The 144,179-nt window shown below is 39.8% G+C and overlaps 4 protein-coding genes and 1 pseudogene across 7 annotated transcripts; 1 reads left to right on the top strand and 4 right to left on the bottom strand.

Annotated features, from left to right (window-relative positions):
• Positions 1-1,108: 1,108 nt before the first annotated feature.
• Positions 1,109-7,343, bottom strand: dtx3la (deltex E3 ubiquitin ligase 3L a). The gene is made up of 4 exons (XM_085361910.1): positions 7,262-7,343; positions 7,013-7,164; positions 1,776-1,987; positions 1,109-1,175 (listed from the first exon to the last, which is right to left on the bottom strand). The coding sequence occupies exons 1-4, from the start codon at positions 7,341-7,343 to the stop codon at positions 1,109-1,111; spliced, it is 513 nt and encodes a 170-aa protein (XP_085218036.1).
• Positions 7,344-50,779: 43,436 nt separating this feature from the next.
• Positions 50,780-69,715, bottom strand: c1ql3a (complement component 1, q subcomponent-like 3a). 4 transcript variants are annotated; one of them, XM_085361907.1, is made up of 3 exons: positions 69,475-69,622; positions 69,032-69,432; positions 50,780-50,959 (listed from the first exon to the last, which is right to left on the bottom strand). In XM_085361907.1, exons 1-3 carry the CDS (start codon positions 69,620-69,622, stop codon positions 50,780-50,782), a joined length of 729 nt encoding a protein of 242 aa, XP_085218033.1. The 4 variants fall into 4 exon arrangements, with proteins under 4 accessions (XP_085218033.1, XP_085218034.1, XP_085218031.1 ...); XM_085361908.1 differs by having other exon boundaries at positions 69,032-69,400; positions 69,479-69,622; XM_085361905.1 differs by having other exon boundaries at positions 69,032-69,454; positions 69,494-69,622.
• A 13,213-nt stretch (positions 69,716-82,928) lies between these two features.
• rsu1 (Ras suppressor protein 1) lies at positions 82,929-126,270 on the bottom strand. The gene is made up of 9 exons (XM_085361904.1): positions 126,184-126,270; positions 125,919-126,033; positions 124,538-124,588; positions 119,365-119,485; positions 114,159-114,277; positions 113,308-113,390; positions 113,065-113,179; positions 112,342-112,474; positions 82,929-84,209 (listed from the first exon to the last, which is right to left on the bottom strand). Exons 2-9 carry the CDS (start codon positions 126,025-126,027, stop codon positions 84,107-84,109), a joined length of 834 nt encoding a protein of 277 aa, XP_085218030.1. The 5' UTR covers positions 126,028-126,033; positions 126,184-126,270; the 3' UTR covers positions 82,929-84,106.
• LOC146625040 (general transcription factor II-I repeat domain-containing protein 2A-like) lies at positions 87,394-88,556 on the bottom strand (annotated as a pseudogene).
• A 997-nt stretch (positions 126,271-127,267) lies between the features above and the next one.
• trdmt1 (tRNA aspartic acid methyltransferase 1) lies at positions 127,268-143,544 on the top strand. The gene is made up of 11 exons (XM_085361903.1): positions 127,268-127,361; positions 130,279-130,388; positions 130,468-130,544; positions 131,777-131,848; positions 132,744-132,809; positions 134,264-134,333; positions 134,436-134,519; positions 136,065-136,381; positions 137,662-137,719; positions 139,872-140,001; positions 143,395-143,544. The coding sequence occupies exons 1-11, from the start codon at positions 127,298-127,300 to the stop codon at positions 143,493-143,495; spliced, it is 1,149 nt and encodes a 382-aa protein (XP_085218029.1). The 5' UTR covers positions 127,268-127,297; the 3' UTR covers positions 143,496-143,544.
• The last annotated feature ends 635 nt before the right edge of the window (positions 143,545-144,179 follow it).

Genomic DNA, 144,179 nt, shown 5'->3' with positions numbered 1-144,179 from the left:
TTCCGTTACTCCCCAACACTGTTAATGGGTCAAGTAGTTCTGTCTTACTTCTTGGTCTTGTTCAGTTTGGGTTCTTCAAAGCAGTTGAAGACTAAGCCAGTTTGACATAGTTTCCTCTGAGTAGGTGATGCTGAGATGTGTCTGTTGCTTAAACTACTTGATGTGGGTTCTAATTTGAGCTCTTTGTGCCTGATTAATGTGATTGGGCTTCTTCACTTTGTCTTCCTTTCCAGGTGACATCTACATGAAAGGCACTGGATTTTAAATTGTGTTTTTATGGGTTTTCTGATTGCACTAGAAGAAACCATTTACATTTCTTTAAATATTTGGAATTAAATTGCCCCTTTCTTTTCTTGCTGTCTTATTGTAAACTCTTCTGCAATAACTTTTAGTAAGATAGCTTTTAGTTGAGGAGGAAGCGTCTGTGATCCACGAATTTTAAGACTATCTCAGTCTTGCACTGGAGAGGGAGAGATACAGTGTGTGTGTGTGTGTGTGCGTGTGTGTGTGTGTGTGTGTGTGTGTGTGTGTGTGTGTGTGTGTGTTTGTGCATATATGTGTGTGTGTGTGCCTCAGGTCTCTCCAATAACCAGCACAATCTTTGAAGAAAGACTTAAACAAGTTTCAAGACTCTCCAAAATCTGTGCAGGTCTTTGAGGAGAGTCTGGACATTTGTTGCTGGCTACAAATTCAAATGGAAGCATACTGCTTTAAGAGCAATGACAGCCTCTTGAATATCAACATCTGTGCTATTTTTAATTGACAACAACACAATACATAACTTACAAGTATGCATAAGAAATAAAATATATAAAATAATTAATCTATTATTTTTTTCCATTCTACTTAAATCTTTACACTAATAGCCAGGGGGCATAAGCAGGGCTTAATTTTACATATAGTTCTGCGTATAACTTATCTATTACATGTAAATTGGTGGTTGCGTAGTGGGCGAATATTACTGGCATGCAGACAGGACTAAACCACCAAACTATTCAGTACACAATCTGCTTTTCATCCTAAACTGCAACCACCTTTTCTTCTTAATTCTGCTACAGGAAAAAGAAAAAATGTAGCTTTATCCATCTATTAACCAGTATGTCTTATGTTATTTAATGCCATTATTGTTCAGTAGCTTTTTCATAGTCTTCAGGTAGTCAGCATCTGGGCCATCACTGAAAGAATACAGATTAGAAATTAAAAAATTAAATTAAAAAATAATTGTCATCACACACACACACACACTCCCATGTAGATGTAAAGACAGAAAATTGGGACTAAATAATATATTTAAAGCTACCTATTAAATCAGTAACTTTAACAGTAGTGTTCTTTCAGTGATCTAATTTTATGAGTTCAGTTCAATTCAGTTTTATTTATACAGCACCAAATCACAACAACAGTCGCCTCAAGGTGCTTTATATTGTAAGGTGCAATAATACATACAGAGAAAAACCCGACAATCATATGACCCCCTATGAGCAAGCACTTTGGCGACAGTGGGAAGAATAAAACTCCCTTTTAACAGGATGAAACCTCCAGCAGAACCAGGCTGAGGAAGGAGTGGTCATCTGCCATCTGTCTAGACATTTCAGTTTCTAACACACAATTGTAAATGTGTTTGTGTTTGTTTGTTTGCTTGCTTGCTCATTTTACTTCAAGTCAAGTCAGTTTATTTCTAAGCACATTTAAAATCAAGGCTTAACCAAAGTGCTGCACAATTAAAAGGGATAAGCATTAGGCCTTTCAAACCAAGTCTGCTATAGTATACTCACAATATGTTTCCACCTTCTGACTGTATTTTTAGTGGAATGGAACTTGTAGTGATCACGTCCTCTCCATCTCCATTTGTGGTTATTCTAAACAGAAGCTTCTGATTGAATGCCTTTTCCAGCAGAGCAAGAACCTTCTTGCCTTCAAGGTTGTCGGGCAGGTAAGCACAGAGTACTTCCCCAGCATAATGCTGGCCAGGGTGAGGGTGCATCTCCTATAGGAAGATATGTTTAGTGCATAAATAGACATTCATTAAACCATGTGCTTAAGTCTAACCACACTGTACTTAAGTCATCATATTTTAAAGAGTTAATTAAATATATAAAACTGTAATTAATAACTATTAACAAAACTATTTAGATTTTTGTTTAGTACTTTGCTTATTCTTTATTAAAAATATTTTTAGCCTAAGCAAGAGTTCTGAGGTTTTATTTAATAGCAGGCTATAAAGCCCACAGGTAAAATATGCACATTAACTAAGGCGAGATTTTAATTTAATTTAAAAATAGACTCTGACTTGATTGACTCAGAGGAATTCTGTTTCCCCATTCCAGAACACCCGATCAGGTTAAGTTCAGCAAATTGTGAGTACGTTCACCCTGAGCTAAGCGTGTGCACTCTTTCATCATCACAGAACAAATTCTGATATATGTATTGACACCATGTCTACTGTGGTGATTTATCCAACTCACATTTTTGTTAGATAAAGTCGGAATGCTAATTTTGAATGTAATTATCTAGCTGTAACCTGAGAGAGGCAAAAACGAAAAAAGGAAAAGAAAAAAATGAAGAGAAAAATTGTTCATATTAAGCAGTTTACTGATGGACCTGTGATATTAGTTATCTAGACAGCAACACACTGCAGAGTGGTCAAGTGTGGTTTTTTTTATTTTGGTTTGGTTTTCTTTTGCTTTTCTGGTGGTTGCTAAATCAGTTGTTAGCTAAATCTATTTCCTGTTACACCTCAGAAATACCAGAAAACCCCTGCCCAGTCCTCAAAAAAAAAAAAAAAAATATTGGGAGATACAAAATTAAGATTAACTTAATGATAGGATGAATGATAGGAAGAGTATACAGAAACTTTACCACATGATTTATCAGAGGAACGGGGTCACTAGTATATTGATAAAATGACTGTTGATAGTAGTAGAATGTGCACAGTTTATCTAAGACTCAGTCAAATGTTGCAAAATTGATCAAATTGTGCTCCTCAAAGCCCCCCAAAATACTTAAAAGCTACTCAAGAGTTTAAATATCCTTCTGGAGATTCCTTACTTGTGGTTCCTAGAGTATTTAAAACTAAAATGGGAGACCTTCCGCTTTCAGACGCCTCTTCTGTGGAACCAGTTCCCAGTTTAGATTTGGGAGACAGATGCACTCAGCTGCATTGTGGAGAGCACACTGACTACCTGCATCACTGCATGGTACGACAGCACTACTGCTATGGACCACAAACGCCTGCATAGAGTGATAACAACTGCGGAGAAGATCACCAGGACCCTGCTGCCCTCTCTGAAGAGCATCTACCATCGCCAAGTGCAGAGGAGAGCTGCCTCCATCCTCAAAGACCCCACACACCCACAACACAAACTGTTCACACTTCTGCCCTCAGGAGAAAGGTTTAGAAGTGTGAAATCCAGAACATCTCAACTCAACAACTCCTTCTTCCCCACTGCTATCAGAGTCTTGAACAGCTGATCTATTTTAACAGTAATAATAATTTTAGCACATCAGGTCATCTCACATATCAAACCAGCAGATTAAGCTCATAGCTCTTTTGCACATAAATCTATTTAATACTCTAAATTTTTTTGTCTCCATTTATTTATTCATGCTATTTGTATTTATCTATTTATAATGGGGCAGAATGACAAAAGCGAAGCTGCCATATCACGCCATCGGCCCCTCTGACCATCACCAGTAGGCGGTAGATGAAGTGTCTTGCCCAAGGACACAACGACCAAGACAGACAGAGCTAGGGATCAAACCGGCAACCTTCCGGTTACAAGATGAGCTTCCCAACCCCCCTGAACCACGGTATATATGCACAGGAAATTCAAAAGTGTTAAATGTTTTGGTGTTAGTAGTTTTCTTGCAAAAGTAGAGTTAATTTTACTCTATGTAGAGTCACATTCTTTTAATGTAACTCTGAGGTGTAAAATGATAATAGTTAAAATCGAGTGTTAAAAATGAGCGTTTCTATGTCAAATCTGGAGGTGTTACAATGGAAACATTAACTCTTGATCTTTTAACTCTGAACTCCTACAGGGGCTATGACACCAATAGAGTAAATTCACTAGTGATGGGGTTTCCGGCTCTTTTTAGAGATCCGGCTCTTTCGGTTTGGCTCACTAAAAAGAACCGGCTCTTTCGGCTCCGAACCGGCTCTTCAGGTTGTTTTGTTGCTTTAATTAATTTATTATTAACAATAGTATAAAATTATGCACAAAACACGTACAAACTCCAAAACACATTTCTAGCATGAACTGAACTTCCAAAGCAGAGCTACTAGATCACTTAAATTACACAATTGAAAGCATGTGTGTATTGTTTGTGTATTTATACACAGGCACTCATATATATTCAAATAATTAAAAAAAAATTCATTTACCTGTTACTACCACACACCAAATCCGGTCGTTGGTACTTGCTGGCTTGTGTAGCCACTAGGTAACAAAAGCTCAACACTGCGCCTAGCATCCTCTCTCTAGGGGCCACCGTAAATATACTTTTATTTATTTACTCCACATAAAATGTAATAAATAAATCATATAATACAAAAATCTGATATTCACATTTCAACTTTTAACTATTTAAATTTTCAGCTTTTTCCTTTTACAAATTTAAAGTGAAACAACACAAAACACTGCAAACCACAACACAATTAAATATAAATTATAATATGAAAACAAAAAGAAGATGCATATTCTCTGTCATATGGTCCTATACCTTTCTAATGTGACGTTGTTGTCCCTGGCTCTCTTTCTCTCTCTCTCCCTCTGGCTCTGTTCCTGTGCTACTGAGTGTAACTACCGCCCCTCCCCCCTCTGCCCAGCATAAAGCACAAGGCTCGCGTGCAGAGTGAAGCGGAAAAAAAGTGCGAGAGAGAGGGTGAGAGAAAGAAAAAAAAAAACCCACGTGGCAGCTCGCGATAAGGAGCCGGCTCGCGTCGTTCACGTCAAAGAGTCGGCTCTAAGAGCCATTTAGTTCGCGAACGACCCATCACTAAAATTCACAGACTCCGCCCCCAGCACCATAGGCTCCAATCGAAGCTGAAGTGAAGCCGTTTCAGAACATTGCTCTACATATTTGAGTTGTTTGCCAAGTCATTTTTTCAAAGACTGTTTCAATTATTATTATTAGCTTTTACTTCTGTGGCTCTTTGGAGTTGAGACAAAGCTGTGTGAAAGGCATTAGCCATGTTGCTCGGTGATAGCATAATATTCTGTTTTAGCTAGCTGAAAGGTATTGTTTGCAGGCAAATACCACAGCCTTGAAAAAAAGCTTGCATGTGAATTTTCAGTCACATTTTTGGTCAAACACACCTAAAACAATGTCTAGAATGTGAAATGTTGGTATAATGGTGCTACTTGAAGCCTGAAAATGATCTCCCATAAAAAAAAAACGAGCAGACAGCAGTAGCAGATGTCCTGACTGGGTTCTACGTTAGCATTTAAATCCCTCCAGAGTTTTGTGCACACGGTTTAGGTAAAAATGAAAAAGGTTGAGGTTTTACATTTAGTTCAGTATTACCTGTTTCCATCTTCACATAGGATATGTGAAGATGGAATATGGGGGAGAGCAGAAGTGCGTTGAAGGTCCACAAAGTGATGAATGAAGGACATGCATATTGTATTGAAGAAATAAGTGATGAGAATGCTGTTATTTGCATTTACCAGCTCACCTATGTCAGACCTTTTGATAAACAAAATTCTAATGAAAGTGAGAACATGTACACTGTTACATCTTTCAGAAAATGTTTTGAAATTGTGGTGCACAGTTCAGAATAAATGTTTTTCAAAAACCATTGCGTCTTTTTAGTAAATGTTTATTTCCAAAAGAAATTTCTAGAAGTTCAGAAGAGGAAAATTCCTGCTTTTTAGAATTAATCAGAAGATAACTCTTACGTAGTTAAACTAAAATACTCTTTGAGAGTTAATATATAAACACTTAACACCTAGTTAGCATTAGTAAGTATTAAATTATCAACTCCAGACAGATTTGGTGTTTAACACTTAATCAGAGTTAACGTACCAACTCTCCAAAAAGAGTTAAATTAACACTCTCTGATGTGGACCCATATAGTATAGACACTTTAATAGTGTTGAAATCAAATCTGACAGTGTTAATTTGGACATGCTGGATTTGCAGTGTGCATTTAGTGAGTGTTGTTTACAAATCAAAGTATGTGCTGCTCCTTTTTTTTTCTGTTTTCGTTTTCTATTTCCATCTACCGTGACTGACTAACCTGACCAACCAGTTCACCAGTTTCTTTCTGATAAGAATGCGGTGTATATGCTCTTACTCTAGTTCAAATAAAAGAATAGTTAGTGTTTCTCTTTCTTTTTGAACAATATTTAAAAAATATCTTTTGAACCGTCAATTTAGGGTTGTGCCACATAGTCTTCTTATGTTTAATGTGCTGTACATCTGCGGTCCCCAACCCCTGGGCCTCAGACCAGTACTGGTCCGTGAGTCATTTGGTACCGGGCCGCGAGAGTTGAGGCTCATGTGTGATTTTCAGGGTTTTTATCGGTTTTCAGCGTTATTTCGTTATCATTTTTATCGTTAACTCGGTTTTCCTGGGTCTTTTCACGCATGTTATGAATAAATCTTCTTTTTTTCGGTACCGGTACTAGTTTTATTTTGTTGTGTTTATCCGCGACACCTTAAAGGCCAGTCCGTGAAAATATTGTCGGGCATAAACCGGTCCATGGCGCAAAAAAGGTTGGGGACGTTGTGTTTTTTATCATTTTAAACAATGTTATTGACCTAGTGAGAGAGTTAATCAGAAGTGTTTGACTGTTTCTTTTTTTTATTATTATTGTTATTATTATTATTAATAATAATATTAATAATATAATTGACTTTAGCATACAGACTGAAGAAGCCTGGAGTGAAATTACCAACCTTGAAAGTAGTGGATGCCTTGCTCAACCTCATTAGCTATTTCAAATATTAGGTATTAGTACATATTAGCTATACCACATATAGTTGTCAGCAGATCCACTAAGCTCACCGTCTGTTTTCCTTCCAGGAATGAGAAGTTAATCTTCAGGGTATTATCATTAGGAAATCCAGCTAGGCCTCTGTTGATAACTTCCCAGGTCATTTTACCATCTGGTTGGCACCCACTTAGTGTACTGAACTTCCCATTTGCCTGTTCAGTAGCTGGACAGACAGAAGCAGATTTTCAGTGGAATTATCTACTAGTAAATAAGAAATTGTACCAGGCATTCAGAAATAGGTGTGTGTATTTTTGAAGGACCTTGTTCAACCAGCGATGGAGGACCCTGTCCATCGAGATAACGATTACAGTAAAGCTTGTCACTGCTCTGGTTAGAACCCATACTGTAAAGACAAGGGAAACAGTATGAATTAGCACTTTATCTAGAATAAATCGCGATGTTGGTAAATGTCTTATAAGAAAAAGGTTTTACCGTTCAAAAAAAATCAAGACAATTGTAAAACTGAAACAAATGAACAATGGAGTTCCAAGAGGAAGAGAGATTTTTATACATAGTTTAAGATTTGTGTTTAAATTTACTATCATGCTTAAATTCATTTTATAGATCTTCATTACTCGTCATAACCGCAGCTAGCTGTAGATGATGGACTGTGTATTCTTGCAGATGTCCACTCACACAAGAGGATTTCTGTAGACTGATTAGCACAGTTTGATGGTGTGTCAAGGCTGTAAATCACAAAACCCTCTAAAAACATTGAGCTCACAGGACATGCTTAGAGTCCCCTGAATAAAGGTGTGAATGGTTGTGAAATGGCTGTGTACAAATGTCTAAATTTGATGGCAGAAGATACATCCTTAACACATCGTATGTCGCTGCTTATTAGGGAAAAGTATTTTATGGCCCTCAAACACAAGAACTTCCTCTCATGTACTTCGAGTCCTAAAAAAACCAAAAGATTTGATAGCTGGCTTGTAACTTCAAATAAACATTTAAATGTGTCCGATGTTATTTTTAAATAATCTTTTATACTGCCATATACACCACATTGACTAGGTATATCTGAGTAGAGCAGGTGAACCTACTGAGTGCTGAAAATAAAGTTTGTATGTTTAGCCAGTCATAATGTCTTTGGTTTTGCTGCCTAGCATTTTGCCTGTTCTGTTCTTCAATCAGCTTGTTTTAATTCAGAACAAAAAGAAAATGTTTACAACACAACATACATTAGTGGGTGAGTTCAAACTGACTAATAACTTAAAATTCCAATGATTACAGTAAATGTTAATTATTGATGAGTGCTATTCATACTCTTCTCAGTACCTGCTGAAAGGCTGTTATCCACACTGCAGAAAATTTTCTTGGTTTCTCCTGTTGTAACTAAAAGATCTTGGAGCTCCAGGCATTCGTTAGCTCATGAGGATATGAAAAGTGCACCAAATCAAAGACAGAAACAAGGGAAAAATAAGGTGGGTGTGTCCAGTTAATGGGTTGTGGTTTAAGGGCTGAATGATCTGCTCAACTGGTCTAGCAAGTTTGGTAATCATGGTAGTGTGTGTGTGTGTGTGTGTGTCGGTGTGTGTGGCAGAAGCAAGCAAGAAAAACAGTTTCACAGTAGTTTTATGTATGATCATAAGGATAACAATTTATTTGTGTTGTCTTTTATATTTTTATATATTTCATTGAATACAACCCCAATTCCAAAAATGTTTGGATGTTTTTTTTAAACACTTTAAAATAGAGCACCCACAATTGTCATTGTAAATGTACGGCACAATTGTGGGTGCTCCACACCAACTGTGTAGAAATAAAATATAAATAGTACAACAGCAGGAATAAATAAACATGAGAGATATATACAATTAAGAGGAATATATAAAAAACAACAGAAAAGGCAAACATTAGAGAACAGGCAGTTAAAAAGACTTGGTCAGAATAGAGTCCACATATAAGTAGTCTGAGGGATGAGGGTTATTTAGATCATGGCTCAGATTGGTGGGTGTGTCGTGAAATCAACAAGTCATGAACAGCTGTCATGGCTACTGAGGGGGAGTGAACTGTAGTGCTGGACTCAAAGAAGTCAATGTTTAGTGTGTTTATTTACATTGATTCACCAACAAAGTTATACCCAATGCATTAGAGGAAAATAGTTTCGACTTGATCCAGGGAATCCAAATACCTGGTTATCCAACAACAGAACACTCTCAAAACTCAGGGCGACTCATCACAGTCCAGGAAAGGGAATCCAGGGAAACTCTTTGCAGAGGGAAACACCAGGGTTTCACTAACTGTAGTTCAACACTACAGCAAAGAATGACAGCCAGTCACTACCTTAACTCGTGGCAGTTATGGGATCATTGGTGACAGGTGGGTGATGTGTTTCAAGCTAGAGTCCCACCCTCGCGCATAGACAACAACAACAACACAGACAGAGAAGAGAAGAGAAAAAACAAAGACAGAGAGACAGATAAAGTCAGTCGGAGAGGCCTTAGGGACCGTGATAGTCATTCATGCATGTGCCACGGTGTTTTAAGTTTAGCTTTAGCTACAGAAAGCAGTTGTTCAGTTTGGTAACTTGTATTCACATTTCTTCCAGAGAAGTGGAGGTGGCCATTAAATGTAAAATAACCGTTATAACACAGTGTTGTTATATTTAATTCGTCAACATTTAAACAGCAATGTTAATAGTCGGTTTATTTTTTATGTTTTTTTGCATATCAGAAAAGCACCGCAGCAATTTCCTAATGTTGTAAACCTGCTCAACATTTGGCAATAAACCCCTTTCTGATTCTGATTCTGATTCTGAAAATGGCATTTCAATTCACACAGATCAGCTTATTGATCTAGGTATTGACCTATATCAAATTATCTTTTGATGCATAATTAGAAATGTTAGTTTGTACCGACGTAGAAATAAAACTTTAAGAAAAAAAAAGTTAAACACAGTAATAAAGAGTAAAAATCTTGATCATCTTAAATAACTGCAACAACATAGGAGTAAAGAGGGCAAGCAGTTTGGCTTAACAAATGTGTGCCCTGCCTCCTATATGTGAGGAAGGTAAAAACCCAAAGGACAAAAGACACACTTCTTGATAAGAATGTAAAACATATTCTTTTAGCGTGTGCCAAAAGCTTTCTTTGTCCTTTGTCCCACAGATGTATTTTAGAGATATCCTTGAACATGGTTTACTCAGACTGAGTTGCAGGTCTGGGTTCCAGGCAAGAGGAAAGAAAAGATGGTGGTAAGTGGACTGGTTCTTATGTAGTGCTTTTCTATTCTAACTGAGCACTCAAAGTACTTTAATGCAACTTGTGCCATTTGTCCAGGCAAACAAACACTTTCTTCTATGCTTTGTTTAATGAGTAGGTGCTGTCTGTCTAACATTTACACATATTCACATTTCAATGGGTGCACGGATGAGAAACTTGGAGTTAACCCTCTGATGCATGAATTATGAAAGCCTTGGTCAAGATTTTTTTTTTTTTTTTTTTTTTTTTTTTTTTTTTTCCTAAATGACATCAGAAACAGCAGTATGCGACATTACGTGATGGCAGAGCTTCAGTTCATCCTTTGTCATTTTTTTTTTTTTTTTTTTTTTTTTTTTTTTTTTTTAATAAATAGGACAGGGGGAATGAATGAGAGAGAGAGGGGGAGAGAAAGAAAGAAAACCAAAGGGGAGAAGAGACGGTGAGAAGGGGGGGGAAGAGAGACAAAAAAAAAAAAAAAACTCCTGGGTCACCTGTATGGAGAAAAAAAAACAAACAAACAAACAAACAAACAGAGGAGACAGCAAACAACAAAGAGCAACATAATAATAGAGAAAACAAAGCACCATCACAATAAACTAGCTAGTCATAGATATCAATAGATATCAGTATTTACTAAGTAATAAACAATATTGTGCAGCACGCAAGATAGACAGCGCACAGTGTGCTTTGAGGCAGCAGCCAAGAAAGCTTTAGTCCGCGTCTGTGAATACCCATGTGTGCATACCTGTGTGGATCAGCATGCTTGCATTCCAAAGGTTTCTCCATGTAATGATCTGCTAGGGAGTGTGGGGGGGCCTCAGCCCCGTCCTCCAGGGTGTGAAGCGGGTATGGAGGAGATCAAAACTCCAGACATCCAGAGGCCCCCAGAACACAAAAGACCATGGAAGACCAACAGAGGGGCAGCCGCGCCACTGTTCCAGTAAGAGCTGAGGAGAGTCCCAGATGAGGGCTCACTCAGCAGCCGCGGAGCAGAAGCCAGGGGGGGTTGCAGTGACGCGCCCGTGAGCTCCGCCGGCCCCCAGCTGCGCCTGAGTGACCGAGCCCTAGGCCGAGAGGCCGGGGGCACCCCACCTCCAAAGGGGGCCCGAGCGAGCCCCAGGCCCCAGGCCCCGACAAGCGGCCGCCAAGGAGTGAGCCGGTGTGTACCCGGACGCCCACCCCCAGACACAAAGAACCACCAACACACCGACACCTGAGGGAGTCCGCCACCGGCAGGGGAAGTGGTGGTGGGTGGAGATAGGCCTCCAAACCTTGGAGGGCCTGAGGTGTCCCCAGAGAGGTGGCGTCTGATACCCAACCTGACATATAGACACAGACATACAGGCACACACAGACACAAACATCCATTCCCACCCTCATGCTCTCATATGCACTCACTCCACACTCAACCAACGTGGAGACAGACATAAAGAGACGCTGTACACACAATCACACTCCCCAAGCGTACTCTACAATCCGGGTCTAGGTACCCTTGCCCCTGGAGGGGGGAATTGCACCCAGACCCAGGTGGTGTTACCCTTTTCCCTGCGGTGGGGAGAGGCAGACCACCCCGACTCCGCAGCAGCAGGGAGGCCCCACACCCCAGACCGCAGTCGGACGGCCAACTCCTCCTACTAGCCCTCCCGCTCCAGCAGGCCGCAGAGAATGGGGGTGGGAGAAGACTCCAAACCTCCCTCCACCCGCTCATTGTAGTGTTGATGCATATGTGTTCTAAGGTGCAATTAAAACCCAGGAGGGCATGGAGCTACCTGCCAAGGAGCAGCAGGTAAGCGCATAGTCCCTCCTGCTAACCCTCAATGACTAAGTGTATTTAAAATTGAGAGGTGGGCAACGACGTCAGGGGTGAGGTATACACCCTGATGGTGATTTGGACTCCGTGATTGTGCCCACCCCCAAGATCCTATATGTATGTGTAATGAGAGTGTGAATAATGTGAATGTCTAAGATGTGGGATAAAATTGAGGCAGAGGCAGCCAGAAGGGGACAGGGGGGGGGGGGGGGTAGCCTCCTCTGCACCCTGGTGACATACCCCCACTCCAAGGCCCTGCATGTGTGGGTGGTTGTGGAGGAGCGGGAAGAGGGAGGCAGCTGGAGATGGGGAGGGAAGGAAGGGAGGGGCAGGTAACCCCTCCCTGGGGCCAGCTCCCCCGCTGACCCCAGTAGGCACTCCCACCCTCCGCGACCCGCCAGGGAAGGGGGGCCCAGGCCCATCAGACCGGGGCCCAGTGCAGTAGCGCCCCCCGGCTCCACAGAGCCCTGGACAGTCCACCCAACCCCACCACAGAGAAAACTGCACCCACCCCACCAAGATTTTTTTCTTAAGTGCTTTTATTCTTCTCAGGACATGAAAAAAAATGTTCAACTCTTTTTTCCCCAAAAATATGTTTTTTTATAAAGTTATAAACTTGTCCACTCCAGTGGACTACATGCGCCTGAGCACTTAGCATGAAATACTGTGAATTTACTATAAAAATTAATTACCTTGTGTTCTATTGTAAATATACAAACACTTGTTTGCTTGTATCCTTTGAAAAACATCTCAGCAATTTTTTTGGAACTTTCAACTCATAAGGCCCCAATGTTTAGACGTAAATAACAAAACCAATCAACAGTCCTAGCTGTGAATCCTACACCTGAATATGGCAAACTATCTCCAACAAGAGCAACATTTTTGAGTCTACACAGTTCTATAACGATGCAGGACAGTATTACCAAGCCCTTAGTAGCATGCTGGAAGAAAACACAAACTGACATCTTAGTCTCTGCATCTCCAAACACTTCTGTGTTCATCACACCTAGGCTGTCCGTAGTTCCTATGTCTCTGTTCTGCTCTGGCAGCCACTCTCATCATCACTGGACTTATCACTGAACTCATCATCACTGCACTCATCAATGAAATCATCATCACTGGAGCTGGATGGAATTTCCTGGACTATTCTGTACGCTGCCTTATTCTTTGCTGCATTTGAAGTCTACAAAATATGATAAAATAATTATTATAGTAACTCAAACTACAGCTGATCTGCACAGAAATATACATTTTAAATGAGTAGCTTATAAATGTAACAATTATATGCTTACTTATAACCAAAACAGTCCCAAAAAACAGTGAGACAATTTATGACTTATGTTAAAAAAATATAGTGGGTAATGCATGATGTCCACTACAGTGGACACATGGTTAATCGTAGTTTTCTACATATTAGACATAACAATTTCTTATTCCAAACAGATAATATCCTTCCCTAGATGTTACTGCATATCATCATATTTTTTTTACCTGTTGGGCTCTTTTAGCATAGAAGGATTGACAGGATATGCCAGCAGTGGTCGGCAGGGGTGACAGTTTGTCTGCCATCTTTGATTCAGAGGAAATTTACTTGCAGTTGCACTAACTGAACACTGAATTGACCTCAATGGAGCATGGCAGCAGAGAGCACTCTAGAGGCTAATATGCAGTTCCACCATAGAAACCAATGCATTAAAGAGATATGTACGTTTTAGTAGCTGTCCGCTCCAGTGACCACTATGCATCAGAGGGTTAATATCTTGCCCAAGGATATTTGGCATGCAGACTGGAGCAGCTAGGGATTAAACCACCAACATTAGTAGGTGACCTGCTCTATCTATTCAGCTACAGCCACCCCAAGATAAGGAGTCAAAAATTAGTGAAAGGAGAAAACCCTGTGGACTTTGCCTTTTCCTGCTCCTTACATGTAATGATTGCCCCACTGATTGCCTATATAGTCATGACAAATAACTCTTTAAGAATAAAGCCTTTGTTTAAATTTTGGAATTTTTCCTGATCTCCTGCCTAAAGTCTTTGGTGCCAAACAGAAATTTTATTGAGGGTAGCACTTAATAAAAAAGTCTCATGCTTAACAAATAATTAGAAACAGATGAGTATTTGCATTCATTTCTCCAATCATTCTCCATTTGTGGAGAGATAATGCTTTTAGAAAAGGGCTGAAAACTCTCAGTACCGCAGAGGTACAATACTTACTAAAGCCAAGTTTGCTCAGCAAGATAAAGGCTTTCTCTTGGGGTTTGTTCAGCTCAACATTTGGATCAGTTAGACTCAGGTGTGATGTCCAGTATGTCCCTTTATCTGCTTTGTTTTGTTTGTGTTATTGACTTGTCAGTTTTGATCAGGCTGTGAGAAGTTTATCTATTACATGGCAACATTTACCACTGTGACTCAAAAAAGTTTTTATTTTTTGAGCCATTCATAGTTTGACTTTCTGACGCTTTGTGCATCACTTTCGTGCTGCATAATCCAAGTGTGCTTGAGCTTTAGGCCAGAACCTGAAGGCTGGACGTTTACTTTCAGAATTGGCTGCTAGAGACCAGAATTCCTGGTTCCATCCTGCTTTGATACAGCAAGTCATCCATGACCAGTCAAGTAAACCCAGATCATCATATTACTGCAACCATTTGTGTTGGTATGATGTTCTTTTTATAAAATGTTATCTTAGTTTTATGCCAGATGTAATGAGAGTCAACCCTTCCAACAAGTTCAGCTTTTGTCTTGTCAGTCCACAGAATGTTTTCCTTGGATCATCAGGTATGAAATCACCACCTACTGACCAATCAATTTTCCAAAAATGATGTCACCATTCCTTGAAAAACCCTCAGGCCTCTGCAGGGAAAGTAGGAAGGGTTGTTTTTTAATAGAGTCTAGTATTAGCAGTGTAGCAGTGTAAAAGGCATATGCAGATTAAAATGAACTATTAGAAAATTTTATACACTTTCTTAATCACCAAATTAATCCTGTCAAGCTTCTGGGTCGGTTCGACCCAGCATTTTGAGTTTATTATGTTTTCGTTTATCTCTTGAATGATCGTTGTGTTACCTTTGTGATTTGTGGGTTACTATTTAAGTTCCATGTTTCTGTTACTCGTGGTTAAGGATTTGTGTTCTCATGTTTTGTGTGAGTTTAGTTCTGTGTCCTGTCTGCGTCTTCGTGTAGTGATCGCTTGTTTCCTGTTTTATTGTGAAGGTCTGTCTCATGTGAGTGTGTTCAGTTTTACCTCTCGTCTCGTCGATTATTCCTAGCTGTGTCCACCACCTGTGTGTAATTCCCCTGTGTTTCTCTGTGTGTATTTAAGTCGTGTCCTCTGTCATTGTAGTTGCTGGTCCGTCTGTGTATCCACCATGTTTCATCCGTGTGTTCTCCCTGCTGTCCGTCGTCATTCTCCGCTGCTCATCCTCCTTCATGTTCATGTCCTGGTTTGTGTTCACTAGCTTAGTTGTTCTCAGTTTAGATAGCCTTCTGTTCTGTTTGCTGTTTGTCTATTTTTATTTTTGTGTTCAATAAACCACCTCACCTTCACGAGTGCCTGCGACTGGATCCTCCTTCAATATTTCCACACGGCTCACTCTACTCACCGTGACAAATCCATGTCCATTCTTTTGACAGTGGAATGCATAGTTTGTGTTTCGTTCTGTGGTTTCAGTAAGGTAGACATAGGCTGCACATATGAGTGCACATAATGTACATAAATAATTATGTATTTAAAAAGTTACCTGGAAAACCAAAATCCTGCTTTGTAGTACAGGCCTTTGGTCTGCACTCTTGTGTAAATGATGCTAACTAAATCTCTGAAGATTCCCTCACTTTTTCACTTAAAGTGTACATGTTTTAATGCTAACTTCACCCTGCTTAAAAAACTGTGATAGAATCAACAATGCCTATGAAGATGGATTTAGGAAGTACACATTTAAATAACATGTTTAACGCTTTCTTGTGCAGGTACAGAATATGGCATCACTTGTGAAAAACAAGGACAGCAAAACTAAAAAGCAGTTCCTCTGGGCTGCAACAATGAGTTTTGTGTTTAAAAAAAAAGAAAAGAAACAAGGATATGCTGTCCACTTTCACTCCCAGTATCTTAAGCAGTATATTGTTGCTAACTAGCTGAATTTAAAAACAGGAGAATCCATCTATTAGCTGTAATTTTGTGGTTTGTAAAGCACTTAACGAATGAGGACAATGTAGAGGAGAGTATACTTTTATCAGCCTTTGTGTTTTGCATTTGCTTTGTACAAGTCCCTTCTCAAAACTTACAGCAGACTCATTGGATTACTGTGATTGGCTAGAGTACCACAACATATCCGTGTCACTTCCAGAGCTTACCACCCGTTAAACACTCAAAATTGATATTAGACAATCAATTTTTTTCACATCACACGAGACGTGACGCAGCCTCAGAAAGCCCTAAAGTTAAGCATTCTTGAAAATCTGAAGGTTCCAGAACAACCTTGGTCCTCTCAGAGACAGTTAAAACATATCTGCCTCTTCATTTGAAATCCTTTGTTGTTGTGACACAAAATCCAAGCTTGTTTTTAGTGACCTCAGAGACGCTGAAACAGAGAAAGACAATCCCGCTTAAGCTAAGAGGGCGAGAGAGGTTTAAAAAAAATAGGCTGGGGACAAGAGGGGGATCTCAGATGGGATCTCAGATGGGATAATTACCATGTGTCCCAAATCCTGCCTTACTCTCCCCTCTAATCCACACAGGAAGAGAAAACACAGAAAAGTCCAATTATGTTTTGAACTTGCCTTCCTTTTCTTCTCTCACCACCATTCTCTCCATATAGTGCTCACCATTAAAGGTGTAGTCAATCTGAATCAGTGCTAACTGTCATGGCTGTGTGAATATATTGTATATGTATTGTATTAAGTTATATTTTAATAGAGTAGTTAAAACTTTGTGAATTAAGCTGAACAAAATTATTTAAGGGGAGCATGGTGGCACAGTACATGGTGGGCCATTTATATGGATTCACCGTAATAACATGGGAATGGTTGGTGATATTAAAGTCCTGTTTGTGGCACATTAGTATATGTGAGGGGGCAAACTCCTCAAGATGGGTGGTGACCATGGTGGCCATTTAGAAGTTGGCCATCTTGGATACAACTTTTGGTTTTTCAATAGGAAGAGGGCCATGTGACACATCAAACTTATTGGTAATGTCACAAGAAAAACAATGGTGTGCTTGGTTTCAATGTAACTTTATTCTTTCATGAGTTATTTACAAGTTTCTGACCACTTATAAAATGTGTTCAATGTGCTGCCCATTGGGTTGGATTGTCAATGCAACCCTCTTCTCCCACTCTTCACACACTGATAGCAACACCGCAGGAGAAATGCCAGCACAGGCATCCAGTATCCGTAGTTTCAGGTGCTGCACATCTCGTATCTTCACACCATAGACAATTGTCTTCAGATGACCCCAAAGATAAAAGTCTAAGGGGGTCAGATTGGGAGACCTTGGGGACCATTCAACTGGCCCACGACAACCAATCCACTTTCCAGGAGACTGTTCATCTAGGAATGCTCGGACCTGGCACCCATAATGTGGTGGTGCACCATCTTGCTGGAAAAACTCAGGGAACGTGCCAGCTTCAGTGCACAAAGAGGGAAACACATCATCATGTAGCAACAGTGTTGGGGAGTAACGGAATACATGTACCGCTGTTACGTATTTAAAATACAAAATATGAGTAACTGTATTCCGTTACAGTTACCGTTTAAAAACTTGGTATTTAGAATACAGTTACTTTGTTGAAATAAAGGGATTACACTGCGGTATTTTCCTGTTTCATATTGTGGCGGGTCAGGACTGTTCGGGTTTTGTTTGACAGCTATGTTCTGTTGTTCCAGGCGGCAGCGTTACGGTAGCCATGGTTACAGGGTGACGCGCGCTCCCTCTGTGACTGCGTGTTTCCTGGGAGAGAGAGCACCTTTTTGTTGTTGTTGTTGTGCTAAGCTAATAGGCAGAATGCTAAAGAATGTAGCCTCATGGGCAGTATAGTCCGTGCTGCAGGGAGAATGGACCCGTTATGTGTCTGTGAGCGCGAGGAGGGAGAAAAAGGAGAGTGGAAAAGTACGAGTTGCCGTTGAGAAACGGTAGCTGGAAGCATGTCAATATAATAATAACCACTGCAGCCAAGAAGAGAGCCTGACGAGCCCAGTTGTAGGTACGCTATTAAGACTCGACTGTACACAGTGTTCCTGTTTTCCTCCGAAACAATAACTTCCGTTGGAGCAGCCTTTCAACACCTCCCTCTGTCTCTCGCTAGCAAAGTTGACCCAGACAACAAAGTAAAGCTATTTTTTGGCTATGAGCCTGACACGGAACCCGACATATTAGCCAGAGGTCCCTTTACTATGGTTCGGAGCCGCGGACCTTCAGTAATAGTAATAAATAGGGCTGGGTATCGTCACTGATTTCTAGAATCGATTCAATTCCGATTCACAAGGTCCCGAATCGATTCGATCCACGATTCGATTTAATTCGATTTGATTTAAATCTGGGAAATTTTGACAGTCAGAAATATAATTCAGATCAGTACATTTACATATTTTTGTATCAATAAAAAGGAAGCTGACACACGCAAGACTTTATCACAGGTGTGAGCGTCACAGCAGAGGCCTTTGTGTCAAAGTAGCTGAGGATAAAACACAGAAAAACATGAAAGTGATTTTCCTGTTCTGGGATTTTATTAAAATATTCTGCAGTACATCAAAAACGAAAGAAAACCATTAATCAACATATGAACATTACCTCTGACGTTACAGCGGTTTTATTACAGACACAGCATTTTGCATTTTGATTAATTTTAAAAAGTTTAAATTTGTTCAGTATTGAACGGCAGAAATGAGGTTTTCATTTCGGAAGAATGTAAAAGGGAAAAAAACAGCGGCCGACAGCGCTGTAAGCAACAGTAGACTTGTGCGTAACAAGCAAGCGAATAATGAAGAAAGGGAAACTGTTCTTGAAGTACAGAGAGAGAGAGAGAGAGAGCTGCGCATCGCGATGGAAGCAAAACAGTAAAAGTGAATTCATGACGATGTTTATGTGAAGCGTTTGGATCTTCTTTTGCTGCTGGTTCGGTCAATATTGTTTGGAGAGAGATCAAACTAACAGCTTTAGAATCAGCGCATAAAGGGCGTGAACACAAAGCGCCGACCCACCGACAGATCAGAATCAGCGAGCTGTCGGCTTTCAGCCCCGACCGTGAGAAAGGCGCCATCTAACTGATTCTGATCCGCGGGTCGCGCTGTGTGTTTAAGTCTATGTGCAGAATCCCTGTACCTGCTCTCATTTACTGTTTGGTGGTTCTTGAAATTTTGTGAGATGTCACCTGAGATTCTGGCATTTCGGGCAAAATAAATTTATATTAAAAAATCGATTCAGGATTTTAATGAATCGATTTTACGTTATCCAAGCCAGAATCGATTTTAATCGATGAATCGATTATAAAAACCCAGCCCTAGTAATAAATCAGATTCATGTAGTTGTAAACAGCATGATAATATATTAAGTAATCCAAAGTATTCAGAATACGTTACTCTCATTGAGTAACGTAACGGAATCAGTTACAAAATACATTTTGGGGCATGTATTCTGTAATCTGTAGTGTAATACACTTTAAAAGTAACCTTCCCAACACTGTGTAGCAATTTCAAATATCCAGTGGCCTTGAGGCTTCCATTGATGAAGAATGGACCCACTATCATTGTTCCCCATATACCACACCAAACCATCACTTTTGTTGTTCCAACAGTCTTGGAGGGATCCATCCAATGTGGGTTAGTGTCAGACCAATAGTGGTGGTTTTCTGATCTGGGTCATCCTCGTTGAGATGCTGCAGTAGCTGGAGTTTGTAAGGGTGCCATTTGTGAGTAGCTAATATCCGCCGAAGGGATGCTCAACTAATGCCACTCTCCAGTGACATGCGGCGAGTGCTACGCTGTGGACAGCCACTGATGTTTCTTCATTAGTGACAGTTTTCTTGCGTCCACATTTTGGCAAATCCAACACTGAACCAGTGTCACAAAACTTAGCAAGCAGTTTGCTAACTGTAGCATGGGAGATGGGTGGTCTCGTAGGGTGTCTTGCATTGAAATCTGCTGCAATGACCCAGTTACTGCGTTCACCAGATATCAACACAATTTCGATCCGCTCCTAACGTGTTAACCTCTTCGACATGTCAATGGCTGTGAACAAAGAGAAACATGTAAATAACTCATGAAAGAATAAAGTTACATTGAAACCAAGCACACCATTGTTTTTCTTGTGACGTTACCAATAAGTTTGATGTGTCACATGGCCCTCTTCCTATTGAAAAACCAAAAGTTGTATCCTAGATGGCCGACTTCTAAATGGCCACCATGGTCACCACCCATCTTGAGGAGTTTGCCCCCTCACATATACTAATGTGCCACAAACAGGACTTTAATATCACCAACCATTCCCATGTTATTACGGTGTATCCATATAAATGGCCCACCCTGTAGTTAGCACCATTGCCTCACAGCAAGAAGTTCAACCCCACCATCTGTCTGGGGCCTTTCTGTGTGAAGTTTTCATGTTGTCCTCGTGTTTGCGTGGGTACTCCAGCTTCCTGACACAGTCTAAGGACATGCAGTTAGTGGGGGTTAGGTTAACTGGTGATCCCACTGGTGATTGCCCATAGATGTGAATGTGAATTGTTGTCTGTCTCTCTGTCCCTGCAACAGACTGGCTCTTGCTCTATGGTAGCTGGGATACACCCCATCTCGCCCATAACATGAACTGGATAAGCAGAAGAGAATGAACACAATTATTTTAGATATGATGCGATAAATGAGTGCATGTGTTAAATCCAGGAGATTGACAAGGAAAACCCACGGGAGTCAAACAGTCACTACAACACAACAACAGCAAACACAAGCTAACTGAGGGTTTGAATATACAAAAGATAATGAGCGAAAGGGAGATGGGAGAAGACACAAACATGGCTAAAACTAATCACAGAGGATAAAGGAAGTAAAACTAAACACAAGGGAAAAGGTGACAAAAGCAAACAAAATTAAACAGGAAGTAGCACAGCAGGAGCACATCTAACACAGAAACAAAGGTTTATTAGAGCCAAGTAACAATAACTAAGGTTATCTGCAACTAAATTTAAGAACTGAAAGTGCTGTCCATACTTCAGAGGGAAAAGATGTGTATCTCTGTGCATTTTCTTTGTGTATGTGTGTGGCTGTGCCTCAGTCCCTCTGGGACATTGTTATTAGGGGTGGAGGGTTTCCCCTCCCTGCTGCTCCCCACTGGTCATTGCTTTCAGGTGCTTTGTATTGTTTGAATGTGTTTTGTTACAGATGCAGCAGTTGTAGAGCAGCACACCTGTTTGTTTCATCCCAAGCCCCCCTCTCTCTTTCTTTCTTTTTCTTTTTCTTTACCTATACCTCCACTTTCTTCTTTCTTTACCAACCTGGCCTTCAACCCCTGTCCGCTCCAGCATATTATTCACACAGAATATGAATTAAAAAATTAATAAATAAAATAAAGAGATTAACAAGAGGAGCCTACAGAGAGTCTACAGTGCTCGTCTTGGGAAAGCAAATGTGTTTGGCACAACAAAGCCTTCAGACCATAATTCTGCTTGTTCCAACTGCCAGATAGGAAAGGGTTTAAAAAAATGAAAGTGAATGCAGACTCTAGAGTTACCCCAAGATTCCTGACAGACGACTTAACAAATGATGCAAGGGGGCCAATGGCTTTCATTACACTGGGCACAAATCTGTCCGGGGCAGAGACAAGGACTTCCATTTTATCTTCATTAAGTTGGAGAAAGTTGTTAACTATCCAACTTTTCATGGAGTCTAAGGACCTATTTAAGATCTGCAGCTTAGAAGTATCTTGGGGCTTAAAAGAGATATATAATTGAATATCATCTGCACAGTAGTGATAGCAAATGCCTTTAAAGATACTCAAAATGTGCTGAAGTGGGAGGAGGTATAACAGAAAAAATAAGTGGTAAGTGGACTGGTTCTTATATAGGGCTTTTCTACTCTATCTGAGCACTGCAATACAGAACCTTGTGTCACACCATAGCTGAGAGAAGAGGACGAGCCGCAGAAAAGTATAGTTCAGACAAATACAATGTGAGCCACTTCAAAGCAGATCCAGATACTCCCACCCCGTAGTTCAGCCTATCAAGCAAAACATGGTGGTCAACAGCATCGAAACAGAGGTAAGATTCAAGATTCAAGGTGTTTATTGTCATGTGTCACAAGAGAAAAGGCATTTTTTTGTGCAATTAAATTCTTTCTTTGCTGTCCACCCACAGATGCCGATTAATATATACAATAGAAATAGAGCATATAAATACAAATAGTACAAATAAATAGCCGAAGACAGAAAAGGAGACAAAATATGGAGATTTGAAACAGATGTGTGCAAAAGAGCTATAGCTTAATATGCTGGCTTAATATGTAAGATGACCAGACGTGCAAAAAAAAATTATTATTACTGTTCAAAATGGGTCAGCTGTTCAAGAGTCTGCAGGCAGTGGGGAAGAAGGAGTTATTGAGTTGAGATGTTCTGGATTTCACACTTCTAAACCTTCGTCTCGAGGGCAGAAGTGTGAACAGTCCGTGTTGGGGGTGTGTGGGGTCTTTGAGGATGGAGGCAGCTCTCCTCTGGACTCTGCGATGGTAGATGCTCTGCGGAGAGGGCAGCAGAGTTCTGATGATCTTCTCCGCGGTTGTTATGGTAAATGGTAAATGGCCTGCATTTGTATAGCGCTTTTCTAGTCCATAGGACCCCAAAGCGCTTTACACTACATTCAGTCATCCACCCATTCACACACACATTCACACACTGGCGATAGCAAGCTACATTGTAGCCACAGCTGCCCTGGGGCGCACTGACAGAGGCGAGGCTGCCGGACACAGGCGCCACCGGGCCCTCTGACCACCACCAGTAGGCAAACACGGGGTTATCACCAGTGTTGGTCAAGTTACTTGAAAAAAGTAATCAGTAACTAATTACTGATTACTTCCTCCAAAAAGTAATCCCGTTACTTTACTGATTACTTATTTTCAAAAGTAATTAATTACTTAGTTACTTAGTTACTTTTTAAAAACACGATTTACAACCTGAAGAGGTGATAAAGCGATAGATCTTTCAGCCCAATTCTACGTTTTCTACATAATCCATCATACAAAATGTAATCAAATGGAAAAGTCTCTTTTTAAAACTTGTTTTATTAGTTTTAATCTTTTAACTTTATGCATCAAGCAAAAATTTAATTATATGCAACGTTCTCTGACTGGAAGAAATTTGTTTAATATTTAAACCTATTTTCTGCACATTCCAGCACATAAAATATTTTTTTTGTGTGTGTTTACACTCACTCTTTCAAATAGATGCAAGTAAAACACAGCAGAAAATAAATAAAGTCAAAGACTAGCGGTCCTTTTGCTCTATTTTCACCTGTAAAGCAGGAGTGGGGTAGGCGGAGGTTTACCCTGGTGCAGGTGTGCCGCAGCGGTCAGTGGAAGAATCCGCGAGTTTCTCTGTGAGTTTCCCATTACGTTGTTGCGCACTCAGTGTTTGCTTGGAAGTTCAGGGGGTTTTTTCGCTGTAAAAATAAGTTTTCTTCCCACGCACGATGGACGCTAATGTTTTTGTCACTTTTTATGGAATCAAACTCAAAGTAAGGTCAGTACTTCCACGCTTTAAACGCTGCACGCTCATACTCTCTCCCGCACTCGATATGTTATCCATTGTTGATCTGCACACAGCTGTTTTAACGAACGTCGCACTCGCTTACATCACTGTCATGAGACATTCTTGCAAAAAAATCACGGTTTTAGTAACGCCGTAACGCAGCTTTCCTACGGGAAAGTAACGGTAATCTAATTACCGTTTTTGCAATAGTAATCCCTTACTCTACTCGTTACTTGAAAAAAGTAATCTGATTACAGTAACACGTTACAAGTAATGCGTTACAAGTAACGCGTTACTGCCCATCTCTGGTTATCACTCTCTGCAGGCATTTGCGGTGCATAGCAGTAGTGCTGCCGTACCATGCAGTGATGCAGCTAGTCAGGGTGCTCTCCACAATGCAGCAGTAGAACCTGCTGAGGATCTTAGAATAGAATGCCTTTATTGTCACTAAACAGTTGTACAATGAGATACAGAGCATCTCCTACTCAGTGTAAACATGCTGGGGGGGTACAGTTCTGCAGCGCTATGTACATATGGACAGTCATCAAGACAGTCATCTTGGCCGACATACCAAATTTCCTCAGCCTCCTCAGGAAATACAGCCGCTGCTGAGCCTTCTTGACCAGCTGTGTGGTGTTCAGTGTCCAGGTGAGGTCCTCAGAGATGTAGACGCCCAGGTACCTAAAGCTGCTCACCCTCTCCACTTCAAGGCAGCGGTGGGTGAGGCCTCCACTTCTTCCTTGTGTCCACTATCATCTCTTTTGTCTTGTCAGCGTTGAGGGTGAGGTTGTTGTCCTCACTCCATGACACCAGACCGGCCACCTCTCTCCTGTAAGCCGTTTCGTCCGCTCCTGTGATGCGACCAATCACTGCAGTGTCGTCCGCAAACTTCAAAATGATGTTGTCTTTGTTGGAGGCGACACAGTCATGGGTGTACAGGGTGTAGAGGATGGGGCTGAGGACAAAACCTTGTGGGACGCCAGTGTTTGTAATAATGCTGATTGAAGTCCTGTTGCCGATCCTGATGGACTGGGGCTTGCCAGTCAAAAAGCCCTTTAGGCAGTCACATAGGGTGGTCCAATATTAGTAGAACGGAAAACTCTTCTGCATCGCTTTGCACAGAGTGTCACTGGGGACTCTTAGAAGAGCAGTTCCAGTAGAATGAGGTCTACAGTATTCTTAAAAATAAGCAGGGACTTGACCAGAGCAGCTCTCACCCAGCAGATTGTCGATGCATAGTGCTGCGCAAAGCCCCAGTACACCAACAACCTGTTCACATTTCAAATAGTTTTTCCCATTTCACGATACACCCACCAAGGAACAGACTCTGGTTATTGTTGGTTTTGTTTGTGTCATGGACCCAGTGTTTTGTAACTGTTTTATTTGTTTCTTGATTATTTGTTGTTCAGGATTGTCACTGTTAATATTTTGGTTTCTGTCCTAGCATTTCTAGTTCTCAGGTTTTGTATTTTGAGCTCCTTCAGCTCTGTGTTTTTGTGTCTGCCCTAGTCCCATGTCTCTGTGTTCCCTCCCTGTTGCTATGTTTGATGTCTTAGTGGTAAGCTAGTGTCTGTGCATACCTTTTATATTTCCTGTTTTACCTTGAGACTATCAAGGACTATCAGGACAGGGACTACCTGTCCTGTGTGTAGTGTGCCTGGTTTTGCTTCCCTTTGTCTCGTGAGCTCTGATTTCTCCCAGCTGTGTTTCCCCCCTGTCTCCCATTCCCTGATTGCTCCTGTGGATATTTAAGCCCTGTGTTTTCTTCTGCTTGTTAGTGGTCTGTCTGCGTTTCTCTGCAAAGTCATCCTGTGAGCAATGTTCTCTCTAATTTTTCATGAGTCTGACCGAACACAGAAACTCCCTGAGCGGTCCCTTGGACCACTGTGAGCAACAGCAGACGTGTGCACTGTGGTCACCTGCAGGCCTGACAACAGGAGATGTGTCACTGCTGTAACACCTGTAACATTCAGTAGTCGCCTCATTGTTCTGACACACACAACAAAACTATTGACTACACTACACACTAACTACACACTAACTACACAAGATTTGCGCTAAACGTCTCAAGTCTCTCACATCTCAAAACACCACCGTCACTCCTAAACTTCCCCCTTCCTAAACAACTAAATGCCATGTTGCCATATCATTTTTGATTGGTCGACATGTTACATTTTTCGACGAATAGGAAAGGGTGGGGTTTTTTTGGTTTTGTTTTTGCTCACAGGCGAAGAGTGCTGTCAAGCGCTTTCCTTATAAAATGCCGTTTTTACCGTTTCTTCCCACAGTAAATATAAACAACGACAGTATTCAGGAAGAAAAACAAACATTGCAGATATTTTTATCATAACTCTGGTTTTACGTGGCCGATCAACACAATTTAAAAACTGGTTTAAAGTCCACACTTTTTCCATCAATTGTTCCGTCTGTCCTGCTCACATCTCCAATGGTTGTACACGTTGTCATTAACGTGGCTTCACTCCACATCAGCCACGCCGCTTTGCTAGCTAAAACACTGGTGTTGGCACATAAGGACGCTGTCATAGCCTGTCAGCGACGTTGATTAGCTGCGTATATACGAATGTGAATCGCATTATTGGCTGGACTATGGGATAAGGTGGCATCGTTCTAATCCCATACGGGAGCAGCCAGTCACTTACTGACTAACACTGCGAAACAGAATTGTTGAAGTTTTAATTTTAATTTCAATTCAGGTCATTTTAATGGGGGGGGCTTTTAGGCTTGAATATTAAAATTCATTATTATTGAGCTGTCCTAGAAACACCCTGCTGCAGCATTCTTCAGTTGATCCAGAATGCTGGAGTGAGAGAACTCACAGGGACTAGAAAGAGAGAGCATATTTCTGCCATACTGGCTTGTCTTTATCAGCTCCCTGTTAAGTTCAATTCAATTCAATTCAACTTTAGTTATACAGCGCCAAATCACAACAACAGTCGCCTCAATACATTTTATATTGTAAGGTAGACCCTACAATAATACATAGAGAGAAAACCCAATAATCAAATGACCCCCTATGAGCAGCACTTTGGCGATAGTGGGAAGGAAAAACTCCCTTTTAACAGGAAGAAACATCCGGCAGAAACAGGCTCAGGGAGGGGCGGGGCCATCTGCTGCAACCGGTTCGGGTGAGAAAAGGGAGACAGGATAGAAGACATGCTGCAGAAGATAGGCAGAGATTAATAACAAGTAGGAGTCAATGCAGAGAGGTCTGTTAACACATAGTGAGTGAGAAAGGTGATTAAAAAGGAAAAACTCAATGCATCATGGGAGTCCCCCTGCAGCCTATGCCTATTGCAGCATAACTAAGGGAGGATTCAGGGTCACCTGGTCCAGCCCTAACTATATGCTTTAGCAAAAAGGAAAGTTTTAAGCCTAATCTTAAAAGTAGAGATAGTGTCTGTCTCCTGAATCCAAAGTGGAAGCTGGTTCCATAGAAGCAAAGTGCTCTAAAAAGGGTGATATGGTACTACAAGGTCATTAAGATAAGATGGGGCCTGATTATTTAAGAACTTGTATGTGACGAGCAGGATTATAAATTTAATTCTGGATTTAACAGGGAGCCAATGAAGGGAAGCCAAAACAGGAGAAATCTGCTCTCTCTTTCTAGTCCCTGTCAGGACTCTTGCTGCAGCATTTTGGATTAATTGAAGGCTTTTCAGGGAGTTTTTAGGACTTCATGATAATAATGAATTACAGTAGTCCAGCCTAGAAGTAATAAATGCATGAACTAGTTTTTCAGCATCACTCTGAGACAGGATATTTCTAATTTTAGAGATTCAGTTCAGAATTCATTTTAAAATCTCTCTCAGTCCTTTTTTCTTACATCTCAAATAATCAGTCCCCATCTTAGCTTAAAGACCTAAATAGTTCCACATGACCCCAACAGAGCGCTTCATTCCCAGACTGTTGGCTTACTTGTGCTTTCTAGGGTATTTAAAAGTAGACTGGGAGGCAGACACTTCACTGTCAGCCCCTTCTCTTGTGAAATCAGCTCTCAGTTTGGATTCAGGAGCCTGGGTAGTGGTGGAACTCTATTTGTTTCTACACCACTCTGCATTTATTAATTAGTTACTCCTACTCTCTGGCTCTCTTCCAGTGTGTTTTTTGTCCTGTCTTCCTCACCTCACTCACAACCAGTTGGCAATGGCAGGTTGCTGCTCTTTCCTCAGACTGGTTGCTTAGAGGAGGTCATATGATTGTAATATCATTTTCAGGAGTGTTGATATGTGAGTATTGATGTGACTGAATGATTGTCTGTCATTCTGTGTCATCCCTGTGACAAAGTAGAACCTATCTGGGATTAAACAACCTCTCACCCTATGACAGCTGGCATAGGATCCTCCTGGGATAGGTTACTTACACGATGACTGGCCAAAATGAAATTCGGCTGTTGATTTCCATGTAAACTTTCTGCAAGAAGAACTGATAAAAGAGGACTGTGCTTGGTTTCTTCCAGTATTATTGGACCACAGATTTACCAGATGGCATACCAACTTTTTCCCATTTGTTACTCCTACATATTCCTTAGCAGGTAAATTTATAAAACAATGAACACCTGGTAAATAAACAGAAGTCGCGTTTTTATGGTGTATTTCTGACCGAAAGAGGAGCCTTTATGATCCTGTGAGGCATACTTCTAAAATGCACATAAATCTGGTCCAGGGGTTTCAAGTGATGTCTCTATAGTGATTTCTTTCTGTGATGGATGATATGCTGCTAACAATAACCCTGCCTCTGTGGATTGTTATCTAAAGTTGTGTGTAACTATGACGAAAAAATAGTGTAAGCTCCTGTATGTGGCTACATGGAAGCATCAATGGTCGCTGAAGTAATGTAAAAGACCTTTCATCCCTCATTATGTGCACTATTTTTAGTTTACTTTTATTATAATTAAAGTAACAAAAAGCAAATACTTCTTAAATATGAAACTGTAGTCTGAAATCCATGCTAAGACAGAGAGACAGCCACTCATTCACACTCACATTCAAACCTATGGGCAAATTAGAATCACCAGTTAACCTAACCCCACTGTATCCCACTGAAGTGTGTTAAATACTAAATGTTTTAATCTTTTTTTTTTAATGAAAAAATGAACAATATCGTCATGTCAATTCTTTATAGCCCATAGCAGATTTAAACAACAGAAGCTGACCCAAAGTCCTCTAAAGATGAAAAACACTATATAGGCAAACTGTGTTAACTAGTTATTGTGGGTACCTAAAATCACAACGCTGTTTTGTTAGTGTTCATTAAAATATCTACAATGATTCAGCTCATAAATCATTACACACTGCTCTCCCTTACATAAGCTCCCTTTACTGGTTATTTGCTTATTTTGTATCAGTATTGGTATCGACAATACTTCTCTTAATTTACTTGGTATACTAAAATTTGCAGTATCGCACAGCACTATCAATTAGTCTGTTGGTTTGTTTTCTTTGTATTATTGTAGGGTCTTTACCTTACAAGATAAAGTACCTTGAGGCAAATGTTGCTGTGATTTGGCACTATGTATATAAAATTGAGTTGAACTGAACTGAAGTCTAAATCAAGCTTGAGGCAAAGTGAGATTTCCAGGCATTACAGGGAGTTTTTCTTCATTAACTTAATGACTATAGTCCAAAACTCAGTTACAAACTATGCTACTCACTGATATACCTTTCTTAAATTTAACAGGTGTTAGCTGCATCCTCCTTTTTTAATGGTTTTGCACTTTACAGTCTCCATTGACACAATAGTTCACTAGTGGAATTTGCAAAAAGGGAGATTCAGCAGAGTTTAACTGGATGATTGGTTTCACAGTCCTGATGGAGAGAAAACAGAAGTTAGAGGGAGGAATAATTGTGGTTTGAGTGGCTGTTCAGTTCAGTCAGCTGATTGATTCTGAAATTGTGTCATGATTTAAATGGAATGCAGCAATTAGCAGAGGAGGGAACACGATTCAGGGGGCCACCAGGGAAGCCAACATCAGTGACGAAGAACCCAGTGGCCAAAGCCACTCTGGTGGACTCGAATCTGCACCACTGCAGGCTTGCCTGGAGACCTATGTTGGTAGAGGTGATGGGACACCTCAGGAGACTTGGCAATGGGCAAAGGTCTCCAGAGGCCTGCATCAGTGATGGAAACCCTCCAGAGGGTCTTAATCTCAGTTTCAGGTGCAGATCCAGATCTTTTTTTACTCTGGACTCTTGGATCCACTGAAGACTCTGGCAACTGGGGATGCTCAACAGGGCATCGCTGGATTCAAGTTTAGCTGGCTCTGGAGACCTTGCAGATTCTGGGTCAAGGCAGGTAGAGGGGACCTGACGTCAGCAGATGCAGGTGCAGTAGCAGTCTCTGGTTGGGGCCCATTGTCTCTCAGGTTGCATAGGATTCTCAGGTTGCACAGGCTGGGGCTGCACAGGGGCATAGGACTTGCAGTCAACAGCAAGCCCTATGCCCCTGTGAGTGCCCTCAACAGCTGGGGCTGTTAAGGGGACTCAGCAACTTTGGAGGATGGGGCAGCACAGGGCACCTAGTCACCACACGGAGGCTCTCAGCCATTCAGTGCAAGTAGCACTGAGTTACAGGTCATGATTTACAGTTTTCCAAAAACTCCATGAGCCATAAAATGCTCAGAATAAATAATTAAATGTAAACAAAACACAGTACTAATTTAGTATTGTTTAATTTAAACATATTCCAGTATTTCTGATCTGATTTGATCTTTTCTTAAATTATCTTATCTTTCTTTAACTTTAAGGCCTGCCTCACTGCTTGTGTCCACATTGGTAGCTTGCCACCACAACAGGCACAAATAACCTTTTGACATAGGCTTCTATTGTCTCTGCAATGGAGGCTTCAAACATATTGCTTTTGGATTTAGGATACACAATAATTGAAGATGTGGTAGCTAAAGAGCTGTTAACCATGGATCATATACCAAATGTGTTTTTTAAAAAGCTGACTTTTGATAACAAATAAAATATAATGTTTTTTCTCACCCAGCAGTGTTCCTTCACAAATTGTGTGGCTTTATAATAATGTTTACTACTGCCATAATTTCAACAACCACAATGAATCCATACATGATTTTGAGGCACTGACTAAAAGAGTAGATGCCACCCTTCTTAAATTACTTCCTGCATGGCTCTGAGTTTGAAAAAAAAGAAAATGCATTTTTTTAATCGGCTCCCTCTAGAAGTTTAAGTTTTGATCTGAATTACTAAAATTAGTCATAAATGATGTCAACAGAATACACTGCCCTTGAGCATTAGCACTAATACAGAAGGGATGTCAAATCAATTTGCAGGTACAGATTTAAGTTACTCCAGAAGATATATTGTGAATTTAAAACAGCTGTACATAACTGCACTGAGTAGGAGATAAGGTCAGGTTCTGTTCAGGCCCTGCAGGAAGTATGACAGAGCTGTCACAATGTATCACCTTCAAACACGTAGAATTATTATTTGATGCCAATCTTTAACATCTTATGTAAACAACTTGATACCAGAGATAAATCTCACTAATAAATGTGGATTTGCTGCATGTACCTCTGTTCTTCACCTATTTTGACAACTGTTTATCTAACCTATTTTAAACTTGTTGGGTGTATTTCTGGGTATCCAAATGCAGTGTTATGTTATTTGGATGACTGGTTGTGTCATTTTGGGGGGGTTGTCCGTCTGTTGCTAAGGCAACATTATCAAAGGCACAGTGTAAGGTCGCACTTCTCTGCAACCTTACAATGATTTTACAAGTCCAGATAACATCTATTTTGATCCTCATGTTAACATGTATGCGAAAGGTGTCATTGCACTAGAGACAATGTAACACTGGAATTGTACAGCCTTTGTCATCTGTAAGTTCATTTTGTGTGGTCCTCTTGTTCTGTGCTGTGAGTCTGGTTGTAAACAGGGTTGCTTCTACCCATACATGTGGAAAATATATTCAAGCATTGCAAGCATTTACCTCCTTTCTGTGTATGTGAATCTTTTTGCTTGAAACTATGAAAGACAAGATGCATACAAACATTAATACAAAATGATAATAACTAATATCATACATCCAGTGATCTCAGTAGAGCAGAGATATGAAGAAGGGTTTCAGAGAATGCTTAGTTTGAGTAATAGCACACTATCATAAATGAAGATGCTCTTATCACAAGTTTAAAACACGTAATCTCCCTTGGATTGCCTTTGTTTAATATTTAATAGTTAATATAAAGGTGTATTTTAGACTGTGCATAAAACCAAATGTTTGTTGCTGTGACTTAAGCAGACAGAAGACTGCATTCATACCCAAACACACAGACACAGACTCTCACACCACTCCTTTAGCAGCAGTTTTCCTCTCTCTGAATTAGCCTGCTGCAAGGATGTGATGAGAACTGACAGCTACTATGGACTGTTTGGACTGGATGTGATCCACTTGGCTCACTGCTGATCAAATCTCCAACAACAGACTATTAACTCCAAGCAAATTGTGCCAAGTAGGTTAAAGGGATCCTTGTCTGTTTTAATAACTGTGATATCTCAGTTTGTTGACAGAGTGTAAAAAGACTCATTTTGGTTAGCCTGATAGCAAAAGCACACAATCTGTCACAGTCTTTGTCTCTCCACCTCTATCTCAGCTTTTCCCCTTTTTTATCCTACTTTTTTAGTGTTGTTGTTTTTGTTTTTGTTTATTCCAAAATTCTACATAATGTTTTATTGAACGTTTTAAGATAATTTGTCCTTTTTTTTAAGACACGCCTTCTACCATGCATAAGAATTAAGATTATATATGTACTTCAGAGAAAAAAAACACATTTCACCATATTGCATTCAACTCTTGCATTTACCCTTCATTCTAATTTGTGCTGTACAGTTATTTCATTTTTAACTTTAATTTTTATATTTTATTTTATTTTATTTTATTCCTTCCTAGTTAAATTTACCCTTTTTAATTTTCATATTTATAATCAATAATAATTAATGTGCAATAATAACAGTGTGCAATACACATACACTTATTCTTCTTTTTTATACTAAGTTAATATACTGTGTTGTGTTGTTTGTTACGTTGTGATGTGTCATATCGTGTCGTGTTGTGTTATATGTAGTGCCGACGTAGGACAGTTTTTCCAATTTCATTGTACTACTGTACTATGTATGACTGTGCAATGACAATAAAGAGTTATCTTATCTTATCTTATCTTATCTTATATTTATTTCCTATCTTATTCATAGCCTTTTCATTTTTCTTTAGGTCACGAGCAGTTGTGTAAGCATTTCACTGCATATCGTACTGTGTATGACTGTGTATGTGACAAATAAAATTTGAATTTGAATTTGAACTCAGTCATTAATCTGATGCAGTACATGCAAGTTATTTAAATATTTACGAGTTTGTCATCGTATTACATCTGTATCTGACTGACAGTGCTGATTTCACTGTGACAACACTTATTTAGTATGCATTTCTCTTCCTTAAAAGTAAAGGTAGAAAGCACAATGAACAAACAACACACAGCTGCAGTAGCTTGACAAAGAATGATAAAAGAAAAAAAAAAACAATACACTGATGCCCATGATGTCCATGGAGTGTGGACTCGAGGCAGTCACTGCAGCGCATGTAATACATGATAGAAATTTTAATTATGAGCTGGGAACTTTTTGGCATGCCAAAATTCCAGTGGTGGATCCACCTGGGTTTAACCTTTTCCATTATCACCTGACATCTACCCCTTATATATGGTATTTTCACAAATATTACATAAAAGGAAACATTATAACAGAAGATGTTTAATGCATGTAAGAGAGTTGATGTAAAAGGATACATGTTTTGTAATAATAATAATATTATTAATAACAACAACAATAATAATAATTTATTTGTCTTTTAAATGTGGATAATGCTTAAGTCTTAGTCTGATGTAAGAAAATATTCAGCAGAGCACTGAGGTGAATAAAACAAATATGAGGTAAAGGGCTGGCAAAGTTGTTCATCATGCTTTAGTTGGGGCTCTGTCCTTTCAGTTGATGGTTTGGACGTGATGGATGTTTCTTTAGTGACAGTGAAATCAATGCATTCCACTGTTTCTACTGTGAGCTATCTAGAGCTCAAAAATATATATATGTTTGAGAGCAAACACTTAGAAACATTGCAGTGTTATATAGGACATAGTGATGTCTCACTCCTCAAAGATGTTTATTTCTAGACACAGTGTCCCAGTTATTCAGGATGATGTGTATTTGCTGTTTATCCAAGTAAAAATGGGTCTTGAAACATCCAGGGTCAGTCAAATCACAATAACATGTGTATTGTGTATTGCGTAGGCTTTAGGAAAAGGAGACAAGGTCCACTCTTGTTTTATGGGAACAGTCTTTACTTGCTTGTCATGATGTCAACAGGGTAAGTAGTCAGAGTTAGGCTTTGTTAAACAGAGTGTCTCCTAGGACAAAAGTAGATTGGTATGTGTGTGTCTTTAAATTTGTGTGCATTTGATTGGGAGGGGACAAGATGGTGGTGGGTTTCTCAAAATTAAATGGCTTATCGCTTTCTTGTCAAAAGAAAAATCAATTGTGACATTCTCCTGACAGTGTACACCACATTTAATTAGCACAGAGATGCCTTGGAGAAAGCAAAATTATCCAGTAACTGAGGAGTAGACAGTGGTTGGTTTGGGCAAGGTGAAGAACAGTAATGCAGGATGCAAAAAGAGAGTAAATGGTAGATGATAGAAAGGCAACACAGGGGTCCAAAGTTGGAAAGTAGGAAGGGGGGAATGTAACAATAGAGAAGATGAAGTGAAAGAGGGAAAGTGGATGCAATGAGAAAGAAGAAACCAGGGCTGAGGCAAAAAGAAGAAGGGAGAAAAAGGGAGATTAGCGAGTAAGAGTAAGCTAAGTTTAATTCAGTTTTATTTATATAAAACCAAATCAAAATAACCAGACTGTGTCGTTCAATGTGAATATTAAACAAATGAGTAAGAATGCTTTCTTGTATTTCTGCAACATCTCCAAAATTAAAAAGTATCCTCTCTCCTCTGAGACAGGATATTCATGCATTTATTTCTTCTAGCCTTGACTATTGTAATTCATTATTATCATAAACACTCCCTGAAAAGACTTCAGTTGATCCAAAATGTTGCAGCTACAGTAGTGACAGGGACTAGGCAAAGACCATATCGGCTCCCTGTTAAATCCAGAATCCAATTTAAAATCCTCCTCAAATACGAGGTCTTGTATAATCAGGCCCCATCTTATCTTAAAGACCTTATAGTACCATATCACCCCAACAGAGCACTTTGCGCTCAGACTGCTGGCTTACTTGCGGTTCCTTGGCTATTTCAATTTAATTTTATTTATACAGCGCCAAATCATAACAACAGTCGCCTCAAAGTGCTTTATATTGTAAGGTAAACCCTACAATAATACATACAAAGAAAAACCCAACAATCATATGACCCCCTATGAGAATGTAGTGGAAATTTAATTAACAAAGTCAGCAGACATGGTCAACTGCAATCAACACTCTTTATTATTATGGGCGTATGAAAGAGAGAGCGCGCATCCAGCAAGTCCGTCAAGCAGACTCCTAGACAGAAGTGGAAGTAGAAGAAATTACAAACTGATCATACCATACAACACACGGCCCGCTATAAAACCCAGCGAAACACTCCACTACAATGGGCATGCTGTTTCATGCCCTTGCCATTATCAGCACCTGAACAAGGGGGGTTGTTTTCTTCAACTACTGAGGCCGAAATAAGTTCAGCTAGTTCTAGACTATTCAGTAGAAGTTTTCCGTTACAGTGTCACAACTGAGAATACGCAAAAGTGCTTACAACTTAAATGAAAATAATAGAAAATTTCAGTTAGAAGCAAGCACTTTGGTGACAGTAGGAAGGAAAAACTCACTTATAACAGAAAGAAACCTTAGGCAGAACAAGGCTCAGGAACAGTGTTGGGTAAGTTACTTTAAAATAGTAACTTAGTTACATTACTAGTTACTTCTCTCAAAAGTAACTCAGTTACTTCAAGTTACTCGTTACTTTCAAAGTAACTAGTTACTAGGGAAAGTAACTTTGGTTTTACTCAGAATTCTCTAGTTAATGTGTTTCTTCCATAACTTTGCCAGTCTTCTAGCTTGCTTACTTGCCACAAGTGCACTGTGCCACCTACCAATAGAAAGGAAAATATAATGTATAATGTATAATGCATATTTCCACGAGAGAAATCCCACGCCTGGACCGTCATTGACTGCTGCCATGATTCTAGCCTACGTCACAGCGTCATGTGCGCCTTTTACATGCAACACAAAAAATGCAGTCGTGGTGCTTTCGATTGTACTCAGAACTCAGAAATTCTGCCTTCTGAATAGGAAGATGTAGGCAACACCAGACTGCAGATGAGCTGCATACAGGGCTGGACTGGGACAGAAAATTGGCCCGGGCATTATAGGAAAAATCATAAAGCCTTTGAATGAAAACAAACACTGTTGTGACAGTGATGTACACTGTTTTGATGGTATATATGCATCAATCTATCAATCGTTTGTTGTAAGACTCAGATAATTATTTTTTAAAAGCTAGACATTTTAAATGAGAATAAGAAAGAAAAGTATTTCTTTGTGCCCCCCTTTCCCTGTTAATGCCCTACATGCCCCCCTGGCAACACTTTGCTAGATCCGCACCTGCACAGTTACCAGCTGTCAGCTACCTAAAAAAGGATCCTGGTGTTATTTGTCAGAAACAGTTCATAACTTCTCTTCAACTCATTCATGTCACCTAAAAGGTAAACCTGTTTCTCCATCACCTGTTCAGCTCTGATGATCCAGTAAGGACATCTCCTGGTTTCATCTTCATGTGTCCCTCTCACCAGATAACCAAACCATATCATGACCAGCAGGTTTACAGCTGTGGCTCCAGCAAACATCAGCTGATACTAGAAATTAATATTAAATAAACTCTAACAACAGCTGATCAAGCTTAAACGTGCTGCTGTTGTTTAGCGCGACATCCGCTGGTTTCCTCTTTCGGCGCAAAGTGAGCGATAAACAAACAAGAGAGCCGATCAGCTGATCATTGATCAGTTTTCATGATTGAAGTAGAAACGGGAGAGGGAGGGGGAGAATGAAAGAAGAAGAGGCAGCTGTGCAGCAAAGACACATAATAACTCCAGCTTTGTGTCTTTTTCATTGTAGCTGAATTACGGGACAAACTGTTCCTTTTCACCTCAATAAGAAACGCGTAATATTTTCTCTGAATACCAGACGGGACGGTTGGCAACTCTAATAACTTATGAACAAAATAAAGTTCAACATCATTAACTTCATAGCACCACCCAGCTGTATAGAAACTCTGTCATGCTAGCTAGTACGCAGTACGGAAAAAGTCAGAATAACGAAAATAAACTCCACCTAAACTTGGTTCATATCTGACCCAGAGAGACTGCAGGTCATAACTTCTCACCTGAAGTTCAGTTCACACTTGGACCGGCAGCCACCTCGGGTCTCTTTTCCTTCTGCGTCCCCTTTCCTTCATCCACCTGCTGGCCTCCACCACTTGCTAATGTTACTGAATCTGTGGAAGCTCCGCGATAGCCACCACACGAAGTAACGAGTAACGACCCTATCTAAATCCCAGTAACGACTAACGCGTTCCTGATTTTGGCATAATAACTAGTTACCGTGCTCGTTACCACAATAATAACGTAGTTACTGTAACGCGTTACTTAATAACGCGTTAGTCCCAACACTGCTCAGGAATGAGCGGCCTTCTGCCGCAACCAGTTGGGGATGAGGGAAGGACGACAGGACAAAAGACATGCTGTGAAAGAGAGCCAGAGATTCATAACAAGTATGATTTAATGCAGAGAGGTGAAAGGGAGGATTCAGGGTCACCTGATCCAGCCCTAATATATGCTTTAGCAAAAAGGAAAATTTTAAGCCTAATCTTAAATTAGAGATAGTGTCTGTCTCCTGAATCCAAACTGGAAGCTGGTTCCACAGAAGAGGGGCCTGAAAACTGAAGCCTCTGCCTCCCATTCTACTTTTAAATACTCTAGGAACAACAAGTGGGCCTGCAGTATGAGAGCGCAGTGCTCTAAAAGGGTGATATCGTACTATGAGGTCATTAAGATAAGATGGGGCCTGATTATTCAAGACCTTGTGTGTTAGGAGCAGGATTTTGAATTCAATTAACTGAAGCTTTTCATGGAGTTTTTAGGACATCTTAAAACAGTAGTCCAGCCTAGAAGTAATAAATGCATGAATAGTTTTTCGGTGTCACTCTGAGACAGGATATTTTTAATTTTAGAGATATTGCAAAAATGGGAAAAAGTAGTCCTAAATATTTCTTTAATATGTGCACTGAAGGACATATCCTGGTCAAAAATTACTCCAAAATTCCTCACAGTGTTACAGGAGGCCAATGTAATGCTATCCAGAGTAAGAATCAGGTATCTAACCAGATTCTTACTCTGGATAAGATTTTCAGGGCCGAGTACAATAACTTCAGTTTTATCTGATTCTAGAAGCAGAAATTAAAGGCCATCCAGGTCTTTATGTCTTTAAGATGTTCCTGCAGTTTAACTAATTCGTGTGTGTTATCTGGCTTCATGGATAGATAAACTTGTCATCTGCATAGCAGTGAAAATGTATCCTATGCCTTCTGGTGATATTGCCTAGGGAAGCATGTATAATGTAAACAAAATTGGTCCTAGCACTGAACCCTGTGGAACTCCATAATTAGTCTTAGTGTGTAAAGAGGACTCTCCATTTACAGGAACAGTTGGAGTCTATCAAGTAGTAAATATAAAGTTTCTTTATATTTCTTTCTTTAGAGCTATTGATATATTATATATTTTTTATTTTCAATAAATTTGCAAGAATTTCAAGCAAACCTTTTCTACTTTTTCATTATGCAATATTGTGTGTATAGGGTATTGTATAGAGTAAAAAATTTGGAATAAGGCGGTAACATAACAAAATGTGGAACAAGCACTGGTTGGAAATAATGGTTCTGGAATAATGGAATAATTGTTTTTCCTCTAAATATATTTGTTGCAATTATAACTCCCTTGAGACCAGAGTCTAAATGTGTAGTAGGGTTCAAGTATTTTAACTTAAATACAGTATATTGAAGTTTCTGCATTTAAAATACAATATGAATAAAGTCATTTAAAAAAAAGCAATGGAAAAATTTTGACTGAGCTCAACAAACAAGTGTAAACACCACAAAGTATCGATATTAAAAGCTACTTTAGGCTGCCCCTTGTCACAGGGGATAAACTGATAATACAGGAAAAACTCCCTGGGATGTTTAGTAGTTTGGAATTTCTTAAGTGCACTCTTAAGGTTCAGCTTTCTTCTCATTTGCAGCTAGCTGGTGCCTGCTCAGGTTCAGATCTTAAGTGCTCCCGAATTAAACAAATGAGTTCAGTGCACACAAAGGTTTACTCAAGTGAATGATGGAGGAAAGGGACACGACGTCCTCCTCTGGCATAGTGGAAACTCAGAGCAGCTTCTCAGGGTAAGGTGATCAGGTTTGGGGTGCTCCAACATCCCCTACACAGTGAAGAATTGCAAAGTAAATAGCATTTCATGGAATCTTAAAACCCCAGCCTATATAAAACAGATATGTTATTGCCTTAAAATCATTTCAGTAGGGAGAGATCACTTGGAATGATTTAACATGATTTAATGAGACAGAGAAATTAATGTTTTTGGCTATTAGACTTTGATGACCCATCATGGCAGAACAAGACAGGACACCCGATTTACGGATTTACTTCCTACAATTTAAGTTCAAAGAGTCATGTACACAGATTTCTTTCATTTACTACAACAGCATTTCTTTATAATGTAGGATAACTGGGATTTACTGTCGTAATTGTGCTTCTTTTCTTATATTAAAATATCTCATTAATTAAATGTGTAGTTAAATTCTGTACACTGGCAGAAGAGGGAGTTTCACTGGTCCAGCTTAAATAAAATCACAGTTTTCTGTAAGTGGCTCACCTTGTAGCCACTTTCTCTGTTGATGCTAATGTTGCTAGATGAACTTGACTTTACATTGTAATTAGTGCTATTATGGGTTGTTTTAAACCTTTATTGCTTTAATAAACTGAAAGAGAATTGAATTGTTTGTTTTTGCTGGTTACTTTTGTTCTGTGTTAGTGTACAGCTGCAGGTGCTGCCTTGCAATGCACCATCAGTGCCTATTATACTTTGTAGTATGTCTAAAATCACACACACTTAAAATTATGAGGCTAGATGTACCAAGTAAACTATAATGTATGATAATGTGCTATTATTCACTAGAGTTCACTTTAAAGCTAAACGCACATAAAATCCATGTTAAAATATATATGGCTGATGTTTTACAAGCATAACTGATGATTAAATAAAACCTCAAAAAGTCACAATATATAAGATATAAAAAGATATGATACTCTGTGAAAACTGCAGCACTAAAATAGGCATTGCATTAAAGTATAGATTTATTAATGTGTTAGAGAAGTATTTTGATAGTTCATTTTAAATGAATAGCCATTGAATACTGGTATTTATTGATTTAATGCAATAACATCTGTTTCATACAGGCTGGTAACATGAAAATACCATATAATTAAGAAGACCCATGCTTTTTTTCACCTTCTAATCCTGAGGAGCTGCTCAGAGGAAGAGGAGACTATGCCCTTTTCTTTCATCATTTACCTGAGTTCACCTGTGTGAAAGCACAGCACCAAACAACCTAACTTATTTGTTTAATTCAGGAGCAATTTAGAGCTGAACCTGATTGGATTGGCTTATCTGAGTAAAGCTAACTGACTACAAATCAGAGGAAGGTTGAAACTAACCCTTTTCTTGAAAAGTTTAATAAGACTTTTTATAGATGTTTTCTTTATAAATGGTCCTCACTTTGATGAATTTGGCCAGATTTCTAGAAATGAGAGCTGCCGCTTCCAAAGTGGGAGGGATGCCAACTCTCCTAACAAGACCAGGTTTTTCCCAGAGAGTTTCCCAGTCATCTATAAAGCCCACATCATTTTTGGACACCCCACAGACAGACAGCAATTAATGGAGAACATGCGGCTAAACACGGCATTACTCATCCAACTGAGGAGTGGATAAGTGACAACTACAGAGTCCGACTTGTTTAATAAAGTTACACACTGACTCAGTATTAATTTTGAAAACCTACTGACACAGCCAGGTGTCGTTACTGCCGAGATGATAAGAATTTAATGAAATGTATGTTTATTCCTAGCCTGCACTTTGAGTTTCTTCAGTGTCACCTGCTCTAGGCCCTAGAGGACAATCAACTATGGTTGGTTGAGTCTCTAGTTTCACATCTTGAGTATTAGGCTTATATTCTCATTGACAGAAGCTCCTTCAATATTAAAAATAAATAAACAAATAAATAAAAAAGTTTTAGCTGATTGAGTTTGTTAGGTGTGAAAACTGATTTCAATTTAGCTTTTTGTTTTCTGTCTGTTTATGGTATGTGCTGTATACAGCTTTTTTCTTAGGGCACATAGCTTAACATAATAATTAAAAGACCAGTCACTGATAAATTGTTTGTACCAAGAAAGTTTACATCTGCAAACTGCTCCTGCTGATCCTCATTCCCGCTGCTTCACACTCGGCTGCAAACCGTTCCAGTGCGAGCTGGAGGCCCTCACCCGATGAAGCCAACAGAACCACATCATCCGCAAAAATCAGAGATGAGATTCTGAGGCCACCAAAGCAAAAGCCCTCCGCCACTTGGCTGCGCCTAGAAATCCTGTCCATAAAAATTATGAACAGAACCGGAGACAAAGGGCAGCCCTGGCGGAGCCCATCACCCACCGGGAACGAGTCCGACTTATTGCCAGCAATGCGAACCAAGCTCTTGCAACGGTTGTATAGGGATCGAATGGCCCGTAGCAATGGGCCAGACACCCCATACTCCCGCAACACCTCCCACAGGACACCCCGAGGGACACGGTCGAATGCCTTCTCCAAGTCCACAAAACACATGTAGACTGGTTGGGCAAACTCCCATGCACCCTCAAGTATCCTCGAGAGGATAAAGAGCTGGTCCAGTGTTCCACGACCAGGACGAAAACCGCATTGTTCCTCCTGTATCCGAGGTTCGACTAACGGACGAACTCTCCTTTCCAGCACCCTGGCATAGACTTTCCCAGGGAGGCTGAGGAGTGTGATCCCCCTGTAGTTGGAACACACCCTCCGGTCCCCCTTCTTAAAGATGGGGACCACCACCCCGGTCTGCCAGTCCACAGGTACTGCCCCTGATCTCCACGCAACATTGCAGAGGCGTGTCAACCAGGACAGCCCTACAACGTCCAGAGCCTTCAGAAACTCGGGGCAGACCTCATCAACTTGGTGGCAGACCTCTGCCACCAAGGAGTTGTTTAACTGCCTCAGTGACCTCGCCCCCGGAAATTGGCGGGTCATTCCCCTCATCCCCAGACTCTGCTTCCTCCTCGGAAGACGTGTCAGTGGGATTAAGGAGGTCCTCGAAGTATTCCTTCCACCGCCTGACAATTTTCTCAGTCGACGTCAGCAGCGCTCCGCCAGCACTATACACAGTGCAGGTAGAGCACCGCTCTCATCGATACCTGTCGGCTGCCTCCAGAGTCCCACAGACTAACCAAGCCCGATAGGAGTCCTTCTTCAGCCTGGTGGCTCCCTTCACCTCTGGTGTCCACCATTTGGTTCGGGGGTTACCACCACGGCAGGCACCAACCACCTTGCGGCCGCAGCTCAATGCAGCAGCTTCGGCAATGGAGATGCTGAACATAGTCCATTCGGACTCAATGTCCCCAGTCTTCCTCGGAATGCTGTTGAAGCGCTGCCGGAGGTGTGCGTTGAAGATCTTATGGACTGGGGCCTCTGCTAGACGTTCCCAGCACACCCTCACTACACGTTTAGGTGCACCAGGTCTGTCCAGCGTCCTCCCCCGCCACCTGATCCAACTCACCACCAGGTGGTGATCAGTTGACAGCTCAGCCCCTCTCTTTACCCGAGTGTCCAGAACATATGGTCGCAGGTCTGGTGATACGATTACAAAATCGATCATCGACCTACGGCCTAGAGCGTCCTGGTGCCACGTGCACTTATGGACACTCTTATGTTCGAACAAGGTGTTCGTTATGGCCAAACTGTGATTATCACAGAAGTCCAATAACAAAGCACCGCTCAGGTTCAGATCAGGGAGGCCGTTCCTCCCAATCACGCCCCTCCAGGTCTCGCTGTCGTTACCCACATGAGCATTGAAGTCTCCCAGCAGGAAAACAAAGTCTCCAGGTGGAGCACCTTCCAGCACCCCTCCCAGGGACTCTAAGAAGGCTGGGTACTCTGAACTGCCACTCGGCACATAAGCGCAGATGACAATGAGGACCCGTTCCCCGACCCTAAGGCGCAGGGAACAAACCCTCTCGTCCACCGGGATAAACCCCAACGTACCGGCAGCAAGCCGAGGGGATATTAGAATACCCACCCCAGCCCGCCGCCTCTCACCAGGGGAAACTCCAGACTGAGACAGAGTCCAGCCCCTCTCCAGGAGACTGGTTCCTGAGCCCAAGCCATGCGTAGAGGTGAGCCCGACTATATCTAGCCGGTACATCTCAACCTCACGCACTAACTCAGGCTCCTTCCCCACCAGAGAGGTGACATTCCATGTCCCTATTGCCAGTCTTGGCAGCCGGGGGTCAGTCCACCAGGGCCTCCGCTCCTGGCCGCCACCCGGGACACAATGCACCCGACCCCTATGGCGCCTCCTGCGGGTGGTGGGCCTGCGGGAGGATGGGCCCATGTCTCCTCTTCGGGCTGTGCCCGGCCGGGCCCCATGGACTAAGGCCTGGCCACCAGACACTCGCCCTCGGGCACCCTCCCCGGGCCTGGCTCCAGGGCGGGGCCCCGGTAACCCTATCCCGGGCAGGGTAAATTGTTCCCTCGATGTTCTTTTCATAAGGGTCTTCTGAATCACTCTTTGTCTGGTCTCTCACCCAGGACCAATTTGCCATGGGAGACCCTACCAGGGGCCAAAAGCCCCCAGACAACATAGCCCCTGGGATCCCTGGGACACACAAACCCCTCCACCACGATAAGGAGGAGACAGGACAACCTTTTAAAAAGATGCAACACAGGAGGGGTTACAGATTTCAAATATATGCTTATATAAATAAGCAAAATTTATGTTAAAAATATTTGCTATAACTGAAACTTTTCTACGACCATATTCATCTACAGTGTTTCCCGTTTTCATGCTGTGAAAATGTGTTTTCCTAACAGTTCTTGTGATTTCAAGAAAAGCTAGTTAGCCTTCTGCATCCAGTTACATATTTTGTGCTTTTGCTTTCTGGCCATTGTTCTCCAGATCCCTTTTTCAGGAAGATATGTCACATGTCACATGTCACAGTGTCCCAGCTGAATACAAAATCTTGAGATGTTTTCTAGAAAGTTGTTCCAAAATCTTGCTCAGTCCAAACCTATTCTTTAAACCCATTTCAAATTAATTTTTGAAAAGTCACACTGGTGGTTTTCTCAGTATGTCAGAAAGACTACAATAAAATCCACACACAGCCATAGCACGATGAAAGGGTGAAGTTATTAGCTAACAGTTGTAGGACTGTGCAAATTGCAAACAAAGCCCCTGGCTTTAAGGTTTAATAAAACCCAGTTGCTAACTAAGGGTACATCACGACTGACAAGAGCCTCACAAGAAACATCTGACAAATATTACTACTGAGTGACAATCACATGACCAGTCTGTACAAAGATGAAATCTGCAAAGTCATGTTTCAATTTCTTGAAGTGCAGCAAGAAAGCAGGTCTGTTACTTGTGACCTACTGCTACAAAGCCTAGATATGCAGGGCATCTGTGAGGAAATGTTACATTGTTACATCATTGGCATTGCAGCTGATGAGGAAGCCACTGGGTAACATAAAGTGATTAGTGTTAACGCTAAAAACTGCAAAAATAGGTTGCTGTAAAATGCTTTACAGAGTCATTTTTTTTTACATATGTATGAATTCCCAAAGTCCAGAAGTCTGTTTGTCTCCTTCTCTGTCTCCTTCTCTGTCTCCTTCTCTGTCTCCTTCTCTGTCTAGAGATTTGTAAAGATGATGGTACATGAGGGTAAATGGCTGATGCTTTTTTGATCCTATCCTATACTATTTGAACATTCCTATGAGCCTAATTCACCTAAACATATATTCCTACAGGGACATGATTTTTCTTATGGCTTTGGCTTTTATCTAACATCATATTATTACTCGCACTCTAATTACAGCAACTGAGTATTTGGTGTACTTGCATGTACATGCAGATACAGCACCACTGAGCATCTGGTGACCTTCTGACTGGTAGACAGTCCTCTCCTGAGGTACAGCCACCCTGAGGTGACACATTACAGATGAGACCTCCTCAGAAAAGTTGAATGAAACAATCGGGCATCAACACAGACTGCTTTCTTAGGCTGACATGATAGAATCTACTGTTGCAGAATATTTTATTTATTCTAATTGACAGCATGTTGTGGTGCTGCATTTGAAATCTTTTTAGATCAAATATTAAAGGGAAGTGGCACACCTCTGGCCAAATGGTGATAACCTCAGGTGTGTGTGATCTGACTGGTTCTGCCACTAAACTCGTGTTATTTATACATTATGGTATAATTACTTCACTTTATTTATTAACTCTTCTTACAACTTTTCCTTTTAGCTCAGTTTTTAAAATTGCACATCTTTTGCATTTAAATAAACCCACTGACTAAAGTGAAAATCTCTAAACACAACGAGGTCAACTAATGATTTTTTTTTTCTTTATATGGTACACCAAGATATAACAGAGTCTATGTGCAGTTTGGTTTTACTTGATCAAAATACATGATAAAACTTTACTGAGATAAACAGCTTTTGATGTGAAATTAACAACATGTGTGATGCCAGAAAAAGGTTTGACAGGCAACAACACAACTTAATGAAAAAGGAAAATAACTAAATTTAAGGTGAAATTGTTTCAGCTTACCCACAGGCTAATCTTAACCCATTCTTCCCTATAAACCTGTGATTGGTGTTTGCTGGCTTTTGTGCTGCTGTGCTGTCAGTCAGACCCCAGGCCTCCATCTGGATAACTAGCAGAGGTGTGAACATGGATATCAACAGTCTCCTTCATCGCCCTTCACCGCAGGCTGCGCTTTAGAAAAGGTGCTATGGTAAGTTGCCTGGACCATAAAGAATGAGATCAGTGTCATTGGAGTCTGAATCTCAATAAGTTGTGTAAAAATGGATTTATGTTTCTGCCTGAAATGTTCAAAATTCTTTTTTTCTCTCTTCACTTTCCAGTCAGCACAAATGATTGAAACTGATGGCTGCCCTCCTTCATCCAGGGCCTCTTATTGTCACAGGTCCAACCCTCATTATTTTATGTTTTTTTATTTTCAAATGACAAATTTATTTCTGATATATGTTCAAGAAAAATCCATTTAAACCTCGTTATAAATACTTTGAACCCTATTAGATTGCAAATATTCTTTCATGTTTTTTGGTGTCAAATAAAATCAACTCACATTTTTAGCAAATTCTCATTTAATGACAGGGTGTTGGCTTGGTTGCTACAATGTCTGAGAGGAGTTTCCATGTTTTGGAGACTCAGCCAGTAGTTTGATGGTGTTGTACCCTCACTGGGATCTTTGATAATCAGAATTGTTTTGCCCTGTGATAGCCAGTCTGGATCAGCACCTGCTGTTAACACCACCCTTATTTGTGCTGCCAGGCATCCATAAGCTTCTTCAGACAGTAGGCATGGATCATATCAGGTCCTGGTGCTCTCCATCTCTTCATTCTAGAGACTCACTGTATGTCTGCCTACGCGTGTGACTGGTTCTTCTTCTGGGAAGTTGTGGTCTGCTCTTAAGTCAGCCACCTCGCATTTTTTTTCACAGAGGTTTTTTCTAGTATTGCCCAGTTTTAGATCTGGGTGGGGCTGCTGTTGTATCATTGTTCCCTTTTAGCAGAGAGTACAACCTGGGTGGACCTTTGAAGAGCAGTGCATTTATTATCTTGCACTTTTCTCATATATCACTACAGCCAAGTGACCAGAGTTGTGAGCCTGTGATTGGCCATTTCTAGAGCCTCAATCTTGTTGTAATTTCTATTCAACCATGACATCCAAATTAACCAACAAACATCATATTGGACAACCAACCTCCTTGAACTCAAATATTTATCAATCATTTAGTGAAAATTGTAATGATTTGTAATTCTCTCTTCCGGGTGCTTGAGCAGGTACTCGGGTGTATGGTGGAACAGATGCTGTAGGAAATAATAATATTAGCTGCAAATGTGATTGATTGTTGTGGTTTACATAAGTGTGACTGTATTTGTGCAATTGTGAATTGTGGATGATGATTTATAGTGTAGCAACCACTCACCTCTTTTCTCCTTCTCGTTCCTTTCTGTCCTCTCAGAGTGTTCAAGCTAATGTGTCCCTGCAGGTCTGAATACTGTTTGAAGGTTCTTGTAGTTGAGTGAGGGAAATGCTTGGGGTTTTCCTAGGTGTTATTTGGGATTTGTAGGGTTATTTGTTTTATATGTTAAAAAAAAGTGTTATAGATAGATTTAACTATAAAATGTAATATATAAAATGGCGAATGGTCTTGTTGGTAGAGTGTGGGAACACCCATGGCAGATTATGAGGAGGATGTGGCAGATGGGTATAAAAACCTTCTTAAATAGCAACTGGCAGCCCAGTTGCTATTTAAGAAGTTTTTTTTTGCTGCAGGTAGAGCCACTCCATTATGTTTGGAAAATGGAAGTTCAAGTAACGCTCCATCCATTTCATATTGTCAGTCCTTGTCCATGTGTACCTTGTTCCAGTAGCCCACTTTCATTCAGTATGTTCTCAAGATGTGTTCTCTCAACAGCTGATGTGGACCTTGTTAAGCTGGGTAAAGTCAGCATTGGGTAGCATAGGTGGCAGAGCCTGGGGACTCTCACTAAATGCATGGCCTTGGCTTTTGATGAAGAATAGGATTTGACCTATAAAGACAGTTATGTTGCAAACATATAATAGTGATATCTCAAATACTTTGAAATTCACACACAGACACAGTGTTATTTCTATCCATTTTATTGAGATATTTTTGAAGTAATACTACACAGGGGACTGTTGTAAGACAGGAGGAGTGTGCAAAGTTTTCATAATATTGCACACACTTTATCTACCACACATACAATGGTCAGGCTATGACTTTACAACAAGTAATTATTGAATTAATAAGAGGATTAACTAAGCATCTCATTTCATCTACACTCTTCCAGAAAACAAAGAACATATTATATCAATACAGCATTTACAGAAGATTCCAGTATGAGCAACATTTTCAGACAGTCCTTGCATGACACCGTATTGTTGTCATTTTGTTATGTCTGCATAGTAGTTCCAGTTCACATTGCAGTTCAAATATACCATATGAGCAGTATGCACTCACATTTGTACTAACTTCAGGGACTGTAAAAACTGCACTAGAAAGAAAAGTGATCTTGGACAAAGGCACAGGAAATGACAGTTTTTAAATACTTGGATACCACTGATGCTGATAACACCATATTAATATTTGTAGGTATGTATGACACTTGTTTACATGCTATATAAATACAAAGGTTTTGTTAGAAAATAGGCCATGATAAGTTGTGTTCAGCACTTATGGCTATGATATTAGTTGGTAGACCAGAAAATCTTAATTTGATTGAGAAAGATGCAGCTTTAGTGAGGCTATGATACGACAAGCACCGATGCATTTCTATTCCAGGGTGTCAGATACTGTTTTGTTAGATTGCCGACATCTTCAAATTACACGTTTGTTTGTCTTTAGCAACTCCTTATTCACTGTTTCTGAATTTCATTTTGATCTGTTTATGCTGCCGTTTAGATAATGTACCATGCATCTTCTTCCTTTCCAGTTCCACCTCATCTCAGGGCAGTTCATAAAAAAAAAATTAGACTCTTGATTGACCAGTCACAGTTTTCCATGTTTAATCTTTTCTTCCAAATTCTCTCTTTATTGAAATGTAATGCAACAGGGTCCTTCACAGGTGCAGTTGTATCACAGCTGCCTGACGCCCTTGGGAATGAGAACTGACTGCCTAAGACTTAGCAAACATGGTTACCAGGGCACCCTACGTTTCCTCTAAAGCCAAAAGAGGAAGTTCCAGGGAGATTCGCAACCACCCGAAAACTCCCTGCTTGCAGGCTGAACATTGATGGGTCAAGTATGCCAGCATACATTTACCTGCAAACCTACAGTTTGTGATTTTATTTTTAAATTTACTTTCACTGTGTTTTAAAAAAAAACCTTGGTGCAAAAAAAAGCCAAACCAAAAAAGAAAAAGAAATTGATACACAGAATAACAATTATTCTAGGTCCCCTAAAGTTCTCTGCATATGCTTAATATGCAGAGAACCTTCTGTGTGAATTAGGTGAGAAGGTCTTGGTGAGAAGACCTTGGTGAGAAGGTCTATTCCATAATTTCATTAAGGCTATCATGCCAGTAATGTAGTGTGAAAGGATATTAAAGCAATTTACAAAACGATTTTATACATATTCATGATTACACCTTTAATTTAAACTTTATTCAATGTAAAGAACCTCTAATATCGCCAGTTTTTAATACAATTCTTTGATAAGATTACGGTTGTCAAGCAATTATTTCTGCTGGTACAAACACAAGTCCATATGTCAGCCAACAACCCATTAAAATATGTTGTAGTCTACATGCTTTTTAAAGTGACTTATACTGTGAAATATGGTGTATCGAGATCATGTATGACATTTTACCATCTGTTATTTGACTAATCAGTACCAGCATCTCTTTGAAAAAGACAAAATGCATAAACATAAAATTGTGAACATTTATCTGCGCTGTCTCGGTCATCTTCATTTGTAGACTAATCAGTTGTACACTGTTAAAACTGTTCAGAAATTGCAAAACCTTTCAGAGTTTGTGCATAGTCACTGCACCTACACCAGACAAGCAATAGCAGCCATACAAACTGCTGTTAAAATTACAAAAAACAAAAAACAATTTCCACTGGCTTTTAGCTTGTGTATAGACTGTAAGGACAGAACTGATCTATGCTAGATGCAGAGACATCAAACTGACCTCCTCATTAGACTGGAGAGACTGGGACATGACATGAAGTTTTGAGTCAAACGTCTTCCAGTAAATGCAATCCTACATTTATACATCAACATTCCCATCGCCAGGTATATCAGATAGTATATATTTAACTGAGTGTTGCATTATATTGGGTCCAAAAATGGGAAATAACATGACAAACATGAGTTTTAAGGTGACTAGGAGTGAAACACAAACTACTATTCTTCTGTATATGGAGCAAAAACATTTGCATTCATATTTGTTCTGATTGTGCTGTATATACCATTTCATTTTTCCATTAAATTGCTTTAATTTTTTTAGATATAAACAATTAAATGGTTCCAACTTGTAAAACCAAAAACACTAACAATCAAATCAAAAATTTTTGCATCAGCAGACTTAACTGGCCTTAGTTGTTGTTTTCACAAACAACTTTCTTAATGTCATGTTTATATTTGATTTCCTCTTTTCCACATTTACTTTGTTGATTTAAATGTTTGCTGGATTTGTTGACATGCTGCCTGTGATGATGTCAGATTCATGACAGAATTGTCTTCAAACCTCCAACCCCTGAAACGCCCTCCACCCCCGAGCTAACCACCATTACCCCACAAGTTCTACTATTGGAACAAGCATGTCAGTGTTAATTATGACATGATAGTATACAGACAGGAAATGTTTACAAAAAAAGTTAAACAATTAATTTTCCTGTCGAGAGATACTTTCAACAAGTATCATGAGAATAGCAAAACATAGGAAATACATTATGCAGCTTTCTCTTGGTTTCTCCACAAAAGTTTTAAAAAAATTACATTTGAAGAAGATGATTTGTGGAAGCGCTGAGCCAGAAGGCCAATAATTGAAAGCCAAAATGTAGTAATTATAGTTTAATCAGCGTAGATAATGAATCCAGAGAATGTGCTGTACTTGTTGTTGTTGCCTCCGTGAGCTTTTCCTCCATCTAGTTTAATGTAGACCTCATCTCCTGGCTCTAGATGCAGAACAGCACTGTTACTGGCATAGTCGTAGTTCTGGTCTGCATCCTGGGCTATGGCACTGGCACGTACCTACAGAAATACGTGAAATGCAGATACACACACAAACAGACAGAGTTGTGTTTCATCATGAGGACATTAAAAGGACTTACATTATATTTCATAGAGACTTACTACTATTTGTCTACCCCTGATTTTAATCAAGTCTTATTTCAAAATGTAATGTGTAAATGTAATGATTTGCATTAAGAGGAATTTTAGTTTGGCCCCAAAAGGGATGCAGGTCCCCTGTAATGTGATTGTGTAAAAAGATGTATGTCAACAACATGAGTAATAAGAAAAAGAAAAAATAGAGAAGCATACATATTAAGTGAGCATAAAAGCTCAAAAGAATTAGAGGGGAGCTACTGGCTTTAAAACAATAGAACAGTCAACCCCATGTGTTGTGGTACCTGTGGATAATTTGAGGATAAGCCCTAGCTATTCCAAGAAATCATGTCATTATAAAATAGTGTAATATAGTACATATAGTATGGCATACAGCTGGGCTCATCTATTCAATTCAATTCAGTTCAATTCAATTTTATTTATATAGTGCCAAATCACAACAACAGCCGCCTCAGTACAGGGCGGAGGTAGAGAACTTGTCCCACTGGTGCTCAGAAAATAACCTGACGCTGAGCATCCATAAAAGAAAAGAACTCATAATGGACTTCAGGAGACACTCCCACTCCCCTCTTATTATATATGGAATCTGTCTACACCTCCAGGTTTCTGGGCACGGTTATCCCTGCCGATCTTACCTGGACCCACAACACCTCATTAGATATCCACTTTGCTCTAACAGTTAGCAGTTAGACCAGTAAATACAATTATGATCAAAAGTTTAAGACCACTTAAAAAATGGCCAAAAAAACCCCATATTTTGCATGGTTGGATCTTAACAAGCTTCCAAGTAGAGCTTCGACATGGAAGAGGAAGAAATGGGAGTGAGACAAAACATTTTTTGAGCATGCAATTTATTGAAAACAACACTTAAACTGAAACAGGCTCTGCTCATCAAAAAGATCAGTAGAACCTCTCCTATGAATTTTTTCCCCCAATTTTGTGGTATAATCACGACCACTAATCCTAACTGAAAAAAGTGCAGGCCTTACAGTTAGTAACCCTAACTGTAAGGCCTGCACTTTTTAGATCTTGTTTTCAACTGATGGTTTTAAAATCAAAACAGAAATCCAAATCTGACTGATGGCATGTTATAGCTTATACACAATGGAGAAAACCGGGAACAGTAGTTAACTTTCTCGGGAGTGGCAGCCTACCAAGATTACTCCAAGAACATATCAACAACTAATTCAGATCACAAAAGAACCCAGAACAACATCTGAATTGTATGAAGGTATGGTCTACATTAAGGTCAGGACAGGTTCCAAGGGGAAAACCACTGCTGACCGAGAAGTTTTTGGATGGCATTTTGGATAAAATGAGGAATCATCAGGGATGATCTTTTATGAATTTCTGAAATCTGGTGTCTGCATTTTCTGGGAGATTTTGCAGTGGTTTGAGATTAAACTGCACACATGTAGAACAGAGTCAGAAGAGGAATCTGGGCAGAATCTCATGTTAACTATCAAGGATGATTCGTAATAAATTTTTTATTTTTGATATGGGTGTTATTATACTTCATTAACTTTGTTCAGTTTGAGCGGAATTGTCCGTTTTACCTCAACGAAAAGTGCAGAAGCTTGAGATGAAACTCAGCACACAGTGTATAGGAATGTGAGAATTTCATGTCAACTATCAAGGATGATTTTTTTTAGTCTAGTCTTATTTAACCTCCTGGACCTGGCGTCCACATATGTGGACATCACATTTTGGGTTATTTAGACCAAATTACTCAATTTTGCTCTACAAGGACCTGATATCCACTTACGAGGACATTATACTGCCACTGTTCTATTGAAATTTTAAACGAATATCCTCATATGTGGCTCTCATTTTTCTTAGAAAACAAAATTAGGTTAAAAAAAAAGTCATTCTATGCCCAAATATCACAGAGAAACTAAAAATGCATGCCCTGGAAGAGTTCGGGTCTCAGGAGGTTAATTCACTTTGTTCAGTACAATTAGAATTGAAATAAATTGAAATAATCGTTTATAATATTTTCCAGGAACATTCAACGGATATCAAGTGAAATTCACCACAAACGTAATGCAGATTACATTGAGGATTTGAATTTATTTCTAACGGAAGCTGATCATGAACAAAAAAAGTTCATTACCAGGAAAATTCAGAAGAAAAATTTAAAAAAGCACATCTTGCTACTGAAATGTAATTTCTCTTAATTTCCTCAAAATAACACGAGCCATGTCTCACCCTCTCCCTCCTCCCCCTATACACACACTTTCCCCTATCTATCTCTCTCTTTCACCCACACACACACCCTGATTTTTGTCTTTAAATACACAACAACAATATATCTAATTTTCTGTCTGTTAAAGAAGTAATCAGCAACAAAAGAGAAGCTTTAGCTTTTAAATGACTGGTGCCCTGAGGCCAAAATGCTGCAAGCCTGACTGCTCATCATTGCAAGTCAAGTTCATGGTCTGGCTGCTGCAATGGGGTCTAATTCACTCAGCTTTAACATCATTTTGGGTTCTTGACTACCTTTGCATGAGCTTGCTGTCTGTACACATGCTTCCAAAGAGTTCGAGTTGTGTTAGCAGTATTATGCAGTTCCTATTGTCCTATACACACTTTGCATTCCACAATACAACCTTTGGAATAAAACTACAATATCCAATCAAAAACTGTTCTGCTATTTTCCTCTTCTTGGCACGTGAACTGACATTAGCTGATTGTAGCCCAACCAGGCAGAAAGAAAAAAACAAGAGTCAGTTTGAGTTCTTTTTTCCCCTTCCTATCCACCATGTGTGCTTGTAACTAAAGAGCCTTTGAAACGCAGGTAATGATATAATTGTACCTTTAATGTAATTACTGGGTTTAGTCCCTGTATAACTGAAAAATGTAGTAACACATTACTTTGGAAGGCCTTAAACCCAACACTGACTGTGGATTAATGAACTCCAGTGGACATTTAAAGACAATACATAGAATTCTTTGTGTGAAATAAATTAAATGGTAAATGGCCTGTATTTGTATAGCACTTTACTTAGTCCCTAAGGACCCCAAAGCGCTTTACACTACATTCAGTCATCCACCCATTCACACACTAAATATTAAATATTAAAATGTAGTCACAATAACAGTGGAAGAAGAATAATTACTCCAAAACAGTATACTGAAAAGTGAAAAGGAAAATATAAATTTACAAAAACAGAGGTGATTGTCATGGAAAATTTATTTTACCTAATGTATATTTTGTACAAATTGTCTTTTGTATGAAGACTCTAAGCTTTGCTCAAGGCCATGACACACTTCGTTACCAAGCTGGTGCCGACATGACAGTGAGCACTTCACTCACTGTCGAATAGCGAATAGACAAAGATTGCATCGACACGACAGAAGCTGTTACAATTTTGCCTTTTTGTCAATGCTGGTACGAACACTGTTCATGCTGTATTGATCCCATTGCAAAGGTTTTAACTTTCTTTCAATAAATCTCAGAAAATCAGTTGGGTTTCAATGCTCAAATTATTTTTCTACAACAGCGATGTGGCTGTGAAGGCAGATGTCGTTAAATATCTCATCATCACATCACATATAATTAATTGGCACATGACTACTGCATTGTTTTTATACCCAGGAAAGGAGAGAGAAGGGGATGAGAGAGCAGTGAAGATTAAAATTGCAGCAGATTGATACCAAAAGAGCAGGAAAGGTGAAGAAAAGATAAACATTCAAAAGACAAGACAGAGATGGCCACATTTAAAAGGTCCCATTATGACACCATAGAAGCAGAAGCTCTGGTAAAGTTGGCAAACAATGCTGAAGAATTTAAATCGCACTGATTGTATTATTTCAGTAGAATTCTGCAAGAGACAGCCTAATACTTACAGTGTTTGATATTTTATTTTAATTTTGCTCAAAAATATCGTGAATAACTTTAGAAGAGGTGCTGTTAATGCTTTCAGGGCTATGCTCAGCCCCAAGTGTTTCAAGTCAAACCTTAAAAGAAGAGAGGTCCCTGTATCTTAAACCCAAACTGTTAGTTCCACCAGGTGAAGGCTCCTCCTCCAATTATATTTTTTTCTAAATAGGGTTGGCAGCAATGAAATAAGTCGTGAAATTGAGCTTGCGCTATAATAACTTATCATCAATATGGGTGTTTAAGTTTACCATCACTAAGTTTTATAAATTAGTGAAACTTCTAGTTGAAATATATCCGTAGATTTACTGGGTGGGCCTGGACCCCATAGGCCCCTGCATAACACCGATGCTACCCACAGGTCCCCAGTCTAGGAGCTAAATGCTCTGTTAAGATAACAGAGTCCAGTTAGATCTTTAGGCTTTGACATGTTTTTATTATTCAAGATTTGTATGTAAGGAGAAGGAAGTTGAATTCAGTTCTGAACTCAACAGGGAGACAATGAACGGGACTCAGGAGTTATGGGGAAATATGGGCTCCTGTTCTAGTCCTAGTTGTTACTCTTGCTGCAGGATTCTGGATCAACTTTTCAACTGAAGACTTTTCAGGGAGCATTTTAAGCAGTCTGATATTAATGAATTACAATAATCCAGGCTAGAAGTAATACATGCATGGTGTCAGCCTCTCGGTTCTGAGTTCTTCTTATGCTTTGTGTTGTTTTTGTTATTTGTTTTATTTTGTTAGTCTTTTGTCTCGTGTGAGCTGGGTTTACTTTTTTTTCTTGTCCAATCTTCTGAGAGGAAGAGAAGGAGTAAAAAATCAGATTTCAGCCATAAACTGAACCCCCAGCTCAGAAATTGTAAACTGCCAGTGTTTCTTCAGACTTTAGTCATTCAGCCTAATAAATGATACCCAACGAGAGTCAATAGGGGAACAAGCTGTTTGTTTGGCATTGGCAAAGAAGAACTGGCAAGTTTTCCATGGGTACAACCCACCCATGCTCAACTCAACTCATGCTCAACCCAGAAATGCATTTTAGTTACAGAAAACAAAGGCTTTCCTAGATTTGTTGCCAAGAAGCATTGTTACAATAAAGAAATATTTAATCAAACACCAATTTCCTTACCTTTTGTGCTAAATTTAGTTCATTATTATTATTAGTAGACGTAGAATACATTTTATTTGTTGGAGCTTTAGGTGATGCCGTTATAAGGCATCACCTTATAACAAAAAGCAACACGAACAATATTAAAAGTAGAGATGGACGGATCGGTCCGATACTGACCTAAATTACTGGATCGGATATCGGAGAGAAATAAAAAATGTAATCCGATCCATTAAATATCAAAAAAGCACCTCACAAAACTTGCGACACGGCGTAACTCGGCTCGTCGGAGCAGTGTGCTCACGTGATAGAGCGGCTTTGTGTATTTCAAGGTTCAAGGTTCTTTATTTGTCACATGCATAGTTATACAAGTATAACACACAGTGAAATGTAGCCTGACACGCACCTCGACAAGTGCAAAAATGTGGGGTGGGGGGGGGGGGGGGGGGGGGGGTAGAGGAAGAACATTATATATATATATATATATGTAGTATATACATTGGGTGAATGTGCAGTAGTAGCAGCAAGCAGGTGAATTCTGTACATTAATATGAATAGACATCTGACTATTTTACAGAATAGACAATATAAACATATTTAAAATTAAAGGAATTTGGAATGTACATTGTGCCTGGGTTTAGAGTGTTTGGAAGAGAGTCCTGTCTCAGTCAATTATAGATGATGTGAGAGGGCGGGTGTGTGTGTTTAGGGCCCGGATGGCTTGGGGATAGAAGTTCCTCTTGAGTTTTTGTAGCCTCTAGCAAACCAGCATTTCATCTCCGAGGAAGTTATCCCAGAGAGAAGTAAAGCAAGTGTGTAAGTTCATCTCTGAATGTTTGTAAAGCATTCCCACATTAAGCTTAACAACCGATATATGGAGCCAGTGCCTCTTCTTGCTGCTACTTCAATCGTGAAACTGATCAATGATCAGCTGATCGGCTTTTCTGTCGCAAGTCTGTCTCTCTTGTTTGTTTTTACCCCACTTCGAGCCAGAAAGAGGACACCAGCGGCTGAACAACAGCAGCACTTTTAAGCTTGATAAGCTGTTGTTAGAATTTATTTAATATTACTTTCTACACCAGGATCTTTTTCTACGTAGCTGACGGCTGGTAACTGTGCAGGGGCGGATCTAGCAAAGTTTAGCCAGGGGGGCCGATAGGGCATGAACAGGGAAAAGGGGGCACAAAGACATACTTTTCTTTTTTATTCTCATTTAAAATGTCTAGCTTTTAATAAATAATTATCTGAATCTTACACCCAAAGTTTTAATCTTATGTAAAATATAGGGACATAAAAAAGTGGTATCGTGCAAACTCTAATTAAAAGATGGGGAAAATAAAAATATAAAACATACAGAACATATAAAACAGGGTGATTATTGATGATATGCTAACTGATATTAATTGTGTCAAAGTGCTGTGTCCTTGATTCCAATGTTAGTCAGACATTTTAACAGAAGAACTGTGAAAGAAAAACACATAGGGCAAAGTACCAAATTAAACCAAAAAAAACAATGCAAACTATAAACTCTCTAGGTAACTAGTGGGCACAAAGACCAGAAAGCAGAGTAACACTAGGTAACTGAACATTATGAAGGACAAGGAGAGACTGGGACAACATATACACAGTAGGGTGATTACGGAAAGGGGAAACAAATGGAAAACATGCCAGGAGAAAATCAAGAATAACAAGACAAGGGAAGTTAGACTCAACACAAATAAATTAATGCCAATACTGCAACTAGGACATGCAAACCTGACAGCGTGATAGACACGGAGACAAAACAGAGAGACCAGACAGACAAGGTGAAGGAATTACAAACACAAAGCACTGGGTCCAAAACACAGGATCCTAACAAATTAATTAGTAACCGTATTTTTCGGACTTAAAATCCTTTAATTTTCTCAAAAATCGACAGTGCCCCTTAAAATCCGTATCATGTATAAATTCTGGTTGTGCTTACCAACCTTGAACCGATTTTATGTGGTACACAGCGCTCAAATATCTGTCAAAAAATGTTTTAGTACTACTTTAGTAAGCTATGAAGCCGCAGCACTTGATGGATTGTTGGAGCATTACGGCTACCGTAGTCAGGAGTCTTGTGGAGTAATCTGGGTCCAAACTCCGCTTCAGGTCCCAAAGTCAAACGAACACTGCAGCATCACAGAGAGTTAAAAACTGTCTAAATTCTTTCATCTTTAATAAAATGATCAATGTTGCTGCTTTACCAGGTGTAACAATTACGTTTAACATCCAGGCATCCATGAAATCAGAATTTATTACATTTAATGGAGTTAGAAGTTAGCAGGAAGTTAGCGTGCTAGTTTCCACCTAAACATCATATAGCATGTTCTGACTGAGAAATTTCTGAAAAAATTAAAACGCACAGCTCTGCTATCACTTCCAACATAAATGAAGACAGAAAACTAAACAACAGTGACTTTTGTAGGGTTACTGAAGTTGGGTTAGCTGGTTTATAATAATGTGCTACGTGACACAGCTATGTTAGCATAATATAAACACAGTGAAGCTGGAGGATGAACGCTAACTTTTTTCCACTCGATGAAAGTTAACGTGAGGGTTCCTGATGGTTAGGGACAAATGCAATCGCGTGGCAGGATGCTTTAAAGGGAACAAACTTCAGTCAGGAGAACAACTGAGATAATCCATCCACAATACGAGGTTAGTCATTAATGGGAACATGGGAATAGAGTAGCTCTATTCAACATTACTGAATCAATGGTACAGAAGTGGAGGAAGCAAAAAGAATGAGTTGAGCAAAGTTTGACTTATATGACTGTTTTGTTTCGCTTAATACACCTTATAATCTGGTGCACCTTATGTATGAAAACAGATCGGTTTATCGACAATGTACCTTATAATCCGGTTATTATAATCCTTATAATCCGATAAACAATACGGTAACTGTGTAGGTTCTCAGTCAGCCAGGTCATTGTAATCTAAGGAGCTTCGAAAGATTTAAGATTTAAGTTTCTCGAAGACTACCTCTTGTCCGAGAAGCTTTTTCACACCTTGGCTTATCTGATGAGGCACATGATCAACAACCCTCTTAAGGGACAACTCCCACTAGGGCTTAAATATCTGGGAATCCCCGATTTGGTCTTAGAACTGAAGCTTCTGAAATGAGAGGTGAAACGTTTTCAAGAAACTTAAATAAGTCAAGTCGCTTTTCTTTCCAAGCTCCTTGGATTAGTTAACTTTTTGAAAACTGTTCTTTTAAGAGTTTCTGAAATAAATATATGTGTATGTGACTTTGTCACAAAATGTACTTGAAAATGAGGATAGGAAGCCGCAGTCTATGTGGATCTGGATCCTGGATCTAGGAGTTCCAGGCCATCCGCAGACCACCAAGAGTAAGAGAAAGTCTTCTCAGTAAGTAATTGATTAGTAATTATAGCACTTTCTGAAAGACATACTGTTATGAAATGTGTGCCTGTCACCCTCTCCGTCCCTCACTCTCTCACCCTCTCTGTCCCTCACTCTCTCACCCTCTCTGTCCCTCACTCTCTTGCTCTCTTCATCCCTAGCTCTCTAGTCCTCTCTGTTTCTTCCCTCTGTTCCCTGTATTTATTCAGTCTGCCCTTTAGTGTGTTTTTCCTGTTTTAGTCTGGCAGTCTCCTGTCCGGTGTGTTGTCCTGTGGACAAGCAGTTAAGTCAGTGGGTAATAGATGGCATAATAGAACATTTGCCTGTGCCACAGCTCGTGTCTAAGCTCATTTCGATCCTTTAGCCTGCATTTTTTAATCAAAATAAATTTTGTCCATTCATAACTCCATCGTCACTGACTACTCTTGTTCAAATAGGTATCCACAAAGACAGTACAAGAAGATTTACTGATAGAGAAGCAAAAAACAGAGGAGTAACTCTAGTTAAACTCCTTTTCTCTGTGTCTGTGTGGTTCTTGGTTATCTGGGTCATGGTAGTCCTGAGAACTTGAAAAGAAGGCAGCTGGTTTTCTTTAGGTTTTTTGAACACTTTCTACCTCTCTCACCTCTCCATGAAGCTTCTTTGGTTATAGAAGAACTGGTGGAGAGCGCCAGGTAGTAAACCACTTGTCTGGACTGTCCCATTCGAGGTATTCCTGAGGGTTGTTGACCATTTACTTGGTAACCTACAACTTGACCATGTCCTCACATGAGGCATGTGTGAAAAAAAGATGTCATTCCCATCACCTGAGCCAACAGGTTAATATTCTGTGAGACATTACCCCACCCCACCATTGTTTGAGCTATTGAGGTCACCTGAGGCTACTAGTAAGTGAGAGTTGAGATTCCTGGGAAGGGATCTCGGGATTCAATTGTTGGTGACTGACAGCTGGTGCTGTAAACCATGACCTCACTTCAACAATGGTCATACACAGTGGACATAGATAGCCTCCTTTGCTCCTCTCTGGTTTGATCCCTCCAGTCTGCATGCCAAATATCCTTGGGTAAGATGCTAACCCAAGTTCCTCTCCAATGAATCCATCAGAATGTGTGTGAATGTTACACAGAAAGCACTTACATAGAAAGAGCATAGAAAAAAGAAGTGCTTGTGTCAATGGGCAACTAAGGCAAGTTGTATAAAACCGCTTTGAGTCCTCAGTGTAGAAAAGCGCAATATAAGATCCTGTCTTCTTAGTCCAAAATGTGAGCAATGGCACAAAACAGAGAAGGATATGACAGAACAGACGTTCATGGTGTGTGGTGGATGTTGTTATATTGTATGGCTATAGAGTGAAAAGTAAAGTATATAAGGGCGTAGAATAAAGGGTAACACTTTATATAACATAACATTATATAATATTGTCACACTATTAAGCATTAGTAAGATATTAGCAAGTACTCAATCAATTATATATATCATTTCTTCTCCCTAGTACAGTGGGGCAAAAAAGTATTTAGTCAGCCACCGATTGTGCAAGTTCCCCCACTTAAAATGATGACAGAGGTCAGTAATTTGCACCAGAGGTACACTTCAACTGTGAGAGACAGAATGTGAAAAATAAAATCCATGAATTCACATGGTAGGATTTGTAAAGAATTTATTCGTAAATCAGGGTGGAAAATAAGTATTTGGTCACCTCAAACATGGAAAATCTCTGGCTCTCACAGACCTGTAACGTCTTCTGTAAGAAGCTTTTCTGTCCCCCACTCGTTACCTGTATGAATGGTACCTGTTTGAACTCATCATCTGTATAAAAGACACCTGTCCACAGCCTCAAACAGTCAGACTCCAAACTCCGCCATGGCCAAGACCAAAGAGCTTTCGAAGGACACCAGGAAAAGTATTGTAGACCTGCACCAGACTGGGAAGAGTGAATCTACAATAGGCAAGCAGCTTGGCGTGAAAAAATCAACTGTGGGAGCAATCATCAGAAAATGGAAGACATACAAGACCACTGATAATCTCCCTCGATCTGGGGCTCCACGCAAGATCTCATCCCGTGGGGTCAAAATGATCATGAGAACGGTGAGCAAAGATCCCAGAACCACACGGGGGGACCTGGTGAATGACCTGCAGAGAGCTGGGACCAAAGTAACAAAGGTCACCATCAGTAACACACTAGAACGGCAGGGAATCAAATCCCGCAGTGCCAGACGTGTTCCGCTGCTGAAGCCAGTGCATGTCCAGGCCCGTCTGAAGTTTGCCAGAGAGCACATGGATGATACAGCAGAGGATTGGGAGAATGTCATGTGGTCAGATGAAACCAAAGTAGAACTTTTTGGTATAAACTCAACTCGTCGTGTTTGGAGGTAGAAGAATACTGAGTTGCATCCCAAGAACACCATACCTACTGTGAAGCATGGGGGTGGAAACATCATGCTATGGGGCTGTTTTTCTGCCAAGGGGACAGGACGACTGATCCGTGTTAAGGACAGAATGAATGGGGCCATGTATCGTGAGATTTTGAGTCAAAACCTCCTTCCATCAGTGAGAACTTTGAAGATGAAACAAGGCTGGGTCTTCCAACATGACAATGATCCAAAACACACCGCCCGGGCAACAAAGGAGTGGCTCCGTAAGAAGCATTTGAAAGTCCTGGAGTGGCCTAGCCAGTCTCCAGACCTCAACCCCATAGAAAATCTGTGGCGGGAGTTGAAAGTCCGTGTTGCTCGGCGACAGCCCCAAAACATCACTGCTCTCGAGAAGATCTGCATGGAGGAATGGGCCAAAATACCAGCTACTGTGTGTGCAAACCTGGTAAAGACCTATAGTAAACGTTTGACCTCTGTTATTGCCAACAAAGGTTATGTTACAAAGTATTGAGTTGTATTTTTGTTATTGACCAAATACTTATTTTCCACCCTGATTTACGAATAAATTCTTTAAAAATCCTACCATGTGGATTCATGGATTTTTTTTTCACATTCTGTCTCTCACAGTTGAAGTGTACCTCTGGTGCAAATTACTGACCTCTGTCATCATTTTAGGTGGGGGAACTTGCACAATCGGTGGCTGACTAAATACTTTTTTGCCCCACTGTATGTCATTTATAAAAACAGACATATGTTACTCTTAACCACTGCTATAACTGCTACTACATCACGTCTACATGATCATAGTTAGATTTCATATAACTGTATTTATAAATGGCATACTACAGAGGAGTAATGCTATATAAATGAAGTAAGCACTTGCTAATACCTGAATAATACTTAATAGTAGGGATGGGTATCGTTTAGGTTTTATCCGATACCGGTGCCGGTGCTTAAACGGTGCTCAAACCGGTGCTTAAAGAATGGAGAACACCAACTTTGTCCAAAAACCTCTCATGTTCAGCTGTTTTTTTTGTAAAAAGATAACAATGTTAGCCTTTTCTGCAGCTATAGAGCATATATGGTATCACTCTTGGCTGGAAGCAGTGCTTAATCAATGGAAAAAACACAAACTTTGTCCAAAAACCTCTCATGTTTAACTGTTTTCCACTTTTTCTTTGGTCATTTTAGCCTTTTTGGCCAGGGTGAAGGGAGTATCTGCCATCAAACAAGAAGACAGCCGCATGTAGCTACGACGGTGTTTGCTAGTTCACCTTACATGCATTAATTTAATAACGTGGTTAGCCTACTCAACGTAAATTACACACGAACAACATTAAGCTACTCACGCAGAGAAGAACGGCTGCTGCTGCATCATCATCCTCATCATTTCTGCTACACTGGCAGGGCTAGGGGCCAGGACTCTCCTCTTCGGGTTTTTGGGGGATGTTGCTAACTCCGGGTCCGATAACAGGCACCACACCCGCAGTAGATGTGCACGGTGTGAGGTCTCGCAGCAAGCTATCAAATACGGTGCATTTCTCGGCTTTAAAAAAAAACGCTATGAGTCGCCAGGTGTTTCATCGGATTTTGAGGTGTTACCTCCTTTGACAGTATCACAGTATCAGCTTAAAGCACTTGTTGCAGGCTGCTGAGTTTGCATATTTTGCTCTGAAGTACAGCCAGACTTTGACCGCTTTGCCTTGGGCATTTTTAATCTGTAGCTCTGCTCTAAAAGAACGTACGTACCTGGCCCGCCTACTATCCTCGGAAACGTAAAATGATTGGCTAGAATCTAAAGTGTATCACAGCTCAGGAAAAAAAAGCACCGAAATAAAGCACCGAAATGTGCGCTGCTTTTCGGTCTGGTTACTACTGTTTATGTCAGAACCGGTGCCATCATGGCACCGGATACTGGTACCCATCCCTACTTAATAGTGTGCCATTATTATAAAGTGCTGCCAAATAAAGTGATATTTAAATGTGTGACTAGACACTTAAACACTCTTACTGCTTTACAAATATGCTGGGTTACCTGTGCAGTGTACATTGTAATACTAGAAAAAGCAGTAAATAAATGTATATAAGTCTGTATGCACTGCATATACTTTAATTGTTCCAAAATAATATTCCACAACTTTACAGCCCTAATTTTAATATACACAGTTAGTCTAGTCCATGCTGATTCTATTTTGCAGATAGTCCAGCTATTTCCATCCAGAATAGAGCAGGTCACATTTAAATATTTCTCGAGGCTCCACATGCACAATTAGAAGTTCCTTTTGCTGAAAACATGGAGCTCAGCTTTTCAGCTGAATTCACTGGACTCTTACTTTGAATTGCAATCACATTAGAGATAAATTCTACAGTAATGATCAAAAGTGAACATTTTGTCCAAGTATGCCAACAATATTGCTTTAATCATTCCTTAAAGCTTTTTCAGCTGTGGTGGAGGTTCAGCATAACAAATAGTCACAAATGTTTTGTGAATAGTTAATATTAAAACAGTACTTCTGAAGTACGACAGAGGTGTGTTTTCTGCAAATTGTTTGCATCCTCTTTATATGTTGTGGTCACCAATATTAGGCCAGTTTGTTTTTTCTTCTTAGCTCTTACTTTTAGACATATTTTTGGACAAACAAACGTGTCCCACTGGAGTGTGCAGTATGTAACATATGCATGGAGCCACCAGAGAGTGATTAAAAGCTGTGTCCATTTGAATACCCAGAGGAACGCGCCTCTCATTTCAAAATAAAATTCTGATTGCATCTGAGAGAAAATGAGGTAAGTGGATAAATTCCTGATTAAGAAGTATCTGTTGTTGAATACAAAATAATACAAAATAAAGTACAATTTGTAAATTATGGTTCCAATCAAATTAAAATACTACAATTAAATTGTGCTTTAGGCAACTTTGTGAGTGACAACTCATTACAGTATGAATGCAGAGTCCACCAGCTAGTCAAACCTCTGCTTGTTTAGCCTGCAGTTATACTACAAGATGCAAAATGTTCTTCACTAACTTTGACTAGATTTTTAATTAATTGCATAGAGATTAATGAATGCACCTTAATAACACAGCTATCTCCTGTTAACATTAACTTACTGACTTCACATCTCTCATTTGAATAAATATGTCACAGTTTCAAAAGACCGGGATGGTGAAGGGCAAAAGGCCACACTAGTGGAGTCGTTGTAGAGTGTACATCGAAATTTTATTGTTTTGCATAACTTTGAAAACCGAGGGAGTGTGGCTAAAGGAGGAATCCATTAAAATGTTAATCTCTATGAGATGGCTGTGGTTAGAGCAGATTTAGATAGTATTAAGATAGTATGAAAGCGCATCACAAAACCCTTCAGTGAAACATATTTTTTATGTACTTGAAAACAGCAAAAAATTTCAACTTCAACGCAGCATGGCGTAGTGCAGTTCCAGCAAGAAGTATTTATTTTTATTTATTTATTTATTTTGTATGCGTTAGTCTAGAAAACTACTAGAAGATGAGATTATTTCCACATGCATATGAACTCAATGCTGACATCCTGTCTTCTATGAGTCAGCGTGGTTTCCTTTAATCATTATTGTTATTGTTATGAATATAAAATGAGTGGATTTAGTTCCTTTGATATTACCTTAACCATACAGGTTTACTGTATTTGTTGGCTGTTCAGCATTACAATAGGTAAAGTATGTTTGTGTTATTTGAGAAGAATAAAAGGTTTTGTATATATATATTGCATAACGTCAGCGTTACCGTTACAAGTAGTGTGGGCAGCAAGATGCTACAGTGGTTATTGCTTATCACTTTATGGCAAAACGGTCCTGTATTCTAAGCTGGTGGACAGCTGGCTAGTTTATTCTGCTTGTCACAGGGCCCCAAATTGCTCCCACTGGATTCACTGCTGTCGCATAATAATTAATCCCTTAAATGCATAGAGTACAGAACTGTTTGAAGGTGTGTGTCTGAATATTACTTTTAAAAAAATCCCTTTGAGCGTTCATATAAAGTAAAAAGTTTAGAACATTTAAAATATCTATCTAAACTCAGAAGGCAGTACAGTGGTTAGCACTGCGAAGGTTGTGGGATCGAAATGTTCTTTCTGGGTACTCCACCTTTCTCACACAGTCCAAACACATGGATAGATCTGTAATATAGAATAATTCTGTTCAATTTTATCTGTGTACCAAATCACACAATAGTCACCTTAAGGTGCTTTATATTGGATAAGGTAAAGATCCTACAATAATACATACAGAGAAGAACCCAACAATCATATGACTCCCTTTGAGCAAGCACTTTGGTGACAGTGGGAAGAAAAACTCCCTTTTAACAGGAAGAAACCTCCACCAAAACCAGGCTCAGGGAGGGGCGGCCATCTGCCACAACCAGTTGGGGGTGATGGGAGACAGGACAGACATGCTGTGGAAGAGAGCCAGAGATTAATAATAACTTATGATTAAATGCAGAGAGGTGTACAAAAACATAGTGAGTGATAAAGTTCAGTGAAGAGGAAACACTCAGTACCTCACGAGAAGCCCCCAGTAGGATAGACTTATTGCAGTGTAACTAAGGGGGGATTCAGGCCCTAACTATATGCTTTAGCAAAAAGGAAAGTTTTAAGCCTAATCTTTAAAATAAAGAAGGTGTCTGAGAGCTGGAAGCTCGATGCCTCCCATCCTACTTTTAAATACCTTATGAACCACAATTAAACCAGCAGTCTGAAAGCGGGTTCTTTTGGGGTGATACGTATGAGGTCTTTATGATAAGATGAGCCTGATTATTATTGTATGGAATACCTAATGTACTATAAAACAGCATGGAATTAAAGAAAAGTACATAAATATTTATAATTGGTTTACGACTATCACTGTAACATCTTGTTTATTTGTGGTTACTGTTAGGTGTCAATTTACATTTTTAAAGCTTGTTTTATTATTCGGTCATATAAAAGTCATATTGAGAAAAGGCAACAACAGAAAATTTAAAAATAATAATTTAATCTTACAGAGTCAACAATGAAATGCACTCACAGTTTAATTCTGCTTCTCATACTGTTGCACCCAGACTGTGGACTATTTCTACGGTGGACTCGGTGGAGACCTTCAAAAAGCAGCTAAAGAAATTTTATTTCAAAAAGCATTTAATTAGACCAGGGTTTTTATGATGTATTTATGACTGTATTGTATTGTGTATTGTGTTTTTTTACCTTTCTTGTGAAGCACTTTGTGACATATGTCTGTGAAAAGTACTATATAAATAAACTGTGCTTACTTACTTTTCTTCTAAATTAACTGACTTAGTGGGATGACACATATGCAGTGAACTTAAATTGTCTCAAAACATAAATGTAAAAGAACAAACTTGAAACTCAGACCAGGATTAGTGCACAGAATGCCACAGAACTTAGGATATGATAAATCTTAACTCTATCTTTTTTTTTAATAAGTTGGCTTAAAATATGGAGTGGTTTCATCAGTATTTAGCAAATGATATCTAAGAATTTTTTTCATAGCCTGATAGAGCCTGCATATGGAGGAAGAGGCAAAGACGGATGCATCTTTCTTTGCAGAATCTGAGAAAATCAAGAACCGGAGAGCTTCACCTTTACTTGACAGTCACACTATGCAGTCCACATTTAACACACATAGTTATATGTAAGATGTAAGGCCACTTTACATTTTGAAGATAAATCATGTTTGAGTTTTTGAACAGTCTCCTCAGAATTTCCTTTTCAATCTAAAATATGTCTCAAAGAGTTGTAGTACCTTCCAAAGACAAAATTACTTGATAAGGCTGATTTAAATTTTTTCACAAGTATATTTGTTTTTGACAACATTTTAGGAATAATCGTAACAATCACTTCAGCAGGTCTTGCTTATTTTCCTCCATGACACTCTGAATATATGGTCAAAAATCCCAATACCAGTAACCCTAATTGAAATATGTATTTCAGCATCTGATTTGTCATGGTGTGCAGTTCTACTGCATTAATCCCAAAGATGTTTGCTGTATTCCTTGTGCTTTGCAGCAGTATTACAGTAGTCGGCTGACAGGCAGAAGAGATGTGCTTGGTGGAGCGGTGCTGCAACACTGGTTTGCCCCACAGATTAGATCTATCGCTGACAGCCTGATCACTACAGAGACGCACAGAGAGCAGGACACCGTGATGGAACAAACACATACCAGATGAAACAGAGGCAGTAAATGGCTTCTGTAGTTCACTCGGTCTGTAATTATTATTATTGTTATCGTCATTATTAGTTTTTTACTTTTATTATTATTGTTGTTGTATCATAAAATACCTTTATGTGATGTACTTTTGGGGTAAATTATTGTCGTATATTTCATTTTTCTTTCTTATTTCCTTTATTCAGGCCGTGGATTTGGAATCCATATTACTTGAGATGTTGGACAGTGAGTGCAAAATCTATTGTTATGTATATTCTTTAGTGATTTATTTTGCTAACATGTAGAGGTTTAAACAAACTACGGTTACATATCTTACTACCTAAACAGCTAAAATTAATCAAATGCACAAATACCATGGCACTCTATTGTTTGGAATAGAACTCACTAGCCAGTTTGAAGATTAGACTTGTCTAAATATCATTATAAAGTACACTGGTAAAGTTGTGTGGGTTTGTTTGTACTCCTAAATATATGTGGCTACTGGATGATAAAAAACACTCTTGTTCTCATTTAATCAGTCAAAAAGCATTTCAAAGAGAAGCTGTACAAAGATCCTGTCGGATTCTTTATTGTTTCTCTAACCATTGCACTTAGTATAAATATTACTTAGTGTCATCTTCTCTTCTGTCCTATTAGGTGGCCAACACTGTATTTTGCCTCTCGTAGAAATGCATTGCTCAGTCTAAGCATCACTGCCTTGCGGTTTCACCAAAAACCACAGACTCCACTTCGTTTAGTTCCACTGTTTCTCTGTTAGATTGGCTGACAGCACGCTTGTTCACCTCTTATTTGCATACTGCAGGTCTATCAATAGGCTTTTACATTAGTTCAGTTGCTGTCGAGAACTTTTAAATGTTTTTATATTAGGATATATATGGCTGCTAACTTGTAGATAGTCCAGAGATGTATCAAATGTACCTAACAAAATGTGACGTGTTAAATTAAAGTCAGATACTGTGGACACGCACGCCTAACAATGGAAACCTCGTGGAACTGCAGAGTTTGCTTTAAATCTTTGCTTCTACGTGCCGTTTGTTTTACCTGATTGTTTTTGCACAGATCAGCCCACATGCTTGTGCCGTCCCCTCCGCGCATCAGGACGTGGTAAGCGAAGAAATAAATCCCAGGGATGGAACACGTGAACTTTCCGGTGGTCGGGTCATAGTGGTTTCCCAGGTTGGTCACCACGTCGTCAAACTTGAGTACTTCGTAACCCTCGTGCTGTTTTTTCAGCCCTGCGTAAAACGCAATCTTGGGTACGGTGCTGTAGGTGGCCGCGCTAATAGCACTGGCAGCACCGCTCGGTCCCGGAGGTCCCGGTAAACCGGGTCTGCCGGGTTCACCTCTTTCACCAGGTGGGCCGGCTGGACCGGGTGGTCCCTGTTCACCTGGCAATCCCTTTGGCCCTACCTTACCCGGACGGCCCGGTTCTCCTTTCGGACCTTGGATAAAAGTGGGTAAAGACTGCATTAAGCTGTTGTCGCGCACGGTATCGGCTGTGGCAGTGCTGGTTGGAGATTTGGTGCCGTATGGGTCACACACCATCCTACAAGTACCGAGCATCTCGTAGTGTGCAGCTGTCCCCGCTGAGCTGACTAGAACAGGGATGAGAATGACCAAAACCAGTACCATAACGACCCCCAGGACCCCCGCCGCCACCAGCCGCTTCCTGCCGACCAGCCGCGTCAGCGCAGGACGATCCTGTTGTCTGCTTTTAGGTGAAATTTTGCTGGCTAGGTAGCAGACCCTTATAAAGAAAAAAAATGTAGCACAGCTACACTTTTTTGCTAATGTTAATTAACTTTTAAAGTACAGCCCCCCTCCCCTCTGTATCCTCACCTCTCCCCTCCACACTTTTCCTGCTGATGCACTGATTATTCAAGTCTCTCAGAAAGTTGGTCCGTTTAGAAGTCTGCGATTTCCCAAACCGTTTGATTTAGCATCTCCGACACGCTGTCCAAGAGAGATACGCGGTCTGCTCCTTTTTGATCCACAGACCTCAAACTGAAGGTGAATCAGGATCAGTTAAAGCGTCTGCAGGGTGCTCCAAGAGTCCACGCAGAAGCGCCGGGGAGGGGGGGAGATGTTCTGTTATCCAATAGGAATAGGGAAGGTTGTTTAAAGAAAAGAAATGTCCGTTTTTTTTCTTTCTAGATCAAATGTAATCCAGAGATTTGTCATTTGCCTTCTGTTTAGTCTGCTCTGAAAATTTCATGAATTTTATCAAGTCATTAATCGTCCTCCATAACCCAGAGAATGAAACAGCAGCTGTACAAGCTTGAGAAGAAATAGTCTATATTTGCCATCTTAATAAACATTTAATTTAAGCTGCTGAACACAAAATTCATATAAATTCCTTCATATGGATAACAGAATGTAATAAATCGAAGTTTGGGGAGATCTTAATGTCAGAAACATTTCATCATGATTTAAAATCAAAAGAAGTTATTTTGTAGACTTATTTAACCTACCTTATAGCAGATTTATATCATGTGAATATTTTGTACATTTTCATATTTTTATACGTTTACGTTTATGATATTTAGTAGTCAACTATAATGTAATCATTTAAACATGTAAGCAATTTAAACAAATTAACTTCTTAAGTAAAACTGATAATTGCATTGATACATTTATTATAACAATGTATGAATCATGAAAGGACTTTACAGACATAAAATTCAGTAGAATTTTTTTTTCTACACTCATGTTGTCACATACAGAATCAAGTGTATCACATACACTCACAAGCCACGTCTGTTTACCTGCTTGTTAACACAAATAACTAATCAGCCTATCACATGGCAGCAACTCAGTGCATTTAGAGACAACCTGCTGAAGTGCAAACTGAGCATCAAAATGAGGAAGAAAGGGGATTTAAGTGACTTTGAACATGGCATGGTTGTTGGTGCCAGAGGGCTGAGTATTTCACAAATTGTTGATCTACTGGGATTTTCCCGCACAGTCATCTGTAGGGTTTACAGAAAATGGTCTGAAAAAGAGAAAATATCCAGCAGGCTGCAGTCTGAGCGAAAATGCCTTGTTGGTGCAAGAGGTCAGAGGAGAATGGACAGACTGCATCAAGCTGATGGGAAGGCAAAAGTTACTGAAATAATGACTTGTTACAACCAAGGTATGTAGAAAAGCATCTGTGAATGCATAACACATCAAACCTTTAAGCAGATGAGTCATAAAAGTCCACACTAGGTGCCACTTCAGTCATCTAAGAACAGTGAACTTCAATTTGGACAGGCTCAACAAACCACATTAATTAAGCTGGTCCCACATTTAGACGCTAGGGTCAAAATTTGGAGTAAATAAGCACTAGCCTTGGTGAGCATTCCAATCAAAGTCTAAAATGCAAAACATGGTTTGTAGATTATAGCCAACATAGTGGTACAGCACAAGGAGATCCTGGGTTCAAATCATGCTCTCTCCAATTACCTCTGGGTAGATGGCGATTCTAGCTGCGTCAGACTGGCAACCTGTCCAGAGTCAACTCCAGATACTGAACACCTTCATTAAAGAAACTGCGCTTTGTGTTCACCTGTGTTATCGTTGCCGAATATTTGCATTTATTTGATGATTTAAAACATTTAAGGTGTGACAAACATACAAAAAATAAGAAATCAGGATGGGGGCAAATATTTTTTCACACCACTGTATGTTATCTGCTGCAGTGCAATGTTAGATTAAATAAATATGTGCATTTAAAAATTAATAGTGAAACTGGACTGATTGTAAAATGATTAAACAATCTAATGATGTTTTCCATGATTTGCACCATTTGTGCCTGTTGCTTTGAGTGTCTGTAGGCCAGCTTGTGAATCCTACAGAACTGCCTTGCCACTCTGCCCTGCCTCCTGTAAATTCTGCTTCCACATAGTTTTAGCCATTTCTCACACCTCTCAATTCTTTTTCACTTCTGGACTGCCTTCCCCAATGATTCTGTTGCTCAATTCCTCCTTCTGAACAGTCTTGCCCACTGAGCTTTTCAACTTCCCCTTGATTACAGAACTGTGCAGCCAAGAGATCTACAGATATTTGCAGCAGCAACTCAGAAGCTTCAGCCTCTTCACACGTTTCTACTATTCACACCCAAATGTACAGGGAGTGCAGAATTATTAGGCAAGTTGTATTTTTGAGGAATAATTTTATTATTGAACAACAACCATGTTCTCAATGAACCCAAAAAACTCATTAATATCAAAGCTGAATGTTTTTGGAAGTAGTTTTTAGTTTGTTTTTAGTTTTAGCTATTTTAGGGGGATATCTGTGTGTGCAGGTGACTATTACTGTGCATAATTATTAGGCAACTTAACAAAAAACAAATATATACCCATTTCAATTATTTATTTTTACCAGTGAAACCAATATAGCATCTCCACATTCACAAATATACATTTCTGACATTCAAAAACAAAACAAAAACAAATCAGTGACCAATATAGCCACCTTTCTTTGCAAGGACACTCAAAAGCCTGCCATCCATGGATTCTGTCAGTGTTTTGATCTGTTCAACATCAACATTGCATGCAGCAGCAACCACAGCCTCCCAGACACTGTTCAGAGAGGTGTACTGTTTTCCCTCCTTGTAAATCTCACATTTGATGATGGACCACAGGTTCTCAATGGGGTTCAGATCAGGTGAACAAGGAGGCCATGTCATTAGTTTTTCTTCTTTTATACCCTTTCTTGCCAGCCACGCTGTGGAGTACTTGGACGCGTGTGATGGAGCATTGTCCTGCATGAAAATCATGTTTTTCTTGAATGATGCAGACTTCTTCCTGTACCACTGCTTGAAGAAGGTGTCTTCCAGAAACTGGCAGTAGGACTGGGAGTTGAGCTTGACTCCATCCTCAACCCGAAAAGGCCCCACAAGCTCATCTTTGATGATACCAGCCCAAACCAGTACTCCACCTCCACCTTGCTGGCGTCTGAGTCGCCCTGGAGCTAGGCCTGAGCCCAAGGGCAAGCGTCTGGTGGCTAGGCCTTTGTCCATGGGGCCCGGTCGGGCACAGCCCGAAAAGGTGACATGGGCCCATCCTCCTGCAGGAGGAGTTCCTGGCAGACCAATCCTCAGCTACCAAGATTGGCAATCTGGAATGGATAAAAATAATACTATTATGAACAGTGGTTAACACAAGCACTGTCCTTGGTACAGAAGAGTGGTCACTCAGTATGTGTGCCAGCACAGTGGCACAATAATTAAGATGCTGGTTTCAAATCCCTGGCTTATTTCCACAGCCCACAAAACTGTCCAGGTAATGTGGTTCAAAGATATGACCACATCAAGACCAAATCTTTGACTAAGCTCTGTTTCAAGTCCAGGATTTCATTCTCCACCTTGAGACAGATTTGGGTATTAAAATTAATTATTGCTTTAATAACTTCAAAATAACCTTAATTTGTTCCAGTGATTGTTTTTTTACTGGCCACCATTTTATGAGGAATGTAAAAGTGGTGGCCTCACAGTATTGTGTTCAGCTTCTCTGCAGTCAAGCCAGATAAGTGGCTTCTCACTGCAGAAGGCCATTGGTCTAAGCACAAAAACCAAATTCAAAGCTTTAGTTCATAATTTCAGTTGCTTTAAATATTTTCCCTATAGTGATGTTAAGGCAAACAATAAATCTTCTTGCAAGTCATCTTGATGCACTACACATAGACAAGAAAGCCTAATTTCCACATCTGTGAACACATAAACATAAATTGTATATCATAAGGATGGACCTAGTAAAAACATTTTCAGCTGCCTTATCAGTTTGCACCTTGCCCAGCTTTAGCAGCTGCAGCTTCCAGGCATATGTCCTTTATTTCTCTCCAATATCTAATGGCATTTCCACCCCTTGGTAATAGTATTAGCTACTAGATATGAAGCCTTCAAGGCAGAAAGTTTAACCGAGTTAAGGGCTTGCATTTGTGGACACCATTCCTTAAGCAAAAAGAAGAGTTATTTCTGGCCAACATATAAACAAGAATCTTGGGATACTGGAGTAAGGGCATAACTTACTGTCCTTTTGTGTGATGGAGATGTGTTGAGAAAGTACCACAGAAAACAATGTGAAGTTTCAAATAGGATAGGCTCAATTTTCAGCTGTTAGCCTCTGTTATAATAGATAGGTGGCAGACTACTACCTACTGGGATTCTGCAATTTCTATTTCTATTCCTGGATAAAGACAAAGGAGAAGTTGGGCGTCAACTGCCAACTTTTTTCTTTTTTGTTAATATGATATTACTTTGATATTGATAAGTTATTACTTTGGTAATTGAGTTCTAATAACTTGTACATTATATAAATATATTTAAATTACCACATTATTAGATCTTATTTCTTAGTTTAGAATACATCTGTTGACAGAAACATACAAAGATGGATTTGCTGGTATGTTTCTGACCATTGTCTTCCTGCATAACTGAAGTGCACTTGAGCTTCAGAGCCAGAACATTCAGGATTTTTTGGTAGAGAGCATAATAATTAACTTAGGGATTAATGAAGTATTCTGATAGTGATTGAAATTGTGATTCATCATTCACTTGCGAATATGGGAAAAACCTTTGTGTTATTTTGGTCACCAGTGGTTTTTGCCTTAGAACTTTTCCATGGATGCCCTTTTTGCCCAGTGTCTTTCTTACTGTTGAATGTTGAACATTGACCTAAACAGAAAAAAAGTGAGGCCAGTAGTTGTGTAAATGTTGTTCTGGGTTCTTTTGTGACGTCCTGAACGAGTTGTTAATGCACTCTGAATAAGATTTGGTACCACTCCTGAAAAGGTTCTCCACAGTTTCAGGTTTCCTCTATTTGTAGATAATAGGTCTCGGCCTGGTTTGCTGAAGTCCCAAAGTTTTAGAGATGGCATCGTAACTTGCTACACTGGTGCTAAATGCCTCCCACAAGGCTGTCAGACCCACAGCCTGTACAGCTGGTGCCAACCTTGGTTTAAATGATGGAAGATCTGGCAGCTATGCATCAGAAGCAGGCAGTGGCGGACTTGAGGCAGCAGGACCTATTGCAGCCTCAGGCTAGCAGCACACTGAAGGCAATATTTAACTGGCTCCTCTTCCCATGGATGCAAGGCTCAAGGTACGTGAGGCCCGTGGAAACAGACGAGAAATTTTTCACTGGAGTTTGCCCTCAAGCAAATGTTGACATTGAGATGATGGCCAAATGGTATTTTGCAATGAGTGGGACAGAATTTTTCAATTGAGTTGTGACACTTCCAATGGGGAAGAAAACACCCAGCTGTTGGTTCCAAAGAGCTGTCAGGAATAATTTTCCAGGCAACTCATTATACCATTGTCTCATTACCTGATGGCTGTGACTGTTACAGGTCATCACTTGAGTTGACAAACTGTTTTCAGACAGTGCTCCTGGGCCCTTGCAGTGATTTCTTTGACAGAGTCATGCCTGTTTTTAAGGGCCTGAAGATGACAGCCATCCAACACCGATTTTCTGCCTTGTCCCTTGAACACAGATTTCAGCAGATTCTCAAAATCTTTTGACGATACAATCTTATGCTGAACGTTCATTTTAAATTGTTCCACAATCTGTAGACAGCTTTTTGCAAATTAACGAATCTCTACTCAAATTTATTTCTAAGAAACACAGTCTCCCTAAGATGCTCTTTTTATACCAGTTATGCCGACCAGTTTTCAGTTAGCCTGATTAGTTGCCAAATGTTCCTCCAGCTGTTTCTTTTAAGTATCACTTACTTTTTCAGGCTTGTTGCCTCTATCCCAACTTTTGGAGAAATGTTGCTGGTATCAAATTCAAAATGAGCTAATATTTTATAAAATGGACATGTCCAAGTTTGTGAATATGATTGTTGAACTGAATTAAGTTGAAGTGTCTTAAGTGTTGCGGCTCAACCAACCAATGGCCGCGGCAGGCTAAACATGAGGACACAGATGACGCGCAACAATAAACGCATAAAATACACTTCTGTATCATTTGCTCCTTTTATTCCACATGCAACTGTCCACTATACAAATCGAGGACATGGGATTAACAAATGCACAGACTGCACAAACAAATAACTGCAACTCAATAATAACTGCACTAACTACTAAATCAAATTACAACTTGGTCTATGGTATCAATTAGTGCACAAATATACAAAACCATCAAGTTACAGTTAAAATACATCAAATCATTCAAGCTGCGCTCAAGCTGCGATCAACAGAAAGTTTTGCCTCCTGCTCACCCTACCTTTCTGCTCATCAACATCAGGTGAAGTGAACAGGTGAGTGCAACCACATTTATTATCTACCACACCCATGAGACACGCCCAACACCCATGCACCAATATAGTGAGTCCATTTAAACCAACCCACTTAGTCAGACGGAAACCACTCATATGGCTCCTACATTAAGAATAAATGACCTAATGATCATTAGTTGAGAGTTCCAAGTCTTCTTTAATATGGCAAATTGCTGACATGTAAACATTGGTATAATGAAAATTTAATTGAAGTCCCAAGTTTCAGCTTTAATTTAAGGGGGGGTAATAAAAAAATTGAATTAACTTTTCAGGAATCTTTACTGTAACCACTTGGTTACATTGGTCAGTGTATTTTTCCTTTTTAAAAATCCACCAGGTTGTTGATTTGACCATTATAATTTTTCGTTTTTCTTTGATAGGTTTTTTTGCTTTATAATGACATTCGTTTTGGATCTTATATTGAAAGTTCCAGTGAGCAAAGGGACAGTTCTAAGTCTTTTATCTGTTTAATGTGGAATGGCATAGCAAGGTGAAACACCTCACCTGGCCATGATATGTCTTCTTAGTCAATTGTCCAATTATTTTTCACTCCCTATAAACTGGGGACCATATAATTCAGAAAATGTCTGTAATTTCAAAACAATTGCAATCCTTTTGTTAAAGCTCATTAAGTCTGCAATTCAATCACGTCTTGATCAGTGTTCCCTCTTGTGAAGTAGTCAGATTCGAACGTCAAGGAAGGTGGTAGGGAAGCAGACTACGCAAACATTTCAGGTTTCAAGAGGTGAGCAATTTATTTACAGTGAACTTAATTTAATGTGTAACTTAACAAAACTTCCCCCAAATTAACTCAGTTAACAAAACTCAACAGACCATGGCTCTGGTAACACAGCTCACCTCTCCTCTCTCTTGAATCTGGTAGAGACTGGCTTTAAATAGGGCCATCAATTTCCCTTCACTTAGCCCAGCCAGTACCACTCTCTCAAACTGAGGGATCTAAAGCTCTACAAAGATGATTAAAAAGACACAAAATCTCTTCACACTTTTAATATGCACGTTTACACAACTAAATAGCAGTATTAATGAAAAGAAAAACATTCAACAAATCCCTTTAAACCTTAACACAAACAAAAGGAAGCGTTTCTATTGACAAAGAAACCCCTCCACTTGGTTTGACCTGCTGATGTCATGTGTGACATCATCAGGACTTTAAAATGAGGAAATGCTAGGCAGGCGTTTCCCCACACCTGACCCTCATGAAAAATGAAAAGACAGAACAAAGTAAGTATGAACAAATGACTTAATCTGTAACATAATAAAATATAAAGAAACATGTACCTGAGTATTTGCCTTAATTTGCAGAATGTTTGATTTGCCGGCAACAAAACGCTTACACAAACAAACCCGGGATAGTGAGTGCAGCAATGTTACTTGACAAATAGCAAATCATAGCAAATAAATAGAAACAGAATAATGTGCATAATGTGCAAAAAAAAGGTCAACACATATGGGACAAATGGAGAGTATTGCAACTGCTCATCCCCTTTGTCACACCTAATTTTTCATGTGTCTGAGCGAACACACAAACTCCCTGAGCGTCCCTTGGACCACTGTGAGCGACATCAGACGTGTGCACTGTGGTCACGCCAGCATCGAATCATCCAAGTTACATGGTTTATTAAAATAATCAAATTACAGCATTTATGTTAGACTACTTTTAATTAACTGCTTTAGCCCACTTACAATGACAATTTTAAAAAATCTTGTTCATGACCTGTGTAGTATGTTAACACTACTGGAAGTAAAAAATAACTTGAACTCCAATTTTGAAAACACAAATTTCTTTTCTTTTTTTTTTTGTATAAAGCTCTGACTTGTATTATGAGTCTGTGGTCTGGGAGAGAGTCCTGTAACTCTCTGTTTGCAAAATACAGTATATAATGACCAATGTTGGGCAATTAATTATATAGTTACTTCTTCAAAAAAGAAACCGAGTTTTGCAAACGACAAAGTTTTTTGCAGCTGTTTACCTAAAAATGCATCCAAGGCATTTTTTAAAAATAAACATTTCAAACTATTTACAGAACAATCAGGTGTTCTGCATCAAATCTGATGTCACACAAATTATTTGTGGCACAACTACACAAGATTTGCGCTAAACGTCGCAAATCTCTCACATCTCAAAACACCACCGTCACTCCTAAAACCTCCCCCTTCCTAAACAACTAAATGCCATTTTGCCATATCATTTTTTGATTGGTGACATGTTACATTTTTCGACCAATAGGAAAGGGTGGGGGTTTTTTTGGTTTTGTTTTTGCTCACAGGTGGAGAGTGCTGTCGAGCACTTTCCTTATAAAACACCGTTTTTACTGTTTAAATATAAACAACGTCAGTATTCTGGAAGAAAACCAAACATTGCAGATATTTTTATCATAACTCTGGTTTCACGTGGCCGATCAACACAATTTAAAAACTGGTATAAAGTCCACACTTTTTCCGTCAATTGTTCCGTCTGTCCTGCTCACATCTCCAATGGTTGTACACGTTGTCATTAACGTGGCTTCACTCCACATCAGTCACGCCGCTTTGCTAGCTAAAACACTGGTGTCGGCACATAAGGACGAATAAGGACGTATATACGAATGTGAATCGCATCACTGGCTGGACCATGGGATAAGGTGGCATTGTTCTAATCCCATACGGGAGCAGCCAGTCACTTACTGACTAACACTGCAAAACAGAATTGTTGAAGTATTCATTTTAATTTTAATTTAGGTTCGATTTTTTTTTTGTGCGCTGCGATGATGTACAGAGGAAGCAATGCAAAAAGTGTGTCACTGTCCAAATATTTATGAACCTAACTGTGTTAGAACATGCTTTGTACCTTTGGTTGTTAAGCTAAAGAAAAACAGCAGCTATATAATCGTGGTTCATCCTGTGGTAAGCTGGGTGCTTACTTCTCAACCCTGTGTCACCATCCTCATTAAAGTAGCACTCTGCAGCCTCCCTTATACAATCAAGTCTGCCCTAACGTGCACGCCACCTATAAATCACCTTGTGAAAATCAATGGGCTTTAGTAAGCCTGGGACTATTGTATCCTTGGAAAAGTGTGAGATGAATTGAGATGAAGTAAGGGCAAAACTGGTACAACATCCACCAAATGAGATGCAGGAGAAATGACTGTAAATAGAGTGGGCTTAAGGATATATGTTTGTAACACATCCTTAGTAACAAATCTTCAGTTTTACAAATTATATATATATATATATATATATATATATATATATATATATATATATATATATATATATATATATATAGATATGACTAGTGATCGATGTAGCGGTTCCGAATGACAGCAATATCAGGAAGAAGGAACACGAGAAGCTGGAGAAATACCAAGGGCTCAGAGAAGAGCTCGAGAGGATGTGGAGGGTGAAGGTAACGGTGGTCCCCGTAGTAATCGGAGCACTAGGTGCGGTGACTCCCAAGCTAGGCGAGTGGCTCCAGCAGATCCCGGGAACAACATCGGAGATCTCTGTCCAGAAGAGCGCAGTCCTGGGAACAGCTAAGATACTGCGCAGGACCCTCAAGCTCCCAGGCCTCTGGTAGAGGACCCGAGCTTGAAGGATAAACCGCCCGCAGGGGCGTGCTGGGTGTTATATATATGTAAATCACATTGCTCATTCCTACTCATACAGCTGGATGTCATACATGTACAGTGTTGTGGTCATTAATCAACAAAAGAAATACATTACTTTCAAAGTAATACTAAATTACTTCGGTCCCCAAACTTCCTGTAGAAAGTAGATCATTAGAGCGGTCCCCAAACTTTTTTGCGCCACGGACCGGTTTATGCCCGACAATATTTTCACGGACCGGCCTTTAAGGTGTCGCGGATAAATAGAACAAAATAAAACTAGTACCGGTACCGAAAAAAAGAAGATTTATTCATAACACACGTGGAAAGGCCCAGGAAAACTTTTTTATCGTTAACTCTGCAGAGTTAACGATAAAAACGATAACAAAATAACGCTAAAAACCGATAAAAACCCTGAAAACCACACATTTCACACCTGAACCTCAACTCTCGCAGCCCGGTACCAAACGACTCACGGACCGGTAACGGTCCGAGGCCCGGGGGTTGGGGACCGCTGCATTAGACCATTCAATACATTACTTTTTCTTTACTTCATAAACTGACCTGAAATGCATTGTCAAATAATTACCAGTTAACAAATTTAAATCATAGGCTACAGTTACACGCACCAGCACAAATCCCTATTCTAGTGAGGACACACATGCAAACTTTCTCTTGTACTGACAAAGTACTTTATGACAATACTTCCCTTCTTAGGTTGAGTCCTTGGGCCCACCTGAGTCATCAGATTTTTGGACAGTCCCCGCGGTTTTTATATAGCACATTTCATTGTACTTCAAAGACAAGATAAAAACAGAAACAACCTGTGTAGGTTTAGAATGAAAACAAAAAAAGGTAAAACACAAATGATCATGAATGCACACTTATTAATTGTAAGGCTGTGAGAACAAAACGGTAATTTTATTATCCCACCCAGGAAGAGCATTTAAAGTTAAAGAGTAGTGAACCAAGGACAGATTCAGGAGGAACCCCTAAATTCTAGCTTCTGTAATTTAAAGCTACCCACTGAAACATAAAAACTTTTACACTGACCTATAAAATTCCACTGGCTTCCATGCTAGGGCCAATTCTATTTACATACATACACACATACATATATACATATATATACATGCTTCCTTAGGCGGTATTATTATAAGCCGTAGTATGCATTTTCATTATTGTGCAGATGATACCCATGAAAATCAGGTGACACGTCAATAATGAATGCCTTAATGCTTGGATTACCTCTAATTTCCATGCTTCTAAAGTTAGATAAAAAAAAATTTGGGTTATTGTAGTTAGAAACATGTTGTCTATTTAGATACTTAGTGTGGATGGCATTACCTTCCCCTCCAGTAACAGTGTGAAGAATCTTGGAGTCCCCATTCTTAATACATAGGGGTTTGCACCTATACCAATTTCCAATTTAAAGCTGTCTAACATGCTTGCAGTTACTGCAACCTCTAAACCCAGACTAGCTCATCAGATTGCTGGACAGAAGAGTGTAACTCTGGAGAACACATCTCCACTGCTTTAACGTTCAGACACAGTGTGCTCTACAGCACTGCATCTGATGCTTTGAATTGCACTCGGTGAAGTAAGGCTTGGATGCAACTACTTCGCCTTGGAAGCTGTTGTTGAGCTTATCTTAAGGCAACATTGCTTCCACTTTGTTTTATTACTAACAGGTGACTGTAGAATCTATAATAGTGAGGAAACTTCACGACTGGACTTCTTGCACAAGTGGCATCCTATCAAAGTACCAAGTTCAAACTCCCTGAGCTCCTCAGAGTGAGCCATTTTTTGACAAATGTTTGTAGAAGCTGTCTTCATGCCTAGGTGACTTCCATGACCAGCTGCAAGATGTCTAAATTTACAAACTTCTGTCTCAGAGTCATGCTAAAAACCTACTTCATGCAGTTATTACCTCTTGGCATGACTAGTGTAATTCATTATTATTGTTATCAGGTTGTTCTAAAAACTCCATGAAAAGCCTTCAGTTGATCCAAAATTCTGCAACAAGAGTAAAGAAATGGCACATTTGTCTCATACTGGCTTCTTTTTATTGGATTTCTGTTCATTCCAGAATCAAATTTAAAATCTCCTCACATACAAAGTCTTCAGTAATTAGGCACCACTTTACCTTAAAGGCCTCAAGTTACCATATCACCTCAATAGAGCATTTCACTCTCAGACTGCAGGATTACTTGAGGTTCCTACAGTATTTAAAAGTAGAATGAGAAGCAGAACCTTCAGCTTTCAAGGCCCTTTTCTGTGGAACCAGGTCGCTGTTTGGATTTGGGAGACAGACACTATTTCTACCTTTAGATTAGGCTGAAAATTTCCTTAAGTTAGGGCTGGATATGATGATGCTGAACCCTTAGGCTGCAATAAGCCTAGGCTGCTGGGGGATTCCCACCCAGCATTTCTTCTTTACTTACCTTTACTTTAGAGGCAGGGTACACCTTGGACAGGTTGCCAGTCTGTCGCAGGGCTAACATATAGAAACAGATAACCATTTGCACTCACATTCACACCTATGGGCAATTTAGAGTTTCCAATTAACCTTTCCCCACTAAACCGCATGTCTTTGGAGTGTGGGAGGAAGCCAGAGTAGCCGGCGAGATTTCAGGTCTCGGCCTGATTTGCTGGAGTCCCAAAGTTTTTAACAGAATTCTTCCTGTTAAAAGGGTGTTTTTACTTCCCACTGTAGCTCCTAGACTGTAGCTCTGTAGCTCTCTATTATAGTAGGGTCTTTACCTTTCAATATAAAGCATTTTGAGGCAACTGCTGTTGTGATTTGGCGCTATATAAATAAATGAAATTAAATGAAAACAATTCAAAAGATCACATTCAGAAGACAGGCAAAAAGATTTTACTTTTGCATCAAAAACACTGATTCTTTTTCAGCTGGTTTCCTTTATCTCAATTGCCGTTGCTGTTTCTAGAAAGAAATACATGCAAAGAAATCTGCACCTCCACTGTATTTTGTAGGAAGTAAAGTACTCAAATCTAAAATGAAAAATACAAAAGTACCCTTTTTTATTTGCAAATGCTGAAATGCAGTGAGTACAATTAATGACCAGCATGTTTTGAACTGGCATAAAAGCTTAACATGGATTACATTCACACATTCAGAAAGATCGTGAAATATTTGGCATTGAAAAACAGAATGTGAGAGAAAACGTGAAACGGAAAGCACAGAGGGATTCAAACATAATATTTCATGTTCATTTGAAATTCTTCTCATTAGTGGAATGAATACAGTTAATGGCAGATTTCACCATAGGTGGACGGACGATAATTCCAAGGCTAAAGCTAGTGCATACCTTAAATCTGTATTCCTTCTAATGGACATCAGGTCCTCAGATTGCAGCCAGATCATAAACATGATCATTCTGATCACTTGATAGATATCCTCAGCCAACATTTCCTTTAACACTAATAATTGTTAATTTCAAGTCTTATAACATGGTGTTAATTTTGTACATTATGGTCCCTAATACTGTAAAAAGCATGATAAATCAGGGGGTGATTTTGGGCTGGCATGCATGATTGCAGTGTCTCTCAGTTTCATAGTTAGATCTCCTTTGCAGGTTGTGTAATTTTTCCAAAGATGAAGATGGCTACAGAAAAAAAATTGATGCTTCATTACAAGGCATTGGTAAACAACAGGCAACATGATAGATATACTGACAATGGCTTAACCGGTTTCCGTAGTTTAGGCACGAATAAAAACAAATGTATCGAAATGTATGACAACATCTAAATAAGCTGTTAATGCATTTTTTTTATATGCACCATAATATTACGCTAGATTATAATAATTAAATAGGAAAGTTTGAAAGTAACAGAACATGTGTATCTGAACTCTCCTAACAATGTTTCTGAAATACCTAAAAGCTCTTTTCACACAAAAGTAGAATCATCCTAATTCAGTTTTTTCCTTTGGTATATAGAAAATCCTTTTTTCCTAAAAGATAACATTACAGTAATTTGTTTTGTACTTAAATCAATTTGCGCTTTTTTGCAATCTTTATCAATTGTAACATGTCAAGTTCCTGTAAGTAACAAATCATAAATACAGAGACTCTGAGAGTTAACAAGCCCAAATGACACATTGTAGGCAGAAACACTCTTCATATATTTAACTGCAATACAGGGTTTTAACAAAAAAGGAGCACAAAAGGCACATGCAGTGAATCTGGCTGCTAAATAAGTGTTGATTTTCCATCCTCTTATTTCTTCTTCACTTGTTTTTGGCAGCCAGTGGTTTGCGGCTGATTTTCTTACTCTTATCGTTGTTCTTTTTGGGTGGTTCTGGGTTGGCCTGCATGTGTCTGCCATAAAGACTGAGGAGAGGAAAAGAGGAAGGAAGACACATTCAATATCAACGTACATGTTTATGATTACATACAAAAAACTGCACAAATGTTTTTCAGAAAAGATCATGTAAAACTCAACCAAAAAATGTGAATTTTACTGGCCCCGGATAGTGCTCTGTTACACATGAGTCAGAATAAATTACAGGTACAAGGAAATTTTTTATGCATCACAAGGACTTGTGAATTAACTTCCATTAAAAAGTAGCCTTGTCTTCCTACAAATACAATTAGAGATAATTTGACTAAGCTGAGCAATAACTCAAAGACATCTGTACTATGAAAGCTCTGTGAAAATGACTTCTCAAAATGCTACATGGTGTAAAACAAGTCTCCAGACACAGGTGGATGTTTACTTATAAAAAAGGGGAAATGATGAAGCAAACTAAAATAGATGTACGGCCGTTACACCCTTTTTAGCAAGGCCAAAAACAAGCTATGAGTGGATCAGTGGAAATATCCAGTGATATGGTGAACTGAATTAATTTTAACTAATTCACATGAGATACGAGTACTCTCTCTGCCAAGAACCCTAATAACCTGTGTGTTTTAAAGTCTTTGCTTACAAACATGAGAGGGGTATGCACAAAAGAAAAGGTATGAAAACTCGTACTGATATACTGCCTTTCTACTGAATTTGAGATTCACCCAATCATACAAACATTCAGGTGGTGCATTTATCTGTACCTTTTAAGCCTTTTTATCTAACATTCAAACATACTCTAGGGTTAGGACCTGCAAAAGACCTGCAACTGACAAATAAAGGCCATCTCATCTCATCTCTCATACTCTGACAGATGGATCGGGGAAACTCAGGGTTCAGTATCTTGCCTAAGGATACTTTGATACATAAAGAGGAGGGGTCAGGGGTCAAACAACAAATTGCCTGAGTGGTAGATCTGAACCACACCCAGCCCGACAATTTAAGTGTAACACGAAAATCAAGAAAATCATCAACAGTGAACACACAGTTGTTGTGTTCAGTATTGATTGTCCATATTATTACAGTATACCTTTTAGTGTAAGTTACACACACCACCACATACATGCTCCTCTCACCCCACTGCCACCTTTGCCGTCCCATGGGTCTCATCTTTGCACAGAAGCAAGAGCTCATCGGACTGGAAAAGAGTTCTCTGCTCCTCACTGCAGGATGTTTCCACAGATAAACGTGTTGTTTTTCTCTCTTCTAGGCTTAACATTTTAAATAGTATTCAAAATATAATAATAATGATAGAGGCTGCCATATCGCTGCCAACACCAGTAGGGGGTAGGGTAAAGTGTCTAGCCCAAGGACACAACAACCAGGACAGAGAGCAGGGGAATCGAACCGGCAACCTTCCGGTTACAGATGAGCTTGGCTCTGTGGCAACCATGGTTATATTTTATTGTAAATAACAGTACAAGTAGGAAAAGGAATCCAGGGTTGAAATTCTGCCTTCAACAGCAGAGATAATCATGTGCACACAGGCCAGCAATGGCTATAAAGCTACAGCCAAACAAAAATGTTGTAATTATTCAATTATCTGTGTTTAGACATTGTTTCAGGTAAGAGTATAAACTGTTCATTGCCTCATTCCTTCTGAAATGAGACAAGGAATTCACCCTTTACCCTCTTCTATGATTAGACAATGCTTAGATTAGGGAACCATGTACAATTGAATCAGGTATGGGGCATGGAAATTGGGGTGAAGGGTGTACATAATGAGTATATCCCTTTGTGGAAAAATGAATTATGCAAAGGACTTCTTAAAAATGCGTTAGTATTCCAACTAGTAACTGTCCTATGCTAAATATCAACTATTTCTATTTTCCTTTATCTGGTGTCAGTTGTTTTATTCCAGCTGTAGCTGTTACGATGCCTCAGTAAATTTCTCCCTTTTCCAGCCAACTGGTATCTAATGCTCTTCTACTTGTATCTCCTGACCCAAGGCAACCTTGCACACATGTGCATTTCAACACTGCCAAATAGATGAATAGCTTTAGTTAAGAGGACCTGGAGTGACTTATGGGATGTAATGGAATTTCTAGATGCACCAGGTCAAAGTGCCACCAAAGTCACAGTGTGTCTGTTCTCTCTGCGATTGATATCAAGACAACAGTTTCTTTCCTTAGCTGTTGTTATTTTGGATAAACAATTAAAGCGATGTACAGTGTAGTGCACATAAATCTGGTTTCTTTTAAACTGTTTTGTATCTCTAAATTGAATTAGTACATTTAGTACAAAATATATTTTAACAATAATGTGTTTCCAAAAGTGAACAATTTCTATCATGCATGGATATACCAGAAAAAGCGTAATAAAACAATAATGTGTTACAAATATGGCCAAATGCCATTTTTAGACAGCAGAAACATAAATTGTGTATCTATAAGAGCTTGTCTCACTATCAGATCGCATTTCCCAACAGTTTCTGCAATAGCCATTATTTACACTGTCCTTTGTTGGCATCGACAAAGGGAGATGTCACCGTCATCTGAGGTTTATATAAAAACTTCCAAACTGCTGAGATTTTAATGAGGTCACAGAGGAGCGCAATATCCACACACTTCTTTCGTCTTTAGTAACACACCTTTGAAGTCTGAATAGAATTGAATGAACGGTTGTAGTGATAGGCTACACAGATAGGCTAGACCAGGGGTGGGCAAACTTTTAGATTCGTGGGCCACATTGAGTTCTAACATTTGACAAAGGGGCCGGAACAGGATCAGATAGAGGGCATGCTTTGAAAACATCACCTCATTGGGGGAAAAATACACATCTTGGGATATGGAGAAAACATGTGCTTTAATTTCCAATGAAAATGAAGAAAAGCGTTACAATAAAATCTCTGACTTCGAAATGAGTCTTTAAACACTGAAAATCAAATAAATGAACATTTTTATTTTAAAGCACTGAAGGTTCTGTTATCCTTCAGGATATCACCATCACTCTCCTTCTGACTCTCTCTTTTTTTTTTTTTCTCAAAAATGGTAGGAGATGCAGATGTACTTGTCCTGTTCCTTTTATTCAATTTGTTTCCCCGGTGCCAAAAGTCAACAACGACCAGTGCAAGAACAAAACAATTGCAGCAAGTCAGTCTGTGAAGCGTTATATTTGATCTGCGCGCACTGTTCATTTTAACAACGTGCGTATCACGGAGAGACACACATTTTAATGGGAGCAGTGTTGTTGGTCTCCTTTTTTAGCCAGCGCATCAAAGTCTGGAGTTAGTTTTGTTGTGGCGATTCTCAGGATGGATCTGAGGTGTAGGTCTGTTAACTTGGATCTGTGGCTGGCTTTGTTGATGTTGATGTTCATGACGCTGAATGTCCGTTCACACACGAAGGTAGAGCCGAACAAAGCCAACATCATCTGCGCTTTTCGCCTTAGATTTGGAAACGCGGCATCATTGAGTGAAGCATAGAAGTCATTTCGTTTCAGAGAGCTGAACTTCTCTTTTAAGGCAGGGTCGGACTGAAGGTCGATGAGTTTGAGCTGAAGCTCCTCTGGAGCTGTTTCAGGGTCTTGTGACAGAGGAAAGGCCACCAATTGGAGTGACTTGTCAATTTTATCGAAATCCAAAAACCGACGGCAGAATTCTCCGTGCAGTGCATCCAGTGACTCACTGTATTTCTTTACTTTTGCTCCGGCCTCTTTCAGCGTGGCTAGTGTAGGAAAATGAGTGAATGACTTGTTCAAAATCTGCCTAGAGAATAAAGCCAGCTTGGATTTGAAGGCTTTCACGTTTGTGTGCATGTCATGCACAAACAGCTCCTTCCCCTGCAGTTTCACGTTGAGCTCATTCAAGTGTGAAAATACGTCCGTAGCAAACGCGAAGTCACACATCCAGCTGTTGTTGCTCAGCTCAGGAAATTCATCAGTCTTCCCCTGCCGCTCCAAAAACACGCCAATCTCCTCTTTGAGCTCCCACACTCGTTGAAACACTTCGCCCAAACTCAACCAGCGAACACAGGAGTGATAAAGCAGGTCCTGGTGATCCGCATCAGTTTCCTCCAGGAACGCAATGAACTGACGGTGCTGAAGTTGACGAGTTTCACCACAGGATTCACAACATGATTCAGCTGTAACACCGATTTACATAGAGATTCCTGGTGGAGGATGCAGTGGAGGAAAATGACATCCTGGTCAGGGTTTTCATCTTTCACTTTATTCTGGATTCTCCTGAGCAGGCCAACGTTTTTTCCCGTTAAATTCGGAGATCCATCTGTGGTGACGTTAACAAGCTTACTCCAGGGAAGCTTCATGTTTTCGATGGCAGCAGACACTCGTTCAAACAAGTCCTCTCCCCGTGTTTGTCCTTTCAGAGACTCCATTGTCAAAAACTCCTCCGTTATTTCAAAAGTTTTGTTGATTCCTCGGATAAAAATGAGGAGCTGAGCAGTGTCTTTGACATCGTTGCTTTCATCCAGTGCTAAAGAATAAAAAGTGAATGACTTCGCCTTTTTGTTTAATATGCTGGTGATATCTTCATCTATTAGTTCTACACGGCTAGTCACTGTCCGCCATGATAAACTGATTTTCTCAAATTTGTCATTCGTCTCCGGGCACAAAATACAGTGGGGCAAAAAAGTATTTAGTCAGCCATCGATTGTGCAAGTTCCCCCACCTAAAATGATGACAGAGGTCAGTAATTTGCACCAGAGGTACACTTCAACTGTGAGAGACAGAATGTGAAAAAAAAATCCATGAATCCACATGGTAGGATTTGTAAAGAATTTATTCGTAAATCAGGGTGGAAAATAAGTATTTAGTCAATAACAAAAATACAACTCAATACTTTGTAACATAACCTTCGTTGGCAATAACAGAGGTCAATCGATTACTATAGGTCTTTACCAGGTTTGCACACACAGTAGCTGGTATTTTGGCTCATTCCTCCATGCAGATCTTCTCGAGAGCAGTGATGTTTTGGGGCTGTCGCCGAGCAGCACGGACTTTCAACTCCCGCCACAGATTTTCTGTGGGGTTGAGGTCTGGAGACTGGCTAGGCCACTCCAGGACTTTCAAATGCTTCTTACGGAGCCACTCCTTTGTTGCCCGGGCGGTGTGTTTTGGATCATTGTCATGTTGGAAGACCCAGCCTCGTTTCATCTTCAAAGTTCTCACTGATGGAAGGAGGTTTTGGCTCAAAATCTCACGATACATGGCCCCATTCATTCTGTCCTTAACACGGATTAGTCGTCCTGTCCCCTTGGCAGGAAAACAGCCCCATAGCATGATGTTTCCACCCCCATGCTTCACAGTAGGTATGGTGTTCTTGGGATGCAACTCAGTATTCTTCTTCCTCCAAACACGACGAGTTGAGTTTATACCAAAAAGTTCTAGTTTGGTTTCATCTGACCACATGACATTCTCCCAATCCTCTGCTGTATCATCCATGTGCTCTCTGGCAAACTTCAGACGCGCCTGGACATGCACTGGCTTCAGCAGCGGAACACGTCTGGCACTGCGGGATTTGATTCCCTGCCGTTGTAGTGTGTTACTAATGGTGACCTTTGTTACTTTGGTCCCAGCTCTCTGCAGGTCATTTACCAGGTCCCCCCGTGTGGTTCTGGGATCTTTGCTCACCGTTCTCATGATCATTTTGACCCCACGGGATGAGATCTTGCGTGGAGCCCCAGATCGAGGGAGATTATCAGTGGTCTTGTATGTCTTCCATTTTCTGATGATTGCTCCCACAGTTGATTTTTTCACATCAAGCTGCTTGCCTATTGTAGATTCACTCTTCCCAGTCTGGTGCAGGTCTACAATACTTTTCCTGGTGTCCTTCGAAAGCTCTTTGGTCTTGGCCATGGCGGAGTTTGGAGTCTGACTGTTTGAGGCTGTGGACAGGTGTCTTTTATACAGATGATGAGTTCAAAAAGGTGCCATTCATACAGGTAACGAGTGGGGGACAGAAAAGCTTCTTACAGAAGACGTTACAGGTCTGTGAGAGCCAGAGATTTTCCTTGTTTGAGGTGACCAAATACTTATTTTCCACCCTGATTTACGAATAAATTCTTTACAAATCCTACCATGTGAATTCATGGATTTTTTTTTCACATTCTGTCTCTCACAGTTGAAGTGTACCTCTGGTGCAAATTACTGACCTCTGTCATCATTTTAAGTGGGGGAACTTGCACAATCGGTGGCTGACTAAATACTTTTTTGCCCCACTGTATCTGCTGTCTCTACCATACATTCTTTTAAAAACTCGCCCTCAGACAGTGGTTTGCTGGCCTTTGCTATTTTGAATGAAAGCATAAAACTGGCCTTGGTACTTGACTCTTGAATGGCAGTTTGACTTTGCTGAGCCTTCAAATTAGCTGCCAACTTCTCAGCAGCAGCTTCCCGTTCTTTTGTTGAGAGCTTGCTAGCATAATTAGCGTGCTTTGTGGCAAAGTGACGGCTAATATTATACTGTTTAAAAACCGCCACAGTTTCTTGGCATATCAGGCAAACAGCAGATGATCGGTGTTCAGTGAAAAAATATTTAGTTGTCCACTCCTTTTTGAACACTCAACATTCTCTGTCCACTTTCCTTTTCTTGGGTACGCTCATCTTCATAGAGGGTCGGTGGGTCACAGGGTAAAGTGCAAACGTGGAGTAATAGGCCTGCGCTTCACCTCAAGAAAGCCAATATATCTAGAGTGCGCCATCTAGTGAGGAAACATCAGAATTGCAGGGGAAATAAAACATTAACAAGGTTAATTTATTAAATTTTTTTCAAGTTTGGCGGGCCGGATCAAAACGTTTAACGGGCCGCATGTGGCCCCCGGGCCGTAGTTTGCCCATGCCTGGGCTTGCATACACTGAGATGCGGTTATGAAAGCAGATGACCTGAACATTTAAAAGGAGCCACCCATGATTTCCTTCTATACGTATAAATGCAAGTCATTTTAAATACAAATCCCTGAATACTAATTAAAAACTCACACCACAAGAAATTACCTAGAATAATCATAGTTAAATAACGGACATTTGTAATCCTCTTTTAGCCAAAGTTCTCTGTGAATGATTTAAGATCAAGCTTAATGGGCTAGGCACCGCTATCCACTGTTTTTGTCCGTTAATCATCCCAGGGACCATGTCAATAGACATTAAGGGCCCACCCATGGTCTTCTGTAATATGGCCTCACCATAAGTCCTGATACAAAACTTGTAAATTAACCACAAAGTTAATGTTTCTAAAATCAGATTACATAGAAATGGAGCATGGGGGAATACCTGCACGCAAGAATGTAACAAGACTGGGACTAGGAAGTCATCAAAGCTAAATTTCACCATTTTTATTTGGTTATTAGATAACATTCAGAATTTCAGCTAAATTAAGGCTGGTATTGTGCCAACAAGCAATTTATTGTGGTCTACCAAGCAATACAGAGTTCTTGTGGCAAGACTTAATTTGAAGAACAGGAATGGTGTGTTTGAAGGTGTTTCCAGGTCATGCTGGGAGCAATTTTCTATCATTGTATTGATATCGCAATATTGCTGTCATCGGTCAGAAGTCTTATAGCCTAAACAGAACTTGGTGCTTCTCACCCGGCATTGATAGCTGAGGTAAACAGTGAGTAAACAGCTTTCTACAGATAGGGGAAAAACTCCAGGAGGATCCAAACAGTAATGGAAACCTGGTGGCTGCAGCCATTGTGGGGCACAGTGGTACAATGTTGATTACACTGTTTTTCCTCTCACTAGGCTGCAATCTACTGATCTAGTGGTGAAGTGATCTAGTGGTGAACCCTTTAAAGTTCAACTTTAAAGGGTTCAACTTTAAATTTGGTCAGGCTGAACTACAGACCTCAGCCATGCTAAATTGTGTAGCTTTTGTTGTAGTGCACCACAGCAAATTTTAAAAATTCAAATCATAAAATTTTAAATTAGGTGTCACGCATACATTTTCTAATTGACACCCATGTGAATGGGTACATAAAGCCCTGAACCCTGGGGTGCAAGGGCCCCATCATTATTATAATTATTATTATTATTATATTTTTTAAGAACAGATTGCTAGAACAGATAGCTGTTATTTATGGCCCTAAAAAGACAATGCACGCAGAAAACTAAAATACATACTTCAAAACATCGCTTTCAAAACAAGACACTGAAGATACTAGAAAAGCTTAAGCATGTCACTGAATTTCTACAGCTAATGCTGCACATGCACACGCACACACATACACACCCTAAGAATGTGCGTACACAAATCCACAATAGTGAAAACTGTCAGTCTATGATTGAAGTGTCTCGTTTTCTTCACCCTGCCTCCATCCCATGTCAAACCTCTCATCTGGGAATTAAATATGCCAACCCCCTCCCATGCTGCCCATCAAAGCAACTGTAGCCCAGAGCAGAGAGACACACAGGCCAGAACAGAGAGGAGTGGGACAGACAGAGATACACCCAGTGGAGGAATAGCAGTAGGCAACTCTTTTTCATTTTAACATCAGTGTTTGCTTTCCATGGGCATTTTGCCTTAACTCACGCAAAACCCATTTACGTTTGGAAACAGTACAACAGCAACTCTCTAGCTAGATGTAGTATTACAAAACCAGCTGGGTTTTAGCCATGTGCAGCAACAGCTCAAAAGGAGTGAGTTGCTCACTAATTGGAAGGTCAGTATATTTACCCTTAAGTATCTCAGACGCACACAGTTGTGAGTGCGAGTATTTTTGATCAATAAAGTGCGGTGTAAGGCTAAAGAGATACCTATTTAACATTTCCCTGCTTTAAAAAGCCTGTCTGTTTGGAGAAACCACATCACCATTTAGGGTCTGCAGGGATACATATCAGACAGAGAGACAAGTTGAGACAAAGTAGGATCCTTGTGCTTTGCAGAGCTTTTGCCCACTAGGGCCATCCCAGAGGAGACAATGGGGCAGGGGCAGGTGCCAGGAACCTCCTGGGAGTGTCTGGAATCAGCCAGGCATAGGGGCAGTTGACAGTTTTTACCATGTAAACAGAGCTCTAGGGATGGTACTGTCTCACTATTGGTCCTCAGTTTTGTCCAGGCTGAATTATGTCAACATCAACAGGATGGATTACTGTTAAACATGGTCCACTCATGTTAACCTCAGGATGAATTCTAATCCCTCTATGATCCTTTAATAATTGTAATCTAGTCTGTAAACACAGCTATATATTGTGTATACTCTCTGGATTATGACCAAATATGAGGCGTGATCTCAAAGTTTCATGACTCTTCATTTATATGGCAAAAAAACAAAAAACAAATATATGTTGTGACCAACAGCTCAAAAGGTCAAGGTCATCAAGTCAAAAGCATGGGGATTAAAGCAATAACGATTTTGTTGCTTTAACAGAATTCATGGAATTGTGGACATAGTTCTACCTTTCAGTGGAAACAAGGTGAACTATGGGATAATACTTAGTGCTGCTGCATCACAGAAAGAAGGTTCCGGATGTAAATCTCTGATCTGTGTTTCCAATGTGTGCCCTGGCTTCCTTCCATAGTTCGATAGCATGCTTTGGTTAACTACTGATTCTAAACTGGTGATAGGTGTTGATGCAGGTTACAGATACTACTTAGGAGCGCAGAATAAAAGTATACCAAAATACCTCGGGTTTACACTGGCAATGTGAAATCAATTGGACATCATTAAAAAAGAAGACGTTTTATAGTAACATCAACAAAATTTCCTTGTTAACCACTCTAATTGCTACTTTGTCTGTCCATCAATCCTCTTAACCACTTGTTCGATGTGGGCGGCTTTAGGCTATCCAAGCTCTTAGTTGGAGAAAGGTATGGTACACTTTGACGTGGTTGTTGACAGAGTTTATCGTTATGGCCAAAAAGGAAAATGAAGTACAAAGGCTACTATTTTAAAATAGTGTAGTAATTCAGGCAATTCTTTAGCTGCCCATCTGCATCTGATGGTACCCCCACCCCCCACCCATCAGGGTCAGGGAGAGACTGGGTAAGAGGCTAGGTGCAGGCTGGACAGGTTGCCGGTCCATCAAATACACTTTCATTTCACTCATCACTGGGACGAATATCTTGGTTGTTTTTTGTAATGTTGTTTTGTAAGGCTCTTTGAGTAATTGATTTGCCCATACCCCCAACATAGGACGACCTCTAACTGGTGTGGAAAGGTGCTGTTAATAGGCCTCCTTTGCTCTTAAGCATTGCAATAATGTTAATAAGTCAGGAGATCAGAAGAACTATTAATATTTCATAACAATTAAGAAAACATGTGAATATTTTTGTCCATCCATCCATCCATTCGCTTCCGCTTATCCTTTTCAGGGTCGCGGGGGGCGCTGGAGCCTATCCCAGCTGTCATAGGGTGAAAGGCGGGGTACACCCTGGACAGGTCGCCAGTCTGTCGCAGGGCTAACACACAGGGACAGACAACCATTCACACTCACTCGCACATTCACACCTAGTTGTGTTATCTCAAATAGATGTCTCTTCTAAACTGATTTTAAGTTTTGTGCTTTTATGTCTTAATGTAAAAAAAGGTGTGTATCTATTTCATAAAATTAAATTGTATAATGTTTTAAAAAGATCTAAATCCTTTACAAAGATGATTACAATTTTGTCAGTATGTGAAAAAAGAAAGTGGAAACAGCTATTGTAATGAACACAATAGAGCTGCTTGAAAGAGCTCAGGACTGTGGTAACTGATTGAATATGCTCCTTTCAACAAAAGTGATTATTCATTAAGTCAATATGTGGACAGCCAATGCAGCACACTTGGTGTTGTCAAAACAAGCAGTATTCGCATAATTATGGGTACCAAGCATTGATGGATGAGAGGCTCATGGATAAAATGGAAGAGGGGGAGCGGGAGTAGAGAGAAATGATCAGTATGTCATAAAGGAAAAATTAAATGAGTGTTAAGACAGAATAATAATGCAGCCTTATTGATGCTAGGATCCAGTTCATTAATGCTTTTTAATTTCAATTTTAAGTCACACCTATGTTAAGTTAAATAGAAGTAGTGTGAGCGGCTGTAGTGACAATACTGCCAATGAGATACCACCTCAAATAAAAATGTGCATTGCTCCAAATATGCTGTCATATTAGAACAAACAGTTAATCTAATTTTCATGGCGCTACTGGCACACCCACCCTGACAGTATTAAATGCAATTAATTAACGCTAATTACTTTAATAATGCTTCCCTCTGATGCATATCTGAAAAGCATTATCCATGCCATTAAATAAAATACAATTTCAAATGCAAATCACTTTACTGTATTGTTTTGAATCATGCAAAAATAATAACAAAAAAAGTCCATCGCATGTCTTGAGGTTGTCAGCATCAAGCATGCTGCTACTGCTGAATATCCTGTAGCAGCCAGAAAATGATCTAAAATCTACATATAAAAACAAAACCAAAAACGACAGAAAACAGCCACAAAGACTGATCTGCGTTTTCTGCAACTGGAATAAAAACTTACTATTAAGGCACACCAATTAGCATGATAATACAAAAATGTGTAGGATTTATTAATGAAGATTTAACCTATAGGAAAAAAAACCTATATAAAGGTAATCTGTGCTTGTTCTAAAATGAAGAGTGTTTAAATGGTCTATATTTTTATTAACAATACTTGACAATCAGAAACCAAATATCTAACTACACCAACCAAAATTAACATGCTAGATAATCTGTTCTGATTATCTTTTTTGATATGCAGTTTGCCTTTGCTAAATATAGCAACACTTTTTTATTTATTTATTTTTACTACATTTTATGCTATGCAGAGTGTAGCACAAACTCAGAACAGCTTTAATTTTTACTGTCACTATCACAGATACTAAATAACATCTCCACCACGTGGAGGTTGCAGAACCTTCTTCAGTTCTACCTCCATATCCATGTGGACCTGCAGGGGTCATGACATCTCTACATGTCTAAGGATCACACAGACTAGCAGACATCTGAAGTGACAATCACACTGAGGGGAACTGCAGTCCTCACAAAATGGTGAGATCACAGTTAAAATTCTCCACATAGTGTAGCATACATGCTGTGGTGTGTGTATGATACCTGAAACACAGCAGACAACAGCAACTAGTACAAGTCATTTGCTAATTTGCATTTGACAATGCTGCTGTTCATCCTGTGTGGAGTGATGCGATATTTGTTTTATTACAAAAAAATGGTCAAAATTAATTCTGCATTCTGCATGTGTAATTTAATTTTGTGCATTTATTCCCTGTCATCACAGTTCTTTCAGATCGTGTTTTAGTGTGGGATGAAGGCCATGGGCGTAATCTCTTTTATGTTTTGGCCCTTTTATTTTCTCTGTCCTGAACCTGGAAACTCCCAGGAAGCTCAAAGACAACTTTCACATTTTAACGGTTTTTAAAAGTAAATTCTCTCATATGCAGCCCAGCAGTAAATTAAGCATTTATTGCTGCAATCTTGATGGAAACAAGATAGCAGCACATACAGATGTATGCAGCAGCACAGCGTCCCCAACTACTGTGCACCTAACGCGCTGATCACATACAGTCGTCGAACTAATACACATCAGCCTGAACCCTGACTTGGGATTGGACTGACAGTATCCTACCCAACTGGGTGCTTTGTGGGTTATTGTCTGGAACAGCAAGTGATGCAGATGGCAGAGAGAGAGGAAACAAAAACAGGGATGCAGAGCTGGCTATCGCTACCTTGCAGCATAACTATACAATGGTTTAAGTTCACCTGATCCATTCCTAAACCCATGTTGGTGAGGTTTAATACCTAATCTTCAAATCAGACAGAAAGACTGTCTCACAAATTCAAACTGGGACATGCCCCCAAAAAGTTGATTCTGTTCATCTGGACGTAGCATCTTCAGTCAGCTGATTGATTCTCAGCTGACTGCAGGTTTCGCCAACCTTATAGAGAAGACATTTGCACAATGACTGAAATGAACACCACTGTCAATCAATAGCCTGTGATGTGAGTTTCTTCATTAATTATTGAAGAAATGAGTGGCATAACATTTCTCCCACTGAAAATGCTACGTTCAGATGAAGGGAATCAACTTTTTGGGGGGGATTTCCGTACCTGGATGATTGCGCATACATCAAAACAAACTGGGACATGGTTCCACAGGACAGGGGCATGACAGCTGAAGGCTCTGCCTCCCATTCAACTTTTATAAAGAAAACAAATTCACAAGTAAGACTGCAATCTGAGAGCAAAGTGCTCAACTAGTACAGTGGTCCCTCGCTATAACGCGGTTCACCTTTCGCGGCCTCGCTGTTTCGCTGATTTTTTGTGTGCAATTTTACATGTTTTTTGTTTTCTACAGCGCATTGTTTTCTGCGTCCTGATCGGCTGTAGACGATTATCAATCAACCTCGTGCTGCGGTCTTGTACGGTACAGAATGTGTTCAAGCTTGTCAAATTTACATAAATCTTCGATCGCTAGCAGTGTGACTCTGAAGTGCTGTACTGTATGTTTGTAAGTTTTCTCCCCAACAAATACAACAATGTCGATTAAATGTTTTGCACCATCAAAGGCAACTGCGGGTGCCTTTGGTTTCAATCTATAATACTGGACTTATTTTTCTACGAAGGTTTGAACTTTGAAAGCGTTTAAACAAGAGAGAAAAATGTGAAAACATTCATGCCTGTCTGAGAAAAGTGTATAAAGTTTGTAGTTGGCTACTTTACGGATTTCACCTATCGCGGGTTATTTTTAGAACGTAACAACGAGGGACCACTGTAGTTCAATTCCATTAAAAGGAATTTTGTCAGCGATTCTGTTCATAATTTTCATGGAGAGAATTTCTAGGTGTAGCCAAGTGGTGGAAGGCTTCCACTTGGGTGGTCTGAGAATCTCATCTCTGCTTTTCACAGATGATGTGGCTCTGTTGGCTTCATCAGGTGACGGCCTACAGTTCGCACTGGAGGCATTCGCAGCTGAGTGTAAAGTGGTGGGAATGAGAATCAGCACCTCCAAATCTGAGGCCATGGTCCTCAGCCGGAAAAGGGTGGCGTGCCCACTCCAGATCAGGGATGAGTACGGGGGCAGACCCAGCACACACTGGAGAGATTAAATCTCTCCGCTGGCCTACGAACTCCTTGGTGTTCCTCTGGAAAGGCTAGAGGAGATGGCTGGGAAGAGGGGATTTCTTGGCTTCTCTGCTTATGCTGCTGGCCCCGCAACCCGGATCAGGATAAATAAATAATAATAATGTAAATAATGTCTACTTTATTGATCTCTGTGGGGAAATCCCTCTCTGCATTTAACCATTCACTCAGTGAAGCAGTGGGCAGCCACTGGGCGCCTGGGGAGCAGTATGTAGGAACGGTACCTTGCTCAGGGGTACCTGAGGGTAGCCGTTCAGTGGATTCAAACCCCTGACCTTCCGATCATGGGGCCACAGCGCTACCTACTGAGCTATCCCTGCCATAAGCGAAGAAAATGGATGGATTCATTCTTTCAATTTTTTTGCGACACTGTGCAACCTATAATGTCTTGGGGACAGTGTTTGCACAATGGATACACATGTTGTGTCCCATGCCCCTACATTCATTTGCTTGTCGTTTTAGATTGTTACCCCTATATCATTCTTATTACTATGCCATCTGATATTTGCAGAGTTACAAGAACTTCTTCCCGTTGTTTTTTTTTTTTTTAAATATTAAAATCTATGACATGTAAATACAAGCGGCAGACATGTAGTCTCAGCTCCCACCTATTCCTTTCCTATCTCTCTTGCTCTTGTGCTGAGCAGGCTGGAACCAGATATTAAACCAGTTGTAAAGGCACATGACCAATGCAAGCAATCAAGAGCAAAACAGTTCTAGCTAGAGGTCAAGATAAAGATTTCCTATTTATTTTAAGTGTGTGTATTTCTGTGTGTGCGTGCGTGTGTTTTCATGTATAGCTCCAGTGATGAACTGTTAGGGCCAATTAAAATCAGAAGAAAAGAGGCGAATGGATTCAGTTTCCTGATGATGTCTTTATAGAGTTCTGCTATTCCACACGGCTTAATTAATCACAGCAAAGTTCTGTATGTGTGTCTGCGTGTGCAAAGAGAATAAAAGTTGGTATTTGATTTTCTTTTTCGTACGTGTGTGTGTGTTAAAAAGTTAAAAATATCTATGTGAATATATGCGTGTATGATAAATGTGCATGAAGGCCAAAGGCCATTGATCTGATGGAGGCATTCCTCTTGCAGCCTCCTCATCTTCAACAGAGTTGCCGAGCAATTACGTAGTATCATTTACAGTCAAGTAATGTTTGTAGAAAGGAGGAGCTGCAGTGAAAATAAGAAAAGGGAAATGCAGAGAGGGACTAAAGGCAGAGGAAAGGAGTAGAAAGTTCCTAACTAAGATTCATGAGAAACAACTAAGGTTTTTAGCCAATGGTGGAAAAGTTCTTTGCCTTTATCATTAGTTACATTTCCTGCTGACCCACCAGTCTTCTGACAGATATGTAGTGCATGTGAGTACTACTTTAATAACCATAAATTAAATAAGTAACAAATCTTTTACCTTCGTTACACAATCATAGTGGATATCTTCTGCTACCCTACACTCATCAGTTTTTAACCAGATTGGGCATGGGCCCATTTCTACTAAATTCCTCACATGTACAAAATGTGGAATTTACAAAATTAGGAATGAAATGAAATAGAACTACATAAAAATGTGCATCTATTCATATTTATACATTTTGCAGGTTAATTTGGATATTTGAATACATCTTTTTCTAAAATGAAAAATATATATGAGCTCACCCCTTCACTCTTAGCAACATTTATTACAAATATGTCGGTTTTCTTTAATCCGACAAACTTAGAAACTTGTTCAGCAACTTCTTTTTCCATGAAAAAGTGTTTGGTGACAGTACTGACTTTACATTCACCTATACTACTTCTGCTACAGACATACTGTGACTACTCTGTAAGTGTTCTGTTCTACAGAAAGCAATGGGTATAACCTTTATTTCTGCTGCTTTTAAATTTCTTTCACTTTGAAGTTTTGAAGCTCTGACTGATTTCAGGACTGGACTTGTTGCAAAGTGGCATCCTATCATTGTACCACATTAGAGTTCAAATATTTGCATCAAAATAAAACTGCTCATCTTTATTCACCCAAATTCAGTGGCTCTCTTAGAAAAAAATACAAAAATGTACCAAAACTTAACACAAAAATGAAATCAACATTGTACTACTTTACTCTGTGCTACAATTATGTAAAACAATCTTTACATATATATATTTAAAATTAATCTGTTTAACGTAACAACGAAGGACCAGTGTTTATTCAAAGAGCTCAAGTCCAGAAGTGCAATTTTTGGAACTTTAGGTAAAATTGATTGCACTAGGCAATAACATATCTTTTGTTGAATATGTTTACCATTTTCCTGAAGCCATTCGATACACATCTTCGGCCAGATGGAATATGACTGCATTGGTCATTTCAATATGCCTTTGGGAGCTTGATGGATAAGCAGACATAGGCGGCTGTACAGGGTGACTTTTATGGATCAACCAGTTTCCAGAACAAATATGAGACAAAGGACTGAAAACTGTTTAGACTGTTGTGGTTAAATGCATCTATTGAGGGATGAAATAACAGCGTAAGAGAGCATAGAATGAGGTCTGTTTGGACACGGTAACAACCCTAATGGGAATTTAATTTGTTACTAATGATACTAAAGCTTAGGTCCCAATTTCTGCTAAGCCAGCTACTACATGTGGAGTAGGACAAACGCATCTGACACAGAAGAAGAGAATACATCTAAACAGGTATACATATAGAGTTGTGGTCAAAAGTCATAAAAGAACCAAACTTTGAGTCTTTTCCAATCACTCTATCAGAGAAAAATCAGAGTTGTAGAAATAACGAGACACTCAAGAGAGCCATATTATATTCTTTACAAGTGTATGTAAACTTTTGACCACAACTGTACTTTATTTAAATTAATCTATGTATAGTCTGCATTTTTAAAAATATTTCAGAGATTCAACTTTCAAGAAAACATTATTTTTGAGAATGACAGAAAGAAAGATATTCTGAAAAATATTTAAAATGACTTTTTCCCACCACAGCAATAAGATGATAACAGCCAGATATTCATTCTATTTTCATTAGACAGAAACTGGGGGTGTGGACAGATGTGTGTGTATGTGTGCGTGTGTGCGTGCGTGTGTGTGTATGTGTGAGTGTGTTGACACGATTTGAAGAGGAAGGACATTTAGTCAGGTGTAAATAAAGCTGTGAAGAAATTAACACCTGTCAAAAGAAAGACTGCTGCTAGATGTGAATGTGTGTGTATGTGTGTCCTTCTCTTTCCCTGTTGTGCTGTTTTACAGTAATACATATTTCTTATTTACTTATTTTCACAGTCTATTCATATTGTGTCTTTCACAGTTTGGGACAGCAAACTGAAAACCAGCCATGAGTGGAGTTAAGCTTGTCCAGATGCTGAGACCAGCGTAGACCTTGTTCATCACATAAGGAGTAACTGAAGACTTAAATGAAAATAAACAGTTATCCATAATGTGGTATTTTTTCAAAGTTTAGTCACTTAGCCTCTGAATGTGGATACTGGATCAGCATGTTATATGAAATGAGCTAAATGTTCAGCATTTTTTATTATATTTTAATCCCCAATAAATCTATTTTCATACATTTTTCTCTGTTTTTGCTATCAGACCAATGGAAGGATTAGTTAACAATCACGCTCATAAAATCCTTATGTTAACACAATGACCTCTGACATAAACACCACTTACCAAAACTAGCATAAGTTACGGCTTGAGCAGAATTTATTGTTACTGTACAAAGTATGTGGTATAACTGGTCTGTGGGTCACTCTTGCTTTGCTGTATATCCGCCAGCCAACCACACATAAGATTGAAGTTATAACAAAAGACCATTAAAAACAACAAAAGGTTTCTACTGCAGCAACAGTCTGTGTTTTTTTATACTGTAGTTTTTGATCTTTGAAGTTTTATCTTTTTTTTCCTCACAGTTTTCACATTTCTGGTGAACTCTGTCACCGTAACTCCCTTCCCTATTCCAGCTCACCAGTAAACCAATCAGCATTCGTCAAATGCATACTTTATCTGCTTCCAGCAGCATGTGGTTAGGATGTTGAACGACTCACGACAATAACGACAATACATACTTTGTGTTTTTGCAATAAGGGACTAATTGTATATTGCTTTTATTCATATACAAAAGCAAAGTGGTCTGTGAAAGAAATTCTGTTTCAAATCTTTGAGGTGATAGCTGAACTCAAATGTAAGTAGTTCTTATGAATTTCTGTTTAACTGACGTCAAACTTACAGCAGAATGACTGTCAGTTATTTCACGGTCTTTAGGTAACGAAATCTCTTTGAAGAAAAGCAACTGACTGCAAGTTGTCAAAGAAATGATCCCTGTTAGTCAAGCAACCATTTCAAAGACAAAGATTTATAGCAAAAGGTTGCAAAAATGTTGACTGTACTGTGACATCGAACCACTGTTTTCCTTAGTGTGGCTGTAGTGTTAGTGCAATATTTGCTGTATTAAAAGTGATCAAAAAATTATGAAAATGATCCAATAAAATTAAAAATCCTTACATTAATTAAATTTGTCTATTTTCCCCCCTCCTATTAAAGGTCATCATATTATGTATCTAAGAACCATTTTCAGTGAAGATGGCTTTTTTAAAATCACTTTCTGCAAGTCCTATACATGCGCCAGTAGTTGCAACTCTGTGATGCCAACTGGATCTGTTACAGAGTATCAAAAATGTGATTTTTCACTTGGGATAAATCACGAGAGGTGAAACATCTTCACAAACATAAAGCCGTCTAATTGACGTATTTTTTCACCTTGACTTCAATTGAAAGGGACACAACTCAAGCCGAATTGCGTTGGTCTGGATTAATTACAAGGCACAACTTGCACGCCTTATGCAAGGCTCCCAGTTCCTTGCTTAAGCTTTTTTAAAGAAGAAATTGTTTTGTTGTGGATAAGCTTTTGGTTTGTCTGCAGGTGTACAGATGGGAGTGATTATGCTTTTATGAATGCTGACTTCAGCAGTGACAGTGATTGATTGCATAGACAGAGTTGGAGTCGACTATATAGTGCAGGTAAATGCTCCATCATCCACCCTGACCGATACAAATAATCATGATGTGCAACTGTTTATCCTAAAATACAACCCGAGCGTTCTTGGCTGGCAGAGCTGAATTATAACGGCACACATTTTAGTTATAGTCCAGGAAAAATTGCAACAATGCAATCCACCACAAATGTTTTATGGTGGATATTTTAAAAAACTGAAATGTATGAATATTTTGTTGCTGTATTGAACCGCAAGCTGTGCTCTGTTATTAATGCTTGAGATGTTTTTAAAAGTTGGCTTGATGGACATATCTTTTTTATAAGGCCCAATTTACACTGCAGACCTTCACAAACAATCAAACAATACCCTATGAGCAGTGTTGGGGAGTAACGGAAAACACGTACCGCCGTTATGTATTTAAAATACAAAATATGAGTAACTGTATTCCGTTACAGTTACCATTTAAAAAGGTGGTATTTAGAATACAGTTACTTTGTTGAAATAAATGGATTACACGGCGGTATTTTTCTGTTTCATATTGTCGCGGGTCAGGACTGTTTGGGTTTTGTTTGACAGCTATGTTCTGTTGTTCCAAGCGGCAGCGTTATGGTTGCCATGCTTACAGGGTGATGCGCGCTCTCTCTGCGACTGTGTGTTTCCTGGGTGAGAGAGCGCCGTTTTGTTGTTGTGCTAAGCTAATAGGCAGAATGCTACAGGCATAGCCCTAAAGAATGTAGCATCATGGGCAGTGTAGTCCGTGCTGCAGGGAGAATGGACCGCCATACCCGTTATGTGTCTGTGAGCGCGAGGAGGGAGAAAAAGGAGAGTGGAAAAGTACGAGTTGTCATCGAGCAGAAACAGGAGCTGGAAGCATGTAAATATAATAATAACCACTGCAGCCAAGAAGAGTGCCTGACGAGCCCAGTTGTAAGTACGCTATTAAGACTCGACTGTACACTGTGTTTTTGTTTTCCTCCAAAACAATAAGTTCCGTTGGAGCAACCTTTCAACGCCTCTCTCTGTCTCTCGCTAGCAAACTTGACCCAGAGAACAAAGTAAAGCTATTTTTCGGCTACGAGCCCGACATGGAACCCAACGTATTAGCCAGAGGACCTTAAGTAATAGTAATAAATCACATTCATGTAGTTGTAAACAGCATGATAATATATTAAGTAATCCAAAGTATTCAGAGTACTTTACTCCCATTGAGTAATGTAACGGAATACGTTACAAAATACATTTTGGGGCATGTATTCTGTAATCTGTAGTGGAATACATTTTAAAAGTAACCTTCCCAACACTGCCTATGAGCAAGTGTTTGGCAATGGTGGGAAGGGAGAACTCCCTTTTAACAGGAAAAAACCTGGAGCAGGTTCATGGAGGGGCAACTGCATACCACAAATATTAAAGTAAATTCAGGTAGTAAGTGAAGAAAAGTCAAAATAGGATAAATATGATCTTTCTAGTGCCTATCATGCTTTTGCAGCGTGTTTTCAGTTCACATAAAAAATTACTATAATCTAGACTAGAAGTACCCCTCTGTGAATCACTACCTTATGGTGGTGGAGGGGTTTGTGTGTCCCAGGGATCCCAGGGGCTATGTTGTCTGGGGGCTTTTGGCTCCTGGTAGGGTCTCCCATGGCAAATATGTCCTGGGTGAGGGACCAGACAAAGAGCGATTCAGAAGACCTTTATGAGGAAAACATTGAGGGAACAGTTTACCCTGCCCAAGATAGGGTTACCAGGGCCCCACCCTGCAGCCAGGCCCGGGGAGGGTGCCTGAGGGCGAGCGCCTGGTGGCTGGGCCTTACTCCATGGGGCCCGGCCGGGCACAGCCCGAAAAGGGGACATGGGCCCATCCTCCCGCAGGCCCACCACCGACAGGAGGTGCCGTAGGGGCCGGGTGCATTGTGTGCCAGGTGGCGGCAGCCAGGAGCAGAGGCCCAGGCGGACTGATCCCTGGCTACCAAGGCTGGCAACACCTCTCTGGTGTGGAAGGAGCCTGAGTTAGTGCGTGAGGTTGAGAGGTACCGGCTAGATATAGTGGGGCTCACCTCTACGCATGGCTTGGTCTCCTGGAGAGGGGCTGGACTCTGTCTCAGTCTGGAGTTGCCCCTGGTGAGAGGTGGCGGGCTGGGGTGGGTATTCTAATATCCCCTCGGCTTGCTGCCTGTATGTTGGGGTTCTTCCCGGTGGATGAGAGGGTTTGTTCCCTGCGCCTTAGAGTCGGGGAACGGGTCCTCACTGTCATGTGTGCTTATGCGCCGAGTGGCGGTTCAGAGTACCCAGCCTTCTTAGAGTTCCTGGGTGGGGTTCTGGAAGGTGCTCCACCTGTAGACTCTGTTGTCCTACTGGGAGCCTTCAATGCTCACGTGGGTAACGACAGCGAGACCTGGAGGGGCGTGATTCGGAGGAACGGCCTCCCTGATCTGAACCCAAGCGGTGTTTTGATATTGGACTTCTGTGCAAATCACAGTTTGGCCATAACAAACACCTTTTTCGAACATAAGAGTGTCCATAAGTGCACGTGGCACCAGAACGCTCTAGGCCGCAGGTCGATGATCGATTTTGTAATCGTATCACCACACCTGCGACCATATGTTCTTGACACTCGGGTAAAGAGAGGGGCTGAGCTGTCAACTGATCACCACCTGGTGGTGAGTTGGATCAGGTGGCGGGGGAGGATGCTGGACAGATCCGGTGCACCTAATCGCGTAATGAGGGTGTGCTGGGAACGCCTAGCAGAGGCCCCAGTCCGTGAGATTTTCAACGCACACCTCCGGCAGAGCTTCAACAGCATTCTGAGGAAGACTGGGGACATTGAGTCCGAATGGACTATGTTCAGCATCTCCATTGCCGAAGCTGCTGCATTGAGCTGCGGCTGCAAGGTGGTTGGTACCTGTCGTAGTGGTAACCCCCAAACCAAATGGTGGACACCAGAGGTGAAGGGAGCCACCAGGCTGAAGAAGGAGTCCTATCAGGCTTGGCTAGCCTGTGGGACTTCGGAGGCAGCTGACAGGTAGGAATGCGGAATGCAGCTCGGGCAGTGGCTGAAGCAAAAACTCGGGTGTGGGAGGAGTTCGGAGAGGTTATGGAAAAAGACTTTTGGACTGCCTCGAAGAGATTCTGGCAAACCGTCAGGCGTCTCAGGAGGGGAAAGCGGTGCTCTACCTGCACTGTGTAGCGCTGGCGGAGCGCTGCTGACTTCGACTGAGAAAATTGTTGGGCAGTGGAAGGAATACTTCGACGACCTCCTTAATCCCATTGACATGTCTTCCGAGGAGGAAGCAGAGTCTGGGGGTGAGGGGGATGACCCGCCAATTTCTGGGGACGAGGTCACTGAGGCAGTTAAACAACTCCTTGGTGGCAGAGCCCCTGGTGTGGATGAGGTCTGCCCCGAGTTCCTGAAGGCTCTGGACATTATAGGGCTGTCCTGGCTGACACGCCTCTACAATGTTGCGTGGAGATCAGGGGCAGTACCCCTGGACTGGCAGACCGGGGTGGTGGTCCCCATTTTTAAGAAGGGGGACCGGAGGGTGTGTTCCAACTACAGGGGGATCACACTCCTCAGCCTCCCTGGGAAAGTCTATGCCAGGGTGCTGGAAAGGAGAGTTCGTCCGCTAGTCGAACCTCAGATACAGGAGGAACAATGCAGTTTTCGTCCTGGTCGTGGAACACTGGACCAGCTCTTTATCCTCTCGAGGATACTTGAGGGTGCATGGGAGTTTGCCCAACCAGTCTACATGTGTTTTGTAGACTTGGAGAAGGCATTCAACTGTGTCCCTTGGGGTGTCCTGTGGGAGGTGCTACGGGAGTATGGGGTGTCTGGCCCATTGCTACGAGCCATTTGATCCTTATACAACCGTTGCAAGAGCTTGGTTCGCATTGCCGGCAATAAGTTGGACTCATTCCCGGTGGGTAATGGGGTCCACCAGGGCTGCCCTTTGTCACCGATTCTGTTCATAATGTTTATGGACAGGATTTCTAGGCGCAGCCAAGTGGCGGAGGACTTTCACTTCGGTGGCCTCAGAATCTAATGTCTGCTTTTCATGGATGATGTGGTTCTGTTGGCTTCATCGGGTGATGGCCTCCAGCTCGCACTGGAACCCTACCCTCACCTATGGCCATGAGCTGTGGGTAGTGACCAAAAGAACGAGATCGCGGATACAAGCGGCGGAAATGAGCTTCCTCCGAAGGGTAGCTGGCCTCTCCCTTAGAGATAGGGTGAGAAGTTCAACCATCCGGGAGGGGCTCAGAGTAGAGCCGCTGCTCCTCCACATTGAAAGGAGCCAGCTCAGGTGGTTTGGGCATCTGACAAGGATGCCTCCTGGGCGAGGTGTTCCGGGCATGTCCCACCGGGAGGAGGCCCCGGGGCAGACCCAGGACACGCTGGAGAGATTATAAGATAAGATAAGATAAGATAACCTTTATTAGTCCCACACGTGGGAAATTTGTTGAATGGTTGCAGAGTCTAATTACTGATACGTTAGTTATAAAAAATTACGAGAAGAAAAGATAAGAAAGAAAGAAACTCAGAATGAGCAGAGCTGCTGTAACAGGCTGCCGCACACGGGGGGCGCCGGAAGTCGCATATATCTCTCGGCTGGCCTGGGAACGCCTTGGTGTTCCCCCAGATAAGCTAAAGGAGGTGGCTGGGGAGAGGGAGGTCTGGGCTTCTCTGCTTAGGCTGCTGCTCACACGACCCGGCCCCGGATAAAGCGAAAGAAGATGGATGGATGGATGGATGGATGGATAGACTAGAAGTAACCACCACACAAACCAGTTCCTCAGCATCACTCCAGAGACAGAATGTGTCAATGGAAAATTGTATGAGCAATACAGATAAAAGAAGGCAGTCCTTCACATTTGTTTAAAGTGTGAAGTGAAGAAAATATCCTTGTCAAAATCACACCAAGAATCCTCAGTGCTACTTTGCATCTTTATCTGATAGAAAGACTGATTTGTGTCATTTGTTTTTATGACAAATACAGTGGTATTCTTCAGGATACTAGAAGACGCACCTATGGTAACGTTTTAAAAATCTTCGATGCCATCTTTCTCAATTTATTGTATTCACAACATTTTCAGAAAACTTGGCCCCTGACCTGGACCTAAATGTCAAAGGATTGGAAAAAGAATTTTTTGTAGATGCACGCATGGTATCTTCTTCTGTAATTAATCGCATTCAAAAGACATTCTAAAAACTTAACCTCAGATTTTGACGTTGAGGCTGAACTCATCTGTACTTTTTAGTAGATGCACCTAGTATGAATTTCAAAATCCAAAGCCGCACAGTACATTACTTTTAATAGCAACAACATATTCTAATCTGTAAAGTTAAAATAGTATTAAATGTGAATAGTGTTGTCAAATGCTGCATTGAAGTCTTGGAGGACAAGCACAGAGATAAGATCACTCTGAAGCCACAAAAATATCATTATTATTACTTTACTAGTGCCATTTTGTGCCTTGATGAACTCCAAATAATTCCTAAAATCCTACAACAGCTTGACAATTTTGTTTTACATCTGATACTACAGTTACTTTTCAGCAATTATAACAGCCTATGTACCTTGTTAATTAAAGATAAACCGATCACATTTAGTTTTTTGTTTCCCAGGAATCCCAGGAGCTATGTTGTCTGGGGGCTTTCGACCACTCGTAGGGTCTCCCATAGCATATTGGTCCTGGGTGAGGGACCAGACAAAGAGCGATACAAAAATTGCTGTGAATGAAAGACCAAGGGAACAGTTCACCTTGCTTGGGATAGTTAACAGGGCCCCGCCTTGAAGCCAGGCCTGGGGAGGGTGCCTGTGTTGGAGCGTCTGGTGGCCGGGCCTTAGTCCAAGGGGCCTGACCGGGCAAAGCCAGAAAAAAGGACATAGGCCCACCACCTGCAGGAGGCACCGCAGGGATCGGGGTGTGTGTGTGCTGGGCAGCAGCCAGGGGAGGAGAACCTGGCGGACTGATCTCTGGCAGACGGAAGAAGCCTGAGCAAGTGTGTGGGGTTGAGGAGTACCAACTAGATGTAGGTATGGGATGTAGCATGGCTTGGGCTGCGGAACCAATCTCCTGGAGAGGGGCTGGAGTCTGTCTTATTCTGGAATTGGTCTTGGTGAGAGGCAGCGGGCTGGGATGGGTATCTTAGTAGATCTTCTGAGTTCTTCCGGTGAACAAGAAGGTTTGTTCCCTGCACCTTCAGGTCGGATGCTTATGCGCTGAATGACAGTTTAGAGTACCTGACCTTCTTGGAGTCCCAAGGTAGGGTGCTATACCTGGGGACCCTGTGGTCTTACACTCATATGGGGAACGACAGTGAGACCTGGAGGGGCATGATTGGGAGGAATGACCTGCCAGGGTGGCTGGCTCCTCCCTTACAGATCAGAGTAGAGTCGTTACTCCTCCATATCGAAATAAGCCAGTTGAGGTGGTTTAACAAGGATGCCTCCTCGGTGAAGTGCTCCGTGCATGTCCCACTGGGAGGAGGCCCTGGGGTAGACCCAGGACACGCTGGAGGGAGTGGCCGGGCAAAGGGAGGTCTGGGCTCCTCAGCTTAGGCTGCTGCCCCTGTGACTTGGCCCCAGATAAGCAGAAGAAGATGGATGGATGCATAGATTTAAAATCACATCATTAAATAATGGTAAGACTTCTTTGAAGAGTTATGTAGGGATGGGGGTCAAATAGATGTTTGGTTTGGAACTATTAAAGTTAGTTCAGAGAGGGAAAAAGAAAAAGAGGGAAAAAGAAAAAATCTGAAACTACTGCAGTTGCTGTACTCCTGCTACATCGATGAGAATACTGTAATAACTTTTTTAAAATATACACATTTTCTTTTTAAAGAATTTCATGAAGGCATTAGCCATGTATTCCTTTAGAACTAAATGAATCAAAGAAAGAGACAGAGGGAATGGCACTTCCATGCCTGAGAAACTATTATTATGCTGAACAATTGATCCCCGTACTGCACTGGTGTAACAGAGGCTATAAAGCCAAGTGGAAGGAACTAGAATTTAGAATGTCATCTAATGTCATTTAGAATGTCAACAGGGAAGCTGCTGTTGTGTTATCTGTTGTTATCTGTGTTCTGTTGTTATCTGCTGTGTTGTTTCACCCACTTTGTGATCCTGTCATTGATTTAATAATCAACTAGCTCTAAGACAGATCAACAAGCTCTAACGAAGAAAAGTTCACTTTGTTGATGCTCCCATCCACCACCGTTTGTTTTACACTGCGAAAATCAACAGTAAAGCTAAAGAACCAATGCTACATTAAAAAATGCATAAGAACTGTAAACTCAGCTTGATACGATGTTTAAATTAGACAGCTCGTTGAAGGCTGAAGGCAGCCATCCCACTTTCTGTCGCAGTGATAAATGGTTATAATGCATAATTTCCGTATAATGCAAAATATTTTAATCCTGGTCAAAAAAGGCTTAAAACCCACGTTTCTGTCTTTAGTTTATAAAAACTGAGGGATAATCATGATCTTGAACAGAAGGACTTTTCAGATGCAACCATGTATGTGGTATCCGAAAAAGATAAAACATATATCAAAATCATCAGTTAAGAAATATAATTACGGGCATTGTAAGGATGCAGCTCTGTGATTAAAGCAGAACTGTTACAGCCAACATTAGACTCAAAATGTTTTGTCATTTTAAATTAGGCTTTTGTTGCACCATAAATAATACCATCAAAAAATCTGTATGAAAAACTGTCCCAAGCTAAGAATGATAGTGTCATATTAAAAAACATGGAAAAAAGGAGGAAAAGGACTATCCTCTGAGGACTAGAAGGAATTATGTAACTTTCAACACTGACTCAGTAACAATGAGTCTGTATGGAAGCTTATGTTGTCCCGATAGTGGAGCATTACATATCACGGTGTATTATGGTGAGTGGTCTGATCAGAGAAATGGATTCTACCAAATACAGAGAGATCCCTCAAGAAATTCGCCACAGAAAAAGTGTGTTCTAAGGCCATTTCCACATTAACATGAACACTATATGAGGCATTATATTTTATACTCTAGACTCCCACATTGCTGCCTTTTTAGAGTACCACATAGATCTGAGGCAAACTCAACATACCCATGATGTTTACTTATCTTGTCTAACACATTCCAACACACACCTTTGTTTGACTGCACCAAAAGAATAAAAAGCTGCTCAAAGGCCATAGAACTATGGATTAATTAAATCTAAAAACACAAAACAAAAACAAAAAAACAAACATTCCCTGAGTTCCCATTGATGCTTTTGAGGGAAAGATAACGCTTGATACATTATGTAAAACTATCTGCACACTGGAGCCTACATCTTGTACTGATGGGGAGATCATGGTCCAGTGAAATGATAGGTCAGTATGTTGATCAGATATTACAATGGATACAACATACTATGGCAACGGCAAAGCCTGACTTTACATTTTCAAGCCCTGCATCTTGCGCGTCTTCTTGTTTCATTTTTACTGGAGACCACAATGTTTGTATTTCCACCATCAGCCTTCTCGATTGGTCTTTTGGTAATTAGTTCACTAGTAATGACTTTAAAATGCATATTAAAAATAATTAAAATAATAAAATAATAAAAATCAAGACATTTAAGTGCTGAAGAAAAATATTTTGTGTGTGGGTCAAAAAAAAAAAAAAAGAGTTCAAATCAGACAAAGTGTGACATTTGTATGCACTACTCTATATCTTCACGGTGCTATAACAAATCTCACAGAAGTATGCAAACATATAGTGGAATGGAATTTGTTTGAGACATGGTCTTTTTGTCTCTCTCGCCCACAGCCACACAGTGCAGGGATCAGTTCCAGAGCATGCCTCAGAGCAGCAGTTTGAAGCATTCACACAGAGGATTTGCAGCATGTCCTGCTGCTTGGAACAAAGAATTAATAGCAGTCTTCTGCTTTCCAGTGCAGACTCTAACTTTCTTCTCCGCCAAAGTACCCTTTGCGTGTGTGTGTGTGTGTGTGTATATATATATATATATATATATATTACTGCGACAAAGAATGCAAGCATTGCAGATAAACATATACATTTGTGTGTGTGTAACTTGTAATACTTACTATTTATAGGTCTCGGAACGAACATATTCAAAAACATGGGAGACTCCTAGCTGGAACTGGTCTGCAATGGGAGTAACCCAAGGATTATTCTCTGCTTTAAACACCTGTTTAGGGCCAGTCAGATCCAGATTACCTGTAGACAAGAGGACATACAAACATGCCATTGAAGCATTTTCTCATATGTCTGATGTTTATCTTGTATTCTGCAAACTAATCACATTTACAAAGTTAGATGCAGCTTGCTATACAGCTTCAGAGCCATCAGGTTGAGGGCTTTGATCATGGGAATTGCAGTGCTAATTAGGAAGAGTACAGTACTGCTCTAACAGTTCACCCACCCAGATTTATTCAGTTGGTAGAGAAACTCAGCTCTTGCCTTTATATATGCTTAAGACCCTTTAAAAAGGAAATGTGATGACAAAGAACACAGCTTTTCTCACCAGATTTCTATTTTAAACATAAACACTCAGTTTTAACAGATGAATGTATTTGGATCACAGTGATGATTTAATAATACGTTTTTAGGGCAAAGAGCCAGTCCCCATAATGTAAAGCATTCAGTTTTAGGAAAAAAGACTTTGATTAGGTCTGCGTTAAGTTTGGGTTAGGCTAAGAGATAGGTCCAGGATTTCAGCATCGGTCAGCAGGCAAACTCTCCAGGAAATACACATACAGTAAATCAATATGCTATTCTCTAAAGAGTTGTTTGTATGTGGGCAGTACCAAGTTCCGGGGGCAGAACGGTCAGTCTGTTGCCCTGGATGTGAAGCTCTTTGAGATGAGCTAAATCCCCAATCTCCTTAGGCAGCGAGATCAGATCATTATCTCTAAGACTCAACTAAAGAGAAAAAATACACAAAGCAAAAAGAGGATGCGTTCACTTATTAAACAAGATCACATGCTTACATTGATTTAAAATTCAAATAGGACTTGAATATTCCAAGACTTCTATTCATATTGACTTACTATTTGCAGCTTCGTCAGCTTCCCAATGTCAGCTGGAAGGACCTCAAAGTCATTGTCACTCAAATAAAGAGCTCGCAGAGTTGCTGGAAAACAGAGATCCCTGTTACTTTGTATCCGTGTGCAATGATGGTGGAGAACAACACAACAGCCTAATCAATCAAGAGCAAACTCAGCAACATCATCAACATAAGTTAGCAAGAGACAGGGTGAGTTTCCAAAGTTTCCAAATTAGGCACCTAGTTGTTTATGGAAGGCAAAATATTAAAAAGCTTAACTAAACAAGACCCCGTCCGTCCGTGCAATCTGCGACAGGTTCGCAATTTTGGCCCCATAGGCTGTATTATTGTAGGGTATACCTTAAAATATAAAACGCCTTGAGGCGACTGTTGTTGTGATTTGGCGCTACATGAGTAACACTGAATTGAATTGAATATAGCTTCACTGCCACAAGAATGGGATAAACTAAAATAATTCTATAACTCTTTGAGACTTTGGAAATTCTTTTGGGCAGACTCTATGATTTTGAACTTTTGTGTGTGTGTATGGACGGATATTAATGGGGACCAAAAATTAGTAGTTTACTATACTTGTGGGGACAAACAGCCCTCGTGGGGACCGAAATCCCAGTCCCCACGAGTTTGAAGAACTGTGGTTTTAGTGTCAGGGTTACAATTAGGTTATGGTTAGGTTTAGGGTAAGGGTCAGGGTTAGGCCTTCATTTTTGATGGTTAGGGTTAGGGTAAGGGGCTAGGGAAAGCATTATGTCAACGAGATGTCCCCACAAGGGTATAAATACACAGTGTGTGTGTGTGTGTGTGTGTGTGTGTGTGTGTGTCTTCATGCACACTAACTGAGGTAAAAGAAATTCCCTGGAAGACAGTTCTGGTTCAGGTTGTTATAGGTGAGGTCCAACACCTCCAGAGCAGGCAATGACCCAAATCCTCGGGGCAAGGTACTCAGGCGGTTCATCCTGTGCTCCAAAAAACACAAAACCCATATCATGCATTACATAAAAACAATACACCAACTTCAGCTGTTCGCAGTTTCTGTTTCGAATTTAGGCAATGACTAAATTACTTATTGTGCATCATAACACAATAACATCAACAGAATGTTGAAATCTGAAAAATGTCAAATCTGTGTGTGCAAGGGACAAGGCTGAAAATTAATATAGAATCCTCATCTTTGGGAAGGTTGGCGGTTCGATCCCTGGCTCCCCCAGTCTGCATGCCAATTATCCTCGGGCAAGATATTAACCCCATGTTGCTCACACACAGTATCAGGCAAAAGTATACATACCACCTACTAACATTTTGTTAAATGTCTCTTTGAAAGTTGCACCTTGACCAAGAGTCAGATACCCTCTCTATGTCCAAGAAACTTCTTAAAACTTTCCTTTTTGCTTAAGCATATAATTAGAGCTGGATCAGGTGACTGCTACAAAATGTAATAATTGGTTGCGGCATATGGCTGCTCCGCTCTAAGCCATGTTCTGCCAGAATTAAAGATTTTAAGCTTAAGTATTCCATTCATCAAGATCTGATGCATCACAGATCCCCAACCTAAATAGGACACACACTTCACAGCAATCACCATAGCTATTCTACTTTAGAAACGGGTACAGGTAGAAATGGAGGCTGCAATGCTACTGCTTTTGTTGGTTGTTGAAATTCAAACATTGGCCATTTGATTGGGATCAGCATACACTCTGATTTACCATTCTTCTGGATTCTTCACTGTTGGCAAACTGTTAACATGCTGTCTTTGAGTCCACGTTGAATCAGCAGCAGTGGATAGTTTTTTTAACCTGTAGTTTGCATTTTACTGTCATGTTCTTGTGTTTTCATGCAGCAATAATAAAAGCTCTTTCAAATCGTAACTCATCAATATTTATAGACTACTTCAAGATCTCTCTCCTCCCTGCACAAACTGAATCCAGCTGATCGTAGTCTATGTGAACAAAAGGGGCAGTTTTTTTTTCTCTTTACACTATGTGGACACAGTCTAAGGAGCTTGAAAAGAAAGATGACCGGACTTCTTTAAGTTTCTCTCATTTGAAGAGCTTCTTCAGTTCTACAAGAAATTAGCGGATGTTCCCAGATTTAAGCACTATTGGGAGCATCCCCAAGAAGGTCATGGACCCCCTTTTGATCCTCTACCTCATAGGTGTCAAACTCTGGCCCTACCAAATTACTATTAGAGCTGGCCTACTGGTATTATACAGCTAATATATACAGTATATTGTTTAGTACTAAGCTTTGCTTGTTCCATATTCAGTTTTTCAGCAAAACGTGTTTGAGTCCATAAGAAAAGATTCATTCTTATATCTGGAGGAAGATTTTTTTTTTTCAATAAATATTAATGTTAGCCCACGACTTTGTTCCAGTTTTGAATTTTGGCCCACTGTGCATTTGAGTTTGACACCCCTGCTCTACCTAATCACATGAACCCAGGTTTGAAAACAGGTGTGGGTCACAATAGGCCAAGGTTTTGGGTGAACCCATTGTGAAACCCATTGTGATTTCTTTCCTTAGTGACTGTAATATGATTTCTAAATTTACAGATGAGAAATCATCTCAAATGTGGCCATACATCTTGATCTTGCATTTCCACAATTACAGATTCCCATGGTACAAATTTGAATTTTTTGTTTGGGCCTTGTCCTTGATGATTATCATGAACATCGTAACCAAATAAATAGGAACAAAACAAACAAAAGGTGTGAACAGACAGATTAACAGAAAAGGAGGATTTGATAATGGAGGAGACACCAGCTGAGTTTATGCACATATATGCTTTCAGGTAGAAGGAGCTGACAGGTCACAGGGACAACCGTTCTATTTGAGTTCTATGTGTTTGGCAAATGAAATTACGAACCTACGAGGTCCAATCACATCAATGCAAGTCCAGCGACACACATACACATGCGCACACACGTACAGACGCACACTCACAAAACAAAAAAATAAACAGAAAATGAAAAGTGAATGCACAGCCTGAATAGTAGTTTGAGGCTTAGACTATCCAGATCATGTTTGTTTGTGGATCAATACACACCATGGCTCCTCTCCTAATCCTCCTGTCACTGACATCCTGCCTGTGTGAGGCTGCACCCATATCTAAACATACACATACATTCACTTCCAATTTGTGACACAGAAACTGCAGTTTTGATTAGATTAGTTTGTAGTTTTTCTGTAACACTAAAATAATAAATGAAAACTCTTGAGTATTATTTGTGTTGTAAATCACTGGAGATAACCCAGCAAAGAGTCACATAAAGGCTGTGTGTTTGAGCTGAGGTTTAAGCATAAAACACATGCTCTTTTACTCACTTGCTGCTCATCAAATAAACAAACCAATTTAGATAAATTGCTGTAATCAAATCGAAGCTGGAGCAACCTGAGGTTGCACAGACTTAAAAAGGTGGAAAGAGATAAATTTACTGTATACAGTAATGTGTACACACTGGTGTGAGAAAGTATTTCCCCGTTCAAACATGAATAGCCTGTCATACCAAAGCACTGAAATTAGATTCAAGTCCAAAACCTTAATTTAGTTTTGTTGAGCCATTCAGAAATAGACTTGCTTATGTCCTTTACATTATTGTCCTGCTACTTAACCAAAGTGTGCTTGAGCATCAGGGTACAAACTGATGGTTGGACATCCTATTTTCTGGTAGAGACCATAATTCGTGACAAGTTGTCCAGGTCCCAAAGCGGCAAAGCAGCCCTGGACCATCCACTATCACCGACGTGTTTGATTCTTGGTATGACAATGTTTTCGTGAAATGTTGTGTTAGCTTTAGGTTATATTTAGATGATATCGTGATTAAACAGACCTGGCAGTAGTTAGCCCTGGGTGCTGGCAAGTGAAATTGAACATGTAGTTAATCATATTATACTAGTAATATTATACTGCAGTTGTAAATGGAAGTTATCACAGTATAGTGGTGCAATAGATGAGCCTTTCTGCTAGTTGAAGAGTCTTCCACAATATTTTCATTTTTTTATTGTTCATTTATTTATTTTGATTCACTTATTAATATATTGATATTTAGTGTCTCTGGATCGCAATATCGCCATGCAAAATATCACAATACTGCGCCATATCAATTTTTCTCACTTACCTCTATTGCACAAGCAACCTTACCTCAAACGATTCAGTCTGACTTGGACTGAGTACAACTGCTCTCCGCAAAGTTGTCAAAGGTTTGAAAATGATTGCTGTCTAATTTAAAAATACAGATTGCCAACATGTTGTCATCAGTCTGACTGAGTCTTTTTGATTTGAAGCGACTCGCCTCAACTGGCTGCCAGCTAATTGCACTCTGGTGATAATGCTTTAGAATTGGAAGGTTGCAGAGCACAAATGTAAGAGTTTTATTCAAATTTTTGTTAAATGTAAACATCTAGAGATATTTGATTCTTGATGATTTATGACAGTTAATTGCTTTACAATCATAAAAAGATTTCATTTAATAGCCATCTTGACACCATTTAATCCCAGGCTAATGGACTGAAGACATAGTGTACATTTTCATTTTCACTGCTATACTGATGACACCCAGCTCTATCTATCTATGAAGCCAGATAACACACACCAATAGTTAAACTGCAAGAATGTATCAAAGACATAAAGACCTGGATGGCCGCTAACTTTCTGCTCCTTAATTCAGATAAAACTGAAGTTATTGTACTCGGCCCTGAAAATCTTAGAAATATGGTATCTAACCAGATTCTTACTCTGGATGGCATTACCTTGGCCTCCAGTAACACTGTGAGGAACCTTGGAGTGATTTTTGACCAGGATATGTCCTTCAACGCACATATTAAACAAATATGTAAGACTGCGTTCTTCCATTTGCACAACATCTCTAAAATGAGAGAGCATATTTCTCCTGTTTTGGCTTCCCTTCATTGGCTCCCTGTTAAATTCAGAATTGAATTCAAAATCCTGCTCCTCACATACAAGGTCTTAAATAATCAGGCCCCATCTTATCTTAATGACCTTGTAGTACCATATCACCCTATTAGAGCACTTCGCTCTCGCTCTGCAGGCCTACTTGTTGTTCCTAGAGTATTTAAAAGTAGAATGGGAGGGAGAGCCTTCAGTTTTCAGGCCCCTCTTCTGTGGAACCAGCTTCCAGTTTGGATTCGGGAGACAGACACTATCTCTACTTTCAAGATTAGGCTTAAAACTTTCCTTTTTGCTAAAGCATATAGTTAGGGCTGGACCAGGTGACCCTGAATCCTCCCTTAGTTATGCTGCAATAAGCATAGGCTCCTGGAGGACTCCATGATGCATTGAGTTTTTCCTTTTCAGTCACCTTTTTCACACACTATGTGTTAATAGACCTCTCTGCATTGAATCGTACCCGTTATTAATCTCTGTCTCTCTTGCACAGCATGTCTTTTATCCTGTCTTCCTTCTCTCTCCCCAACCGGTCGCAGCAGATGGCCCCGCCCCTCCCTGAGCCTGGTTCTGCCGGAGGTTTCTTCCTGTCAAAAGGGAGTTTTTCTTTCCCACTGTCGCCAAAGTGCTTGCACATAGGGGGTCATGATTGTTGGGTTTTTCTCTGTATGTATTACTGTAGGGTCTACCTTACAATATAAAGCACCTTGAGGCGACTGTTGTTGTGATTTGGTGCTGCATAAATAAAACTGAATTGAATTGAATTGAAAGCAGTCTGACTCCGTCTTACGGCAACATTTATGGTAAGTTTTAGTAACAGTGTTGGTATGCTTGACAATTTCCCTGTGTAGCAAATAAAATAACATAAAGCAAATAACTTTATTAGATAAAACAGATAATGAAAGATAATTATGAGGGCATAATTCACTGTTGAAAAAAATGTGACAAACTGCAATGTATCGTATTGCAGTACTTAACATATTTCAAAATATTAAAAATCCCAAAACACTGTATCATGAGCAAAGTATTGTGACAATATCATATTGTAGGGTTTCTGGCCATTCCCACCTATATCCAGCATGGACAGCTAGGGAACAATAAAGAGTAGGTGGCGATTGTAAACGAGGTAACAATAGCACATACCCAAGGTTGAGGTGTTTCAGCTTCTGAAGGCTGCTGATCTGAGTAGGAAGCTCTTCAATCTGGTTGTTGAACATGTTTAGAACTTCCAGGTTCTTCAGTTCTGAGATGTTAGCAGGGACAGCTGGAAAACACCAACACAGGGAAAATAAATGATAAGTATATCCAGCATACTGGGAACATTAGCACAAAAACACACTTCTCCTGGATGTCTGAAAATATTGATTGTGTGGTATCACACAGGTACCATCTCTACAGCGAGGATACCATCAGCAACTCGGGCCTTGTTCCGAGACAACTGACTTTTTAACTAACCCTACACACCCACCATTTACCAGGTTGTTTACAACAAAAACATACATACTGTGACAAGAACATCGCCTTCCCAACTCTGATCACCAGTTCATCATCATCAACTTGATTAAACACTGTGTTGACCAACCTTGATATAAGATTGAAGAGTATAAACGAGGCAGTTTTACTCTTCCCTACTATTTACAGTTCTACTGATGATCGGTGGACATTTGAACAGAGACAAGTTATTAGAAAGGATAAACCAACTAGGCCCTGACATGAATGCTGCCAGGAGGATGACTGTTAAAGTGGTGAGGTCTGGGCATACTGATAGGCTTCGTAGGACTTGCGCGTGAACATGTGTGTGTATGTGTGTATTTTTAACTTGTTAGTTGAAATGTGCAATATCTACTTTCTACATTTTAAAAATAATTGAAGATAAATCTGTGGAATTCAGATCAAGCCTTCCACAAAAACAACATTAACACAAAGTCTGTGTCTGTAAGGTAAATATTGTTTCAGTCCAATTTAAGATTATATGTGGTCAAAAGAGTTTGAAAGAAATTATATATTGTATTACCACTGTTTGTTAGATTGACCACATATAAGTAGCTTATCTTAATGGCATGCCTGTCTTGGGCTATGATGGGCTAAAGACTGGGATGGAATTGTGGGACTGGGTGGGGATGGTAGGTTCTTGGTTCAGCCTTTGCTCCCTGGTCTCTCGTTGGGTGGGATTGGACTTCACCTTTCTTGCTTCTTTTAATGCACAGCATTAGCCTAGCACAAGCTCACCTATCAGATTTATAATAAGTGTATTAACTATAGTTGTTAGGAGCAGATTGGGATGATGGTGGGATGCTGCCCCACACAACACAGGACCCGAAGAGTTTCAGGGCGATTCAGAACAGCGTTCGGGACAGATCATCTCCTTGGTAAATTCCACACTTGATGGTGACTCGTGCAATCGGCTTTATGCTGGCATCTGGTGTTTTTTGCCACATCCTCATCGATTTTCTAATGAAAGCTGTTAGGGTCCTGAGTCATAGGCCTTTGTATAGACAATCTAGGTGATGGACAGGTTGGTCAGTGTGGTATTGCAGTCTTGAGTGATTACTCTTGCGCATCACAAGCTCACCCCTCTGGTGAATCTTCCAATTCCCTTCTGGACCCTGCTCATGTGTTGAGTCATGTGCCTGCTCATCTTAGCTGCTGTGACGCCTGAGGTCACTAGTTGGATAGGACCGCACCCTTTTGGGGATCCTTCAGGATCAGGACTGTCAGGCCTTCTGTTAGCCATTGCAGGTGTGTCTCATTCATTAGCATTTCATTCGTTTGTACTGCCAGACAGCCATATCTTCTTTAGCCAGTAGGTGTGAATGATGCCTTTGCTTTATATCATGAAGCGTGCCAGTGCCCTACGCTGAAAAACAGGCCGACACCATTATGTTAGCACCTCCAAACTTCACTGTTGGTATGGTGTTTATGGGGTGATATGCAGTGCCTTTTGACCACGGAACATGGTGTTTATTATGGCATCCAAAAAATTCAATTTTGGTCTTATCTGACCAGACTATATTCTCCTTATCTAAATATTGTTGAGCAAATTTTAAACGCCTTTCAATATGCTTTTCCTTCAACAATGTAGTCTTGCATGGTAAGCATGCATACAGTTTAGATATTCTTCTGTAACCAATGCCATCAGGAAGGTCTTGAGAGAGCTCTCATTGGTTTTACCCATCATGAGATGTTTCTTGTGTGACACCCGTTTACAGGCCATCAGTTTGGACTGAACCAGCTGACATTAATTTGCACTAAGTGGCAGGATTACGTTCTAATTACTGATGGATTTCAGCTGGTGTCGTGACTTTCCATGCCTTTTTGCGCCCCTCTTTCTTCATGTGCGCAATACATTCTCCCTGTGTCATTTCTTGATTTTACACATAATTTATGGACATCTATGATTTGATTTCTATGTATGTGTGGATTAGATGGGTTGTTACCGACATCTAGTAAGGATTTTAATGTCCCTAATGCCCAATTAGAAACATATTTAGTGACGCAATCAATACTTATTTTCCGTGCTGCGTGTATATCTTTTTATTATGTCCTCTACACTTGTCACCTTATTTAGTTTTTTAACTCATAAGCTAGTGTTTTACATGACTTGAGGACATACAAACTGAATAAACACAAGACCAGCGTGAAAGTGTGAGTATATGCTAGTGAAGGAGGACTCGGCAGGCTTGAAAACCACATATTAGTGCTTGTGATAATAATGACAGCAAACAGTAAGGTGTGTGTAAGTGTCAGTGAAGTCTCTTCTCATTCCTCCTGTGGGCCACTATCAATGAAATACCACAACCTCCTAACCATGTGAACAAACCTACAGTATTTATGAGGCTTTCTGTACAATATATGATATTGATTTCCATACAGGCTCTTTGGATGGTTGGAGAGCTACTGTATTATTAGTTTGCATGTTCGTGTATTTGAACAAGAAAACCTTTTCAGCCATGCTTGAAAACACTGATATAAAGAAAAGTTTGGTGCAGCAGGTCTTCAATACCTTCTTTATGCCAGTAGTATTCATCATTAATCATTTAAATGGTCTGAAAAATCACGAGAAAGATCAGGTGTGAGAATGGGATAGAATCAAACGTATAGAACAATATAAACCAGAATCCTGAAAATAAGAAAACATTTCTGTTAGGAGACAGTCACCGTTTCCACTCCTTTGGAGTTCTAAGGTAATATGATCCAATATAATACTACAAACAGTATAGACTGTCCAGTTTTTAAGACAAGTGTTAAGACACTTGTCTTAAAAACTTGACAAGTGTCTTAACACTTGTCTTTCCTCTATTATTAGAGGAAAGATGATCCTCTAATAATAGAGGATCATCTTTCCTCTATTATTATAATACAGTCTTTACGTTGCAATAAAAACCACCTTGACATGACTTCTGTTGTGAATGGGTTTATAGTATTACAATTATAACAGTGCATTTATATTATAGTACTGCACTGTACTGTAACTGTTAGAGTAAAAAGTATTTCCGAAGTGCTGTGAAACAGAGCAAAGAAATTTTTCACACAGCTTCACCAAACATCCTAGTTTTATTTTGGATGCTTACACGATTTTACTTGTTTTAAAAAGAAACTAAATTCACCAGCAGCAATGCATTGTCTCCAGATTCAGTTTTGCTGCTGACTGCTTGAGGTGTTCTTCAAAGTGAACAAAAGATGTGCTTCCAGTATCTTTCTCCAGGTCATCTTTAGCATATTTGAGTCTATATCACAAGTTGAGTTCTTATTGGTCCGTAGCCTCCTAGCCCATTGATGTGCAAGGTCTAGTGATTGTCTTCTATGAAACTACAATTCACAACTTAGCCAAGTCATTCATTTGTATCTTTTGGGACTTTTAGACACATCTCTCACTAGTTTTTGAAATGTTTTGCTTACAGCCCAAGCCTTTGCTGAAGTTTTTATAATGTGTATAAATTGGAAGCTAACTCTCAGTTTTACCTTGATTTTACAAGCTTTAAGCTAAGGCATATCACTGCACAGCAGTGGTTTGTGCTATGGCTTAATAAAAAGGTCAGTTTTTTAGACGACTAATAATATTGATCCTGGTCTTATTTTCTCTGAAATAATTCAGTTATTGTGTGCAAATAGGAATGCTTAGAAACACTATAGTGAAAATCCCTTGATCTGTTAACCTAGGAAACCTTTGGAACACACACAGACACACACACATCCTACTTCTTCATGTAGTTTTACATTTAGTTTATATTTCTCATAATTAGCTTTTATGAAAAATGTAAATTATCCTTTTATTAACATCACATCAATCAGCAAGACACGATAACCAAAACCCAAGATGTAGTTTCATACCAGTATAAAAACAGCTTAGTGAATGTGTGTAGTGAGCCTGTGATGACCTCTGCTGGTGCAAAATACAATCACATGACTTCAATGCCATTAGATATTACAAAGTAGTCCCCTCCAGTTCCCTATTTATGATATAAACGGTGTCTTTGTTTCAGGTGTTAAACATCCTGCAGATCAAGTGTATTTATGTATGTATGGGGATTTTATGCAAACAGCTCTTAGAACAGAGCTAGTTAAACAAGGATGGGAAATGATAAATCAATATGAACACTACAAGTAGTCCAATGGAACTCCTTTATATGTCTACACCATCTGAAACTCCAACCAGGGTTTACCATTCACTCAATATACAGCAAGTATATACACAACATGACCTTGCTTCAAATTCATGCCATGCTTCACTTGCCCAGTGATGCTATCTAACAGGACTGAGAGATGGGCTCCTATCTCTGTCTGTTATACCACGAAGGGTGGACTGGTTCAGGGCACCATCAATTTATTTACAGTTGTGGTCAAAAGTTTGCAAAAACTCATCACTATACTCATGCCCAGTATATGTAATCTTTTGACCGCAACTGTATTTATAAACTACAAGTCTTCAATCTGTTACTGCTTGCCCTGTTGCACAAATGAATAGAATGCCTTTATTGTCATTATACAGATGTACAATGGGATACAAATGAGTTCAAATCCCAGCTTTAGTGATGAAAAGAGAACAGTATGAATGTGAATACACAGACTGGGCCTACCACTGACATAACAGGATATTATGGTTAGTTGATGCTGTCCAGATGTTTGACTTGAATAGGACTTTTTATTGATTCTAATATGCCAATGTTTTCCTTTTAACATAGCCTGCAGGCTAATTATTTTACAATATGCCTTACTCTAGATCTGACAATAGTTAAAATGATGGCAAGCTTCACAGGGTTGTTTGATATTAAACAGCTTAATATCTGAGAGAGCAGAGAAAGAGATAAGAAGTTACCTGTGAGCTTGTTGTGGCTGAGGACCAGCTGAGTGATATTAGACAGGGTGACTGAAACGACAAGGAATATCAAGTCAACAAAGCAAGGTGACAAAGTGATGACAAGGTACAAGTGTGTGTTATGTTGTTGCACTGTTACCACCAACACAGAGTAGAAGTAGTAAATATATAATACATTGTATAACCAAGAGTCAAAGTTGGAACAATCTGGAATGAGGTTGAGCTCATAAGCAGTTAAATCTGACAGGCAGTTAATACAAAATGTTACCGAGTTCATTTTTCATGGGTTGCAATGTCAGGAACCTGCATACAAAAGCTCCTTGATACAAAGTCTTTTCATGGGCCCGCATGTATGTATTCTTGCTCTCACGGTACTTTTGCATCTAGCCACTTGTAGGCAAATGTTTATATTATACATCCATTCATTCTCTTCTGCTTATCCTGTTCGTGTGGAGTGAGGGGTGTGAGGTGTTCTGCAGTCTCTCCCACCTATCATGGGATCACTGACTCTCACGCCTAGGCCCCATTTAGAATCATCAGTTAACTTAATCCCACTAACTGCATGTCTTTGAACTGTGGGAAGAAGCTGGAGAACCCGGAGAGAACCTATGCAGAACCTATGAAAAGTTATTGTTGAAGCAAAACAGAGTTATGTATAAGAACTCAGTTCAAAAAGTAAGGGAACATTTGTTTGGCCAATTTCTTTGTTGTAACAATTCTTTTTGCCAATAAATGTCAGGATACCATAAGAAAGCCTGTTTATTCCATAACTTCCTTCAGGATTAATAAAGTATTTCTGATTATTTGCCCTTAAATGGTGCCAAATTTAATCAACTAAGTAGAGTATGAGTATGTGGTTTCTGCCCATGAAAAACTTCCAAATCTTCTGCTACTGATACTTCTGCTAATTGGACTGAATGAATTAAGTCTGAAGAAAACTGACATACTGAAAACGTAATGATCTATTCATTTAACAAACGGCCTCAGCAGCATGAGGAAGAACCATACACAGTCCTCCCCGTCCTCCTCGTTCATCTTCAAGAAGCGTTATTTCAACAAACACCTGACCAAAAAACTATTTCGTTACTACTTATTTTAAGTGAATATATAATTCTGTTTTGGCCAGTAACAACAGCTTTTCACATCACATTATAGTCACTGTACAACGGTACACACGCTTTAAACATGACGCTATTAGAATACCACAGTTGGAAGTGACGGTCGCAGATGGCTTTCAACAATGTATATTAGTCAGGAGTGGGAACACCAAGCAGTCTTCTCTGTGTGTGTAACTTCTGTGTTATTTCTAGGGTACTTTGACTGTTACGTTAGCAGGCTTAAGAAAGTTTCGAGCTTAAATGGAAGACGGTCTTTTTCTTACATAGTCCTGGGATGTCGAGCATGTTCGAAATACCCCTATCGCACATCTCCACCTCCGGAAGGTTCTTATCTCGACACTCCTCCACAATCTTCTTCAAAGACTTGGACATTTTTTCCTGAAAATCCAAAAGATACAGACGTGTTTAGAAACTCGCAATCTGTAGCTACACTGCAACGCTGAAAGGGGAAGCTCCGCCTCTTCACAATTCTTCTATTTAGCAACGCAAAAAACGGAAGACAGTTGTGTTGATACGAGATGGGCTTACCGTTAAGAAAAGACCGACAAAAAAAGTAAAAAAGAAAAGAAGGAATTTTAGATTTTTAAAATCCTGACACAGCCGTCCTTACAAGCGCACGCCCTACCGGAAGTTTATGTGAGCACTACCATTCCATACTAGGATATTTCCTGTTCCTAGACGCGGTCAGCCACACCTCGGCTTCAGTGCAGCGGTGAACAACGTTGTTAGTAACATTGTTCAAAGTTTAAAAATAGTTAAAAAAAAAATAAATGATACTGGACACTACTACCGTTATAACTACTACTATTATTATTTAATAATAGTTATATACAGGTCTCCCTTGTAAATGAGACATCGAGTCTCTGGGACTACCTGTAGAAATAAAGATAATATAACTACCAGTTTGTGCTAGCAAAAATTTAAAAAAGTAAGCTAAAAATGTATATTTTCTATTTAATTCAATTTTATTTCACAAATGTTATTATTCTCCCATTTTGTTTTATTTTTCCATTTATGTTTCCAGTTTGTTTTCCATTTATTTATTTGAAGACGAAATCGCTAATAGATTTCTTTTTATTAAGATGGGACAAATTAATTTGACATCACTGCTATAAGGCAGAGGAAACAGGCCAAAGGAGGCATGCAAGGGGAGCTATAATCAAGGATTTGTAGATGTATGATTTTTTTTACCTGAAAATACATAAAGCTTGGACAGAAGGATTCTTTTTTTTTTCTTCATTTGTCAGCTTTTTGAGAAGGTCAAATATTCTGCCCTCTCCTCTTTCTGTGTGGTTAAAAATATATTATATTGTCACATTGTGCTCTGTTGTGAATTCATACTGGGAAAATAGGAGCAAACACAATCAAACGTTTTGGATATTAACAGAGATTTGCTCTTTCAGAAAACGTCGATTTGGATTTGGTACATGTTGTCATTTCTGATTTATTTTGAGGAATATTTTGTATTTTGCATATGAGAAGCTCGAGGTTAATTAAACTAACGGGCCTGTCGCTACCTGTACCACATTCCACACCAGCAGGTGGCGGTAATGTTCCGTGTTCTTTAGTTGCCTGATAACCTTTATTGAATACGAAGAAGAAATATGCACCGCATCAGCACGCCGATGTAGTTTATTTTGCCATGGACAATCTACGAGTACTCGAGTTGTATAGTGGCATTGGTGGAATGCATTATGCGTTAAAGGGTAAGCGTATTTGTGGTGGATACAAAGATTTGCTTATTTTGATTTTACTGGTCTATCCAACATGAATCCGGAAACACTGTTGGACTGCCATGCAACGCTCAAAAGTCAGGCCCGTGTTTCGGTTGAGTTTACGTATTACTTGAAGACTTGTGCTGGCTGTGGCGTGACAGCCGAAAAAAGTAGTAAGAAAATGATGACTGAGTGAATCGGAATCCTGATAGGATGGGAAAACTGCCTTTACCGTAAAGAAGAGTGTGCAGTGGGAAACATCATGCTGTTACACGTGTAGAAGTCAGCTTTGAAATATATACATTTTTTTTGTCTAGGGCTCATTTCACAAACGACATTCTTCTCACAGGATTAAGTCACTCTTTATTTTTTCAGCTAAAAAGTGCCATCGACATTAAACAAAAGGCGTTTTTACTACAGCTCCGACCAAAAGGGCTGCATGAACTGCAACAAATATAGTAGAACATATATTAACTGTTCTATAAAGAGATTTAAAGTGGCCAAAAGAACTTTCTTGATTATCATGTAGGTACAATAATGCAGAATCTTAAAGATATATACAAAATAGGCAGTTCTTTATTTTATGTATAACCCCTTCATTGATCCTATTGACTAAAGTCTACATACCAAAATAAACAAATACATTGCACATTAAATATGACACATAGACAGAGATCGACAGAGACAAGACACTCTTGTCAGTCCTTAATATCAATTATTAGCCTTTCCAATGAGTTTCTTAATCACTGGACAGATTCTGTCCAGCTGTTGCAAGGTTCTGCTCTCCATAAGATCTGATGCTACCCCAAAACAGTGCCTGTATCAGCTGAAGAAGTTCGTTCATTAAGGCTCACAGAAACTGCAGAGGAAAAGGAGACTGTTGTTTAGTCAGCTTTTAACAGAATTTCTTTTCTGAAGAACGTCAAGTACTGTGCTTTACTATGCCAGTACTGTTTGAGCTTTCTTCAGGAAGCTGATCAGCAATGTGTCAACAAGACAAGGTAACATGACAAATGCAATACATCACTTTTGTGCCAGTCACAAACAATCGATTTGTTAGCAGTTGATATTTGCATTACATGTGCTGAGTTCAAACATCAATTTTTGTATCAAAGTGACCCAACCGTCCTCTCATCACCATGAAGGTCACCACAAGTCAAAGACTCAACAGCAGCTTTCAGTGGAAGAGCCTGGCCACATCCCATTAGGTCAGAAGCGTAGAAAGAGCATACCCTTTTTGGAAATCCACAGGGTTGCGTGTCCACAAGGGTCAAACTGTCAAAGAGTTCTACTGATAAAGATGTTTAGCACAAATGACATGGACTGTAGGACATCCATTATTTGACCTCTCTGTGAGGAAGAAAGGGTGAATATTTCATGTATGAGAAAGGTAGCATTAATCTCAATTTAATTGTTATTTTTCTAGCTTCTTAACAGGCAGGAATATATTTCTTAAATTGGTATTGATTAGTAAAATAATAAGCAACAGGCCCAAAATAAATAAAAACATATTTTGGTGTTTATTTGAACCTTGCAGTTCAAAGTAACAGGCTGCTGCATACTGCTGTCATTTATGGTTGAGCCTATTTTCTCCTTTTCTCCACCAGTTCACAGCAAAGGTGGAGCTGACAGGGACGGGTAAATGAAATGATACTAATCAAGTTAAATGCAACACATTATCTCATTTTAATAGTAACAAAGACTTATTTTACATCAAATTAACGTCCCTCCAACTTCTGCATTATATAAGCATGTTTCTCTGGCCAAACACAGATTGAGAGAAGGTAGGAGTCATCGCCAGAGCATTTTAGTTGTTTTAACTCACGTTGACCACAGTTTGTGGTTAAGTTAAAAACGTACATAAAAAAGTTGTTGGTTTTAGCAGGCGTGAACGGCCTCAAAACTGCTGACTGTTTACTGTGCCATTCTATTTTGGCTCTCTCACTAGCAGAGGGTGCACTGTTGCTGACGTGTGGCGTAGGAAGAACAGAATGACATAGAACTGAATTCTGTAGAAAAGTCTCATGGTCGAAATGTTGTCACCAACACCACATCCAGCTGTTTGACTCAGGGTTGAACTGATAATTGATCCGCAGCCTGTTACAAGTATGGCTCACCACATGGCCTGACCACCACACCATACCAGAGACAGTGGAAGTAAAATTTTCATGGAATTTGGGGAGGAGATGACATTGATGAGAATGTCAGCCATGCAGACAGAGTCACAGTCGTTTCTGATCACACCTCATTTAATGATCAGTCATTTGTTAAAAAGGCTTTTGCAATCAAAAGTTTTGCAGTAGAGCACCTCACATTGAACATTGAATATAATGGGTCTCTACACACCTTTGCATGCATTCTTTCTCACACTCACCTGCCTAATATTATGTCACCATTGTGCTCCTGCTATTCCACTCTGTGCCTTTTTAGCACCCTGTGAACACCTAATAATTTAAATAGTCAGATTGCCAGTAGACAGTGGGCCTGATTGTGGGGTGTGATAGGGTCTGCTGAGGACCGGTAATCATGTTTCTGGTTTTCTTGTCACTGGTGGAATAATAAACCACATGGCTGTGTGGCATTAAGTTGAGTTGGTAATCTGGGACGTAAACAGCCATAACCAGGACTACACCATCTGTTGTCACCTGTCATTGCAATCCCTCCTGCTTTCTTTTTTTGCCTGCAGTATCTGTTGACCTGTAGAATGTAAAAAACAAAAAAACAAGCGTCTTCAAGATCCCAACTTTTTCCATCAGTGTGATTTTTTTTATTTTATTTTTTTTTAATAATCTGGTGAGAAATTAAACTGTGGAATGATCAACTAGAGCCTTAGGTAAACCCGAAAATAAAATGAAATAAGTAATACAATGCAACTCATTATTACTATTATTATTTATCCATTTTGCAGAGAGTGGCATACCTGCCCAAGTTGTAACTGCCATTGACATAAACACCACAGCAAATCAAGTCTACAAGCACAACTTCCCCGACACTCCCCTCTGGAACAAGACTATAGAGGTTAGTGATCATGGAGCGTTGGTCCATTGCTGATCAAACTATCAATCATATTTAAAATCCTTTTCTTTTCTTACTTTAGGGCATAACATTAGATGAATTCAACAAGTTGTCTTTTGATATGATATTGATGAGTCCTCCTTGCCAACCCTTTACCAGGTATGATTTCAGTGTTTTGTATGTACTAAAATCCAAAATTTTGCAATCGTGATGGTGACGTGATGAGAATGATCTCTTATTCAGAGTTAAACTATCGTGCAAAGCCTGCATCGTAAAAAAGGCAATTTTTAAGACTACAGTGGAACCCCGACTTACGAATACCCCATTTAACGAAAAATTCAAGTTACGAAGGCACTTAACGGCAAAATTTCTGCCTGTGTTACGGCAAAATGCCCGTGTAACAAAATCCGCTGGCTCTGATTGGCTGAGCCCACAATGCCTTCAGAATCATGTGACAACCCTCTTGGCTTTCGTACTTGCGCTTCGCTGTTCCACTTGAACGATGTATTGTTGTTGCAGTTAGCAATTAACCTATAGCCTATTGTTCACTCAAAAGGCGCGATGGGTGCTTCGACTTACGAAAATTTTCAACTTACAAAAGACCCTCGGGAACGAATGAATTTCTTAAGTCGGGGTTCCACTGTACTTAATTACGTAGATATAAATAAATCAATAAAAACAACCTTTTCACTAATCGTCAGATACAACAGACCATAATGAGTCTTTGTGAAGATAATATAATAAAATATTTAATATTAATATTTCTGTATGAACGGGTGACAAATTCCCTTATTTTGAGTTTTCATTGCATGTTTGTCACAGTGAAATGTGGCAGATCATCAAACAAACTTATATTTGACAAAGAAAACACAAGTGAACATAATCATCATCAGGCTGTTGTTGTGTATTATCGCTATGTAAATAAAACTGAAGCTGTATTTGGGCTTTGTCTGTAGTGTTCTTAGTGAGTTTTTCCATTTTTCAGAGAGCTGTTGATGACTTCCTATAAAAAGGAATTACACTTCCAGCCTGTAAATGACAAATGCATAGACTTTTTTTTAGTCACTATCACTACATGATGTTCAAAATTAAGACAACGTGCTTAACCCAAAAGTTTAGATTCGGGTCCCCTAACCTAAGTTCATGAGTATAAAATTAAATTTCATTTAGGGGGATAAAGGTTGACTAGTTGTATTTCACACATTTCTCCCTACCAGCAGATGCCCACTGTAAAACCCAGAAACTAGTTTCTCTCTAACAGGACTTTAACTGTCTTAGGTGCAGCGTAACACACTGAAACGGGGACCAGCTTGATATAGTCAGCCTAGAAAAAACACTTTTGTTGAGCAACTTAAAACTTGTTCCACCTTGTTTCGTTTGTTTCTCCGCAGGATAGGCCTTCAAGGGGACGTTACTGACCCCAGAACCAAGAGCTTCCTTTATGTCCTTGATCTTCTGCCAAGGTCTGAAAGATCCAAAATTTCAGTCAACTTCTGGAAACCTAAATGAAATGAAAAACTACACTAATTTTTTATTTTGCTTAACAGTCATAATACACAGCTACTTTGTTTGCTTGTAGTAGCCATTCAGATTATCAGATAGGTAGCTATCAATTTTAAGAAAATCAACCAAATTGATGTCAAACATTTGTGCTACATTTGTGCTGGCTCCTCGGTCTAGGTCGGGTTATGGGGGGCGTGGTTTGTGGCGTGGCTGCAGGGGAGGCTGACACACCTGAGTTCGATCAGCTCATCAAGCCTCCCCTGTATTAAACGTGAGGTGATTGTTGTTGTGTGTGCCTGTGGCTGAAAAGCGTGTGATGAGAGCAGCAACTGGAAATAAAGTGCGTTGGTCCGTCATTGCTGTCACACAATTGTTTCAAGCCTTGAACTCGTGCATGTTTAGGGCTGCTCTTACAGTATCCACTGATATTTTGTGAGTGTATGGCAGTTACGCACTTGTGCATGATGCTGCCGACTACACCTCTTTATTAGCCAGTTTCCCAGACATGAATTAAGCCTAGCTTAACCATTTCAAAAGTACTATAGGCTTCGGTTAATACATGACCATTTACCGGGAGCCAGCTGTTTCACAAAACACACTCAAGTCACTGTCATTGTGCTCTTTCCATCACACTGAACTTGTGCAGCAATGTAATTCTGTGTCCATGTTCATGGCTGACCATTTTGTTGGCTGCACTATTTATATATTTCATCAAATGGCAGTTCCAAACACAGATTAGCAAATGGTCCAAGGTCTCTTGATGCCAGCTGTGGTTGGATATGCAATAAGACTGATTTCTCTCAGCAAACTCTCCCATGCTTTGTTCCTAACGTGTATGTGCCATTGTGTTATTAGGCTGCAGAGGCTACCACGTTTCATCCTGCTGGAGAATGTGAAAGGCTTTGAGACCTCCTCTGCCAGGTAATTACTGGGCACACTAAGCACATGAAGGCCTGAAAGCTCAGCAAGTAACATGGAGAGTAAGCAGGGAGTCTAGAAATCTACCCATGTTTTCTCTATCTGCAAAAAAAAATCCAAAAGTAGTCTAGTAATTGTAATTGAGTAAATAGAATAATTGTATAATAATATAGTCATACTTCAGTTGTTGTGGGGGGTTTTTTCACCATATTGATTTCAGCAAACACATTTATATCCAAAATCAAAGTGCAGCATGAAAAGAACATCCACAGACATGCACTCATCTATTTAGACAACATGACGTGTTAAGAAATATTTATTTTCACCCTGTTTTTGATCAGTTTCTGACAAAGCCTGTGCTCTTTGAACTCTAAACATACTTATAGAAATGATCAAAAGAGGCCGGGCGGGATTGAAATGACATCATGTTTATGAGACATCATGATGACTTCTTGATAATCTAAAAGTCATAAAAAATGCCGACACGATTGATTGGTGTCGGTTGAATTTGGAAGTGTGCTTACTTACAAAGAAAGAACAGTCAATAATTTTTATGGTTCAGAGATTTTAATGGTGTAAGAGAGAGAATATTAACCAACAATTAAGAAAAAACATGAAAGTTACAAATTGATTTGCAAGTCGTTGAATGAAATAAATATTTGATCCTCTACAAGGATCAAATATTGGCTCCCACAAACTGGCTGTGTGCTCAATACACAGCTTAAAATCAATCAATCAATCAATCAATCAATTACAGATACATCTGATTTCAACGTATGTGTAGGTTGTTCTTCCATTCCAGCCACTCCAACACAATGGGCAAAAACAAAAAGCTGGTATATAATGTCAGGAACAAGATTATACATACCTGCACAGGCTGGAATGGTGTCACAAGTTAACAGCAAGAAGCTTGGTGACCAATGTTGGTGCGATTAATCTGAATTGCAAGAAATGCAAAACAATTGTTAAACATCCTCAGTCTGGAGCTCCATGCAAGATGTCAACTCCTGGGCTGCTGAGCATGAGATGTGTGTCGGATCGGTCCGAAACTACTTTAAAAACTTTAAAAATAAAGCTTCATTAAAAGAAAACAACTGTAAAACGACAGAATATTCTTTCTTTGTAAGTGAGCAAATTACAGATTCATTTTTTTGATAACTTCTATAGAAATTAGAATTGTAATAAAAGTTAACATGATAAAAGGATCCTTATATGAACATCTTCAATAAACAACTTTAATGCAAAATCAATACTGTGAGAAATATTATTAAATGGAATAATGCTGTAAAGAATGTTATTAATGCAATTATAATGATGCAGGTTATATGGCAGCAATAAAAGAATTTCTGTATCTCCACAGTCTCTAATTCTAAAAATTACTTTAATGATTATACAAATGTGAAAACTATACACAATTGAAGACAATAAAGACATAACTATTTTACTCAATTCTGTAGGGCACATTTGGTGAAAACGCTGACGGAGTGTGGATATACTTTCCAGGAAATCATGATCTCACCCATAAGTGTAAGAAAGACAAACTCTTACTGACTTGATTAGATTACTGAAGTTTGCTGATAATATAAAATGTTTCTTTGTGCCCATTTCACTGTTATATTCATTAATCAGGTTGGGATCCCAAATTCAAGACTTCGTTATTTTCTGATTGCAAAGATTTCCACAGAAGATTTAAACACCCAGGCACCTTCAAAGGTGAGGTATCGTGCAATGTGTAACAAAAAATTGTTATTTTGTATGTTTGTGGGGGGGTTTTTGAATATGAATATGTTCAAACAGCTGTTATGTAACAATTATATTCAGCACAATATTCCTCAATATTAATATTTTTCTCAAAAAGAGCACTTAGTAAAAATTGTTGATGTGCCAATTTACACAAGAGCTGGACTAGAAATCGTTGGCAGCAGATCTTATCGAATGATAATATGGTTATATGGACTTTCCCATATAACCAGAGGAAAAGTCAAACGGAGCTGGCGATGCAAATCAAGCATTTTGTATAAAATCAAAATGGCGTCATTTTTAAAATGCCACCAATTTGCTAGAACATTTAGAACACAGTCATATAATAATCACACAGCCAGATCATGTATGTTTGCTGCTATGGGGCCAGTAGGCATAGCAGTATTGTGTGTCACTTCTCAGACAAAACCTCTACATCAGTACTGATAAAGGAGCAGAAGAAGACAAAACTAGAAGCAAAGAAATTGCTTGTTTTTTTTGTTTTCTTTTCTTCATAGTTTTTTCCATTTTTTAAAAAAAAGCAGAGGTGACGTCAGTTTGGTGTCAGCTTTGTTGTATGGCGTGTTTGCCAGCACCGCACAGCAGATATAATGAGACCCGTAGTCTTCTTTGATGTCCACATGAAGTGTGCTGCCTGGGCCACATGTACAGTTGATGCATTGTTATGTAAATTGTCCCCAGAGGAGTCAGCAGAATCACAAGAACTTAAGAGCTATATGGACATTCGCAGTGACTCAATGACTTGAAGAAAATATTATTGTTACGTAATCGCTGTGTTCATATATATAACCTCAGTCTTAGACACTGTTTCAAAGAGGCTGAAATGAGACAGATACTTTAAATAGCCAAGAACAACTTCACTTTTCACATGAATTTTCAACGTATTCCTTATTCGCACTGGGTCATTACAGCTGGTAGCTCGGCACATTTGATTTTTTAAACATACAGATTATTTGCCCTTCCTTGCAACCTTTCCTGTCCCCTAGCAGATTTGTTTCTCGTCCTAGAAACATCTTGAGATCTTTCGCTTGTTAACCAAATATGAAAACCCAGATTTAAAGTACATTTTCTGACAATTTGATGATATCACCAACAAATGTCACAGGCTCATATGATTTGGAAAGCCTTGCATACTCAGCAGGATTCATAATTTTGATTATGTATGCATTGGTTAGCACATCAACAAGGTTTAGAGCTCCAGCTGGGTTCTCCCCAACTGTCTGGAGTTCTCCCTGTGCCTGGGTGGGTTTCTTCCATATACTCCAGCGTTTTCTCTCAGTCCAAACATATGTATGTTACTGGTGATTCTAAATTGGCCATGGATGTGAGGTAGATACAGTTTTTAAACTATGTAGAATAAAGTGTTATATGAACGTATGGTTAGATATGGTTATGAATTGTAATCTCAGGCAGTTTTAAGTGGCCACTAAGGACCCCACAGTGCTCATTTGTATATATTTATGTATGTAAGATTTTATAGAAAGTTTCTCATTTTAGATTTTAGACTTCTTCCCACATCTTGCTGAGAGTGATTCTTCTGAGCATCCTACATTTTTGAGTCCTGCCTGTCAAGGTGCCAGCCAGCCAGAGGAAGGAACTGATGTCCTGTTTAAGCTAGAGACAACAGCAGAAGCCCAGAGGAAGATTCGTCAGAACAGCAATTTGTCTGTTAAGCAGATCAAAGAATTCTTGGAACCACAAATGGAAGTAAACATGGAACCTTATCTCCTTCCTCCTAAAACACTGTTGCGATATGGTCTAGTCTTGGACATTGTTCAGCCCACATGCAGGAGGTCTGTCTGCTTCACTAAAGGGTGGGTTCATTAATTCTCTTCATCTTATCATCATTCCCTTCATTATTTTTAATGAACAATATGAATAGTAGGGGCGATCGTGGCTCAACAGTTGGCAGTTCGTCTTGTAATCGGAAGGTTGTCGGTTCGAGCCCCTGCTCCGTCAGTCTCGGTCGTTGTGCAAGACACTTCACCCGTTGCCTACTGGTGGTGGTCAGAGGGCCCGGTGGTGCCAGTGTCCGGCAGCCTCGCCTCTGTCAGTGCGCCCCAGGGCGGCCGTGGCTACAATGTAGCTGCCATCACCAGTGTGTGAATGTGTGTGTGAATGAGTGGATGACTGAATGTAGTGTAAAGCGCTTTGGGGTCCTTAGGGACTAGTAAAGCGCAATACAAATACAGGCCATTTACCATTTACCATGGTAAACAGGTTTAGCAAAGTGTGAAAAAAATTGATTGTGGAAAAAATCTTGAGCCACTATTCACTTCTTTTTATTTCTCTAGGAAAATGGGAAAGCTGCAGCAATTTATTCAAACATGTGCGAGCATACATGGAAATACAGCATACAAAAACAGAGTTAGGCAGAAAAACATAGTTAGGACATTGCACACAGAGCGTGTTCGTAAAAAGTAATGTGAAATTCCAAATTTTTCCAAACTTATCACGTAACTCAAGACTAACATTCTGTTGGTAGGAAGAGAAGAGTAGATATGACTTTTGAATCTGCTGTTCACGATGTATCTCCTTTTTTAGGCCCTCTACTTCTTTTTTCTTCCACTTGTCCAATTTCTTTTTAAGAATACACTGAACACAATGCCAAGATATGGCCAGTGTTCAGCTTACCTTTCAAACTTGTACTTTTTTTTTTTTTTTTACAGAATTTGCAGTTTGCAGTATAGACTGCTAATAACGACTCGCCTAAAGATACAAAAGCTGGTTCTTTGCCAAGTTTTCTGTAATGTGTAGACATAGCGTCCATCCCTTGGGTTACGCGCTCTTTCATGCTTGCATGATTCACAACTTGGTGTTAATGGCCTTTAAAAACGTTCAGGTACAATGACTGGAGTGAAACTGACCAAAAAGGCAACCTGTGTGTGTGTGTGTGTGTGTGTGTGTGTGTGTGTGTGTGTGTGTGTGTGTGTGTGTGTGTTACCGAAATAATTTTTTGTGTTTGTGCAATGGTTAATCCACCAGTATGCATAAAATCTTTAAAGTATTTTCGTTGCAGTGTCTATATGGTGTATAAATTAAATTAAAATGAGTAATTTTGTTATTTAACTTTGTTCATGTTGTTTCTCCATAGCTATGGCCGGTATGTGCAGGGAACAGGCTCAGTATTGCAGTGTTGCATGGAAACCAAGGTACGTTTGGGTTTTTGTAAAAGTGAACGATCTCTGTGAATGCTGCCTATTCCAGAGAAATCATAGATTAATGCTGCAGAAAAGCTAAAGAGTAAGCACACAGTTAGTTACTTTAGAGCCAAATGCACTCAGTGGGGCTATTTATTACTAAGCTGATGACTGCTCATTAGAGCTCTGAGACTCTAAACTGGATTCACTTAAACATTAAAACTTTTAGTGCCCCATAGCTTGAGATATGGAAAATGCTTTAGTTTGTTACAAAGAAGTGAAATGAATCTGATTGATTGAACAGGTATTCTTGGTGTTCTAGAAGCTGTAGTTCTCAGCAATAAGAAAAACTTGGTGAAAAGTTTGCTGTTCTAACAATATACTTTTTATTCAGAAATCAACCAAAGGCTTAATCTATATGCAAAGTGGATATGAGCTGAGCAAGTACAGTGTTGGTGTCCTGTTTTAGAATCATATATTAATGCACATAGAGCGATAAAACAGTTGTCAAATTGTTGAAAGAAAACAGATTTGGAATAAAGTTGCACCTAAAAATCGATATTTATTGCCGACTCTCATTTGGGAAACACATAGTCTTTAGACAGAACTTTCCTACTCTTCCTGCAGAGGTCCAAGGAATCTTCCAGGAATAGTGATGCTATTTTCTGGATTTTTGATTGGTCAGTAGGCAGTGATTTTATAGATGTTAATCTCTAGGGTAAATTGCCTTATACCTCGGTATAAATTGAATCACCTTCATAGTAAAGCAAACCCAGGGTAAAACCTAAAGTTACCTGCCTTCAGGCTTCTAACCCTCAGTGTCATCTAGGGATGGGTATCGTTTAGGTTTTATCTGATACCGGTGCCAAACCGGTACTTTTGAAACTGTACCGGTGCTTAAAGAATGAAGAACACAAACTTTGTCCAAAAACCTCTCATGTTTTCCACTTTTTCTTTGGTCATTTTAGCCTTTTTAGCCAGGGTGAAGGGAGTATCTGCCATCAAACAAGAAGACAGCTGCATGTAACTACGACAGTGTTTGCTAGTTCACCTTACATGCATTAATGTAATAACGTGGTTAGCCTACTCAACGTAAATTACACACGAACAACATTAAGCTACTCACGCAGAGAAGAACGGCTGCTGCATCATCATCCTCATCATTTCTGCTACACTGGCAGGGCTAGGGGCCAGGACTCTCCTCTTCGTGTTTTTGGGGGATGTTGCTAACTCCGGGTCCGATAACAGGCACCACACCCGCAGTAGATGCGCTTGGTGTGAGGTCTCGCAGCAAGCTATCAAATACGGCGCATTTTTCGGCTTTTAAAAAAAACGCTATGCGTCGCCAGGTGTTTCATCAGATTTGAGGTGTTACCTCCTTTGACAGTATCACAGTATCAGCTTAAAGCACTTGTTGCAGGCTGCTGAGTTTGCATCTTTTGCTGTGAAGTACAGCCAGACTTTGACCGCTTCGCCTTGGGCATTTTTAATCTGTAGCTCTGCTCTAAAAGAACGGACGTACCTGGACCCGCCTACTATCCTCGGAAACGTAAAATGATTGGCTAGAATTCAAAGTGTATCACAGCTCAGGGAAAAAAAGCACCAAAATAAAGCACCGAAATGTGCGCTGCTTTTCGGTCTGGTTACTACCGTTTATGTCAGAACTGGTGCCATCATGGCACCGGATACCGGTACCCATCCCTAGTGTCATCTGATGTTTTTTGTTTTTGTTTTGTTTTTTTTCACATTCCATTAATAACTCTATTTTTAAACTCAAAATTTAAGAGTAAGTCCTTGAGCAATTAAGCCCAGAAGCTTTTTACTATCTTTGAATGAGCAAAATTGAGCAAAACTCATATAAATTTATAAAGCTACATCCTAGATAGGACTCCAAAATGCACAACAGATTCGCTACTGTCATTGGTTTTGTGAATATCATCTTACTTTACAGTTACCAAAAAAATACTCGATGGCAGCCATGCCATGCTGATATTTGCATGATAAATCTGTGTATGCTAAATATAAAACCGGTCTTACCACTGTGGTGATCCTTCCCAGAAAGCTGTATGAATGGATTTAATTATTTTTTAAAAAAGAATTTTTGCATTTCCTGTGTAAGAAAGAAAAGAATCTTATGCTTGCTTTTGCTTTGTGTCCTGTGCAGATTGAAAGTGTCTTTATGGGTCTGGACCAGTGCTCTGAGGAGGAGAAACTTCAGCGGCTGTTAAAACTGAAGCTTCGTTATTTTAGTCCCAGAGAAGTAGCCAACCTCATGGGATTCCCTCAGCATTTAAGTAAGTCATAAGTCATAAATCTGTCCATTGTTGGAACTATGCGTCTTTAAGAATTCTTATGACCATTGTGCGCTATCAAAATCTACTTTCATAGATGGATAGATGTTACTCTTTGTAGGTGATCGTCTACAGTAGTACTTAATTTTTTTAACTATTTATTTAAAGGTCATGAAATGCTTAATATTTTGTTATATTGTCATTGTATAGGGGGGGCGACCGTGGCTCAGGGGGTTGGGAATCGCATCTGTAACCGGAAGGTCGCCGGTTCGATCCCTGGGCTCTCTGTTCTGGTCGTTGTGTCCTTGGGCAAGACACTTTACCCTACTTGCCTACTGGTGTTGGCCAGAGGGGCCGATGGCGCGATATGGCAGCCTCGCTTCTGTCAGTCTGCCCCAGGGCAGCTGTGGCTACAACTGTAGCTGCCTCCACCAGTGTGTGAATGTGAGAGAGAATGAATAGTGGCATTGTAAAGCGCTTTGGGTGCCTTGAAAAGCGCTATATAAATCCAATCCATTATTATTATTATTATTATTATTATTATAGATGATGATCTAGGGGATTGACTGTGGTTTTCCCATTAATACAATAAATCAGTCATTGAGTAAAATAATAGGGGTGCAAAGATACTCGTATCAATAGTGATCCGTTCGATACGGTGCTTTCGGTTCGGTACGCATATGTATCAAACAATACAAAATTTTTAATTTATTTTATCAACTTTTCTTCTGACGATGCTGTCTGTGTTGAGAGCTCAGTGGATCTGCGCTCGACTACTTCGCCTAGGCTGCACTGTTGAGCGCAGATCCACTGAGTGCAGCGCAAGCTAGCGAGACAGAAGCTAAGCTCGTTGCAACATGGCAAATTGAACCTCCCCCACCCTCATTCAGATCTGGCCTTTGGAACTATTTTGGTCTTCATGTGAAGTGTGACCCTGAAGGTAAGCACGTATGTCGGATGTGCCACGCAATGCTCAATTACATGGGTGGGAACTAGTGCGTTAGCGCAGTTAGCTCATTAACGTGTTGGCCGTCCAGCCCCACGCACGGGGCGATCCGCGGTAGCTCGTTAACGGAGATTTGCCGTGTTGTTGGGTTAACGTCATTTTAGATTAACGCTGACAGCACTAGTGGGAACACAACGAATATGACTGCACATTTACTCCGACATCATCCTAGTGCAAAGACAAGTGGAAGCAGACAAAAACAACAAGCAGGCATGCTACAAACTTTACCCGAGTCATTTAGACAGCCGTTAGCACATGATTCTCCTTATGGGGACCTGATATGTTTAATATGCTGCTGAGAATATAGCCCAGAAGAAGCGGATAGTATAGCTTTTATTTTGGAAAGAGCCATTTCTCTGTAATAAACTCTCTTTTCCAAAGATGAGTGATTTCTCGATCAGATAGATTTATTATTTTTATTACTTTGTTGTTTCAGCAACATTACATTTAAAAACTGTACGTTTGAGTTAAAATATATATTTATAATTTTAATAAATGACAAATTAAAAAAGCATGAACATTTTTTTTGTATCGAAAAAATATCGAACCGTGACACCAAAGTACCGAACCGAACCATGAATTTTGTGTATCGTTGCACCCCTATAAAATAAGCATTTAATTCTCAAGAATGACATGACTTAGTATTTTGTGGAGAAACCCTTGTTGGCAAGTACAGAGATGAGATGTTTCTTGTAGTTGGAAGAGGGATTTTGATCCAATCATCTTTACAGAAACTCTCTAAATCTTTTAGGTTTCTTGGCTCTAGCTTGGCATCTCAAAGCTTAAGCTCCCTACACAGATTTCCTATAGGCTTGAGGTCTGGAAACTGGCTAGGCCACTCCTTAATGTGGTTCTTCTTTCACCACTTCTTTGTTACCTTGGCAGTATATTTTGGGTGATTGTCGTGCTGGAAGACCCACCCATGACCCATCTTCAGTGTTCTGACTGACAGAAGCTGGTTCTCGACCCCGTCCATTGGCTTTCAGAGCAGCAAAGGCATCCTGTACACTTAGAAAAAAACAGCCCGAAACCATAACGTTCACACGTCTGCGCTTGAGTTTGGTGATGGTGTTCATCATTTCTCTTCCTCCAAACACTCAAGATGATGCCAGAGCCTTTAGGTTTCAGCTGACCATAGCAGTTTCTCCCAAGCCTTCTCTGAATAATTTAGATGTTAGTAAGCGGGCTTGTACATTTGCCTTCTTAAGCAGGGGGACCTTGCAGGCGCTGCAAGATTTCGGTCCATTACGGCATAGTGGGTTACCAGTGGTGTTCTTGGGGACTGTGGTCCTAATTGCCTTCAGATCATTAACAAGCTCCTTCTCTGTAGTTCAGCCACATACTTCATGATCATCCTCGTCCCATGGGCCAAAATATTGATTGGAACTCCAGACTGAGAGCAACTGATGGTCTTTTTATGTAACTTTCATTTCCATGTAATTGCAGTAAAATCAATTTTCATCTTCTCAGATGCCATTCAAGCTTTGTGCAGGTCTACAATCTTGTCCCCGGTGTTCTTTGACAACTGTTTGTTCTTGCACATAATGGTGGAGAGATTGAAATGGAAGAAACTGATTCAGTAGACAGGTGTGGTTTATATACATACACATGCTGGTCTGTCTCTCTCGATTAAAATGAAACTACCATTAAAGTTAGAGACTGCTCATTTCTTTGTAAGCAAACAAACTTCAAATACAGCAGGGGATCAGCAGATTTCTCTCACTGTATCTTAATATATTTTTATTCTCCTTCTAATGTAGAATATCAAACAATGTTAAGTCAGAAATATAATTATATACACAATACATGTATTGTGGCTTTATATTTTTGCCACCTATCATGGTACTACTGCTGTTAGGAAGAATACATCGTAGATGGTGTCTTTTGCAGAATTATCATTCGTTTAACAACAGACTCTGTTTTCAAGTGTAAAAGTATAAAACATAATTTACATCTAACATCTTACTTTTCTGTACAAGTTAAGAAGCCTTTTGTTACATCGAATTATTAAACATGTATTAAGCATCATATGCTTAACCTGACATACACTTGTAGGATTAGTTCCACACAACATAATTGAACTATGAAACAATGTTATTGTTTGGGCCCATACATACAGAAATGTGCTGCAATGGTTAGACACAGACTTGTAATTCATATGTTATTTTGCTGAAACATGAAGTGGATTGTATTCGTATTTGCTTGTTGTTTAATTATTTTTTTAAATACAGGTCCGTCGGCACATACACAAAGCGATTCACAAACAATTCTAGGCTAGACAGTAACATGTGGTTTATTTTTTATCTGTTTCTTCTTTTTTTAGCCATGAATAATAACGTGGCCCAGTGTTTATATATTTTCTTTATCACTTTTTTCTGTTTTGTTTGCAGTCTTTCCAGAGAAGATCCCTACCATTCAGCAGTATAGACTACTGGGAAACAGCCTCAATGTTGTTGTGGTGGCAAAACTTCTGCAGCTGTTGGTCTCCTAGCACTTCTGGGGAAGACACCATTGTTGTACATGTTTGGATTATATTACAATGCCCCTGTATAGCTGAATGTATAGTTGAGATTTTGTATGAATGGTCATTCTTTTAATATTTCTAAAACACAAAAACAGTTTTTGTGATCACCATTAGCCAATTTAAAATGAATGCCTCTCACATGTGTGTATATCTTCTGTTTCAGTGTGATTTTTTTTCTCATCACAATATATTTTCTAATAAAAATAAGTCTAAAAACTGTAGAGCACATTTTGTACAGTATTTACTCTAGAGTTATTCAACTATTCATTTATTTAACAATATTGTTATTTTTGTGAATATTGTTACATTTCTATAGTATATAAATTTATGCATTTGGTTTACTTAGTTTATTATATATACGGTTTAAACTTTAATTACTTTTTGCCTTTCTTTTTCCCCATACAGTATACTTCTGTCATTTCTGTGTATCAGTAAGTAGTATTAGTGAAATTTGGTTGCTCAAAGAAATGTAAACTTGGAATAGTTTTACGTTTATAACCTAAACGTAGTGTACATTTCTCATTGATCTCATTGGCACCCTGCTAGCTGAGCTCCATACACACTGATCCTAGCGCACAGCTTCCTGCCAAACAGGACAGCACGACAAACAGAAGTGTATATACATTTCTGTGCTGATGGGGTGCATTGTCA

Source organism: Diplotaxodon limnothrissa, linkage group LG9 (assembly GCF_057381915.1).
Source record: "Diplotaxodon limnothrissa isolate DT_005_m linkage group LG9, D_limnothrissa_male_GT1.1, whole genome shotgun sequence".
Lineage (NCBI taxonomy): Eukaryota > Metazoa > Chordata > Actinopteri > Cichliformes > Cichlidae > Diplotaxodon > Diplotaxodon limnothrissa.
The sequence above is the reverse complement of the archived record's forward strand: the minus strand, read 5'-3'. Positions and strand labels throughout refer to the sequence as shown.

What these genes read in the sequence shown, in the direction of transcription:
- dtx3la (XM_085361910.1), bottom strand. Translation starts at nt 7,343, where the DNA reads ATGGGTTCTAACCAGAGCAGTGACAAGCTTTACTGTAATCGTTATCTC. An exon ending in TCCATCGCTGGTTGAACAAG is followed by an intron (nt 7,165 to 7,261) that starts GTCCTTCAAAAA and finishes CTGTCTGTCCAG; the next exon opens with CTACTGAACAGGCAAATGGG. An exon ending in TCCTGGAAGGAAAACAGACG is followed by an intron (nt 1,988 to 7,012) that starts GTGAGCTTAGTG and finishes ATCTTCCTATAG; the next exon opens with GAGATGCACCCTCACCCTGG.
- c1ql3a (XM_085361909.1), bottom strand. Translation starts at nt 69,622, where the DNA reads ATGGTACTGGTTTTGGTCATTCTCATCCCTGTTCTAGTCAGCTCAGCG. An exon ending in ATCTGTGCAAAAACAATCAG is followed by an intron (nt 50,960 to 69,031) that starts GTAAAACAAACG and finishes GTATTTCTGTAG; the next exon opens with GTACGTGCCAGTGCCATAGC.
- rsu1 (XM_085361904.1), bottom strand. Translation starts at nt 126,027, where the DNA reads ATGTCCAAGTCTTTGAAGAAGATTGTGGAGGAGTGTCGAGATAAGAAC. An exon ending in GCTCGACATCCCAGGACTAT is followed by an intron (nt 124,589 to 125,918) that starts GTAAGAAAAAGA and finishes TTGTCGTTTCAG; the next exon opens with TCACCCTGTCTAATATCACT. An exon ending in CGTTCCGAGACCTATAAATA is followed by an intron (nt 84,210 to 112,341) that starts GTAAGTATTACA and finishes TCCTCTCCTCAG; the next exon opens with TCTTTATGGCAGACACATGC.
- trdmt1 (XM_085361903.1), top strand. Translation starts at nt 127,298, where the DNA reads ATGGACAATCTACGAGTACTCGAGTTGTATAGTGGCATTGGTGGAATG. An exon ending in TTTGAGACCTCCTCTGCCAG is followed by an intron (nt 132,810 to 134,263) that starts GTAATTACTGGG and finishes TCAATTCTGTAG; the next exon opens with GGCACATTTGGTGAAAACGC. An exon ending in AGTGTTGCATGGAAACCAAG is followed by an intron (nt 137,720 to 139,871) that starts GTACGTTTGGGT and finishes TGTCCTGTGCAG; the next exon opens with ATTGAAAGTGTCTTTATGGG.